Raw genomic sequence first — 144179 nt, forward strand, 5'->3', positions numbered from 1 at the left:
TTATGAACAACAAACGAGTTTTGATACAAGCAACCAGCAAGCAACAGCAGGGAAAAATACTTAAAATGACGACACTCAGTGGGGAAAAAATAAAGGCTCATATCCCAGGAGCAATGGCAATGTTGAGAGGAGTCATATCTGGAGTTCCACTTAATATGTCTATGGATGATGTTAAAAAGGAGATTAAAGGAGGAAAAGTTATTGAGGCAAACAGACTTATGAGCAAAAGAGATGGCACATTGAAGGAAACACTTTCAGTAGTTATTCAGTTTGAGAAAAATATACCGAAATCTGTGCAAATAGGATACATGAACTACAGTGTGAGGGAATTCATCCCAAAACCACTTAGATGCTATGCATGCCAAAGAATGGGACACACAGCAATGCAGTGTAAAGGAAAACTAAGGTGTGCGAGATGTGGAGGCCAACATGAGTATGGGAAATGTGAAAAAGAGGCAAAGATGAAATGCTGTAATTGTGGAGGAGAGCACAGTGCGGCGTTTGGTGGATGTGTAGTGCAGAGAGAAGCCAGAGAAGCTCAGAGGGTCAAAGTACTCAGTAAAGTCTCATATGCAGAAGCCCTAAAGAAGGTTAGGGAAACGGAAGCAAACAATCAGGCTTCTAGTGGAAGGGTTCAAAGAAACTTAGTACAGAGTGGTAGCAACATTTCAGAAAGGCAGGTTACAAATCAAAGCCAAGTACCTGTGGAAATGAAAGAAGATGATAGCATTCTCGTGGTAAAGAAAGTCAACTTTATGACATTCATCTGCCATACCATTAATGTTGCAGCACAGATGAAGAAGAAAAGTGACAGAATCAAAACCATCGTGCAGGCAGCGGAGAAATTCCTTAACATTAGAGATATAAAAGCAGACCAGATACATGAATTACTAGCAACAAAAGATGTGGGAGAAACGGACAACCAGGATGAGGGTTAGCACGTTGTTAATGGTAATTCACATACTCCAGTGGAATGCTAGAAGCCTCATAGCTAATGGACAGGAGTTTAAAAAATATGTCTATGAGTTACAAACATTGCCAGATGTAATTTGTGTGCAAGAGTCTTGGTTAAAACCTCATCTAGACTTTATGATTCCAGGGTTCAGCTCTATCAGATATGATAGAGTTAGCAATCAAAATGGTGGAGGGTGTGTTACTTTCATAAAGGATGGGCTGGCCTATAGGGTAGTCCCATCCCCTGACGACAAGGAATGTGTCATAATAGAAATATGCAGCCCAAGGAAAGAAGGGAACATAAAGCTTATCAATTTCTATAACCCGTGTAAAAATCTGGACATTGAAACCTTACAGACAATAGCAGGGACGGCTCATAGAAGGGAAGTATGGTGTGGTGACTTTAATGCTCACAACAGCCTTTGGGGAAGCAGTCAAACAGACAGTAATGGGGATGTCGTAGAAGAAATGCTAGAGGAAAGATCACTGTTTTGCCTTAATGATGGACAAAAAACAAGAATAGACGTGAATAGGGGGACACAATCATGTTTGGACCTCACACTGGTGACGGATAGGTTAGTTAAATCATTTGAATGGTATGTTAAAAGTGATTCTACCATAGGAAGTGATCATTACCCAGTTTTCACAATCATCAATACAAAGGTATGTAGACAGGAAGGGAGTGTATTTACCAGGTGGTGCTTTGGTAAAGCTGACTGGGAAACATTTAGGCTTTACTGTAAGGAGTCAGCGCAATTGTTAACATTAGAAGGAAGTATAGAGGAGTGCTCAAATCAAGTCACAATGCACATTAAAGAAGCAGCAAATAAAACTATACCTAAAAGAACAACAGAGGGTAGGAAGAAAGTGGTTCCGTGGTGGAATGAGGAATGTAGCAGAGCTATTAAAGAACGAAACAAGGCATTTAGGTCTTTAAAGAAAAACTTGTCACAAGACAATATTTCAGATTATCAAAGGAAAAGGGCAGTAGCCCGTAAAACAGTAAAATACACAAAAAAGACGTCATGGAGAGAGTATTGTTCCACCATTGGAAGAGGAGTGAAGTTAGGGGATGTATGGTCGATGTTTAAACGGATGAATGGGAAAAGGAAGTCGGTTAAAATTCCCGCTTTGATTGATGGGGAGAAAGTGGCAGTGTCAAATGAAGAGAAGGCAGAATGTTTAGGTAGGGCATTTGCTGCGGTGCATAGTGGGGAACACCTTGATGACAAACATAGACAGCAAAAAGAGTGTGTATTAAGAGAAAATGAAAATGTGAGGGAAAAGAGACGGGATGATAATTCAGCTCTTGATGTAGACTTCTCAATAGCAGAACTTAAAATAGCTTTGCAAGGTACAGGATACTCAGCACCAGGACAAGACCAGCTATGCTATGCCATGTTCCGGCAGCTACCAGAGGAAACATTCAAATTAGTCCTGAGACTATTTAATCAAATCTGGAGAAACGGAGTCTTACCAATGAGTTGGAAAACGGCAGTTATATTGCCATTTAATAAGCCAGGGAAGGATCCTGCTAATCCCAATAATTACAGACCCATAGCATTAACATCACACTTATGTAAATGGATGGAGAAGATGATAGTGCATAGACTATCACACGTCTTAGAACAGAGAGGGTTAATAAGTCATTTTCAGAGTGGTTTTCGTAAAGGAAGATCCACAATAGATGCTTTGATTAGAGTAAGCAATGAGGTGGAAAAGACAGTGAAAATGAAAGAGGTTATGGCAATAGTATATTTTGATATTGAAAAGGCTTATGATTCTATGTGGAGGGATGGGTTGCTCATCAAATTGAGTAGAATGGGTGTTGGAGGGAGAATGTATAACTGGATCATGGCTTTTTTATCAGACAGAACATTCAGAGTTAAAGTAGGGGCAGAGGTTTCAAAAGAGTGCAGTATAGAAAATGGTATTCCTCAAGGGAGTTCAATCAGCCCGATATTATTTAATGTTATGATAAATGACATTTTTAGTAATTTGGATGGATGCATAAAATCTGCACTATATGCAGATGACGGGGCCATATGGATACGGGGAAGAAATGTTCCATATGTGTTTGAAAAAATAGGGAAAGCTATAAAGAAAGTGGAGACGTGGTCATACAACTGGGGTTTCAAGCTGTCAGCAAGCAAATCTTGCTTTATGAAATTTATGAATAAACGCAAGATGGAGACTGAGAAGCTTACATTATATGGAAAGCCGATGAGTGAGGTCAATGAATTTAAATATCTGGGGCTATGGTTAGATAGTAAATATACATGGAAAACTCATATTAAACATTTGGAAACAAAATCCAAAAAAGTGTTGAACCTATTAAGAGCAGTGGCTGGATGTGACTGGGGGGCAGACAAACAGGCATTAATCGACATCTATCGGGCAATTATGAGGACAACACTGGATTATGGGTGTTTAATATATGCAGCAGCAGCAAAAACGTCATTACTAAAAATTGATAGGTTACAATATAAAGCGTTACGGTTGTGTATAGGTGCAATTAAGTCAACCCCTACTAATGCAATATTAGTTGAAGCAGGAGAGACTCCATTGGAGCTAAGAAGAGAGAAAATTGCTCTTGCTTATTGGGTCAGGTTAAAAGGAAGTGGGGAAGGAAATATCACAAACAAAATACTACAGGAGTGCTGGGAATATTCTAAGTTTCAGGGGCGTGGGTTTGGATGGACAAATAAAGAAAAAATAAGGACATACGGCATGCATGAGTTAGAGTTTTCACCATCAAATCCATTCAGTAGTGTACCCCCATGGCTCTTTCCAATAGTAAATATAGATGTGAGTATAGTAGAAAAGAAAAGAGAGTGGCAAATAAATGAAGTAGGACTCAAAACAAGTTTGTACCTCAGGAATAATTATCACAATTACCTCAAAATATATACAGATGGTTCTAAAAACAAAGAAGAGTGTGTCGGAATTGGTATATATATCCCAGAATTTAAAGTGTCAATATCAAAAAGAGCATCAGACCAACTTTCAGTGTATACAGCAGAAATGCTGGCAGTAGTAATAGGATTACAGTGGGTGGAAGAGGTCAGACCAGACAGGGTGGTGATATGCACAGATTCATTATCCAGTTTACAAAGCATAAAGTCAACAACAACTGCCAGAGAAGACATACTCATAGAAATCAATCACAGCCTGTTAAGACTTCACAGAAGCGGCATAGATCTGCAGTTCTGCTGGGTGCCTGCGCATGAGGGGGTGAAAGGGAACGAGTGTGCTGATAGATTAGCAAAAAGTGCACTACAAAAGGAAATCACATTACCAGTTCAACTTGGAAAAGGAGAAGGAAAAGCAGTTATTAAGAAGAAAGGGATGGAGATCTGGCAGAAAAGGTGGGAGAAAGACCAGAAAGGCAAAGAATACCATCAAGTGCAAAAGACAATTACAATTAATATTTATAAAGAAAGAAACAGAAGGGAGGAAGTAATGATAGCTAGGCTCAGACTAAATCATACTGCATTAAATGGTACGCTGTATGTCATGGGGAAAAGTGACAGTGACAAGTGTGGGAACTGTGGAGTTAGGGAAAATGTGGAACATATTTTATTACATTGTGTCACCTATAGAGTTGAAAGAGGGAAATTAAGGGATACAGTTTTAGAGGCAAAGAGGGAGTGGAATGTAGCAGGTATTCTGGGAACAGAAGGAGAAGGAGTAAGAGCTATCAGAAAAGCACTGTTCACCTTTTTGAGGGAAACTGGGATAGGGAAAAGAATTTAACAGTAGACCATGGATGATTTGTTTTTTGTTTTGTTTTATTTATTTTATTTTATTTTATTTTATGGTTTTCTTTTTGATATGCTGGTTTATTAGAGGACTGACATGATGATACACACTCGTGTACAGTAGGTGGCGGTATGCAACCAAAAGCTGTTTGCGACCCGCCATTAAAAAAGAGAAGAAGAAGAAGAAGAAGAACGACAAACGATGTTTCTTTGCTGGTAAGTCAACAATGGGTCCTCAATGTACACGCCCCGGATTCCTATGACGAAAATAATAGAATGTCGCCAGTTGTCATGACTCAACTTATACTGCAACACCGGCTTTACAAGGTTTCAGTGAGTAATATGAGTGCAATGTTTGAGGTTAATGTCAGCTAGCTGACAAGGTACACTAAGGTGTTTTGTTTTAGCAACTAGTTTTCTCATTAAGAACTTCGTGGTGTCTGTGTATGCTGTGGATAACATTAGTATTCACAAGAACAAGATACACTCCCGTGTTTTGTTTTAGTTGCTCTTCAGATTGAAGCGGCCAGATTTATATCGACTATATGTGTGATCTCCTTTTTACATCTCGTTGTGTCATATGAGTTTATTTGCTGTGTGTAGATTCAAGGATTTTGGTTATCTTGTCCAGGGATGCAAAGTTGTCACCTTTCGGCGAAATTCTCCGTTTTGAATCCAAAATAGGTCGTTTGTGTGATTCATGTAATTCCTGTAGATCTGCAATAAAGATATTTTGGGTATGGGAGGGGGTCTGGGACCCGGATTAATGTGCGGCCGCGAGCTTTTTTTATATATTATAATGAAGCGCGAGCTTTGTGCTCGAGTCTTCCTGCCTGTCGGCTCTGCTCATGATGTATAATAAGCCTCTGCTGCTCGGCGATAATGGTCTAGCTTCAGCAGCTACATTACATGTTTGTTAATATTAACTGTGCGTCCGGAGTCACTGTGGCACAGACTGGACCGCTGGTGAACAGCTGTTAGAAAGGGCCGTTCAGGTGTTCAGAGTAGAGCTCCCTGTCGGAGCGGCAGAGCGTGATGTGCACTGAAATGTTTTTTTCCCCCGTCCCAATATTATCGTTGAGCTAGCTAACTAGCATACATTGTCACTATCTGCTAACGTTAGCTTTAGCCTTCATTTTCTAATAGTTTTTTTCATAGGCTATAAACAGAGGTGGTATAAGTATATATCTTGTACTTGATTAAAAGTAGAAGTACTTAGTTCTTGTACTTAAGTAAAAGTAGAAGTAGCTTACTCAGATCGTGTAGGCTACTTGAGTAAAAGTAGAAGTACTCAGATCTTGTACTGAGTAAAAGTAGAAGTACCAGAGTGTAGGAATACTCTGTTACAGTAAAAGTCCTGCATTCCAAATGTTCTTCAAGTAAAAGTAGAAAAGTATTATTATCAAAATATAGTGAAAGTAGCGACAGTAAAAGTAGTCATTTTGAAGATTGGTCCATTTCAGAATAATATGATATGTTTTATAATGATTGATCATTAAAGTGTTATCAAAGCTGGTAAAGGTGCAGCTAGTTTGAATGACTTTGTATACTGCAGGGTAGCTTGTGGATTTACTCCAGGTGGAACTAAAGTCTGATTTAACACTTGATTATATTTCACATCATTCATCCACATCTGTAAAGTAACTAAAGGGATAAAATACATGTAGTGGAGTAAAAGTACACCATGTACCTCTGAACTGTAGTGGAGTAGAAGTACAAAGTAGCAAAACATTGAAATACTTAAGTAAACAAGTATCTCAAAATTGTGCCCAATTATAGTACTTGTTGAGTTTATGAACTTAGTTACTTTACACCAGTGGCTATAAATATAAAAACACTTAAGCCTTGCACAGAGGCATGAAAATACATTTTCAAAATGCTCAACAGTGCTGCCAAAATTATAAACTGACTGCTACACAATTAAAATAAATGCTTTTTATATATTTCTATTAGATGTGACTCTATTGCGTTTCTGTTATTATTAACACTGCTGCTTTAGTTGTTCTGACTGCTAAAATCCTCTGTTATTCCTAATTTTAAAGCCGATATTCTGTGGGGTCAGGGGGCTCGGATCCTTGTCACCTTTTTCATACCTGATGAGTTTGCATCCCTGTTGTCAATTTGTTTGGTTATCTAGGCACAGCTGTGTGTGACTCCCTCTGGTACACTGGTATGCGTTTTCCTAATGTAGAGAGCATTGATTAATTAATAAACTACACACTGACTCTAGATCCTGACCAAATCCTTTTTTGTTGATCAAATGTTTTTCAAAAATGTATTGTATATTATATAACAGCTGCACATCACAGACCGGAGTCTCTGCTACTGTGGACCACGAAGGAGGCGATCATCATCCCCATCCCCATCCCCAAAGACCCTGCATGGCATGGAAATCTCCTCCTGGAACAATTCTACACCCAGCATATGCTCCCTGTGTTAGCCAGTAGAGAGGAGGACATTTAAATAAACATACTCTTAACACCCTCGGACTCTGCGTTGTGTTTCGTATGTGTGATGGGGTGTTATGCAGAGGGGAGGAAAACAGGACACAGCAGATTGGGATTGTGGTGGAGATGCTGAGCAGTTAATTAATTAATTGTTGCATGTAATTATTATTATACTGCGTGCTTCCTAGTTATTCAATCTTTTGCTGTAACATGGATCTGTATGTAACTCTATATTTACTTGTTATCTACCACACTTCCTTCTACATCATACACCATCATTATACATGGTGTATATAAGGATATATATATATATATTTTTTTATATATATATATATATATATATATATAAAAATTGTATAATTTTATTTTTCGTATTTGGGATTTCTCTTTTGTCCACTCAAATACACTTGGCCCTTTCTCTTTTCCATGTGGAAAATGGCAGCTGCATATTCTGCTTTTCTCGTCTGGCTCCCTGTCTGCTCATCTACAATGAGACAATTAAATCATTAATTACTAATAATCATTTAAACCTCTTATTACCAATATTTTGCAAATTCTTCATGTAAACTTAAGAGCACAGCTGTATGTTGAGTGTCAACTTTGCTTGGTTCATCTTACTGGGGGGCAGCTACATGGATGTCGGTGCAGTCCACAATAATTTTGCAGTTGAAGGCAGACTGAATTTATTATTGACTCAGAATGAAGCACAACTTCATGTCATACAATACATTGACTTTATTTGTAATTGTGTAAAAAAATATGAATATTGATTAGCAAGCAGGAACAGAGAATGGTGATGGATGGAGCTGGGGAGAGAGAAGAATAAAGAAAACAGATCAACTTTATTATCGGATATTAAAAATTCAATTTCAAAACAAGTTGCCGCTCCTACAGTTTTCTAGTATGTAAAGATGATTTCACATGACCAATGCAAAATATCACACTCAATACATGTGTGTCTCTGGGGGGTGCATTGTGCCTTTGATGTATATAAATAATATACCATAACCAAATACTATTACGTACAGTGGAAATCAGGTTGCCAGAGCAGGTCAGTGTGCATGTTCCTCAGGGTCTCAGCAGTTACAGGTGAGGTAAAGAAAATAAAAGAGAAAAAGGTCAGTAACAACACTTTAAAATAACAACACTGAATAATTATCTCTTTTAATAATTTTCTCTCAGTAATCACTCAACTACTGTCTTTCCAACAAACAGATTGACTCACTCTCACTATCATCACAATGAAACACGTCCAGAAGAATGTCATGCAAAGCTGCCTGCCTTCCTTCCTTCCTTCGACTCTACCTGAACTGCCTGATCTTTTAATGTTCAATGTTAACCATTTGTGCAGATAGCATTAAGTAGAAAATATGCTAATGTGGCGTTAGCCTACCTCCCGCCCCCTTAGCACCTGGTGGAGGGGGCGATAGGCTACTCTTCAAATGTTTCACAAAATACTTACCATCATGACTACTCTTACTGTTTAACATTTTGGTTTACTTCATGTTAAGGCTAATACAAATGACAAGGCTAAGTAATGTAATGTAATGCTAACTAACATGCTCGCTACTAGCTAGGTAGCTAACTTGACTATGTTCCATGCAAAACATGTATATTACCTGATATGTTTGGTCCAACGACTCCTGGTCCTTTCATAAGACGGGAAGCGATAGAACGAGCAAGTGGTATGATCTCTTTTGTGATTACAACCTGGTACAAAGCACACAGGCATCTTGTAAAAGTGAATTTATTGGAGCAATCTCTTATATTTATTGGGGGGAATAAATCGGTCTTCTTCTTCCTCTTTGCTTTGCGAGTCGCAACCAGTCTTGGAGCATTATCGCCTATGACATCACTTACGCGACCCAGAATGCGATTTGGGATTTGTAGTCTTTCTAGTTGCGTATTTTTCATAGTCTTATATTTCAACAGTTGTACGACAAACTGTGACTTTTTTTTTACATAAAAATGATTGTTTAAGATTGACAAACATCATATCTGTCATTCGTGGCACAATTCAAACGGGATCAAAAGATAACTTTTCTCTCTCCATTGACGTCAATGTATAATTTTCCGCTTCCGGGGTCCCATGGGTCGGAAGTAGATGGGCGGGACTTCGCCTCAGGTCTCTGGTCTCGCACAATACGCGTCACCATCACAAAGATGGCTGTCACGTTCGTAAATTTCACCTGTTTCTTTCAGAATGAGGCGAAAAAGTATTGTTGGAGATTTGGAGGATGTTTAAAACCAACCTCGTCTCCGCGTGTCGTTTGGTAAGCTGGGTCAATTCGTAAAAAGGAAGGGATTAAGAAACACCAGAATGAAAGTTAAACAATAATCTTGTTTTAATGATAAAAAGTAACAATACAAATACAAAGGAAGTACTTCCTGCTCTTCCTCCAATCTCACGGATCTGGTCAGTTTGAAGAAAAGAAGAGACTGGTCTAAAGAAAACATAGGCTTATATCCAAAAAACCCAGGAGGAGCTATGCAGCTGCCCCCCCCCCCCCCCCCGAGGGGTCCTCCACTTAGAAAATACAGCCAATCAGCGCGAGCCAGAGGCGACCCTTACATTCGAGATAACAAACCCCTCCTTGCAAGTTTCACATACTTGTGGCATTTTATAAAGATAGGTTTAAGATATAGTTTTTTATAGTTGGATTATACAAATAACACATGTGAGTTACCTTAACCTCAAACAATAATAACAAGAGGAAAACATCAGCTCTGATCTCAAGCAGTTAAAAAGTACCGCACACTCATTTAGCCTGCAGCTCTTCCAGACACTTGAGCTATTGTTCTTTAAGAATATTCCCTGCAGAATCTTTATTTCAAATAAAAGGTTTCACATTGCATATTTCCAGCTTCCTTTACACATACTGTTATTATTAATACAAAGTAATCAACCACACACATCTATTTAAAACAAGTAGATTTCCCTGATCATTGACATGCTGAAAATCTCAAGAAGAATGTCCCCTCCCCCAGCTCTCTCGTCCCTGTCATAAAAGCTGCTTCCATTTCATATAGAGTAATAAAACATGTTTAAGTTAATTTCTCCACAATGTTTGTAGCCCTCCAGTACCCACATATGAAAGAATAAAAACAGAGGAATCAAATAAAACACCAATACAGGAATAGTTGATAAATGATTATACAGGACATATGATCACAGTAAGGAATACACACACATATTCTCTATGAAGTGACCCTTGTTAGAGGTCCGAATGTCCTGTCCCCTGAAAGTGATGAGTTTTGGTTGATTAACAGAAGTGTAATTGTTCTTGTGGCTTAATGGCTTCCCTGAACTTCCCTTCACCCCAAAGTCAGCTTACTAGGAATGAATACATTTTCTTGATAAGCTCAAAAGGAAGTTTATCTTGTTTACTGCTGGGCAGGGGCGGATCTAGACAAATATGCATGGGGTGGCAAGAGGGTGGCAGGAGATTTTGAGGGGTGGCATCCCCTGGCAGAAGTATATGCTGATTTAATCGCAGTCATATCAATCAATGTTAACTTGGAAAGCCACAATATTGATATTTTAACTCAATAACATGAGGTGACATTATTGTGGCACATCAGTAAAGCCTTAAATATAAATATATAAGGATGCACACGTAATTTAAGGAATTGTAACTGAATGAGTTGGTTTAACTCTTAGACCAGCAGGGGTACCAAATATGCAGACTGCTGCAATAAGTACATTAACTGTCTCATCGATGTGTGTCTGTATGAATAGGATAATATTAACAATCATATTATTCCTATCAGCTGTCAATCACTGTTATGATTCACATATTCAGTGTTATTATTAAATAAACTATATTTTTTGGAGGAGTTAATGATGAATGTTCCTCAAGATGCTTGCTCACCCTCCTTCAAATTTGAAAGACCAGTAATTACTATCATAATTCAAAAGAATCAAAGGAACAGTTCAGCGCCCCACCACTTCATTGCAAACAGTTACAACCTTGACTTTACATCAGAAAGAAAAAACATTAAAGAAATGACTAACTGCATCAGTTAGGGCTAAAAAACGTGTATTCAGCTAAAACATACATCGCTGCAGTTATTATCCAGTGGAAAGCCCTTACCTACTGGTTAGTTAAATCAAAGTGGTTACTTTTTTTTGGCTGGGCAGTGAAGTTTTACACACCGTCTTATTTGACTTTCTCAGGAATTGAAACTGTTTTTTGGGGGCAGACCCCCACAAAGAAGAAACATGTATTTACACATGTAAGGTCATCTTCTTAAACAGTTTATTATTCTCATCGACTCATCCGTGAGCAGAGCATCAAGTTGGCATGTCTATAACAGCTGAATGTGGCGATTACCATCTTGATCAGCAAAACGCCTCACAAACTTATTAAGATTTAAAGCTATGGTGCGTTTTGATTCAATGCTGAGTACAGCCAAACTTGACGGGCTCTTCTCTGTCATAGTAGACCGCAAACAGTTGCGGCTCCAGAGTATTTGTGTTGGGTAATCTATAGTAGGGCTAACCCATACAGTGGTGGGGTTCAAGTCAGTATTTGCAATGTAATTACATACACGCTCCCCTTGACAGTGAAACGCCACGCGTGAGGTTTAGATTATTTCCCTGTCTCAATCCAAATTGAACTGTATGAAATAAAAAGGCACATTTGTCTTTTAGTAAATAAAAAGGGCGACCTGGAGCCAATCCTGCAATTTCCCCACAGGTGAAAGAGTTGAAAACCCAACCCCTGCAGGGATTCTCCCCCAGGAGATTTTTTGAAATACTAACATCAAATACACATTCTGGTACTCTCTTGAGAAGAAAAATAAATAAATATATATTACTACACGACGTATTTAAAAAAAAATGAATGCCATTTTAGTTTTTTGTTACTTTGTTCTGAAAGCTGAACCTGCTGCTCCTCAGCGAGGAGAGGGAAGAGGCTGTGTGAATTACTTTACATTGTGGATAAGGGTGGATATCCCCCATTGTTCTGTGTGTCAAAATGAAAGACAGCCCACACACTTATCAATCATCAAACCGTGGGGTCTTATAGTTGTACCTATGTATATAGAGATGTACTACAGCAAAAGTATTCTCCGTCGGGACTTCCTGCAACAACACCACGCCGTTATCTTGATTCTGATTGGCCAGAAGACATTATCAAAGATGTTCTATTGAGAAGACGATCACTACGTGACAAAGGTTTTCAAAACCGTTTCTAGTCTTCGGTATTTCCAGACAAGTGGCTACTGAAATCAATCTTACTAACTGCTGTCTGTGCAATTTACTCCGCGCGAGTTGGAAGACTTTATTTAGCTTACTTTAACATCATTTTTCATGGTGGGGCTAAGCCATTTATTGGTATGGCTGTAGCCTACCCCAGCCATACCCTGACCGCAAATACCTCATTCCTTCTGTCTACTTGTATCTGAAATGCTTCTCATTTTGCGCTGTCCTCCCGTTCAAATGAAATCGCCGCCAATCATATTTCCAAGCTCGCGCCGGGGGGGGGGGTGGGTTACAAGGCTCGCGTCTTGTGCTGCATTCACTTGCACTCGGACATTAGAGATTTTCTCTCATAAATGTCCGATGAGCCACAACTTTTCTTTCAAAACAAAGCTGCCAAATGGGGTGGCAGCTGGGGTGGCAAGGCATTTTTCTGAGGTGGCAGCTGCCACCCCGTGCCACCCCGTAGAACCGCCACTGCTGCTGGGTGACCCAAGTCTCAAGGCCTGCAGGATGTGTAGGAGATAAACATTAATTCTACAAGACTTTAACTGCCTTATATCTGAAAATGTATCCGGGAATTCCCCTGTTAATTGCAAGGACTATTGATAATTAACAGAGAGACCCTAGGGGCCTCTTCTTGGTATCTGCTAGGCAGAAGTCACTCAATGCAGAAATCACAAGTTTAACACACATTCTATATAAGGTGACATTAAAATTAATATACCAGATTGAACTTTCCTGCCATAACACGTTACTTTAATACTTCAAATAATTCAAATAATCCTTCAGTATAAAACGAGGTGAAAATCACTACAAGTCTGGGCATGTTGAGAGCTGTACATACACGAAAGGGAGCGGTTCTGTAAGAGCCAGCATGCAGGACCGGCTTTACAAGGTTTCAGTGAGTAATATGAGTGCAATGTTTGAGGTTAATGTCAGCTAGCTAACAAGGTACACTAAGGTGTTTTGTTTTAGCAACTAGTTTTCTCCTTAAGAACTTCGTGGTGTCTGTGTATGCTGTGGATAACATTAGTGTTCACAAGAACAAGATACACTCCCGTGTTTTGTTTTAGTTGCTTTTCAGATTGAAGCGGCCAGATTTATATCGACTATATGTGTGATCTCCTTTTTACATCTCGTTGTGTCATTTGAGTTTATTTGCTGTGTGTAGATTCAAGGATTTTGGTTATCTTGTCCAGGGATGCAAAGTTGTCACCTTTCGGCGAAATTCTCCGTTTTGAATCCAAAATAGGTCGTTTGTGTGATTCATGTAATTCCTGTAGATCTGCAATAAAAATATTTTGGGGTATGGGAGGGGGCAGTGGCGGCCGGCCCATAGGGGCGCTAGGGGCGCCGCCCCCCCTCTTCCCACATGTTTGATTGTCATTAAAAATTAAAAATAAATTAAAAAATATATTTCCAAAAAATATATATTTTTTATTTTTATTTTTATTTTTATTTTTAAAGAACAAGGTAAATATTATATAGTTGGTATCAGTCAAATGTATAATTTACAATAAAATCTTGTTTAAAATTGTTTTACGATGTCTAAAGTTACTGATAAGTCACATGTTTCCTGGCTGGCCACAGCGTGTATCATTACCCTCTCTCGTCCGGGCGGTAGAAAGGAGCCCTCAGCCAGAGCAGCAGCAGCCAACAAGCTGACTGTTGCTATCTGTAAACTATGCCGCCGAAACATAATTTCAGCCAATCAGCGTCGTCAGATCTGATGCTCAAAGTGCGCCCTTTCAGCGCCCTGGCCTGTGTGTCTGTGAGTTGTTTGGGCTCGTATCCAAGGTGACGCTACAGTATTTGTCTGCAGGTGTAGACTCCTGTGCTAGTGGATCGCCGGAGATGTAGATTAACATTTACATGCTTATTGTAGTTGTAAGGGCAATGCCTGTGGCACCATGGAGCATGTGTGGGCTGGACCTGTATTTTACAGGAAAGGAGTGATCAGAGGGTCGAGTTGTCGATTCTTGTTCAGTTTTCATCTTCCTCACCCTCTCAGACTTTGAGTTGCGCGCTGCTAAAGAGACGCGCTACCATGGAAACCAAACAATGGTGTAGCTGTATTAAAGTCCGAGTGGAAACAGTCGTGAGTAAATCTGATTTTGTCAGAAATCGGGAGAAATGCGGGAGGTTCCCGCGAAAATCGGGAGGGTTGGCAAGTACAACACACACACACACACACACACACACACACACACACACACACACACACACACACACACACACACACACACACACACACACACACACACAATGTTCGTATTTAGTTTAATGATTTTAAATGGGAATTAAATCATTTGAGTCTTCCCAAAACACCAGTGTTCCGCAGTTCCCCCCCCCCCCCCCCCCCCCTCTAACATCACCAGAAGTCATAATTGAAGGGGTCATTTCTCAAAAAATCATTCCGGGGGACGATCCCCCGGACCGTCCTAGTATGGTTTTGTCACCATTTCCACAGCCCCACCAAAAATATTTTCCACCAGCCGCCACTGGGAGGGGGTCTGGGACCCGGATTAATGTGCGGCCGCGAGCTTTTTTTATATATTAGAATGAAGCGCAAGCTTTGTGCTCGAGTCTTCCTGCCTGTCGGCTCTGCTCATGATGTATAATAAGCCTCTGCTGCTCGGCGGTAATGGTCTAGCTTCAGCAGCTACATTACCTATGGTGCGTTCGTTAATATTAACTGTGCGTCCGGAGTCACTGTGGCACAGACTGGACCGCTGGTGAACAGCTGTTAGAACGGGCCGTTCAGGTGTTCAGAGTAGAGCTCCCTGTCGGAGCGGCAGAGCGTGATGTACACTGAAAAGTTTTTTTTCCCCGTCGCAATATTATCGTTGAGCTAGCTAACTAGCATACATTGTCACTATCTGCTAACGTTAGCTTTAGCCTTCGTTTTCTAATAGTTTTTTTCATAGGCTATAAACAGAGGTGGTATAAGTATATATCTTGTACTTGATTAAAAGTAGAAGTACTCAGTTCTTGTACTTGAGTAAAAGTAAAAGTAGCCTACTCAGATCGTGTAGGCTACTTGAGTAAAAGTAGAAGTACTCAGATCTTGTACTTGAGTAAAAGTAGAAGTACCAGAGTGTAGGAATACTCTGTTACAGTAAAAGTCCTGCATTCCAAATGTTCTTCAAGTAAAAGTAGAAAAGTATTATTATCAAAATATAGTGAAAGTAGCGACAGTAAAAGTAGTCATTTTGCAGATTGGTCCATTTCAGAATAATATGATATGTTTTATAATGATTGATCATTAAAGTGTTATCAAAGCTGGTAAAGGTGCAGCTAGTTTGAATGACTTAGTATACTGCAGGGCAGAGTCCTGCACGGGTCTGATTTTCACGACCCGCTCCTGCCCCGCACCCGCGACGTGCAATACCGAACCCGCCCCGCTACCCGCACATATTGCCAATTAGTTCCGCAACCCGACCCGACCCGCCGGCACAAGATCCGCAACCCGACCCGAACCCGCATATGAGCAGTGAAAACGTGTAATTATTAACACACGCAGTTGCATATTTGGCTCAAAAAGCGTGGGATGTTGGTTATATTCTCCATCTAGGATGACACCAAAAGCCTCCCAGACGTTGGATTTCGCTCTTGAGGAAGAGTTATTGAAAATGCTGTATTCTCCGCTAGAGAGCTTCACCTCAGCCATTCAGAATGTGGCGCGCTCAGCAGCAGATAGATGCGCTGCAGAGGTTATGATTATGCTCGGTCCCGCGGGGGGGAGAGGTCTGAGGATTTAAACATTAAACTAAATTATTATTATTATTTAAATATATTTATTATGCAACACCCGCAACCCGACCCGCATCATCTTTGTTTTACCCCGAACCGAACCCGGAAAAAAGCGTTTGAAAAAATACCACCCGCAAATCACATTTTTTGCGGGTCACCCGTCGGGTACCCAGGATACCCGACCCGATGCAGGACTCTGCTGCAGGGTAGCTTGTGGATTTACTCCAGGTGGAACTAAAGTCTGATTTAACACTTGATTATATTTCACATCATTCATCCACATCTGTAAAGTAACTAAAGTGATAAAATACATGTAGTGGAGTAAAAGTACACCATGTACCTCTGAACTGTAGTGGAGTAGAAGTACAAAGTAGCAAAACATTGAAATACTTAAGTAAACAAGTATCTCAAAATTGTGCCCAATTATAGTACTTGTTGAGTTTATGAACTTAGTTACTTTACACCAGTGGCTATAAATATAAAAACACTTAAGCCTTGCACAGAGGCATGAAAATACATTTTCAAAATGCTCAACAGTGCTGCCAAAATTATAAACTGACTGCTACACAATTAAAATAAATGCTTTTTATATATTTCTATTAGATGTGACTCTATTGCGTTTCTGTTATTATTAACACTGCTGCTTTAGTTGTTCTGACTGCTAAAATCCTCTGTTATTCCTAATTTTAAAGCCGATATTCTGTGGGGTCAGGGGGCTCGGATCCTTGTCACCTTTTTCATACTTGATGAGTTTGCATCCCTGTTGTCAATTTGTTTGGTCATGTAAACTTAAGAGCACAGCTGTATGTTGAGTGTCAACTTTGCTTGGTTCATCTTACTGGGGGGCAGCTACATGGATGTCGGTGCAGTCCACAATAATTTTGCAGTTGAAGGCAGAATGAATTTATTATTGACTCAGAATGAAGCAAAACTTCATGTCATACAATACATTGACTTTATTTGTAATTGTGTAAAAAAATATGAATATTGATTAGCAAGCAGGACCTGCAGGAACAGAGAATGGTGATGGATGGAGCTGGGGAGAGAGAAGAATAAAGAAAACAGATCAACTTTATTATCGGATATTAAAAATTCAATTTCAAAACAAGTTGCCGCTCCTACAGTTTTCTAGTATGTAAAGATGATTTCACATGACCAATGCAAAATATCACACTCAATACATGTGTGTCTCTGGGGGGTGCATTGTGCCTTTGATGTATATAAATAATATACCATAACCAAATACTATTACGTACAGTGGAAATCAGGTTGCCAGAGCAGGTCAGTGTGCATGTTCCTCAGGGTCTCAGCAGTTACAGGTGAGGTAAATAAAATAAAAGAGAAAAAGGTCAGTAACAACACTTTAAAGTGACAACACTGAATAATTATCTCTTTTAATAATTTTCTCTCAGTAATCACTCAACTACTGTCTTTCCAACAAACAGATTGACTCACTCTCACTGTCATCACAATGACACACGTCCAGAAGAATGTCATGCAAAGCTGCCAGCCTTCCTTCCTTCGACTCTACCTGAACTGCCTGATCTTTTAATGTTCAATGTTAACCATTTGTGCAGATAGCATTAAGTAGAAAATATGCTAATGTGGCGTTAGCCTAGCTCCCGCCCCCTTAGCACCTGGTGGAGGGGGCGATAGGCTACTCTTCAAATGTTTCACAAAATACTTACCATCATGACTACTCTTACTGTTTAACATTTTGGTTTACTTCATGTTAAGGCTAATACAAATGACAAGGCTAAGTAATGTAATGTAATGCTAACTAACATGCTCGCTACTAGCTAGGTAGCTAACTTGACTATGTTCCATGCAAAACATGTATATTACCTGATATGTTTGGTCCAACGACTCCTGGTCCTTTCATAAGACGGGAAGCGATAGAACGAGCAAGTGGTATTATCTCTTTTGTGATTACAACCTGGTACAAAGCACACAGGCATCTTGTAAAAGTGAATTTATTGGAGCAATCTCTTATATTTATTGGGGGGAATAAATCGGTCTTCTTCTTCCTCTTTGCTTTGCGAGTCGCAACCAGTCTTGGAGCATTATCGCCTATGACATCACTTACGTGACCCAGAATACGATTTGGGATTTGTAGTCTTTCTAGTTGCGTATCTTTCATAGTCTTATATTTCAACAGTTTTACGACAAACTGTGACTTTTTTTTTACATGGAAATGATTGTTTAAGATTGACAAACATCATATCTGTCATTCGTGGCACAATTCAAACGGGATCAAAAGATACGTTTTCTCTCTCCATTGACGTCAATGTATAATTTTCCGCTTCCGGGGTCCCATGGGTCGGAAGTAGATGGGCGGGACTTCGTCTCAGGTCTCTGGTCTCGCACAATACGCGTCACCATCACAAAGATGGCTGTCACGTTAATAAATTTCACCTGTTTCTTTCAGAATGAGGCGAAAAAGTATAAAACGAGGTGAAAATCACTACAAGTCTGGGCATGTTGAGAGCTGTACATACACAAAAGGGAGCGGTTCTGTAAGAGCCAGCAGGCAGGACCGGCTTTACAAGGTTTCAGTGAGTAATATGAGTGCAATGTTTGAGGTTAATGTCAGCTAGCTAACAAGGTACACTAACGTGTTTTGTTTTAGCAACTAGTTTTCTCCTTAAGAACTTCGTGGTGTCTGTGTATGCTGTGGATAACATTAGTGTTCACAAGAACAAGATACACTCCCTTGTTTTGTTTTAGTTGCTCTTCAGATTGAAGCGGCCAGATTTATATCGACTATATGTGTGATCTCCTTTTTACATCTCGTTGTGTCATTTGAGTTTATTTGCTGTGTGTAGATTCAAGGATTTTGGTTATCTTGTCCAGGGATGCAAAGTTGTCACCTTTCGGCGAAATTCTCCGTTTTGAATCCAAAATAGGTCGTTTGTGTGATTCATGTAATTCCTGTAGATCTGCAATAAAAATATTTTGGGGTATGGGAGGGGGTCTGGGACCCGGATTAATTCAAACTGTCTGAAATTAAGTGCTACATCTGTAGTCCTGCAAGTACTGTGACCTAACAACTGGTCTGCCAGCTCTGGTAGTCACAGTCTGTTGTGTGTCACACATGGCTCTGTCATGGGTTGTAACAGTTTCTGGAGTCGTGTGAGTGTCAACAGTCACCGTACGGGCTGTCACACTCGGTACTGTGCCCTGGTCCGGTGGTGACGTTGATTCCTCCTTAGAACACCTCCATTCTCCAGCTGCACCGTGTAGGACCTGTGGTCAACAGGATCCACCACAGTAGCCGTCCTCCAGATCGTGTGTGGTTCGTAAGGCTGAACTCTAACCCGGTCTCCCTGTTTGAGCATGTCCATGTCCTTAGCTGTCCTGTTGTAGTATGTGGCTTGCTTCTCCTGCCTGTCAATCCGCTCTTGTGTTGTCTGTTTCACCTCGGGTTGTAGGAGACTGTCCCGAGCAGGTAGTAGGGTTCTGGTCCTCCTGCTAAGTAGTCCCTGAGCCAGGCTTGCAGTCAGTCCTTGAGTAGGTGTGTTGCGGTGATCCAACATAGCCAGGTACGGGTCCTGTCCCGCCGCCTTAGCATCAGTCGTTTTGCAGTTTTCACAGCAGACTCGGCCTTCCCGTTGCTCTGTGGGTATCCATGAGACGACGTTTTGTGCTCAAACTCCCACAGCCGACTGAAACGCTGGAACTCTTGGGACGAATACTGGGGCCCATTGTACGAAAAAAGAATAAGCGGAATCCCCTGATGGGAAGAGTGAGCTTTCAGCTTCCTAATTACAGTACTTGACTTTGTAACAGGTAGGTAGTCAACTTCCCAAAAGTTGGAATAGTAGTCCACTGTAATGAGGTAGTTCTTATCGTTAAAGGTAAACAAATCTGTACCAACCTTGGCCCATGGTCTGCCTGGTACCTCATGTGGATGTAGTGTCTCTTTTTGTTGTTTCGTGTCAACTGATCTGCAAATGTCACATTTCTATGAACGTTTTTATCTGTTCATTCATTCCCGGCCAGTAGACACATTCTCTCGCACGCCTGAGGCATGCCTCCACACTCAGGTGAGAGGAGTGGATCCGGCGGGTGATGTCCCTTTGTAGTGAATATGGGATGACAGCTCTCTCCCCTCTGAAGATGATGTCATCCTGTATACTCAGTTCCTCCTGGAATGAGTAGTAGTAATATCTATCGGTGTGTCTTTCTTATGTTTAGGCCATCCCTTCTGAATGGTGTTGCTAAGTGTCTGTAGCGTTTTGTCTCCTTGTGTAGCAGAGCGGATTGTGCTCAGTCTCTCTTCAGAGATAGGCAAGTAGGCCACCATATTTACCGTCTCAATCTCAACTTCCACTGTTCCTGCAGATGTTCTACTCAATATATCTGCAAGTAACATGTCACGACCTGGGACATAAATCACATCAAAATCATATCTCTGAAGTCTGAGCAACATACGTTGGAGTCTCTTTGGTGCACTTAACAGTGGCTTCTTGACAATGTTCTCCAACGGCTTATGGTCACTCTGTACTGTCACTTTCCGGCCATACGTGTATTGATGGAACTTTTCCATGCCATAGACAATAGCTAAACATTCGTTTTCTATTTGGGCATAGCCCCTTTCGGTTGGTGTCAGTGCTCTGCTCCCGAATGCTAAAGGTTTCCCTTTTTGAGTCAGTGCTGCTCCCAGCCCCGTTTCTGAAGCATCACACTGCAATCTCAGTTCCTCTTGTGGGTCATAGTACTTCAGTACTGGTGTTTTGGCTATATTGTCCTTGAGCCTGCTGAATGCTTCTTCGTGCATTTCTGTCCATTCCCACATATTTTTCTTGTGTGTGAGCTGTCTCACAATCTCACAGTCATCTGACAGGTGTTTGTAGAATTTAGAGAGATAATTTACCATGCCCATCAGTCTATATACACCCTTCACGTCAGTTGGTCTTGGCATGTCTCTCACTGCCCTGATCTTCTCGGGGTCAATTTTCAGTCCATCTGCTGTCAGCAGGTGTCCAATATATGGCACCTCCTGCTGCCTCAACCTGAATTTCTCTGCATTCAGTTTGATATTCTTTTCTCTGCATCTGCTTAGAAACTGTCTCAATTTATCATCATGGTCTTTGAAGGCCATTTCTTGTGTGTCACCTTCTCCTGTGATCAATACGTCATCAGCTATGATGTAGATGCCTGGCAGACCCTCCAGTGCTTGAGTCAGCATCTGCTGGAAAATCTCAGGTGCTGGGCTGATTCCCATAGGCATCTTGAGCCACCTAAATCTGTCAAACGGTGTAGCAAATGTGGTTAGATAGCTTGACTCCTCCTCCAATTTCACATGCCAAAAGCCATGTTTGACATCACAGACTGTGAACACCTTCGCTCTCGACAGGTCTGGAAGGATGTCATCAATGGTAGGAAGTGGGAAATGGCTCCGCATTAGAGCCTTGTTCAGTGGTCTTGGATCAATACATATTCTTGGCTTGCCATTAGGTTTCTGCACTGTGACAAGACTACATATCCAGTCTGTGCTTTTCTCCACAGGCGTGAGGATCTCTCTCCTTTGTAGATCCTGCAGCTCTAACTTGAGAGTAGTCATCATGGCAACCGGGACTCGTCGTTTGGGGAGTTTCACTGGCTCCACCCTCTCGTCGATCTCGATCTTGTACTCTCCTTCCAGGCAGCCGTCACCTCTGAACACATCACTGTACTCCTTCTGTATTTGTTGCATGTTGAAGTATTATTTGAATTATTTGAAGGATTAAAGTAACGTATTATGGCAGAAAGTTTGATACAGTGTATTGCTGGTATATTCATTTTAATAATGTCCCATTTTTAGCATAACCTGTGACTTCTGGCTTGAGTGGGGTGATTGCCCGTTGAGAAGTATTTTTCAGAAAGTCTTGTTTTATTTGATTTCTCTCTATTTTATTCTTTCATGTTGTGAGTACTGAATTGCTACAACATTTGTGCAGTGGTTAGCTTAAACATGTTTTATTACTCTGTATGAACAGAGAGCAGTTCTGCATTCCAGTAGATTGGAAGAGCTGGGGGAGGAGACATTCTTCTAAAAAGATTTCAGCATTTCAATTATCAGGGAAATCTACTTGTTTTAAATAGATGTGTGTGGTTAATTACTTTGTATTAATAATAACAGTATGTGTAAAAGAAGCTGGAAATATGCAATGTGAAACCTTTTATTTGAAGTAAAGATGTGAACAATAGCTCAAATGGCTGGAAAGACAACAGGACAGATGAGTGTGTTCTCTATACTGGGCCTGTGTGAAGTTTGACTATTTGAAAAGCATCTCTAATACTGCTTAAGAGCATAGGTAATGTGTTCCTCGTTATTATTGATATGAAGGTAATTTACATGTATTACGTATATTTAGCCAACTACAACAACTATATCTTAAAACATATTTTTAACTTGTGTGTGGTAACCTGAGGGGGGGCAGATGGCCACAGACACAAAGGGCCATAAAGGGGAATGTGTGTGTGCTGGCTGCAAGATGTGAAATAAGATAAGGAAACTTGTTATTTAGAGCAGGTTTGTTCCAGACACCAAAAGGTATCTGGTTTTCGTCAAACTGAAAGAGACTTTTTGTTTCCGAGTTTCTTCTGCTGCGTCGCGCTGATTGGGTACGACAGGCCATGTGTTGGTCTCTCCCAATGAGATGACCTCTGGGGGAAAGCACCCACACACCTCCTCCTGTGTTTTTAGTATGAAAGCCTGTGTTTTCCTTTGGTTCGCTCTCTTCTTTTCTTCATACGGCCAAGGGGTAAGACCTCTCCCAGGAGAGGACCAGAGCAGGGGCACCCGAAGGGGGGCCCCTTTTGAATTGTTTTGTGATGTATTGTATGTTCCACCATTAAAGCAGATTATTGTTTAACCCTTATCCTGGTGCTTTGACTTTACCTTCTTGTAAAACAAACTCATAGAGTAACGCGCGGAGCAGAGGTTCTGCCTCAACAATGTAGACCACCGTGGGCTGATTTCACTTCAGTGACAATACTGTCAATAGCTAGTATGTTCTCATACTGTACTTTAATGAGTTTCATGGCTTCGCTTGCCTTCTTTCCCAACAGTGGTAGTCTACAGTCCTCATTCACCACCTCAAACTCCAGGCGGTACTGTTTTTGGTTCCTTGGGTTTCTCACCTTCACCTTGCATTTGCCTAGTGGATGCAGCTTGGTCTTGTTGTACATTACCAGCACTGTCTTAGTGCTCTCCAGCTGAGTTTCAGGGCTCAATAGATTCACATCGATGACATTACAGCTAGTTCCACAGTCTATCTGAAACTTCACCAGCTCCTTGCCGATTAGCATCCCTGCGAAAAGCTGGCTGTTCTTGGCTTTGTCCTCCCCGGCGTCTTTACCAGTCACTGTCAGTATCTCATCGTTACCTTCTATCTATCAGTATCAGTTATTGCTTTGCATTTACCATAATCACCATTACTTACAGATTAATTTAAGATCAATCAGTGTGCAAACTGATTAATGTTGACTTCTGTTATCATGACTCAATTACTTCAAATGATTGACAGGAGAATTTCAAGGCCTTTTTTTATGGTGTGATAAGTGCCTGAGATAACACAATTAATTCAATATAAGGAACCATTTTTTTCGACAAAACACTATGCTCCTGCTTGAGTGAATTACCAAATAAAGTAATGCTATTAACTAGACTGCCCAGCTGTTTCATTGAGCATTTTTTGTGAAACTTTTATTATTTCTTACCAGTCTTAAAACAATGTCCTCATAAACAGGGTTTTGTGGGGTTGATTGATCACAAATAGGCAGAAGTGGAAGAATAACTCAGGTCTTCTATTTAAGTATAAGTAAAAGTACCAGAGAGTAGGAATACTCTGTAACAGGAAAGTCCTGCATTCAAAATGTTACTCAAATAAAAGTAGAGCATCAACATATACTTAAAGTACCAAAAGTGAAAGTACTCATTATGCAGATTGACCCATTCCAGAATAATATATTATATTATATTATTATGTTTTGATTATAATTATTGATGTGTTTAGGTGCATCAAGTTTGAATTACTCTGTATACTGCAGGGTACGTTGTGAATGATACTCCAGGTGCAACTAAAGTCTTATTTAAGGGTTGATTATATTTCACATCATTAATCTATTATTACGCAAAGTAACTAGTGTTACTTAAGTACAATATCTGAGTACTTTTTCCACCTCTGCATAAATATAGTGGAGTAAAAGTACAATATTTGCCCCTTAATTGTAGTGGGGTAGAAGTACATCAAATAGAAACACTGAAGTAAAGTACAACTTCAACCTCCAAATTACACTTAGTACAGTATTCTACTTAGTAACTTTACAGCACTGCAAATAGGGGAAGTATTGAAAGATTGACTGCCACTTTACTGATTTACTTCTTCTTTCGTTAGTCAACAATATGAAAAACACGCCATCATACGCGATGAGTGCCCATTTTATTTGTTAGTCAAATGCGGCTGTGGAGTGTCACAAGGCAGCGAGAAACAATGACATGTTTGCTCTGTGGTGACATCTGATGCTGAAAAATACGTTTTTATATTGAAAGAAATGACTACTAATTACAACTTTTAACAGAATATGACAATGAATTGCACTCAACTATCAATATTATTATTCAATTTGAACATAAACTGGATTGTATTGTACTTTCAGAGGTTTAATTGCAATTCAATGTTGTAAATACTTTGAAAAGATAAAAACTAAACTAAACCTCTTATGTATACATACATAGCGCTTTGACAGTTGCATTACAAATAAACGTTTTCTGTGATAAAATAACAGTGTTTTGTACATATACAATGGCATTCTTTGTTGAAAGTGTTGTTACTTTAGTTATGACAAATAAAACAAGTAAGGTTTGTTCAATAACTTTTGAAACATGTCCAACACCATTGACAATAAACTGTTTAATCAATGTATGTTTACTTGTTGTTGAACTTGTTCCTCTTGCTAATCACATCATCTGACTGTTCTTTGTGTTGCTGCGGTTCCACTCATTTCTGTCTCCTTTGATGCAGCAGAAGTTTTATTTATTTCTTTTCATTCAAGTGCTTTATTGAAAGCCTATTCTTTTTTCTTTTAAATGAGCAAGGCCCTATTTAATTTAGAGGTTATCTGGTTCCCTTTCTAAGGAAACAAATACCTTCTGAAATGTGATAAATGTAGACTTTCATCCAGATTCTTGTCTACCAGTAATATGAAAACACATACAGAAGAAAGGACATTGTTACGTGATATTTCAAATAGAAAAGTAAGAACAAAAGGAGGGATTTTGAGTGGAAATTACATGTTTTTTAAGAGGATAAGCTATAGGTATGTACTGTAGGTTTAGACACCAACCAAGGTATTGTTCTGGTAACATTGTATTGATTCTTTCAGCTGTTTAACTAAACTCTGAACATGTGACCCCGCCCTGAGTTCAGAGGTAACCAAGCAACGAGAAGAATGCAGTGTTAGCAAAAAAGCATTTCTGTTGGGCACAACTCCAATTAGTTTACAATCAGGGGTGAAAGAAGTACTCAGATCTTGTACTTAAGTTAAAAGTAGAAATAGCAAAGTGTACGAATACTCAGTAACAAGTAAAAGTCCTGTATTCACAATGTTACTCAAGAAAAAGTACAAAAGTATTGGCATCTAAATATATTTAAGTACCTATGCTCATTATGCATGCTGGCCCATTTCAGAATCATGTATATATTTTTGATTATAATTATTGATGTATTTATGTGTTAATCAAGCTGGTTATGGTTAAATATATTGTAACTACTTTATTGAGTAGCTTGTGAATTTAGTCCATATTAGTCTTATTTGAGTGTTGATCATATTGTTTATCATTAATCTATACCTGGAACGTAACTAAAGGTACTACATAAATGCAGTGGTGTAAAGTAACTAAGTAGATATACTCAAGTACTGTACTTGAGTACCATTTTGAGACACTAGTACTTTACTTGAGTATTTCAATGTTGTGCTAATTTGTATTTCTACTCCACTATAATTTAGATGTAAATAGTATACTTTTACTCCACTACCTTTATTTTTGAAATATAATCAATACTTAAATAAGACTTCAATTACAGCTGGAGTAAATCCACAAGCCACCCTGCAGTATGCAAAGAAATAAAAAGATGCACCTTTACCAGCTTTGATAACACTTTGATATTTTGTACAAAAGCGGTGTGCGCGTGCGTGGCAGCAGGAAACCTCCCTGTTCGTTTTTTGGATTGGCTTTCAATGTTACTGGGACGCGATTTCCTGTTAGAGAGACACTGTTAGCCCCGCCCACCCCTACACAGGGGAGATAAGTAGGATGACCGATGAAAAAAGAAGAAACAGTGAGAGGAAGCAGATAAAGATGCAAGGAGGCTGAGGAGACACATGCAGGGAGAAAATGACATCCTTTATGGTCTTCACTTACGACTGGAGAAACACACTTCAGCTCTGGTGAGTCACTATGTTTGATAGTCTTCATATTAGCATTACAACTAATTAGAAATAAGCTTATTACATAATAACTTCCTCTCGAATAACGTGCGTTAAATTACGCTACATGTTTAATTTAAAGCCTTTTATATTATTGTTATATTCCTAAATGTCATAAGAAACATAACATTATAACATGTAGAGTGCAGGTTAAAAGTTGTTTTAGTGTATTTTGGCCGCTAAATGTTACTGGTTTGTGTTGTTCTTTTTTGTTTCCTGTAAATGCATTTTGAAATGATTTCATCGGAGATGAACGGTGTATCATTATACAATGGCCTACGGTAAGAAAGGGGTTTCAAATAATCTCCTCAAGCGGAAATAAACCAATACCACAGAATCATACTTCTCCATTGAACGAAAAGCCCTGCAAAGGTTTGCTCAAGTAATGGTAAACTATAAGTAACCAAATCAAGTATCAACAGTTGTCATACTGCAGATTGGCTACTGTCAGTGTTATAGCATAGTGGCATAATAAGCTATTTTTTTATACTACACTTTTTGAAATCATTACTTATTTTGTAAGAAAGGGTCATATCTAGAGGGATTATATGTTTGGTATGTGAAATATTAATTAATTAATTAATGTTTTGAGGTGTAGTTACTGATCCCTAAAGTAAAAACTGCATAACATGTTACTTCAAAAATAAATGTAAGTACATAGGGAGACCAGGGACAGTTGTAACACTGTTTGGGTTTTCCCCAATAAGTACAAAAACATTTAATAGCCATTTTGCTATATTATACATTCTCAATGTGTCAACTACTGAAACAATGTTTTAAAAATGTTTCTATGAAATAAGTACAGGTTGGAAAATGTATATATATTTTTTTAACTCAACTATTACAAGCTTCCCTGTACAGTAACACATGCCAGGGACGGTTGTAACATGTTAATAACGGTTACCTTTTTTCACACTACATGACAAAAAAGAGGGAAAGCTGTCAAATTCTAAGGCAACAAGATTGTAATGGGGTTTCACACATCCTCCAACAAACAATGAACAATGAACAGAACTTAAAACAGATTCTACCTCTTAGAGACCAAATTACATTACATTACATGTCACTTGTTAGAAGCTTTTATACAAAGCGACTTACTCAATACTGTGGGCAATCCCCACAGGAGCAATTTGGGGTGAAGTGTCTTGCCCAGGGACACAACAACATGCTGACTGCAGTGGGGTTTGAACCTGTGCTCCCCTGATCCGAACACCAACTCACTAGTCCACTGCGCCACACGCCTCTCTATAGGTGTGATAAAGACTTTAAATATGTGTTAATGTAGAGGCAGAGATACAAGGTGCCCACTTACATTACATCCGCATTGACACTTTAGCGCTTGATTGCTTTGTTCTAGAGCAGGGGTGTCAAACTCAAGGCCCGGGGGCCAAATCCGGCCCGCGACTTCATTTTATGTGGCCCCACAAGAGCTTGCAAAGAATATAATATATTATACGGTTACATGCTACTTTACAGAAGCACGTTGCCCATAAACGACATGTCCCACAATGCATCTCAAATTTGACTTTTTCTCAGAATTTGACTTTTTTTTGTCAAAATATGCCTTTTTTCTTAGAATTAGCCTTTTTCTCATAAATAGATTTTTTTCTTCAAAATGTCACTTCTTGCAATTATTTGCCCTAGACTTCTGCTTTCAGACGTAGTTAATTATGAAGTTATTACCCTATCCGATAATAATCCAATGCAGAGCCAATAATGTAATATATAATACATTATTTTATATATATTCAATATTTATATATGTCTTTTTATATAGTCTTGAAGTTACAACCGGCTCTTTGAGTGCAACCATAATGCTGATGTGGCCCATGTTGAAATTGAGTTTGACACCCCTGTTCTAGAGACTGTCTCACCTTTTAGTGGAAGACAGATAGAGAGTTCTGTTTCAAGCTGATTTCAACGTTTCACTCTTAGCTAATATGCTAAAAATGTGATTTCATTGATGGCTTAAAACATAATTGTGTTTTCTTTGTTCCCGCAAATGTGTAATCTGAACTGATTCCTCTTTCTGCCCCAGGTTGGGTTTCCTTTTCACCTCTGCCTGGATGGGAAAGGCAAAAGAAATAAAAGGGAAGTTACTCCTCCTCTTCATTGCTGCCTTTATCTTCCTCCTCAGCCTCAATGTGACAATACACAGGACGTACAAGGCTTTCCCAAAGCCGCTTTCTGCGTCCAAAATGTGCTCCCTGCAGATCTCTGAGCAGACCCTAACCCCCCTCAACAATACCAAGCACATTCTGGTGTCAGCCTACATGGACCAGAGAGTGAAGGGCTTGGATATACGCATCATCGGCATCTTTAAGATAGACTCCGTCCAACCCCTCTACTGTCTTTTCTGCTGTGCAGGGCGGTTTTCAAATGCAACTCCAACCACCATTTTAAAACACAATGACAGCTTTGGTTTTCCCTTCGTCACAACAGATGTCATGTGTGGAATTCCTAAGGGCTGCAGTGCTACACATGTCACTCTGTTGATGCAGCCTCACCTTGTTACAATACCTAACCAGACTTGGCTTCCAATTAGAAACCAGAAGACCGGTAGGGAGGAGGAGCAAAAATTACAGTTTAACTTCACAGTCTGCATCTCCAACCTGTTCGGAGATTACAACAATGTGCTTCAGTTTGCACAGACTCTGGAGATGTACAGGTTAGCAAAGCAACAACACCACAAGCCACTGAAAAAAAAATATATTGTGTGAATGGTGTGACCTTTGCAAAGGTACTGTAGCAGTGTCTCTGGATTGTACCGATGATTCTGGTTAGGTTAGGTTAAAGGGCCAGTTACCTTAAGGTTCAAGGGCTTTATTGTCATAAGCAAAGATGCTACAGTGTAGATATGGTAATTAGATCTTATGTCCCAAGCTCCTCCAACAATTCAACATATTATATATAGGACATAAAACAATAAAACAAATTAAAAAATAAAATAATAAAAATGGTGCATAAGAAACAGTAGAATAGAATAGTGCAGGTTATGTTGCAAGACCATTGTGCAAGTAATGCAGATGAAGTTAACTATGTCTGAATCTAAATAAGTATATATGTATAAATAAGGCAATAAGCTTAATAATGCAGAGAATGTTGTATGTGACCAAGTAAATGCAGAAGTCTATATACATGTAAATAAATTAATATATACAATGTTATGGTTGCTGCTAGTATAGCCTACAATTCAAACTAACTAGCATACATTTAGTGTAATGAGTTGAGTCTTATACAATGAGCTTTGACTGTCACATTACATATGTATACTGATGGTGGTATTGGGGTTGCTTTCCAGTTGCTACAGTAGCACCAACATTTGGCCTAGTTGCTGTAGCAACTCCAAGCTACCGCCTGGAGCCGCCCCTGGTGGTATCTGTAATGGAAACTTCTGGAGCATTGGATGGCAAACACTGAAGAACTTATTGGAAGTTAGGGCCAGAGGATTGACAAAGACATGCGTGCAGCCACAAGGAGACATAGCTCTTGCCCTAACCAATTCTGATCTCTCACCCAGTTCTATGTATTTAGCTGATTCTGAGAGAATAATCAACATTCTGCATAACAAGATAACACAGGAATAGCACTATAACACCTCTATCAGCTGAGGCTGGGCAGGAATAAGGACACAAAACACAGAGAGCACCCCAAGGTCGCAGGCCTGTGCTAAGCGAGGGCAAACTGATAAACTAGGTCCAAGTTATGCATGGGCCTAGGAAAATATATGCCCAACAGTATCCAGCATCCAGAGTCATGTATATGTTCGATTAACAATTAATGTATGAACATTTATAGATTCAAAACGTTTTTGTTAAAAAAGTTATATGAATTAATCTAAAAAGTGTTCTCGGACTCGCTGGCTTCGGCCAACGACTCCACTTTGAGAATCACTGTTGAAAGTAGTTTTATCCATCAAGTGTTTGCCTATTCCCAATTTGAAAAAACAAAAACAATGATGCACTGCTCAACGTTGATAAAACCAGAGATTTTATCATTACTTTACCTTCAAAATATGTATTAAAGGCACTATTATTAAAAACATGCTGCTGTTGTTTTTTAGGTCATACTAGTTTAGTAGCACTAGGGGTTACAATGTTGGATTGTTGGTTAGTCAGACACATTTGATTCATTAGATATAATTTATATTTGTAATTTGGTTGATCAAATAATGTGTCCATTGCCTTGCTTTGCTATAGGTTGCTTGGTGTGGACCGGGTGGTGATTTATAAAACCAGCTGCGGGCCAGAGCTGGACCGCCTGCTGCAGAGCTACAGCCAGGAGGGCTTCGTGGAGATGGTCCCGTGGCCCATTGACCGGTACCTGAACCCATCAAAGGGCTGGCTCTTCTCAAAGAGCGGGGGGGACGTTCACTACTACGGCCAGCTGACCACGCTCAATGAGTGCATTTACAGATCCATGGAGCGCTCGCGCTACGTGCTGTTAAACGACATTGATGAGATCATAATGCCGTACAAACACAACAACTTGATGTCTCTGATGGACACGCTCCAAAAGCAGCAGCCAAATGTATGGTTTTAGTCATGTGCAAGACAAATATTACATCAATATCCAAACAATAGAAGTATTTATTTATGTTTTCTCTCCATCACCCATGCTGTATGACATTCTGTAGACAGGAGTATTCCTCATTGAGAACCACATCTTCCCCAAGCACCATTTTGAGCCAAGCGGGAGGTTTCACCTGCCTCAGTGGAGCGACGTGCCGGGAATTAATATTCTGGAGCATATCTACAAGGAGGATCCCGACAGGAGTATATACCACCCGCACAAGATGATAGTTCAGCCAAGGTAGGCTGAATTTGTCAGACCAAAAGGTTACTCACTCAGGGCCCTCACTCCAAGCTTCTGGCTGAATAAATAATAAATGTGGTTATAGATCTTTTTTGTCAAACACTATTTAAGTTATTTATTGTAAAACACTTTTAATATTATTGTAAAACATCTACAAATGCTGTAAAATGATTTTGAACACTTACATCCCACACCACAATAGATGTGTAGAAGGTTGTCTATTGTTTGCACAATTAAAAAATATAAGAGAAAACACATAATATACAGTCCTGGTAGAGGCACAAAAACCTCATTGGCTTTTTTGGAGGCTCCACAAAATGCAAAATGTTATGGAAAACACAAGACTTATTTACAAGAAATTATCAAATTCAATAGTGATTGCAAACAATTAAAATAAAATATGATAAAAACAGCAATAAATTAACAAGTAGGCTACTTACAAAAAAGGGAATATGTGGTGGTGAAAAGTGTATGTATATGTAATGTGACTGTGCTTGTGTTCGTGAGGGGGATATTGATGTATTAAAAGGTATGGACAGAGAATCGCACTATAATTAACCGATGATTTCCTCACAGGTTGGTGGAGCAGACCTCGGTGCATGAAGTGATCAAGAAATTTGGAAAACGGTTCAAGGTTCCTATGGACGTTTGTCGGATCATTCATGTCCGCGTGGCACTGCGGGGGTCGTTAAAGTTTGAGCAGCTCCGTGAGGACAAACGGCTGTGGGACTTCCAAGAAAAACTGATTCTTAATGTGGACAAAGTCCTGAAGAGAGCGGGGCTGCTGGGCTCAGAGGGGCGGAGCTGATGGATTGGAAGGAGGACGGACACTTGAACAGATGAAAGTGACCCTTTAAATCCCAAAACATCCCGGTTAAATCTGTCATATGATATGACAACAATCTTAAGAGCGACGATTAAAAGTTGCTCTATCTTCGCTCTTAAGATTGTTGTTATTTTTGTTTTACTTGCTTGTAAGCGCTTTGAGCACCAGGAAAAGTATGGAGGCACAAGATTTAATTGAATGCTGCTCGGTTGTCAGCATTGCAATTTTTTTTAAGAACTCTAAATGCACTGTGTGACTAACTGGCTGCTAGCATTACATTTAATTGAGCTGACGCTTTTGTCCAGAACAACGCAGAAATTAACGCAATCAACCATGAAGATACAGATTTAGAAGCGCCAGAATGCTTTTTGGATCATTTTAAATGTGAATATTTTTTGATGATTCATTTTTAACTCGAGGGAGGTTTCTGATAAAATGCATCCGTCCAAATGGGATTCAAGAGTGACTCAAAAACCCTGCCCATCATATGAAGCAGTTTTTCAACTCTTAAGCTCAGGGGCCTGATTTATAAAGGGATATACGCTCAAAAAATGGCATGCGCCAGTTTCTACGCATTGTTTGCGATTTATAAAATACTAACTTGGCGGGAAAACGTGCGGTCCTCCACGCAAACTGTAACCCATGCGTACGCACTAAGCACACAAACAGGAGAGACGAGAAACTGCGACACCGTTGGCAGAAGGAAGAATGGAGAGAAATATGTGGAAATAATACCATAAATAAAATGCTACCTCTCATTTATCATATATGAAGAATTCATTTTCACAAATTGATTAAAGCCAATCTTAAAATGATTTAACAAACGCCTGTTTGAGACTCCTCAGTGCACACAAAAACATAACTTGGAGAAATAAATACGGATATCTTATTTAAAACCACCACGAATATGTTGTGTTAATGTTATGAAATGTTTTCTCATAAATGATGCGGTAAGCAGGAGGACAGAATTACGTCTAAAGAGATATAAACGAATGTGTGTGACCTGAGTAAGTCTGGTTTATGTAGGAAGAATACATTCAGTTTCAAAGGAAAATATTAATGTGGATGTTCTTCCTGTTCTGTTTTGGCAGGAAACACAATGTAGAAATATATATTACATGTAACAGCTGGATACATCTTATTTTCTCAGAAGTGCATTGTACAGAACGCACCTTAACGCTTCTGCTATGAACACCCCCAGTTCAGCCATGTGGGGAAACAATAAAGGCAGTATAATGTAGATTCACAAGCTTTCAGAAACAGCAAAAACGAAGTAAATTGACAGATGAAAGTTTGCATTTGTTTATTTATCATGACTCACTCTATTTGTGCTACATGTTGCTGTCTGAACTGATTCCTTACAGCAGGTGGAGACATTGGTCAGCTGTCTTTGTACAGGGTAAGGTGGTGTACAGTTGTGACATTTTCTTTAAAGTATGTATTACATTTTTCCTACTCAACACAGAACAAAACAGCTCAGACGTGAAACGACAAACACAATCAGTAGGTAGGAAAAATAAATGAAACATAGTGGATATGAAATACACCCTGAACCCTCGCCATTCTAACAGAGGGAGGCAACAGCAAATAAATCAATACATCATAGCAAGGTTACAGGAAAATTGATTTGCAGTAAAGAAGGCTTAGAGACGGGCTAAACCGGTTAAGGAGAGCCTTGTAATTTAGAAAATGACAGCGAAGACCAATATACGACAAGCAAGGGTCCCAAACATTACACACAGTGTCCACTGGGGAGTGAGGCGTGAGATGGATTCACTGGGGCTACACTCCATTATCTCAATCACTCACTATCGCACTCATTAGTGAAATTATTTATAATGCACTTGTCAATTATGTGCATCAAATCATGGCGTAGGGGTGACTAAAGTTCAATGGGAAGAGAAAAACAAATAGCTGAGAGACAGCCTTATTGAAGGCAGGCTCGACGAGATTGAAGAGATATAATGATATAAATGACAGAAAAAGAGGCAGCTTTTTTACTCAAAATCACCTACTTCCAAATAAAAATGTAATGTAACTACATATTTGCACTAGTTTGATTTGGAAGAACAAATTAAAGGACACTTGAAGGGTAATCTAGAATCTCAACTGAACCCCTATCCTAAAATCAACTCTTCAATTTAAATATGTGGGTCAGGCGCTTCTACAGTTGGGAAGATGGGAGATTTTGAGGTCTCCGTAGGCTAGGCCAGGCTTTTGAAGATCTGCAGTGTGAGGTTTGTTTTTGTGGAGGAGCAGGGGCCTGTGTGTGTCGAAGTTTGAATTTGTGTTTCCAAAAGTGCTGAATCGCTAAGAAGTGTTATGATGCCGGTGAAATGAGCTCACTCCTGAGATCTGCTCCCGCTCCTATAGGGATTCTAGACATGCTATTAATATCCAAGCCCATTACTTCTTTGTTTAAAGCCATTGTTTATGTGTGATGATAAATAATGATAGCAATCTCAGGTTTAAAAATAAAGAACACCTAAAAATATAAGTGTTGTGTCCAAGGCTTAATCCTAAAACATACAAGTGGTAAATAACTGGTGGATATAGAGGTATATTTATGGTTCCTATAGAATCTGATTGATTTTAAGTGATTCCCTTTGAAGTCAATTTAAAATGACAAATATTCAACGTCCCCAATTAAATTGTCAAGGAGTTATACTTGCGAAACTTCTCAGCATTGTCATTGTGAGCATATTAGCAAGTTTAATTTACCACTCCTGTTTAAAAGTACAGTCTCAAAGAGCTGCCATGGTTGTCGACTGTTTTTCGATAATTGTATGAATTAAACACTATACTTCAATAGCAACAATAGTTGAGGGATCCTGTTTCAAAATCTAGTTTTAAGACCTCAATGTGCGTAATTCATATTGCACTCACAGTGCACACATTCATAAATAAAGATGTGTTTAATCCAATAACAACAAGCTAACTCACAGGAAGCCTGGGGCCTGTGAGAATAGGAGTATTGGTTAATTTCTGGGCAAATAATGAAGCTTCCATTTATAGTTTGCTGCATGCTCTGTACTGTATGACAACTTGGAGACAGGCATACAGACAGGCACATAAGGGGCACAACAGAAAACAGTATTCCCTAAATTCCCTATACAGTATATGTTCAGTACAGTATGTGTAGTGGCTATTTGTCAACAACAATAAAACTTCAAAAGGCCACTGAGGCACCAGGTATAGTGGATCTTACGCAGATCATGAGTTGGTAATGAGTCCATTGTCCAGACAAGGCATCAACGTTTTTGTGGTATTTATTAGCTTCACCTTGGCAAGAACAATACAGCAAAAGGTGTTGAAATGTTTGCTGAACTCAGCCCTGATACTGTTAAAAAAAACATAGACCTTCCCGGTGCCCTCCGACTGCTGCTGTGCCCTGATTGACTTAAATAAACCCAGTTGTGTGCCCAAATTGACCCATCACCTTCAAAATAAAAGTATTTTAGCTGGAACACAACTTAACTTCAATAATATGGCTGTAAATTTATTTATTTATTTATTATTTAATATGTAAATTAATTAATTCTACAAAACAAAAAATAACAAATAAATACATTAAATAAATGTGAAAAATACTGAATAGCTTCCACATTCCGGACCCTAATTGTGAGAATCACAATTACCCTTATGTAAAACATATAAGGGAGCTATTCTCTCTATCCATGAGCCATAGTGTCTTCTGTTTCACCTTCTCTGTAGCCACTGAAAGATAAACAGATGGTAAGAAGACAGGATAGGAAGAGAAAATAGATAGAATTGTCCATGATCTTATTCTGTGGCCTCCACCAGCAGGCAGATCTTCGTCACAGGTCTCTCCAAGACGCTGGTTTTGGTTTGGATGCACACAGAGCGAACCAATCCTTTGGAGTCAGACTTGGTACTCACAACTCGACCCATCTTCCAGGATCCTCTTGGAGCTGTAGCATCGGCAATGATAAAAATATCTCCTGGGGAGAAGTTTCTTCTTGGGGCTGCCCATCTCTGTCTTTCTTGCATCACAAGTAAGTATTCAGATGTCCATCTTTTCCAAAACAACTCTGCGATATACTGTACTTGCTTCCATTTCCTTCTGATGTACAGGTCACTCTTTTCAAAGAGTCCAGGGGGAAAGATGGGTTTTCCCTTCAGCAGAAGAACATGGTTTGGGGTGAGGGCCTCGAGGTCATTAGGGTCATCAGACACTTTTGTGAGGGGTCTGTCGTTTAGTATCGCCTCTACTTCACAAAGCAGTGTCTGCAGGCCTTCATCATCCAAAACCTGTTGTCCAAGAACAGAGGTCAGTATACTCCTTACTGATCGAATGAGACGCTCCGAAACGCCACCTTGGTGTAAGGCTGTTGGCGTATTAAAGCTCCACTTAATTCCATCCTGAATTAGGGCATTCTGGATCTTTGCATTATTCAAAGCAGCAAGACTTTGCTTCAACTCCTTGTTTGCTCCAACAACATTTGTGCCGTTGTCCGATCTTAAACTTGACACAGGGCCTCTTCTGCAAATGAATCTCCTAAAGGCATTAATGCAAGAGTCTGTATCAAGGGAATGTGCCACCTCCAGGTGTACTGCACGGCTGGTCAGACAAGTGAAAATCACTCCATACCTTTTTAGAAGGCTTCTTCCTCTTTTCACTTCTATGGGGCCAAAATAATCAACTCCGACTGTAGTAAAAGGAGCCTTGTCTGGCACAACTCTCTTCAGGCAGGTCTGTCATTTTCTGTTCCCCAAGTTTTCCTCTGTGCCGTCTACACACCATGCATTCTGTAATGGTCTTTCTTGCAGCTGAATTGGCATTAATTATCCAATACCTCTGTCGAAGTCTGTACAACATGTGGTTCCTCCCAGCGTGTCCTAGTTGTTGATGAATATGACGTAAAATGAGCTGGGAAACATGCAGGACTTTGGAAAGAATAACAGGATGCTTTGTTTCTGATGGTAATGCAGTCTTGTGCAAACAACCACCAACTCTGAGAATGTCATCCTCCAGTATGGGGTCTAGCTTGTAGAGTGGACTGTCCTTGGAGACAATACTTGAGCCATGTTTGAGGGAGGCAATTTCACTTTTGAACCTGTGTTTCTGAACAAAATTAATGATTGCCTTCTCTGCTTCATCACAATCTTCTGAAGTCAAATGTTTTCCACCGAGTGTGGTTTTGAAGCTCTTAAGTTTCTGTTCAACTGTACTTTTAACTCCTGCATCCTTGTCACCTTCGGTAGCTTTAAGTTCCTTTTTCTTTTGACTCAGAAGCAACAGAAGTCTTTTAAGTTCAAGGAACCAGGCAACAGACATTTTAAGCTTCTTCCAAGATGAGAAGTAGTTGATGAGATGGTCTGTTGGATTTTCTGAATCCTTAACAATGGCATTCACTGCTGCTTCTTTTTTGACCTCCGGGTCATCAATGGGAATCACTGAATCCATTTCCAGTGTAGGCCACTCACTCTCAGGCAAATACAGGAATTCTGGGCCTTTAATCCATTTTCCATGTGTGAGAAGTTATTCGGCTCTTAATCCACGTGAGGCTTCATCAGCAGGATTGGCCTTGGAGCCCACATACTTCCACTGGTCAACATCTGTAGCTTCTCTGATCACAGTGACTCGGTTGGCAACAAATGTATGAAAACGTCTGGTTTCATTGGAGATGTATTTGAGGACAGTCGTCCAAAACACTGACTTCTCCAGTTGTCATTGTAGTTCCCTTTGAAGCATTCCATCCATTCTGACAGCGAGGACTGCCGCTGTGAGCTCCAAACGAGGAATAGTGATGTGCTTCAGAGGTGCAACTCTGGCCTTTCCAGCAAGAAATGAAACCTGCACCTTATTGCCACCTTCCAGTCTCAGGTACGACGCTGTACCATAACCAGCTTCACTGGCATCAGAACAATTATGGATTTGTGCTTTCACAGATGTTTTAAAGTTCAGGGTTTTTATACAGCGTTCCACCTTGAATACACTCATCCTTTGGAGGTCGCTCAGCCAATCAGACCACTGTTTGGAGAAGGAGGGGGAAATTTGTTCATCCCACTTCAGGTTTTGCCAGTAAAGCTCCTGCAACAGTAACTTGGCTGGCATTGTAAAAGGAGCCAAAAATCCTATAGGGTCATACAGAGAGCTGACCACCGACGAGATACCTCTCCTGGTCTGTGGGCGTGGCTGTAATGAAGTCCTAAGTTGAACTGGTCGGACTCCACGCACCATTGCAGTCCAAGTGCTCTTTCCATAGGCAGGTGATCTGTGTCCAAATCCAGCTCTTTCAACTCTGTTGCTCTGATGTCACCTGGGATTGACGTCAAGACACAACAGCTGGTTGTCACCCATTTTTGGAGGTTGAATCCTCCTTGACTACAGAGCAGAGCCAAATCCTTTACAAGCTTATTTGCATCTCCCTCCGAGGCTGTAGACTTCAGTTTTGATCACTTCAGGAGGGAAGTGAGCTGCATTGTCCTCTGCAGTTCGCCTCAAGGCATAATTGGCGCAGCTGGGGGATGAAACAGCTCCAAACAAGTGTACCCTTATTCGATATTCTGCTGGTTCCTGGTCAGTGTTGCCCTGAGGCCACCAAAGGAAGCGAACAAAGTTCACATGTTGATCAGGCACCCGCACCTGATGAAACATGGCCTGGATGTCAGCCATGACTGCGACAGGCTCTTTTCTGAAGCGAATGAGGACCCCCATAAGAGTGTTGGTGAGATCGGGGCCCTGCAAGAGCTGACAGTTCAGAGATGTTCCTTTGTATGAGGCTCCACAGTCATATACAACCCTCAGCTTTCCTTTGGTGGGGTGATGTACTCCATGGTGGGGAATGTACCACACTTTTCCCACATCTTGTTCCAGCTGTTCAATGGGTACAACTTCAGCATAACCTTGAACCAGCATATCATTGATGAATGAGGTGTACTCCTCTTTAAACTTGATGCTCTTTTCAAATTTCCTCTTCAGGCCTTGAAGTCGCTGCTCTGCAACACAGCGGTTATTTGGCAAGACCGGTTCCTCTTCTCTGAAAGGTAAGTCAATGTAATAATGTCCATTTTTCAGTTCTGTAGTACTTCTCATTATATTCATGAATTTAATGTCCTCTCTTGACATTTCCAATTGCCCCTCTGATATTTTTTCATTAAAATCATGGTTGTATTGCTTAATGAGCATCTCTTCCAGAAATTCCACAGATATGCAGTTTGTTGTGACAACAGAGCAGCCAGTCTTAACTCTGCCGTTACTTCCACTCCTAAATGGTCCATTAATGACCCAGCCGACTTTTGTTCTGATTGCGTATAGGCCTTCATCTTGGCTGTTGATCAGCTCCCATGGTTCCATCACTTTTGCTGCTTCAGTTCCGATGAGCAAATCCACATCTGCATTCAAGTCGTGCAGCTTTATGTTACTCAAGTAAGGCCATTTTCCCACATCATCCTGTCGTGGAATGTTCACACGTGACACTGGCATAACTCTTTGGGTTAAGACATTGGGCAATTCAATAAAATCATCCGTATCCATGCCAGACACTTCCAAGTGAGACAATACATTGGTACTCACAATTTTCTTTTGCCCCATTGTTTGCAATAGAATACTGGCTGGCTTGCCACTTAGCCCCAATCTCTTTGCAAGGCTATAAGTGCAAAAGGTACCGGAACTCCCTGGATCCAAAAATGCATAGGTCTGTACAACTCTGTCACTCATTTGGCTTTTCACTTGAACTGCAACAATTGAAAACACAGCATTGCACTCATCTCCGGCCCCTATATGGCCACATGTTTGAGACTGACCAGATGTTACACTCAGAAGGCTCACAGGTTCTTGTGCTTCATTAAAAAGGTGTACTTATACCCTTCTGCTCAATGTGAAGGACTGAAGGATGCTTTTGCTGACACACACTGCAATCGAATCGACTCCTGCAGTCTTTGCTTATGTGTCCCCGTTTCAAGCAACGAAAACAAATTCCATGCTCCTTTATGAAATGTATCTTGTCCTTTTGTGTCTTTAACTTAAACTGTGAGCATTTTCCAAGTAAGTGGCTGGTTTGTCGGGCAGAATAAACAGCATTTATTGTGACTTTGGGCAGAAAAGGATTTGATCTTATTATCCATGTAGCCTTTGTTTCTTTCTTTCATTAGAGTGACACCGGTGGCAAAGGTGCCCTGTTTCCTATGCCTTGGTTCACTGACAGTGGGGGGGTTTGTTGCAGCTGGTAAATTTTGAGTCCTGAATATTTCCAAACAGTGGGTCAGAGGCAATTCTAACTTGTTTTTCAACAAAGTTCACAAGGTCAATGAATAGTGCTCTGCAACCACGTCTCTCCTGCAAATCACATGCATGGCTCCTCCACTTCTCCCTCACCTTATAAGGAAGCTTCATCATGATGTTTCTGAGGTTTGATGGCATATCCAATTCATTCATGTGCATGATTCGCTGTGTTAAATTTGAGCATTCCCGTAAGAACAGAGAAAAGGATTTCAGTGATTTGACATCTTCTGCTTTAACCAGAGGCCAGCTATCAATTTTGTCCATATAAGCAGAAGCAATTTTTTGTATTCATTTCCAAAATGTTCAGCAAGCAGGGATTTGGCTCTTTGGTATCCTTGAACAGAGGGTAGGTGCTGACAACTTTTCACCAGGTCTCTTGGTTGCCCCCTGGTGAACTGCTCCAAGAAATGTAAACAATCACTTGCATTATCAGTTTTAACCTCAACACAATTTTCAAGGGATCTGATGAAAGAATGATACTGAAGAGGATCACCATCAAATGTGGGTATATTTCTCACTGGTAGGGAGGATGCTACATTTTGCTGTACTAACATTGTAGTGATGTCAGTTTGGCGTCGCATGATATTCACAATGTCATTTTGGGTGTCATTATTGCATGTCATATTCAAGGAGGATGCTCGTCCTGTCTGTTGAGCATCATGAACCACCTGTGTTGGTGCTTGAGTGTATAGTGGTCTGAGGTCCGTCTGTAACACTGCCATTTGTTTAGGCCTGACAGTTTGTGATGTGTCTTTAAACCTGATGGTCTGTGAGGTTTCCTTTGGTCTTACAGTGACAGCCTGGGCATTAGGGCGAAATTCATTTTGCATGTTATTTTTGTCATTTCTCTGTGGGACAAATTGATTAGCCTGAGGATTGAGTTGCCTTGTACTCTGAGCCTTGTTCCTTTCCAGATAAGAGTTCATTCCATCCCTTTTGGAGCTGCATTTTGAGCTAGTTTCCAGAACATTGATTTTGGCCTTAGTTGCAGCTAGCTCGGTCTCCAGAGCAAACTGTTCCTTTTCTTTGTTCCTCCTTTTCTTTTCTTAGTTCCTCCTCCTTTGCTTCCAACTGATGTTTCCTTTTTAAAGCCTTCATGCGCTCCACAATTGCTGCTTCATCAGCCTCTGCTTTTAGCCTGGCAGATACGGTGGATGATGTTTTAGATACATTAGTGTGTTTTGTGTTGCCTTTCCTTAGGACCTGAAATGTTAGAGGCACTGTCCTCCGGATTGATATCATCAATAACAGCACTTTGTTTAGTTTGAGTCTCAACATCAGTTTAAACATCAACATTGCTAACATCATTGTCATTATTTTCCACTTCATTGTCAACATTTTCATTTTATTCCACATGAGGGTGCCCAGCAGCAGACAACCAATCCTTTACAGACTCAGTGAAATTACAAAATGTCACCATTGTTGCATTGAAATATGTATTTTGTCTTTTGACCTCCTCCTCGGGCAAATCCATATCTATGAAAGACTCATGCATGTCCTTAGCGTCCTCATAACACTTGATGAAGTTGCACAAATGAGCTAGCACAGACTTCACATTGTCAGTAGATTTCATCCAGATACGTATTGGTTCAATGTATTTTTTTTGGCCTGCTTGAATTTTGCCGATCTATTTTCTTGGCACGTTTCTATGTAAAACGCCAAGCCTTTTGGGGTAAACTTGAGGCCACGTTTTAGAGGGGGCTCGGGCGGAGCAACATTCTCCACACTTGAAACATTTGAATCAACCACAGGCATTGTCTCGTTTGTCTCAACCAGCTGCTCCATATTGTCTGATTGAGTTCACACAGGCAATTATATTGACACTTCACGTCGGAGATTTACGAATAAATGTCTTTTCAAGTCCAACAACTCCCAATATTCATCAACATGTAGCGAAACAGTAATTCAGTCACTCCAAATAAATTTGCTTTTTTCCAATAAAGCTGACAGATTATCCTTCACATACTAATGTTATGTTGTTGTGGAGTAGGTTTGTGCAGCGTCCATTTAAGCCGTGGGTGGTCCTCTGTTCTCCAATCGTGTCTTTAACAGGCAATTCAAAGTTTCACAAAGTCAATGAGCATTGTCTCAGATCTCCAGATCAAATGCTGATGCGCCGGCGTCCATGTTCCTTTGTCCTTTGATCAGCATGATCATCTCCGTTTGAGCGTGGTGGTGATTCCAATCCAAACGTCCATGCAGTGCAAAAAAAAAAAAAAAAACAATAAAAGTGTCCGCTTCAATAAGGGAGGTTTTTTACTTTATGTAGTGGCTATTTGTCAACAACAATAAAACTTCAAAAGGCCACTGAGGCACCAGGTATAGTGGATCTTACGCAGATCATGAGTTGGTAATGAGTCCATTGTCCAGACAAGGCATCGACATTTTTGTGGTATTTATTAGCTTCACCTTGGCAAGAGCAATACAGCAAAAGGTGTTGAAATGTTTGCTGAACTCAGCCCTGCTACTGGTAAAAAACCATAGACCCTCCCGGTGCCCTCCGACTGCTGCTGTGCCCTGATTGACTTAAATAAACCCAGCTGTGTGCCCAAATTGACCCATCACCTTCAAAATAAAAGCATTTTAGCTGGAACACAACTTAACTTAAATAATATGGCTGTACATTTATTAATTCTACAAAACAAAAAATAACAAATAAATCCATTACATAAATGTGAAAAATACTGAATAGCTTCCACAGTATGTTATTCCCCAATATTCCAATCTGATTTGACTTTAATTGGGATTAAAATTAGACTATATACATGCATCATTCATATCAAAGATGGCTGTTTAAAATGGCCATCTGTCAGGATGAGAGCACCCAATACATCCTAACCAGAGCCAGACTGATGCAGCAACCGAATAAAAAAAAAAGGGTTAATGTTTGCTGTTTGGTGACATCTGCTGGAAGAAAATAACCCTCACTCATTTATTTTTAAAAGTTTGCATGATTTTGAAGGGGGGGGACTTTTACTTGTATTAAAGTAGTTTGAAGTTCTTGTATTATTACTTTGCCTATATGTTCTTCGGTATCTCCCCATGATATCAGACACAGTGGGGAATACCTCTATCTGATTGGCTGCTTATGACCTCGTGCCAAGGTAATCTCCCTCCACCTGTGCAGTTCCCAGACACACTTGCATTGTGGCTGTTTTTCCACATGTTGAAAAAACTTTGAGGTAATGCTCTTTATGGAGGTTGCTTTTACTTTACATGTTGCTGTTTAAGTAGCTTTAAAGTGAAATTCGTTTATCACTTTTCTATGAAAGACGAGCGAATCACTTTGGCAGGAAGTGTTGTCAACAGCGTGACGCCGGTAGAAATCTGCGACTTGTGTACTGTTTTGAAAATCCTACCATTTTTGTCTTGATACTGACACTTGTCGTATGAATCAGCATTTGTCTAGTACAGGCGTCGGCGACCCTCGAGCCGCATGCGGCCCTTTAAGACCTCTGCTCTGGCTCACTTGAGCCTAGACAAAAATAAGAAGGAAATAAAATAAAAGTATTTGTAGGATTATTTACATGTTCTTGCATGGTTAAAAATGTTTTGTATCTTGTATTTTGAGGTGATACTGTGACACATAAATAAAAAACAAAAATCAACTAAAATATGCGTCACATCCTGCTACGGTCCCGCGCTAGCGTCTTTTCTTGCAGGCGAATAACCTGATCCTCGGCTCGATGAGCGACCTATTGATAAATCAAAGAAAAGAAAAGTATCGGAGAAACACAGGATTTAATTCTGCGTGGACAGAGTTATATGTTTTCATAGCAAACGATGCTGGCTTACCGGTATGTTTGATATGTAGAGAGAAGTTGTCAAAGGTGCTGCAGCTTTTACGTATCGAGGAGAATTTAAACGGAAGAGGAAGACAGCTGACGATCTTTAGTCATAATTCAATGGGGTATGTAATTTATTTCAGAAAACACTTTTTGTTATATTCCATGGAATGCTCTTAACGTCCCGATAGCAATGAATATATTAAATGCTTTGACAATAAATACATACAAAAATGTATCTCTGGAAGCCGTAGTACTGTAAAAAGCACGACCAATCATTTGAGCCGCTCCGGCTAAAATAACTGGATGGCCTACCTGCCTGTCAGCCTTCCGTGCACAAACTTATCTTGTGCCCTCATTGGTCATGTGCGCGTTCATGTGTGTTGGAGGAGGGGCTCTGTAAGGAAGTCTGAAGGAAGAGGCAGATTTTTTTCCGGTTATGTATTTTCAAACACTCGAGCTGGTTTCTCCATTCTTAACTACCCTAAACTCTTTTTAGGGTGTAGGCAGAGCTATATGTTTTATTTATTTGAAAGTGGGCCCATTTTAATTATATTTTTTTTCCTTCAAATGTGCAGAGGACTCCCTAAGTGCTGTGTTTAATTTATTTTAAAGTAGGCCTGTGTATTATTTGTAATTCTCCTTATGGGAGTTCTTTGTTTCTTATTAGAGGTTAACAGTTTTATATAATGTAATAAATAGCCTAATAAAAGCAAAAAAAACGGTAGTTTTTGTCTGATATAACAATAAATACAACAAGCTATGAAATATGTTTTGCGGCTCCAGGGCAAAAAATGTTTGGGGAAAAAGGAGCAAAATGTCTCTTTTGGTCAAAAAGGTTGCGGACCCCTGGTCTAGCTGTCTGTATGGTGCGTCATTGACCTCCAAACGATGCGTTCAGTTTCACCGTGAGCACACAATCAAAGCAGAGAGAAATGGTCGTGGAGGGGTTTTGCAAAAAAGGAGGCACAGTTAACTAACATCTAAAACAGGGGTGGGGAACCTCCGGCCTCCGGGCCGTATACATTTGCACACATCTTGTGTCCATATCTTTCTGTTTTGGTCGTCATGCCATAACCGTGCACATGCATGCATGCGCGAGTCACGGTAAGATATCTGGATTAAGAGGTTGCTTTTTCTTTGAACAGCATGACAGAAAAGCTAAATGAATGGGCTGTGATTTTAGTTTTTTTTAAGCAGAGGTCAATAATTTGTACGGCTCTCGGAGGATGTTGAAAAAATTGAAATGGCCTTTGTTAGAGCACAAAAGCGTCAGCTAAATGAAATGTAATGTAATGTAAGATGATCGATGGCTATGCCAAATTTGCCTCTGAACCTTGACAAGTGCATGTTTCAGTCTTATCAATTAACAACAACCCCTCCGGTCACAGACATAAGACCAGCTGTTAAATATAGCTCTTCTGACCATAGCTGTCATGTGGGTATATATTAATGCTGCCCATTATTTGCTGCAATTTTCACCCATTTATTAATTATATGTTTTAAATTTGAGTGTTTCCTATCCCCTAAACCTCCAGGGATGTACACAGTTTAATACTGGCAACTTCTTATTATGGGAAATACGAAAACGTCTTTTTAAAACTACAATTCCCAGTAGAGACGTACCATAGAGCATGTTGCAAAACACACAATAGACAGCATGTGTAGTTCTGGGGACGGGGCGGGGTAGACCCGTTCAAATCCAGTTTTGGACAGTCTGCCGTGGTTCCATCCCATTTCAAAGTGTTGTTCGACGCTCGGCGTAACGCTCGGCACACACTCAAACATCCAAATACAGAGCTTGAGGACTACCACAGGGTTTGTCAAGCGAAGCGGAGAGAATACTTGTAAAATTCTCTAAAGCAACTACTATGAGCTGCTCCGATCCTCGGTCCTGCCGGACTCCAACTTATGTTTATTAATCAAACAAATAAATAAACACAGGGATAATTATGTGCTATTGTTGAGTAAATAATGTTAACTGTGTTCGTTATTCTCGCGTCCAGGAGAGAAGCTTTAAAAGTAAGTAGACCAATGGAGTCTCTGAGAAGGTTCAAATGGGTACTTTAATTAAAATGGCGCGGTAATGTTACAAGCAGAAGATGATTCAGAGAGAGGGATGTAAAAAGCTCCCTCTCTGTGGTCGGCCGAGCAGAAGAGAGCCTCCACACCTTTGTCTTTCCCGCTTGCTGGCTGTTCGCCCCTCCTCTCTGGGGGCTGTGGTGACGTAGGGGGTCCTCCCTCCTCCGATCTTCAATGTTCGTTGTTGCGCATCAGTGGCGCATTTAGGATTGTAGGAGATCAGAGTTGTTGGGGGGTGCAGGGGTAAAGTGCTATTTTTTTACAACTGGGGGGTTGACCGAACATCCTTTTACGGGGGTCGTCCCCTCCTTTAGGGGGGTCCGGGGGCATGCTCCCCCGGGAAGATTTTTTTTTAAATATTGAAGTTAAAAGCATCAATCTGGTGCACTTTGAGAGCAACATTAACCCTACCTTAATAATACCTTAAAGCGGACAAAAGGCACTGGAGAACAGTTATTCATTAACATCCTTTAAAGACCCAGTGAAGTGTGCGCCTGTGCATGATCTGTTATGCTAATATGTATAGTAATGACCAAAATTGTCCATTGGAACCCATATCAAAAGATGTTGGAATAGCAATGAATTTGACGAGTTTTGAGTTTGCCGCCTGGAAATCCGCAGTTGACCTCCGCCTTCGTGGGCGTGGCTTGCGATCTACTGCGTGACGTCACGAGATGGTCGCCGCCGAAGTGTTTACATTCATCACAGTTTATTGTTGCTCTGTTTCAAAGTCGAATTTATCAAAGTTTTTGAGCGAGTATTTTACTGGAAAGTGTGTCGGAGTCGACTGGAAGTGATTGCCAATCGAGAAAACCTGACAATGGAGGCGACAGTGAAGAAAACGGGAGGAAAAACACACGGGAAGCGATGCATTGCCGCTGGCTGTAGTAATGTCAAGTCTGCCGAAGTGGCGATGTTTCTGTTCAAGAGTCACGTTTCTGAATCGGACACTCTGAGTGGATGCAGTCACAGCCAATCGGAGTCTGATTCAGAGGGTTGCCTGTCAGTTCTGTTGCCTGTCAGTTCCGTTGCTATGGTTCCGTTGTTAAGTGTACCGAAACGAGAGCCGGTATAATTCCAAAACAATATAAAAATTGGAATACGTTATTTTAGTGTCTTAAAGGTAGACTGAGTTATGAAGGGTTAACGTTACATATTAGGATAATTTTTAGTCATGTTCTGTATACATACTAACATATACGGGTATAATTAGTGTGGTTACTCCATGTTTACTAGCTATAACATTAACATTACATCACTCTTTTTCACTTCTTACTCAGTCAGCCAGAGTGCAGATATCACCATTAGATTCAAAAACCTGAAACATCATCCATTTCTTCACTGCTGGTGATGACATGGTTGTCAGCTGCCGATACTACTGCTGCTGCTGCAGCTTGTGGCGCCTTTTTCAATGAAAATAACTTTCTAATATCCATAACTTTATAGACCAGGGGTTGGCAACCCCTGGCACGCGGCACCGTAACCAGTGGCACACTAGGAATAAGTGTGCAAAATATTTAAATTGTATTTTCGGATCCTGAACGAGACCGCCGCCAGAGCGCGTCTCCCCGTTACCTGCAGAAGGAAGCCATGCACGCAACGCAGCCCCGCTCTCTTTATCTCCTGGTGACTTTCTGCCGCTTTCCTCCGTGGTGCAATGCTGATCGTTTCACCACGGAGGAAAGCACTTTGTTGAGGTTTAGGATGGCAGCTTATTCTTACGCTGCACTCTGAGAGAAATATTGGAGACGGAGACGATGAACTGTTTAGCCCTTGAGCATGATTTATTCCTCTGCTTCACAGGTGATTCCTTTGCTCAGCCGAGCTAACTTAGTACAGAATAGACACAATCTCTCTATACATACAATAACTGAGGACATACAGTATGTAAACATTTCCCTTAACACACTTCACTAATTGCAGTACCCATAAGGAGCAGTACAAATGCCGCAGTTTTTGCGTGGCTGTGTATTTAGTTGAAAGCCCAGTGGCGATCTGCTCATCTCTCATCGAAATAATGTGCTACAAAGGGGCGGACTGACCATCTGTGTGTTGAACTTTCCTGTCGGCTCCCAGACTGTAGTCGAGGAGGGCAGAAGCAACAAGCTTCAGGTTCAACAACCCACTTTAGCTTAAATGAGTGGAGAGAGGCGAGCACTTCTTGGGAGGCCATTGCATTTATTTAGCTGTTCTTCTGTTTCACAAAATACACATACTTGCCAACCTTGAGACCTCAGAAATCGGGAGCATTTCAAAATGCAAAATGGGGGGGGGGTGGGGTGCTAGTGGATCGCCGGAGCTGTTAGAACTACAATAAGCATGTTAATGTTAATCTAAGTTCAATGCCTTGCGGCCTGAAGCACCATCCTTGATGGAGCATTATGTGTGGGCTGGACCTGTATTTTACAGGAAAGGAGTGAGCATAGGGTGGAGTAGTTGTCTATTCTTGTTCTGTTTTCTGTGACTATCTGCCTCACCCTCTCAGACTTTGAGTTGCGCGCGCTACTAAAGAGACGTGTTACCATGGAAACCAAACAATAGTGTAGCTGTATTAAAGTCCGAGTGGAAACAGTCCTGAGTAAATCTGATTTTGTCAGAAATCGGGAGAAATATAACCCCGGGAGGAACCCGGGAGAGGGGCAATGAAATCGGGAGTGTCCCGTGAAAATCGGGAGGGTTGACAAGTACGGACCTCTGTTTTTCTGCTTCCTCGTTTCACTTACAAACACACGTATGTACATACACGTTCCCTCACTGTCGCTCTACCATCCACAAACACACATGCACAAGCCACACCCCTCTCTCTCTCTCTCTCTCTCTCTCTCTCTCTCTCTCTCTCTCTCTCTGTCTTAAAGGGACAGCGATCTCATCTCACTCTGCATGACCCTAATAGAGAGGCGAAGTCCCGCCCATCTACTTCCGACCCATGGGACCCCGGAAGCGGAAAATTATACATTGACGTCAATGGAGAGAGAAAAGTCATCTTTCGATCCCGTTTGAATTGTGCCACGAATGACACATATGATGTTTGTCAAATTAAAAGAACATTTTGCAAGTCAAAAAAATAAAAATGTGTCGTAAAACTGTGAAGTTACAATTTTTTTTGTGTGAAACCGCTCAGTGAACTACAGGTCTCTGGTCTCGCACAATACGCGTCACCATCACAAAGATGGCTGTCACGTTAGTAAATTTCACCTGTTTCTTTCAGAATGAGGCGAAAAAGTATAAAACGAGGTGAAAATCACTACAAGTCTGGGCATGTTGAGAGCTGTACATACACGAAAGGGAGCGGTTCTGTAAGAGCCAGCATGCGGGACCGGCTTTACAAGGTTTCAGTGAGTAATATGAGTGCAATGTTTAAGGTTAATGTCAGCTAGCTAACAAGGTACACTAACGTGTTTTGTTTTAGAAACTAGTTTTCTTCTTAAGAACTTTGTGGTGTCTGTGTATGCTGTGGATAACATTAGTGTTCACAAGAACAAGATACACTCCCGTGTTTTGTTTTAGTTGCTCTTCAGATTGAAGCGGCCAGTTCTATATCGACTATATGTGTGATCTCCTTTTTACATCTCGTTGTGTCATTTGAGTTTATTTGCTGTGTGTAGATTCAAGGATTTTGGTTATCTTGTCCAGGGATGCAAACTTGTCACCTTTCGGCGAAATTCTCCGTTTTGAATCCAAAATAGGTCGTCTTTGTGATTCCTGTAGATCTGCAATAAAAATATTTTTTGGGTATGGGAGGGGGTCTGGGACCCGGATTAATGTGCGGCCGCGAGCTTTTTTTATATATATTATAATGAAGCGCGAGCTGTGTGCTCGAGTCTTCCTGCCTGTCGGCTCTGCTCATGATGTATAATAAGCCTCTGCTGCTCGGCGATGATGGTCTAGCTTCAGCAGCTACATTACCTACGGTGCGTTCGTTAATATTAACTGTGCGTCCGGAGTCCCTGTGGCACAGACTGGACCGCTGGTGAACAGCTGTTAGAACGGGCCGTTCAGGTGTTCAGAGTAGAGCTCCCTGTCGGAGCGGCAGAGCGTGATGTGCACTGAAAAGTTTTTTTTTCCCGTCGCAATATTATCGTTGAGCTAGCTAACTAGCATACATTGTCACTATCTGCTAACGTTAGCTTTAGCCTTCGTTTTCTAATCGTTTTTTTCATAGGCTATAAACAGAGGTGGTATAAGTATATATCTTGTAATTGATTAAAATTAGAAGTACTCAGTTCTTGTACTTGAGTAAAAGTAGAAGTACCAGAGTGTAGGAATACTCTGTTACAGTAAAAGTCCTGCATTCCAAATGTTCCTCAAGTAAAAGTAGAAAAGTATTATTATCAAAATATAGTGAAAGTAGCGACAGTAAAAGTAGTCATTTTGCAGATTGGTCCATTTCAGAATAATATGATACGTTTTATAATGATTGATCATGAAAGTGTTCTCAAAGCTGGTAAAGGTGCAGCTAGTCTGAATGACTTTGTATACTGCAGGGTAGCTTTTGGATTTACTCCAGGTGGAACTAAAGTCTGATTTAACACTTGATTATATTTCACATCATTCATCCACATCTGTAAAGTAACTAAAGGTATTACATACATGTAGTGGAGTAAAAGTACAACATTTACCTCTGAACTGTAGTGGAGTAGAAGTACAAAGTAGCAAAACATTGAAATACTTAAGTAAAGTACAAGTATCTCAAAATTGTACCCTAGTATAGTACTTGTTGAGTTTATGAACTTAGTTACTTTACACCAGTGGCTATAAAGATAGAAAGACTAAGCCTTAAACAGAGGCCTGAAAATACATTTTCAAAATGCTCAACAGTGCTGCCAAAATTATAAACTGACTGCTACACAATTAAAATAAATGCTTTTTATATATTTCTATTAGATGTGACTCTATGGCGTTTCTGTTAATATTAACACTGCTGCTTTAGTTGTTCTGACTGCTAAAATCCTCTGTTATTCCTCATTTTAAAGCCGATATTCTGTGGGGTCAGGGGGCTCGGATCCTTGTCACCTTTTTCATACCTGATGAGTTTGCATCCCTGTTGTCAATTTGTTTGGTTATCTAGGCACAGCTGTGTGTGACTCCCTCTGGTACACTGGTATGTGTTTTCCTAATGTAGAGAGCATTGATTAATTAATAAACTACACACTGACTCTAGATCCTGACCAAATCCTTATTTTTTGATCAAATGTTTTTCAAAAAAATGTATTGTATATTATATAACAGCTGCAAATCACAGACCGGAGTCTCTGCTACTGTGGACCACGAAGGAGGGGATCATCATCCCCATCCCCAAAGACCCTGCATGGCATGGAAATCTCCTCCTCCTGGAACAATTCTACACCCAGCATATGCTCCCTGTGTTGGCCAGTAGAGAGGAGGACATTTAAATAAACATACTCTTAACACCCTCGGACTCTGCGTTGTGTTTCGTATGTGTGATGGGGTGTTATGCAGAGGGGAGGAAAACAGGACACAGCAGATTGGGATTGTGGTGGAGATGCTGAGCAGTTATTTAATTGTTGCGTGTAATTATTATTATACTGTGTGCTTCTTAGTTATTCCATCTTTTGCTGTAACATGGATCTGTATGTAACTCTATATTTAATTGTTATCTACCACACTTCCTTCTACATCATACACCATCATTATACATGATGGTGTGTATATAGGATATGTATTTATTTGTATACATATCTAAATTGTATAATTTTATTTTTCGTATTTGGGATTTCTCTTTTGTCCACTCAAATACACTTGGCCCTTTCTCTTTTCCATGTGGAAAATGGCAGCTGCATATTCTGCTTTTCTCATCTGCTCATCTACGATGAGAAAATTATATAATTAATTACTAATAATCATTTAAACCTGTTATTACCAATATTTCACAAATTCTTCATGTAAACTTAAGAGCACAGCTGTATGTTGAGTATGTCAGCTTTGCTTGGTTCATCTTACTGGGGGGGGGGGGGCTGCTACATGGATGTCGGTGCAGTCCACAATAATTTTGCAGCTGAAGGCAGAATGAATTTATTATTGACTCAGAATGAAGCACAACTTCATGTCATACAATACATTGACTTTATTTGTAATTGTGTAAAAAAAATATGAGCATTGATTAGCAAGCAGGACCTGGCAGGAACAGAGAATGGTGATGGATGGAGCTGGGAAGAGAGAAGAATAAAGAAAACAGATCAACTTTATTATCGGATATTAAAAATTCAATTTCAAAACAAGTTGCCGCTCCTACAGTTTTCTAGTGTGTAAAGATGATTTCACATGACCAATGCAAAATATCACACTCAATACATGTGTGTCTCTGAGGGGTGCATTGTGCCTTTGATGTATATAAATAATATACCATAACCAAATACTATTACGTACAGTGGAAATCAGGTTACCAGAGCAGGTCAGACCAGTGTGCATGTTCCTCAGGGTCTCAGCAGTTACAGGTGAGGTAAAGAAAATAAAAGAGAAAAAGGTCAGTAACAACACTTTAAAGTAACAACACTGAATAATTATCTCTTTTAATAATTTTCTCTCAGTAATCACTCAACTACTGTCTTTCCAACAAACAGATTGACTCACTCTCACTATCATCACAATGAAACACGTCCAGAAGAATGTCATGCAAAGCTGCCTGCCTTCCTTCCTTCGACTCTCCCTGAACTGCCTGATCTTTTAATGGTCAATGTTAACCATTTGTGCAGATAGCATTAAGTAGAAAAGATCGCTGATACTAATGTGGCGTTAGCCTACCTCCCGCCCCCTTAGCACCTGGTGGAGGGGGCGATAGGCTACTCTTCAAATGTTTCACAAAATACTTACCATCATGACTACTCTTACTGTTTAACATTTTGGTTTACTTCATGTTAAGGCTAATACAAATGACAAGGCTAAGTAATGTAATATAATGCTAACTAACATGCTCGCTACTAGCTAGGTAGCTAACTTGACTATGTTCCATGCAAAACATGTATATTACCTGATATGTTTGGTCCAACGACTCCTGTTCCTTTCATCAGACGGGAAGCGATAGAACGAGCAAGTGGTATGATCTGTTTTGTGATTACAACCTCGTACAAAGCACACAGGCATCTTGTAAAAGTGAATTTATTGGAGCAATCTCTTATATTTATTGGAGGGAATAAATCAGTCTTCTTCTTCCTCTTTGCTTTGCGAGTCACAACCAGTCTTGGAGCATTATCGCCTATGACATCACTTACGCGACCCAGAATGCATTTGGGATTTGTAGTCTTTCTAGTTGCGTATTATTCATAGTCTTATATTTCAGCATTTTTACGACAAACTGTGACTTTTTTTGCATGGAAATGATTTTTTAAGATTGACAAACATCATATGTGTCATTCGTGGCACAATTCAAACGGGATCAAAAGATAACTTTTCTCTCTCCATTGACTTCAATGTATAATTTTCCGCTTCCGGGGTCCCATGGAGGCTCCCGGAAGGGGAGGGACTTCGCCTCTCTATATCATAACATGTGTGCTCTGGAGAATCACAGAACGGACGATCGTCCTTATTATTATGCCGTTTAAACCAATTATTTAAATGTGTTTAAATTCGGCATCATGTAAGTTGCGCTGACAGGTCCACACACTGCTTCCCCGCAGCGAGGCTCCCCCGCCCTCCTGCTGATAGTTGACGAGCGTCAAGCTCCTCAACCCCCCCCCCCCCCCCCCCGTTGATAATTCTCGATCGTTGGCACGCTGATAACAATTTTTTTTTGCCGACCCCTGTTATAGACTATTAGCTTAAAACTCGTCAGGCACTAGCAGAGCCATATGGCGATGGGCACTAGGAAGGATCACCTCTTCTTCAGGGCAGGGAAGGTTACGCAGTACGCAGGCTACTTTCTGGTGGACTCCGGTACTGCACATTACTCCCGAGACGTTTTAAAAAATATATATATATATATATTTTTTAAGTGAAACATCCGGGGCTTTTCAGAAAACATCCGGGGCTTGAGCCCAAGTAGCCACCCCCTAGCACCGCCACTGCTCCACTTTCTCCGGTCCCCGAGATTCGGCTTCCAGTAGCTCTGGAGAGAGCTTTCGCACCTGTGGCGACTAACGGTCATCATTTCTCTGCTTTGTTTCAAGATCCGCATCAGAAAGCTTTTGAATGGTAGTACTTCTCCAGTTGGTACCTGCTCTTCAAGTATGTCGTCGTTTAGGTGCTTTTTTTTCTGGAGATAGGCACTCCTCAATCCACTCCTCCATAGTAAGACCCCCCCGGAGTTCGAAGTTAATCTTAAATGTTTCCATCTTATGCTTTGTAAGGTTGTTTCGTAACGGAGGAAATGGAAATATATTTATAAAACGGACAAGTCAAATCAAGCAATCTGATTGGTCGATAGCGTTTTTGCGGACCTCTTTGATTACAGATTTGAAAACATTGTTGCTTGCTTTAAAAGTAGCACAATCCATTATGTCAAACCTTGGAAAGTATCTAGATATCCCTGCCCTAATGCCAAAGGAACTGCACACTGAATATGTTTTGCCGTTTGATGTCTATGTCTGGACCACTGCGTAAAAAGGATGGTTTCTGCCCCGTTACTTCTCCGCTGCTTTCTTGTTCCAGTTTGCTTTTCAGCCCAACTGTATACTGTTTTTCTCAGACGCGGAGGGATACTGACTTGTTGTGAAAAGTAACTTATAATTCTACCCGTGGTATACACTCAGTATATCACGGCTAAGAACCAATCAGATTGCTTGATTTGACTTGTCCGTTTTATAATGTGAATGATACTCCAGGTGCAACTAAAGTCTTATTTAAGGGTTGATTATATTTCACATCATTAATCTATTATTACGCAAAGTAACTAAAGTGTTACTAAAGTACAATATCTTAGTGATTTTTGCACCTCTGCATAAATGTAGTGGAGTAAAAGTACAATATTTGCCCTTAATTGTAGTGGGGTAGAAGTACATCAAATGGAAACACTCAAGTAAAGTACAACCTCCAAATTGTACTTAAGTACAGTACTTGAGTTCATACTTAGTAACTGCAAATAGGGGAAGTAGTGAAAGATTGACTGCTGCTTTACTGATTTACTTCTGTCGTTGGTTAACAATATGAAAAACATGCCATCATACGCGATGAGTGCCCATTTTATTTGTTGGTCAAATCCGGCTGTGGAGTGTCACACGGCATGGCAGTGGCACACAATGCAGCGAGAAATAATGACATGTTCGCTCTGTGGTGATATCTGATGGTAAAATATACGTTTTTATATTGAAATAAATGACTACTAATTACAACTTTTAACAGAATATGACTGACTTGCACTCAACTATCAATATTATTCAATTTGAACATAAACTGGATTGTATTGTACTTGCAGAGGTTTAATTGCAATTCAATGTTGTAAATACATTGAAAAGATAACTCAAGAAGAATAATAAGATAACCTCATATGTAAAATAAGACCTCATACATACTGTAGCTCTTTGACAGCCTGCATTACAAATAAATGTTTTCTGTGATAAAATAACACTGTTTGGTACATATAAGTGGCATTCTTTGGTGAAAGGTTTGTTACTTTATGATACGAGGAGTGAAGCAGGTAGGACCCAAACGCAGATAACACTGATAATACCTTTATTTCAAGGGCTCTTATCTAACATATCACATGGACAAACAAAACACTCCACGGTGAACTCGGTCACAAACAAAAGATGAACCAACACTGAACACAGGAAGAGACAAGACTAAATACAGAGAGGGGTAATCACAAGACGAGAAACAGCCGGGCAGGGGAGGAGAAACACAAGGGCCACAGGTGAACACAATCAGACAACTAGACACAGGGGCGCCGTAAGGGGGTGAAAAGTTAGGACGATTCTAAGGGCCCGTGACTGACAGGGGCCCAAAAATGTTTAAGTAACCTTTCATCAATCATCAATAATTAACATTAATATAACGTTAAATTGATAATGTACTCGCTAAACTTACGATTCATTTCACTTTTTTTCTTCCAAAAGTTAATTACCCAAAGCCTCTGTACACCCCCCTCTATTCACATGTAATGGTTTGGTCCTGCCTCCTAACGCTGTGCGGCACCCGGCACAGCACTTTCTGGCAGAGAGTGAGTGCAGGTGAGCAACGATGCTAGTACTTAAGTTATGTGTGTACGATGTCTCAACGACTAACAAAGTCAGGCTTGCAGAAAAGAAAAGAAAGGAGAGAAAGACAAGAGAGAGGGACTAAAGGGCGACAGTATGTCACCCAGTTTTTCAAAAGAAAAGGTGGGTGTGGTCCATGAGTGGTGGAAATTAGTCTGATAACCAAGCTTAGTCCATTGTAAATAATAATTGTATTGTTTTGCTCACATTAAGTACTGTTAATATCTTCACAGAAAATGCTGAGGTTTTTCATTTCACTCCTCTTTTAGCTGGCATTTAATAAATGCAGTTACATTTTTAGCAGCTATTCATACTAAATCAATTGTCCCTCCCTTGGTGCCAGGACCAACAGGTCCATCTTTAGGCTCAGCAGCCCTGTCCCCCCATAATGCTTTGCAGTCTTGCCATGATGTCCATTGAAAGCCAGTTGGCTAGAAAGCTGGACTTCAAGGACTTGATCAGTGACTTTGCCTGTAAGAAGGCTATGCGTTGGGCTCTTGGTGAGTAAGGCTGAGCCAAGGCTCGTAATAACTGTTAAAGGGCAAGGCTATGGTAACGATATTGGATCACTACACAGAAGATGCATGATGAGAAAAAGACTGAGAGCAATTAACAGGCTCTGATTTAGCACCACCATCAGGCCTTTTCACTTCCATTTCCGTTTTGTTGTCCGTTTACACTTTAATACCCGCTTATTTTGTAGTTGGTATGTATATTTAATAAAAAAATCTGCTGCTTATGTTATTTTTTTTTGTTATAGCATTTTATAAATGATAATATTGGTGTTGATGTTCACTTTATTTTAATTTAAGAGGTCATGTATATTAAAGTTATATTTATTTTGATGTTTGAATGTTCCATTCAAAAATGTTATTAAAAAGGCATGTACACCATAATAGATTACTATTGAGGTCTATTGTCAGGAATGTTAGTGTTATATCAAATAATGAATTCTACTGCAGCAGAATGTTGCAGCAGTATGTTCCATGTCTGCACAGTGTTATATTTTCACCGCTCAGCGTCAGTAAATATTGTGCAGTTAGCATTGGACTACAAGATAGATGCAAGCCTGTACAGGTAGACTTATTTAAAGCATAAATGAGTGGGTTGGGTTCTGGAGGTGTGGTTACAGCAATTGTGCTTGGTTGGCGTGGCCTGGGCCTGGTGGTGGGGCCCAATGTGATATCTTTTCATGGGGCCCAAAATCCCTGGTGGCACCCCTGACTAGACACACCAGGGAAACTAACGACCGGAGGAAAAACACAGGGAAAAGGACCAGACAATAAACCAGGGGGGTAAAGTACGAAGCAGGATTTTCGCTTAGCCGGCTAAATTCAGGGAAAACTCCGGCTTTCTGGTCCTACGAAGCTGGTTCTCTTTTTAGCAGGCTAGGTCTCCATGGTAACTTATGCTTAGCGGCTAACCTGGTCCCGACCAGGTTAGGTTGCAGGCTAAGAGATCAAATCAGTGAAAGCACTGCCTGCTGACCAATCAGAGCTCTGTGTGCGGAGCGGGGTGCGGAGTTTAAAGCGATCAAGTCACATTACAGGAGAAAGGAAATACAGTTTAACCTGCCGTTGCAGGAAAGACGGCCGGCAAAAATCACAGACTGTGTGAACCTGAAATTGAATAGAATATCACCTCCCATCTTCAGCGCAATCTGACTATTATAACATTAGCGTTAAGAAAGCTTAATTAAATATCTGCCGCAACATAAGTAACCGGATCAAAGTAACAGTACAGTCCGCGGCATATCACATCATAATGTATCATATATCTCCTTATCTGAGTCAGCTGAGTCGTATCTGGCCGTGCAACACTCAGTGTCACATACTGTATGCAGAAGTATTATTTTAAGCAACACATTAAGTTGACGAAACACTCGAGTGAAATGTAATTAAAGTCAGATCGTGTCTTAGACGGGGCAGTGATATCATAAACCTGTTAATGTACGCATTCAAACACTTTTTCTTGTACCAGCTGTATTCACCTTGCAGGTGCAACTATGTGGCTTTTATCCTGGATAAAGTGTTTGAGTCATGGATGTTTAAAGTTTAACGTCTTCATATTTGTCTAATAAAAAGTTGACTTTTGATTCAGGAAGTATGACGCGCTGCGCTCTCAGTACGCTTCTCCATGTTTGTGATTGGTCGAATGCTCCAAATACCACCCCTTTCATGTGAACGCGCACCTAACTAGATAGGGCACGGCTGGTTTGAGCGATCCACTTGATAACCAGCGTCGTAGTACAGTTTCGGGGCAGAGCATATGTTTTGGATTAGGCCAACCGGCTAACTCAAACATATCCAGGTTAGGTTGAACCAGCTTCGTAGTACAGGCCCCCGGAGGAAAACATGACAGGGAGAACAGCAAAACACCCAAACCTAGACATAAAAACGTGACATAACATGAACATCGTGACACTTTAGTTATGGCAAATACAACAAGTAAGGTTTGTTCAATAACTTTTGAAACATGTCCAACACCATTGACAATAAACTGTTTAATCAATGTATGTTTACTTGTTGTTGAACTTGTTCCTCTTGCTAATCACATCATCTGACTGTTCTTTGTGTTGCTGCGGTTCCACTCATTTCTGTCTCCTTTGATGCAGCAGAAGTTTTATTTATTTCTTTTCATTCAAGTGCTTTATTGAAAGCCTATTCTTTTTTCTTTTAAATGAGCAAGGCCCTATTTTATTTAGAGGTTTGCGGTTCCCTTTCTAAGGAAACAAATACCTTCTGAAATGTGATAAATGTAGACTTTCATCCAGATTCTTGTCTACCAGTAATAGGAAAACACATACAGAAGAAAGGACATTGTTACGTGATATTTCAAATAGAAAAGTAAGAACAAAAGGAGGGATTTTGAGTGGAGATTGCATGTTTTTAAGAGGATAAGCTATAGGTATGTACTGTAGGTTTAGACACCAACCAAGGTATTTTTCTGGTAACATTGTATTGATTCTTTCAGCTGTTTAAGTAAACTCTGAACATGTGACCCCGTCCTGAGTTCACAGGTAACCAAGCAACGAGAAGAATGCAGTGTTAGCAAAAAAGCATTTATGTTGGGCACAACTCCAATTAGTTTACAATCAGGGGTGAAAGAAGTACTCAGATCTTGTACTGAAGTTAAAAGTAGAAATAGCAAAGTGTACGAATACTCAGTAACAAGTAAAAGTCCTGTATTCACAATGTTACTCAAGAAAAAGTACAAAAGTATTGGCATCTAAATATATTTAAGTACCTATGCTCATTATGCATGCTGGCCCATTTCAGAATCATGTATATATTTTTGATTATAATTATTGATGTATTTATGTGTTAATGAAGCTGGTTAAGGTTAAATATATTGTAATTACTTTATTGAGTAGCTTGTGAATTTAGTCCATATTAGTCTTATTTGAGTGTTGATCATATTGTTTATCATTAATCTATACCTGGAACGTAACTAAAGGTACTACATAAATGCAGTGGTGTAAAGTAACTAAGTAGATATACTCAAGTACTGTACTTGAGTACCATTTTGAGACAATAGTACTTTACTTGAGTATTTCAATGTTGTGCTAATTTGTATTTCTATACTCCACTATAATTTAGATGTAAATAGTATACTTTTACTCCACTACATTTATTTTTGAAATATAATCAATACTTAAATAAGACTTCAATTACAACTGGAGTAAATCCACAAGCCACCCTGCAGTATGCAAATAAATAAAAAGATCTACCTTTACCAGCTTTGATAACACTTTGATATTTTGTACAAAAGCGGTGTGCGCGTGCGTGGCAGCAGGAAACCACCCTGTTCTTTTTTTGGATTGTCTTTCAATGTTACTGGTATGCGATTTCCTGTTAGAGAGACACTGTTAGCCCCGCCCACCCCTACACAGGGGAGATAAGTAGAATCACCGATGAAAAAAGAAGAAACAGTGAGAGGAAGCAGATAAAGATGCAAGGAGGCTGAGGAGACACATGCAGGGAGAACATGACTTTCTTTATGGTCTTCACTTACGACTTGAGAAACACACTTCATCTCTGGTGAGTCACTATGTTTGATATAGTCTTCATATTAGCATTACAACTAATTATAAGCTTAGCCTACTACATAATAGCTTCCTCTCGAATAACATACAATTCTGATTTAAGATCCCGCATCGTTAAATTACACTACACTTAATTTAACTTTTATATTATTGATATAACTCATATTCCTAAATGTCACAAGAAACATAACATAACATGTAGAGTGCAAGTTAAACGTTTTTTTAGTGTATATTGGCTGCTAAATGTTACTGTTTTTTTTTTCCTGTAAATGCATATTTAAATTATTTTATCGGAGATGAACGGTGTATCATTATACAATGGCCTACGGTGAGAAAGGAAGAGGTTTTCAAATAATGTCCTCAAGCGGAAATAAACCAATAACACAGAATCATACTTCTCCATTCAACGAAAAGCCCTGCAAAGGTTTGCACAAGTAACATATAAGTAACCATATCAAGTATCAACAGTTGTCATACTGCAGATTGGCTATTGGGGTGATTTTGATCTTTTTATGGAACCGGTTCAGGGTGACATGGCATATATCATGGGACTTTACCAATGCCCTGACTGGTTTGCTCTCCTGAACTTCGTTTGAGGCCCTCTGCAGCAGAGGAAGGGGCACTCCCCTGTCTGACTTCCTCTTGCTGTATAAACACTTTACACACAGCATTTTATTCTCTTTATTTTAACAGGGATGTTAAAATGCACACCAATCAACAATATTGATCATTCGAGCAAATGAGCCATCATTGTAAATGTGCCATATTACAACCGTCCCAGTTGGTCCGTGTTACAACCGTCCCAGGACCACCAGTCATGTTTTCACCTCCTGTGAACCTGCCTGATTGCTAGCTGGACCCATATTTAGCTAGTTATATGTTTAGCTTACAAAACAGTGATTCTAATAATACTAGTTTGAATTCCTAGACATTTGACCTGACGACAGTATCCAAAAAATACATCATATAATTTGTGTTAATGTTTTACCTCAGAAACACACTTTTGCTGATATCTTTCGCGACAGATTGAAACGTGGCTCCTTTTTTTCACAGCAATCTTTCTATCGAAATGAACATATGCAGAGTGAGCTTCATCACTCTAGCTTGTTTGTGGTTGGAGATATTGAAGGCGTTACAACTGTCCCGTGTTACAACTGTCCCTGGTCTCCCTATTGTTAATATACTTGCTTTCCTCTACTGCTTACTGTTGTTTTGTATCGCTTTAAAATATGTGTAGCCTATAATGCAATATTAAGTGGTGAATCACTGAGTGATATCACAGCTGCATGACTTGAGTTTAAATGTTTTTCTACTATTTTCTTTTTTGTTAAGTTGACCCTCATGTGTTATCCTTACACTCAAGCAAATGTTTGTTTTTCTACATCAACCATTAAAGTTCAGTCTTTGTGATGTGTATGTGTTTGCACCCAGGTGCAAACGGTTATATTGTAAAGATAAAGGAGCAGTGCCTGTGCCAAATTACATTACATGTCACTTATTAGATGCTTTTATACAAAGCGACTTACTCAATACTGTGGGCAATCCCCACAGGAGCAATTTGGGGTGAAGTGTATTGCCCAGGGACACAACGACATGCTGACTGCAGTGGGGTTTGAACCTGTGCTCCCCTGATCCGAACACCAACTCACTAGTCCACTGCGCCACACGCCTCTCTATAGGTGTGATAAAGACTTTAAATATGTGTTAATGTGGAGGCAGAGATACAAGGTGCCCACTTACATTACATCCGCATCGACACTTTAGCGCTTGATTGCTTTGTTCTAGAGCAGGGGTGTCAAACTCAAGGCCCGGGGGCCAAATCCAGCCCGCGACTTCATTTTATGTGGCCCCACAAGAGCTTGCAAAGAATATAATATATTATACGGTTACATGCTACTTTACAGAAGCACGTTGCCCATAAACGACATGTCCCACAATGCATCTCAAATTTGACTTTTTATCCGAATTTTGCCTTTTTTTCTTCAACATACAGAATGCATTTTTCTCAGAATTTGACTTTTTGTTTGTCAAAATATACCTTTTTTTCTTAGAATTAGCCTTTTTCTCATGAATAGATTTTTTTTTTCAAAATGTCACTTCTCTTTTTCAAAATGTCACTTCTTGCAATTATTTGCCCTAGACTTCTGCTTTCAGACGTAGTTAATTATGAAGTTATTACCCTCTCCGATAATAATCCAATGCAGAGCCAATAATGTCATATATAATACATTATTTTATATATATTCAATATTTATATATGTCTTTTTATATAGTCTTAAAGTTACAACCGGCTCTTTGAGTGCAACCATAATGCTGATGTGGCCCATGTTGAAATTGAGTTTGACACCCCTGTTCTAGAGACTGTCTCACCTTTTAGTGGAAGACAGATAGAGAGTTCTGTTTCAAGCTGATTTCAACGTTTCACTCTTAGCTAATATGCTAAAAATGTGATTTCATTGATGGCTTAAAACATAATTGTGTTTTCTTCGTTCCCGCAAATGTGTAATCTGAACTGATTCCTCTTTCTGCCCCAGGTTGGGTTTCTTTTTCACCTCTGCCTGGATGGGAAAGGCAAAAGAAATAAAAGGGAAGTTACTCCTCCTCTTCATTGCTGCCTTTATCTTCCTCCTCAGCCTCAATGTGACAAAACACAGGACGTACAAGGCTTTCCCAAAGCCGCTTTCTGCGTCCAAAATGTGCTCCCTGCAGATCTCTGAGCAGACCCTAACCCCCCTCAACAATACCAAGCACATTCTGGTGTCAGCCTACATGGACCAGAGAGTGAAGGGCTTGGATATACGCATCATCGGCATCTTTAAGATAGACTCCGTCCAACCCCTCTACTGTCTTTTCTGCTGTGCAGGGCGGTTTTCAAATGCAACTCCAACAACAATTTTAAAACACAATAACAACTTTGGTTTTCCCTTCGTCACAACAGATGTCATGTGTGGAATTCCTAAGGGCTGCAGTGCTACACATGTCACTCTGTTGATGCAGCCTCACCGTGTTACAATACCTAACCAGACTTGGCTTCCAATTAGAAACCAGAAGACCGGTAGGGAGGAGGAGCAAAAATTACAGTTTAACTTCACAGTCTGCATCTCCAACCTGTTCGGAGATTACAACAATGTGCTTCAGTTTGCACAGACTCTGGAGATGTACAGGTTAGCAAAGCAACAACACCACAAGCCACTGAACAAAAAATATATTGTGTGAATGGTGTGACCTTTGCAAAGGTACTGTAGCAGTGTCTCTGGATTGCACCGATGATTCTGGTTAGGTTAGGTTAAAGGGCCAGTTACCTTAAGGTTCAAGGGCTTTATTGTCATCAGCAAAGATGCTACAGTGTAGATATGGTAATTAGATCTTATGTCCCAAGCTCCTCCTACAATGCAACATATTATATATAGGACATAAAACAATAAAACAAATTTAAAAATAATAATGTATACTGATGGTGGTATTGGGGTTGCTTTCCAGTTGCTACAGTAGCACCAACATTTGGCCTAGTTGCTGTAGCAACTCCAAGCTACCGCCTGGAGCCGCCCCTGGTGGTATCTGTAATGGAAACTTCTGGAGCATTGGATGGCAAACACTGAAGAACTTATTGGAAGTTAGGGCCAGAGGATTGACAAAGACATGCGTGCAGCCACAAGGAGACATAGCTCTTGCCCTAACCAATTCTGATGTCTCACCCAGTTCTATGTATTTAGCTGGTTCTGAGAGAATAATCAATATTCTGCATAACAAGATAACACAGGAATAGCACTATAACACCTCTATCAGCTGAGGCTGGGCAGGAATAAGGAGACAAAACACAGAGAGCACCCCAAGGTCGCAGGCCTGTGCTCAGCGAGGGCAAACTGATAAACTAGGTCCAAGTTATGCATGGGCCTAGGAAAATATTTGCCCAACAGTATCCAGCATCCAGAGTCATGTATATGTTCGATTAACAATTAATGTATGAACATTTATAGATTCAAAACGTTTTTGTTAAAAAAGTTATATGAATTAATCTAAAAAGTGTTCTCGGACTCGCTGGCTTCGGCCAACGACTCCACTTTGAGAATCACTGCTGAAAGTAGTTTTATCCATCAAGTGTTTGCCTCTTCCCAATTTGAAAAAACAAAAACAATGATGCACTGCTCAATGTTGATAAAACCAGAGATTTTATTATTGCTTTACCTTCAAAATATGTATTAAAGGCACTATTATTAAAAACATGCTGCTGTTGTTTTTTAGGTCATACTAGTGTAGTAGCACTGGGGGTTACAATGTTGGATTGTTGGTTAGTCAGACACATTTGATTCATTAGATATAATTTATATTTGTAATTTGGTTGATCAAATAATGTGTCCATTGCCTTGCTTTGCTATAGGTTGCTTGGTGTGGACCGGGTGGTGATTTATAACACCAGCTGCGGGCCAGAGCTGGACCGCCTGCTGCAGAGCTACAGCCAGGAGGGCTTCGTAGAGATGGTCCCGTGGCCCATTGACCGGTACCTGAACCCATCAAAGGGCTGGCTCTTCTCAAAAAGCGGGGGGGACGTTCACTACTACGGCCAGCTGACCACGCTCAATGAGTGCATTTACAGATCCATGGAGCGCTCGCGCTACGTGCTGTTAAACGACATTGATGAGATCATAATGCCATACAAGCACAACAACCTGATGTCTCTGATGGACATGCTCCAAAAGCAGCAGCCAAATGTATGGTTTTAGTAATGTGCAAGACAAATATTAAATCAATATCCAAACAATAGAAGTATTTATTTATGTTTTCTCTCCATCACCCATGCTGTATGACATTCTGTAGACAGGAGTATTCCTCATTGAGAGCCACATCTTCCCCAAGCACCATTTTGAGCCAAGCGGGAGGTTTCACCTGCCTCAGTGGAGCGACGTGCCGGGAGTTAATATTCTGGAGCATATCTACAAGGAGGATCCCGACAGGAGTATATACCACCCGCACAAGATGATAGTTCAGCCAAGGTAGGCTGAATTTGTCAGACCAAAAGGTTACTCACTCAGGGCCCACACTCCAAGCTTCTGGCTGAATAAATAATAAATGTGGTTATAGATCTTTTTTGTCAAACACTATTTAAGTTATTTATTGTAAAACACTTTTAATATTATTGTAAAACATCTACAAATGCTGTAAAATGATTTTGAACACTTACATCCCACACCACAATAGATGTGTAGAAGGTTGTCTATTGTTTGCACAATTAAAAAATATAAGAGAAAACACATAATATACAGTCCTGGTAGAGGCACAAAAACCTCATTGGCTTTTTTGGAGGCTCCACAAAATGCAAAATGTTATGGAAAACACAAGACTTATTTATAAGAAATTATCAAATTCAATAGTGATTGCAAACAATTAAAATAAAATATGATAAAAACAACAATAAATTAACAAGTAGGCTACTTACAAAAAAGGGAATATGTGGTGGTGAAAAGTGTATGTATATGTAATGTGACTGTGCTTGTGTTTGTGAGGGGGATATTGATGTATTAAAAGGTATGGACAGAGAATCGCACTATAATTAACCGATGATTTCCTCACAGGTTGGTGGAGCAGACCTCGGTGCATGAAGTGATCAAGAACTTTGGAAAACGGTTCAAGGTTCCTATGGACGTTTGTCGGATCATTCATGTCCACGTGGCACGACGGGGGTCGTTAAAGTTTGAGCAGCTCCGTGAGGACAAACGGCTGTGGGACTTCCAAGAAAAACTGATTCCTAATGTGGACAAAGTCCTGAAGAGAGCGGGGATGCTGGGCTCAGAGGGGCGGAGCTGATAGATGGGAAGGACGGACACTTGAACAGATGAATGTGGTATGTGACCCTTTAAATCCCAAAACATGCCGGTTAAATCTATGTCACATGATATCATTTTTTTTTTAAAACGTAAATGAAACTGCAGACTGTGTCAAGCTGTAGTTGAAAGCAGAGGAAAAACGAGACTCAGTTCCTCCCATTTCCTTTTATTACGGCCGATCAGAATCATTGAGAGGATTTATTTGACATAAATCCACCAGTCAAAATAAAAAATTGTCATCACCCTAATAAATGAGCAAAGTGTGCCAATTTATAATGTGCACTCAACACTACAATATGTCTCTAACAGGAACTGCTTGAAGATATACAATCATTTCCTCTGCAGCAGCTTCAACTGTACACTAGGGGTTTCACCAACTAATCGACTAGTCGACTCGTCGACTACCTTTACCACTCGTCGGCGCTGTAGGCCCTAGTCAACTAGTCGTGAAAAAAATGGAGGTAAACGAGGTGCTGCAAAATGCTACAAAACACGTCCGACATTCTTATGTATGGCAGTACTTCAACGAAGATGTAACCAACTCCACAGTGAAGTGTCAGTTGTGTAAAGCTGTACTGAAGTACAATACAAATGCATCTGCTATGCGCAACCATCTGAAGATGAATCACCCGCTGCCGACAGCTAGCACTAGCAGTAATGCTAGCACCAGTGAGCAACGGACCGGCGTCAGCACTGAACAGAGGCAAACGAACAGCAAGAAAAAACGGGTCAACAGTGATGCGGATGATGAGCTACGGGATTACTGCCAGCGGACACCGCATATCCCCACAATGGATAATCCACTGGAGTGGTGGGCAGAAAACGTGCACCGCTTCCCCCGCTTTCGAGGAGCTACCTGGCTATTCCAGCCACAAGCACCCCGAGTGAGAGGGTTTTTTCCCTGGCAGGCAACACTTTCACCCGAAAGTGGCCGAGTGGCCAGTTCCTGTCAACATGAAAAAACTGAAGCAGTTCCTGGGGTTTGCACATTTTTATAGACGTTTCATCAGAAATTTCAGTTCTATTGCTTCCCCGCTACATGTACTTACCTCTCCTCATGTCCCTTTTGAATGGAACTCCAAAGCTGCTAACGCTTTTCAAGGCCTAAAGGAGATGTTCACCTCTGCTCCCATCCTCGCCATCCCAGATCCACTTCGACAGTTCGTGGTAGAGGTGGATGCCTCTAACCTCTGTGTGGGGGCAGTTTTCTCTCAGCGGGCTGCAAAGGATAATAAGCTCCATCCCTGCGCTTATCTCTCCCGTAAGTTGTCCCCAGCGGAAAGGAACTACGACGTGGGCAATCGTGAAGTACTGGCAGTGAAACAAGCCTTGGAGGAGTGGAGACATTGGCTAGAGGGGGCCGCTCAGCCGTTCCTGGTATGGACAGACCATAAGAACCTTGAATACATAAAAAAGGCTAAGAGACAGGCTAGATGGACACTTTTTTTCAGTCGTTTTGATTTTACCTTGTCATTTAGACCTTGCTCCCAGAACACCAAGCCAGATGCCTTGTCCCATCTGTTTGACCCTGAGCCTGCTGCCAAGGAACCAGAACCCATCCTACCACTGCACCGTGTGGTAGGAGCGGTAACTTGGCAGATAGAAAAAGAGGTGCAGCAAGCAAATGTTGAGAGCCCAGCACCTAGTGAGTGTCTGCCTAATAGGCTGTTTTTTACAGTGCCCTTACGCTCCAAGATCATTCACTGGGCTCACACGTCCTTGCTCACTTGTCATCCTGGGATTAAAGGAACCATGTTCGCACTTAAGCAGCGTTTCTGGTGGCCGTCCATGGCTAAAAATGTTGGTGAATATGTGAATGCCTGTCGTGTTGGTGCTCGCAGCAAAACTTCTTCCAGGTCTCAGGCTGGGTTGCTGCAGCCGTTGCCCATTCCTCAACGGCCCTGGTCTGACATATCCATGGACTTTGTTACTGGACTCCCGGTGTCTCAAGGTAATACCACTGTGCTAACAGTGGTAGATCGTTTTTCTAAAATGACTTCCACTTTATTCCATTGACCAAGCTACCCTCGGCCAAGGAAACGGCAGAAATTATGATGATCAATGTGTTCCGGATACATGGATTTCCCAGAGATATTGTGTCAGACCGGGGCCCACAGTTTGTTTCCAAGTTCTGGAAAGAGTTCTGCAGTCTTATTGGAGCCACCGCTAACCTCTCCTCTGGGTATCACCCCCAGTCCGACGGACAAACGGAGAGATTAAATCAAGTGTTGGAGACATGTCTGAGGTGCTTGGTGGCTTAGAATCCCTCATCGTGGAGCAAGCATCTAACCTAGGTGGAATACGCCCACAATTCTCTTCCTACCTCTGCCACAGGTCTGACTCCCTTCCAGTGCGTCTTTGGCTACCAACCACCCGTGTTTACTGAGACTGAATAGGAGGTCTTGGTCCCTTCTGCACATGCCCTGGTCAGACGTTCCCACCGCATCTGGGCGGCTGCCCGTCGAACCCTTCTAAGGAGTTCTTCTTCAATGAAAAGGGGGGCTGACCGACACCGCAGGCCAACTCCAGTGTACCAGCCTGGGCAGAAGGTTTGGTTGTCCACGAAAGATCTACCCCTCCATGTCGCTTCAAGAAAATTAGCCCCCAGGTTTGTTGGTCCCTTTCCAATAACAAAGATTGTGAACCCTGTGTCTGTGCGCCTGCGACTCCCCAGGTCCCTGCGGGTCCACCCTACATTCCACATTGGGAAGATCAAGCCTGTCAAGGAAAGCAGTTTGGTGCCCGCAACTAAACCTCCGCCACCCCCCAGAGTAGTTGATGGTGGCCTTGTTTATACGGTCAAGAAACTACTGGCAGTCCGGAGAAGGGGACGTGGCAGGCCGTTCCTCGTTGACTGGAAAGGCTATGGAGCAGAGGATAGGATGTGGATCCCCTCTCGCTACGTTGTGGATCAGGAGTTGTTCAGGGATTTCTACAGGCAACATCCTAATCTGCCTGGGCCGTCAGGAGACGTCCCTAGAGGGGGGAGGGGGGGGGTAATGTTGGGTTTAGTTATGTTTTTACTCTAGTTTTGTGTTTTGATCTTGTCACTTCCATACCTGCCAACCCTACCGATTTGGGCGGTAGTCTACCGCTTTTGACATGTTTCTACCGCCTACCGACTTAGCTGGCTTTCCCTACCGATTTTCAATCTTCCCAAACTATAATAAATAAAAATGACACTCCATAGACACTCGACTTTTGGCGGACACCGTTTGCAGCGTGTCTGTGATCGCATCACACAAACAGTCCTGTGTGTTTCTGAAAGAGAAACAACGTGCAGACCGGGGGTAACGCTGCTGGAAAGGCAGCGTTACCCCCGACGCAACACACTCTCACTCCATAATCGTCCAGGAGCGACGTTTGGTCAGGGTCCCGTGGCGTGCAGTTGTGACGCTCCTAGGCTCCTTCAGCTTCATAAAGGGACGCAAATAGCTTTCAACTGATTGCAATGTATGCGGCGGGATTTGACGCTCATGGAAGCACGGCATTCGTTTGTGTCGGCTGCCCTTAAAGGCAATGTGAGCGTCCATTCCCATTGGATAACAGAGAATTGTACACCCGGAAGTAAGTATTCCCTTACTGTCGATTGATTTTACAGTGATATCTGCACTACTCATCAACTAAAAAACACCAGATTATCCTTGTTAATTACACAACATTGATTGGTTTAAATTGTGTGCAATGCTTTTGTATTTTTCCCCTTCGATTCGGAGAAACAAATATTTTTTTCGGAGTTAAGGATGGCAGAAGACACTACACTACCCAGAATCCCCAGCTATCGTTTAGGACTACACTACACCATGTGCTCTGTTTGACAAACCCTATTTTTTTTCACAATTAATTCCAATGGCTGGCGTCTATGTCACGTGATCTTCACATTTCTCCCTGCAGAAAAAAAAAACATGGCCGAACTTTGTTTTATTCTCGGTGGAAAATGCCTATTTTAAAGTTAGTTTGGCCATTAAAATGCGTTTTGATTTCTTTTGATGCGAGAAATTTGAGTTGTTATTTCAGATTATGTGTGCAGTGGATGTACATGATCTTTAGTTTGCTAGTTATTACGAAGATTACTTCAGGAAATTGCGTCCATAGAATGTTTTCATTGTTACCAAGGTGGTTGCTAGGGACGCTGCTCTCGATATTATTTCTGTTATGTTGTGTAACTGTTTAATTGTGTTATCTTTATTGCTACCCACTTCCCCGTCAATGTATAGTGTTGGTACACAGCGCAAACGTATTAGTTTAACAAAATCTGCATCTAAAGATACGTTATTTTCCCCTGTGCAATTCCAGTCTCACATCTCACATCACATCGTCATTAACAAATAGACCGAAAACATTTAAATTAAATAATACTTTATTCCGAGTGTGCTTGCTTTTCTCTTTGAAAGTCATCACATAACGGCATTGTAATACACGGTTCGGCTGCATTAAATATTACATATCTGCCGTAGTTCTCTATTTATAGAGCCCTGATGAGAAGACTTCTAGACAAACATGAGGAACTGCCGCCAACACTGAAAACGTGACGTGGATCATAAATATATCAGCAATTAAACAACATCTTACATTTATTTTCACACAATACGTCTCCTTGCAGGATCAACACTAATTCGGCTGACTTTTATATTTGATCCAATTGGTAGATAGGCTGTATTTACACCATAAAGGTGCACAGCTGATAGAAAGGGACATCTGGTGGTTAAAGCATGTTATTGAATTTCATTATTTTTATTATTAGATATGAATAGGATCCCTATAAAGTATATTCATTACTCGTTATTCTCTACTAATAGTTCATTAAAGACTGTATATAATGATTATTTTGCACATCCCTTTCAAGATTTTCTAAGGTTTATTGACTATCATATTCACAAACGGTGTAGTTATGCAATGAATGAAAAACTTGGGTCGCAGGTTCCTCAATAGTGTATTACAAGACATCTATCAATATTTGTGCATACCTCCAGCAATGTTAACTATGTTGAAGCACTTATTTTAACTGATATTATATTATACTCTTATAGGATGTATATAGATATTTCATCTCCGGCCTTGTCAGGTATTGAACAATCAATAAATAAAGAACACAGAATTATTAAATATAAAACACAGAATTTGTGTGATTATACAAAATGATTTACAAATAAACACCGCGCATATGTACAACTGTTACACATGCTGATGTAACGCAAATGTTTCCAACTTGGGATCAATAAAGTATATCTTATCTTAAGATGATTGATTGCTACTGCCATATTTGCAAAATGTGCCTCTGAACCTTGACAAGTGCATGTTTCAGGCTTATCAATTAACAACAGGAGGGGTCACAGACATAAGACCAGCTGTTAAATAAAGCTCTTCTGACCTTAGCTGGCGTGTGGGTATATATATTAATGCTGCCCATTATGGGCACAAGCAATTTTCACCCATTTATTAATTATATGTTTTAAATTTGAGTGTTTCCTATCCCCTAAACCTCCAGGGATGTACACAGTTTAATACTGGCAACTTCTTATTATGGGAAATACGAAAAGGTATTTTAAAACTACAACTCCCAGTAGAGACGTGCCATAGATAGAGAACATGTTGCGAAACACAATAGCCAGCATGTGTAGTTCTGGGGACGGGGTGGGGGAGGGGGGGACGCGGTGGACCCGTTCAAATCCAGTTTTGGACAGTCTGCCGTGGTTCCATCCCATTTCAAGTGCTGTTCGACGCTCGGCGTAACCCTCGGAGCACACTCTCCAATCACAGAGCTTGAGGACTATCACGGGGTTTGTCAAGCGAAGCGGAGAGAATACTTACTTCCGGGTGTAATATTCTCTAAAGCAAATGAGCTGCTCCGACCCTCGGTCCTGACGGACTCCAACTTGTGTTTATTAATCAAACAAATAAATAAACACAAGGATAATTATGTGTTATTGTTGAGTAAATGGAGAATTGCACAGGGGGAAATAACGTATGCTATCTATGCCACAATTTTAGATTGGGATTTTGTTAAACTAATACGTTTGCGCTGTGGACCAACACTATACATTGACGGGGAAGGGGGTAGCAATAAAGATAACACCATTAAACAGTTACACAACATAACAGAAAAATATCGATAGCAGCGTCCCTAGCAACAAGTAACAAGTAGTTCATAATAATAAAAGACATTAAGAAAAAGGCATTTTAAACAGTCATTAAAAAGCAACACAATCTACCTGCATTGCATTACTCTAAACGTGTAATAACGTGCTTTAACCAGTAGGTGGTTTGGGTTAAAAAGCTGTCAAGTTTACAGTGTTAACAAAATAAAATATACTGCTGTTTCTGGTTTAGTTTACGACGGATATATTTAGTTATTGTTTTGATATTTGTAACACAAAAGCGATGGAAAAAACCCACAGCAACACAGAAAAGATGGTCTTAACATGACCCAGCGGCCTAGTAGTTAATAAAAAAATACCTACTTCCGGGTGTACAATTCTCCGTTATCTAATGGGAATGGACGCTCACATTGCCTTTAAGCCCCTGTCACACTGTCCCAAAATTGACACCTGATGGACACACGAATATGGAATTGTGAATTTCGCACGAAGATGGCCCCGAACCCCACACGAAGGCTACATTTACATTACATTTAAGACATACAACTGCAATGAAAGTAACACAAACAATTATGTTAAAGTATTATGATACTGTACTGATATTTTCCGACTTTGTTCTTTACTTTCTCCGTCTTTATATGTAGAAGATATATATTTTTTTTCGTCATGTTGTTTCCATAGCAACAACAACTTCCTCGCCTTAAAAATAATATATTATATCCTTTTTAGTTTCACAGAACACAAATTGGGTTATTCACATAATATGTTTACATGATTTTGTTGTTCAATAAAACAACCAGATGGACACACGATAAAGGAAATGTTCAAATTCGGCTCTGATCGTAGCAACATCGTGCCATTCGTGAGGGCATCTTAAGCCATCTTTGGCATGCCAAAGATTTTGCCACCGCTCCCAAAGTTGCTTCCGGAGCCTGACAAATTCCACCGGCGGTCTTACGATGGCTTAAGATGCCCTCACGAATGCCTTACGAAGGGCAAAATGAACACACGAAGTCAACACGAAAATGTACCTTCACAAGGTCCTTCGGCAATGCTTTGTGATGCCAAAGATGTTGCCACCGCTCCCGAAGTTGCTGCCGGAGCCTGAGAAACTCCACAGGCGGTCATACGATGGCTTAAGATGCCCTCACGAATGGCCCGATGTTGTTACGATCAGAGCGGAATTTGAACATTTCCTTAATCGTGTGTCCATCGGGTGTCAATTTCGGGACAGTGTGACAGGGGCTTTAAAGTCCTTATCTTACATTAAAAACTTTTTTTGGCAGTTGATTTCTGGGGGGTGTATGCAACAGATAGTCAATGTATGTTTCTTTATTTCATACTGAATAATATGTAAAAAAAGGAAAAATATTAGGTCCAATAAAAAAACTTTGCTTCTGGAAGCAGGCCATTTCGTGACGTCACGTGTGGTTCCCGGCTGCCGCTGTCTGGCTCCCTGCTGCCGTCCGGATCGACAGCCAATGCGCGCAGCCAGCGAGAGTTCACAAAGAAAAATGGCGTCAAATATTGTTGATGTTTACGCATCAGAAAAAGCTAATAGCGCGGGTATTTGGCACAATTTGACAGAACAATTATTTGGTGTGGACGATGCGAGCAGTGACGATGAATCTGAACGATCTCTGCCGCCTTTTACACCAGAAATAAGAGGCCTAGAACCGTATAGGTTCGAGCCAGCAAAACGCGAATGTGCACCACCGGCCTCAGCTGAAAACATGGAAGTCACTCCGCCCTCGCCAGCACCAGCTCGAGTCGGCAACACAGATTGGTAGAGCTATTCATATGTTATAATATCAATCATGATAAACAAATTTCAAATTGATGGTTCACTCACCCTGGACAGTGTTAGTTTTTTCACAGCTTTATCGGACCTGTGTTTCTTTTGTAGGGGTTCCGCCAAGGAGTCTGACATCACTTGTGTTTCACCCTGTTTACTATCGGACAGCGTTGTCTCCCGTTGGCCGCGAAATATCGACGATGCCTGGGGCTCAGCCTCGGAACGCGAGGAAGTCATTGGGGTTGAATCACCTGTCCTAATTGATGGAATTGCACCCTTTCTTATGTCCAACTGTTTTTTGAAACCCATCTTCCATTGTTGGTAGCCTTCAAAATCATCAGGGACAACAAAATGTGCCCCACAAATAACAATCAGTTTCACTGGCGCACTGCCAATTTTTTCTTGTGTTCCGCACAAATCGCTCCCATTTCTCCCGTAAAACCTTCTCTTTCGGGAACAAATGAACGGTAAAACCATCCCGATTGGTGTTGCTACACCCGCCAACGACACACCTCTTCACCATGATCCGGAAAAAACAAGACAAACTCGGAGATAAACACTGATACACAAAGTTGACATGCGGCTATACCAGCAATGCTACACTGTGTGATGCTGGGACGGGCTGAACTCACCAGGATTCGCGGAACCACACGTGACGTCACGACACAGCACCAAGCAGCGGCAAGTTTGAATCCAGACTTTTCTGGATACCTCTGAATTTGACCCATTTTCCCGATATTAACAAGTGATTTACAGCAAATAGGAAACGATATTCGATCTATATCACGTGTTACTGGAATAAGACCCAACAAGTTAATGCATTTTGAAACAGTTCTATGATCTTTCAGCTACAGTAAATTACGCAAGATAAGGACTTTAAGGGCAGCCGACACAAACGAATGCCGTGCTTCCATGAGCGTCAAATCCCGCCACAGATGGGAATACATTGCAATCAGTTGAAAGCTATTTGCGTGCCTTTATGAAGCTGAAGGAGCCTAGGAGCGTCACAACTGCACGCCACGGGACCCTGACCAAGCGTCGCTGGACGATTATGGAGTGAGAGTGTGTTGCCCGACGAGGCATTTGAGTCCTGCAGGATTTCCCCGTTAATATCAGTGTCTCGAAAACACATGTTGGCGACTGAAAGACATCCAGTGTTTGGTCTTTTGCGGAATCATCCTATAGTGTCTCAACTGAAAGAGGACCACAAACACATACAACATATAATACAATTTTGAGATTTGGGGATATTTATCTCCCATTCTTTCACTTTTTCTGACATTTTCAACACCAAACATGTCCTTAATGTCTCTGTTCAGTAAACTACAGCAATCTGAAAGCCTGTACATTATTTATATCACACTTTATCAGTAGAAAAATGAAGGAAATGACTTTTTTAATGCAGTATTTTCTGATATATCGCGGAACACAAAGATATTTCGCTCTGTGCAAACCTTTGACTCTAATATGTCAACAACATGAAACAAGAATATGAACCTGGCTTTATCCAATGTTCACACAAGAGTTCTACATCCTGACACATCCTTCCACACTGTCTCAACTGAAAGAGGACCAGAAACACATTAAAAATATAATAAAATGTGGAGACTTTAGGATATTTATCTCCCATTCTTTTACTTTTCGGGCATTTTACAGACCAGACATGTCGTCGATGTCACTGTTTACCAAACTACCACTTTTTCTGAAAAATGCATAAAATGATGCAATATATGTTAAATACATGGTTTATACATGTAATTACTGGGGTTCCTTTTCTTCTGATTAACTAATTTGGGCGTGCACATTTGCAGCGCGCAAACCTACCTCTTTTGGATTAGGAAAGGTTGGCATGTAGCCTATGCACTTCCTGTTTTTATTTTGAAAGTAATCTTTCCTCTCATTCCAGATTCCACATGTCCTGCGTTTGTGTGTTTCCCGCCCGTGAGATTGCTTGGTCCTGATAGTTTTCGCCTGTGCCCATCCCCCTCACCTATATATAGCCCTAGGTTGCGGTCGGATAGTTTAAAAATCAGCTCCTAAGTTCTAACCCTATCTCCTATTCCTTGACCTCTGAGTGAAACGTCACGGGGTTAAGGGATAGTGGATAGGAGAATCCAAAAGGACTTAGGAGAAGAGACTGCGGTACTTTAGAGAATCCGAATGCACTTTCACTATCCGACGTGTTTATGATGCGCCAGCGGACGTCATTGTGTGCGTCTGCTGCTGTGGTGAAACTATGGAAACTACAGTGTTCTATACAACGGACTACATGGATGTTTAATAAGAACGAGGGACTACTGTAAACTCATCTAGAGACTCTGCACCGTGCTCTGATGCTGTTGTTTTATGCTTTATGAACGTGGACAACAGAGAAACATATTCTTCATGACCAAAGTTGGAATTGAAATAAAAAAGGAAAGTGAAATGTATGCTCGTCACCCTCTCCCGCCGGTCCACATTAATACAAATGATCTCAATACATATGATTGTATGAAAATATCTTAAAATAAACACAAATTGATTTATTATAAATGTTAGTCCTTAACATCTATCACTATGTATATCACCATTCAAACATCTTTTAAAAGTTGAACAAACTCCCCACAGCTCAGTGAAATGTTGACTTTATTTGAAAATTTCAGTAAAAACTAATGTTCATATTTCTTTTTTTGATTATAATACTGATGAACGTTCAAAACAAAGCACTTTGGCAAGTTACCACATACGTTTTAAAAACGTATGTGTAACTGTAACTTTCATGATATAACTGTTACAGAATGGTTTAGGCTAGGTTGCAGCTCCACCCTGTGGACGTATTGTGCCTGTGTTATATATATATCTGCCTCACGTGACTCTACCCCAGTTGTATGATTACCTGCTTAAAGTCCATGTAATGTCCAAAATAAATGTTATTCTGTGTTAATAAATCGCTTCATCACTTTCCACAGTTTCATTTGACATATCAACATCAATGATTCTTTCCATAAATACCCCCCAAATAACATGAAATGTGTGCCACTTTCCCGTGTTATTCCGCTCCGGTAGCGAAAAGCTTGCCAGCCATTAACCCAGCTGTGTGACGTCACACGTGGCAAACACCAGCCTCGTCTAGATTGTTTGTTTTGTATCCTTCCGCTATTTTCGCTCAACATATGTGTAACCGGACCTCGCTAAACTTTTTTTATCTAACAATTCATGATGGGGAAGCGATGTGTAGTTGTGAGCTGTGAATGTTTCCTGATTGCTATAAACATTGATCATGGGTGCTGGAAGATTGTGCACAAAACTCGGGTCAGAATTAAGTTACTACAGGTGTTATGCCAGCTTGAGCTAAATGTCACCAGAGTACAGTGAACTTGCCTAGTGACTGAAATATATAAAAGTTGAAGTGAAATAAGTAAGGCCAAAAATGAATTACGTCTGAATATCTTTATTATTTTTACCACTTTTAATTATTTGTGGGCTCGCACATACCAAAATAGACTAATGTACACTGCAATAAAGATCAAATGATACAAGTGAAAAATTAACAAAAGAACCCTTTTTTATTTATCAAACAGTAAATTAATACAATCTTACAAACTTGTGATTTGGAAAATGTTGTTATATTTACATGTTTCTTTGGAAAAATAATATTGTAAATGATGTACTTTGTAAATTATTTACATCATGTGAAACCATTTTAACCAGTTCAGCTGCATGACTTATGTCAAATTACAGATTTGGCCATTGAAATCCCTGATAGCGGCCTCCCGGTTCAGGGTAAGTCTTCCGTATCTCGGTTACAGCACGCAGCGGGACTCTGATTTTTGGGCCGAGTACACCCCAGCACCAACGTACAAACTGTCGATAAGCTGTAGGCTATATCGATACTTCCTAATGAAAAAAAAGTATACAGATTATAAATATATTTGGAGAAAAATAAAATGTTATGTAGTACTATTATGTAGCAATGGTTACAAATTGGCTTATAACATGATATTTGTATTTTACTTGTACAAAATAAATATGAGGTTATACATGACTGCTTGACAGAATCATAGACCTCATATATTTCCTCACATGTGTAGTTGTTTCTTTTCCCAAGCATACATTGAACTTGCATACACAGAAAAAATAAAAGCCAAGCTGTTTTTGACTGCTTGAAAGAGTTTAATGGTATCTTTAAAAGTGTACTATATCTGTAGCGACTAAAAGTATTATATGAAAGCAAAGCTGCAATAGGCAGTTGAGTCAATCAATATTTACTTACTGGTGTAGTGGGCCATCAACTGCTCTGTGTTGTTGTTTGTATTGAAGATACGCTATTTTCAGTGTCCAAACACTGAGACAGCCTTCTCTAAAGCCTGGGTGGCTAATAATGCACCTTGGTTTCTCGTCGGTGTCTTCTATCTGGCAGAGTCCTGCACGGGTCTGATTTTCAAGACCCGCTCCCGCCCCGCACCCGTGACGTGCAGTACCGAACCCGCCCCGCTACCCGCACATATTGCCAATTAGTTCCGCAACCCGACCCGACCCGCCGGCACAAGATCCGCAACCCGACCCGAACCCGCATATATATATAAGCAGTGACAACGTGCAATTATTAACACACGCAGTTGCATATTTGGCTCAAAAAGCCTGGGATGTTGTTTATTTTCTCCATCTAGGATGACACCAAAAGCCTCCCAGACGTTGGATTTCGCTCTTGAGGAAGAGTTATTGAAAATTGTGTATTCTCCGCTAGAGAGCTTCACCTCAGCCATTCAGAATGTGGTGCGCTCAGCAGCAGATAGATGCGCTGCAGAGGTTATGATTATGCTCGGTCCCGCCGAGGAGAGGTCTGAGGATTTAAACATTAAACTAAATTATTATTGTTTAAATATATTTATTATGCAACACCCGCAACCGGACCCGCATCATCTTTGTTTTACCCAGAAGCGAACCCGGAAAAAAGCGTTTGAAAAAATACCACCCGCAAATCACCTTTTTTGCGGGTCACCCGTCGGGTAGGCCCACCCACGGATACCCGACCCGATTCAGGACTCTGCTATCTGGTCAGTAGGTTGCAAACTGTCTATTTGTTCCATCACCTGCCAGATCTCTCTGCAGCATACACATTCATCTGCAGTGGGCATGCTTTCACAGCATTGACATGTAGCCTAGGCCTACACCTGAATATTGTACATAACATTAAAAAAAAAACAATATCTGCCGGACGTGTGAGGAACAGATGACAAATTAAGATCGACATTTAGTGCAGGTCAAATTAAATAAAACTGAATTTACCATTCAGTATTGCTGACTCGAGTCTCGCCGGCTGCGGAATCCGCTTCTCTTTCACAAGTTTCTGCCTCGTTGTTCGATTGCCGGGCAGGAGGCTCGTACTGATAAGGCAAGATGCCTTGAAGTGAAAGGCTAGCTGGTTCACTCTCTACTTCTGTAACTGAATCCAGATAACCCACCGAATCTGAGCTTGAATGATCGCTCTCGCTGTCGCTGTCTGAAGTTGTCGCGTTGCTTGCCATTTGGACTGATTTGATCAGATGGCAATGTTTGCCACGTGTGACGTCACCGCTCGTTCGGGAGTGATCGGGGGCGTACTCGGCAAACTTCGGAACCAACATCGGTTTTTAACGTATATGTCATTTAATTATGACCAAACTTTAAACATTTTTATTTATTTTTATTCTGGTGATATCTAAACTACATGTTAAAAAACACCTGTGTTAGATGCATTACATGGCCTTTAATGTGAATACACGGCGTTGAGACACAGCCTGATTTGCCTTGTTTATTAATGCACCTACATCTACAAACATGGTGTCAGAAGCTCAAATAGGACCCAGCTGTGGATTGCATGCTACTGTCCGTCGCTGAGACGGCGTGCATTTATTTGTTTTGGTGAGGTTTAGCAGTTTCAGTTAGCCTGTTAGCATTAGCGTCACGTTGGAACAATGGCATCCAGCATCCCACCTCCGGAGCCTATGAAGATGGCGGGGGACATCCACGGCAACTGGGTGAGCTTTCGAGCAGAATTTGAGGATTATCTGCTTGCGACCGGGCTCAGCGAGAAAGAAAAGCCGGTACAAGCAGCTGCGCTAAGGAGGCTAATGGGGAACGACTGCCGCCATGTTTACAAACACAACCTGGGACTCACCGCGGACCAACAAAAGGATGCGGGTGATATACTGGTGGCACTGGAGCAATACTTCACGCCCGCAAAGAACGTAATCTTTGAGAGGTACGTTTTTGGCAACCTTAAACAAGAGGATGGAGAGCTCTTGGATGCGTTTGCTACCAGGCTGAGGGAAAAGGCTGCCTCTTGTGAATATGGAGCTTTAAAAGATGAACTCATAAGGGACAGGCTTGTTCTCGGGATAACTGACGAGGGTGCTCGACGTCGTTTACTAAGGGAAAAGGACCTTAAATTGGACGAGGCCATTAAAATTTGCCGTGCAGCCGAGGTCATGGACAGCAAGTTAAAAACCATGTCACTGGGCAGCTCTGGACCTGGAGACAGCGTTAATGCCACACAAGGACAGCGATATGGACGGAGGTCTGCCAGCAGGCCATCCGAGTCCACCAACACATCTGCACAACCACAGAGCATGAGAGACGCTGGCGAATGCAAGTACTGTGGCACACGGCACAAACGTGGGCGGGACCTGTGCCCTGCTTTTGGTAAATCGTGCCGCTCGTGTGGCACTGCTAACCATTTTGCAAAAGTATGCATGAAAAGAGGCCAGCAGGCACGCCAGTTGAATGCTGTGGACCCGTTGCCAGGGGAACTGGAGGACAGCGATGAGAGAGACGTGTACACAGCGGAGAGCGTGGGGGCTGTGAACACTCAAGGTAAAAAGTGGTTTGTCAACCTGCCACTGCAAAGTGGGGTTCAGAGGTGCCAGCTCGACTCTGGAGCCACTTGCAATGTGATGAGCATCAAGGACAAGACGAGACTGGCGTCTAGAACGCCTCTTCTGAAGAGTCTCACCAGATTAAAACTATACAACAGTGAGTGGATGAGCTCATTAGGTGTGTACAGCACACAATGCGTCATTAGGGGTAAGACGCACAGACTGGACTTTGAGATCGTGCATACTGGCCAGAGGCCCTTGCTTTCGGGTGAGACATGTGAGAGACTTGGTCTGATACGCTTCACCATTCCTGAGGAGCTGAATAAGGTGGAGCACTGCAGGAAGGGAGACCTGACCAAGGAGTGTCTTGTCAGCACCTACCAAGACGTGTTCACCAGCCCTGTTGAGTCTCTGCCTGGTGATATTCACTTTGAGCTGGACAGCACTGTGACACCGGTGCAGTGTGCTCCCAGGAACGTTCCAGTGGCCCTCAAGGCAGCTGTTAAGGCTCAGCTTGATCGATATGAAGAGGAGGGACACTTGACCACAGTCACTCAACCCACGGACTGGATTAGCAATCTAGTCATAGTAAAAAAGCCAGACAAATTGAGACTATGCATTGACCCGAAGCATCTCAACCGTGCTCTGAAACGGTCCCACTACCTTATGCCCACTTTAGATGACGTGTTGTATAAGCTGCCAAAGGCACGTATATTCACCCTGGTGGATGCACGTGATGCATTCCTGCAGTGCCGCTTGGATGAAGAAAGCAGCCTGATGACAACATTCTGGACACCGTGGGGTAGGAAACGCTGGCTGAAACTTCCTTTCGGTGTGTCAGTTGCCCCGGAGCTGTATCAAAGGAAGCAGCATGAGCTGCTGGCTGGCTTGACAGGGATTGAGCCCATAGCTGATGACATCCTTGTAGTCGGCTGTGGGGACACAGAGGATGAGGCCAATCGCGACCATGACACAAACCTCATCGCTCTGATGGACAGATGCAGGGAAGTAAAGCTGAGACTGGGCCTGAAAAAGCTGCAGTTCCGAGTGAAGGAGGTCCGCTTCCACGGCCACATACTGTCCGCGGAGGGCCTCAAGGCTGACCCTGACAAAGTCAGGGCGGTGCTGGACATGCCAAACCCCACAGACGCAAAAGGGGTCCAGCGGTGTGTCGGATTTGTGAACTATCTGTCCAGATTCATGCCACGCTTGTCAGCGGTATGTGAGCCGCTGAGGAGACTGCTGGACAAGGATGTGATGTGGCACTGGCTGCCCAAACATGATGCCGCCATGAAGGAAATCAAGGCACTGGTCACGGCGGTGCCAGTCCTAAGGTACTATGACGTCCGCAAGCCAGTCACCGTACAGAGCGACTCCAGTCAGGCGGGTCTGGGCTGCTGCTTGCTTCAAGGGGGACAGCCTGTCGCATTCGCCTCCCGGGCATTGACCCAAACAGAGCAAAATTATGCACAGATTGAAAAGGAGTGCCTGAGCATCGTATTCGCCTGCCAACGCTTCCACTACTATCTATATGGGAGGGGTGATGTGACTGCAGAGACCGACCACCGCCCGCTGGTGTCCATCTTCACCAAGCCCCTCCTCAGTGCGCCAAAGCGCCTTCAGAGCATGCTCCTCACACTTCAGTATTACTGCCTTGCGGTGGTATACAAGCCAGGCCCTGAGATGTACATAAGTGACACGCTCAGCAGAGCCACCACCCCACCACAGAGAACAGACAAACTGTACCAAAGTGAAATGCTCTGCAGCATGCAGCAGGAGCAGTGTGACACGGCGGCCATTCAGCAGGCAGACTATTTAAATGTCAGCAGCCAACGCCTGGCACAGATTCGGACACACACTGAGGAGGATGTGTGTCTTCAAACACTTAAGTCTGTCGTGCTGGAGGGATGGCCAGGACACAAAGAGGAGACCCCTGTAGCCGTCAGGGACTACTGGGCCGTCAGAGATGAGATAAGTGCACAGGATGGCGTGCTCTTCAGGAGTCAGCGCGTCATCATTCCAAAAGCTATGCGCCCGGAAATGCTGAGATGGATCCACTACAACCACGTGGGGGGCGAGGCGTGCTACAGGCAGGCCCGTGATACACTTTACTGGCCCGGTATGCAAGGGGAAGTCAAGGATTATGTGCAAAAGTGCTCTGTTTGCAATGAGTATGCACACGAACAACAGAAAGAGACTATGATGTCACACCCGCTCCCCACATGTCCCTGGCAGCTAGTAAGCATGGATCTGTACAGCTACGCAGCACAGAACTTCTTGCTCGTGGTGGACCATTATTCTGACTTTTGGGAGATCGACCTGCTCCCTGACCTATCAGCGGACACCACGATCCGTAGATGCAAGGCACAGTTTGCACGCTACGGTGTCCAAGACAGGGCCATTTCTGATGGTGGAGGCCAGTTTGCCGGTGGAGAGTTCCGGGCGTTTGCGAGAGAGTGGGGTTTTGAGCATGTCATGTCCTCACCGAGGCACCCAAAGGCTAATGGCAAAGCGGAGTCAGCAGTGAAAATTGTAAAGAGCCTGTGCAGAAGGGCAGACCGTGCCAAAGAGGACCCCTGGAGGGCCATATTGCATTGGAGAAATACGCCCACTGAGGGTATGCATTGCAGCCCAGCACAGCGGCTTATGTCGCGGAGACTGAGAACCCTTCTCCCTGTGGCCGACCAGCTACTGGTGCCTCAGGTCGTCACGGGTGTTCCTGACAAGCTGAAAGTGAAACATCAAGCAGCAAAGCTGACATATGACAGATCTGCCAAGGATCTGCCGGAGCTGAACGTCGGCCAGCCCATACGGATGAAGCCGCTCCCAGGAGACAGGACGGGCCGATGGAGGAGAGGTGTGTGCCTTCAGCAGTTGGGACTCCGGTCCTATCTGGTCGGTGTGGAGGGGACCACGTATCGGCGCAACAGGGTTGATCTTCGACCAGCAGAGGCGGCCCTTCTCCAGCCGTCAGTTCTCCCAGAATCGGCCCCGGAGCAGCCTGCGAGTGGGGGGAGCGCCAGAGAGGTCGTCTGCGTCCCCGAGGAGTCTCCAAGGCCATAACCTGTGCGCACTCAAACACACATGGACGATAAAGATTTAAAAAAAAGAAAAAAAAAAAGGAAGTGGAGAGATTGTAAAACAAATGTGATTGATTGTTCTGAGTTTATTGCTGATGTGTTCTGATCCAGCTATTATTGAAGTGTCTTTGCTAGGTGCACTATTTGTTGTTGAAATCATTTGATTAATGTTCTGTTTAAAGGTCAACAGTTTAATGGCAGTATTGATCCTGTGTTGTTACTTAACAAAAGGAAGGGAGATGTTACAGAATGACGAGGATACACTAATGGGTCCTCCACGGTCCTCCACGGCTCCTTCGTAGGCGCATTTCCTGGAACAGAGATGTTTCAAAGAGTCGTGACGCACGGCCGGACTTATCTCAGCCAATGACAGCTCTGCATGAACGCGATGTTTACAGAGGCTTCTCAATTCTTAGATTTCCCCTCCTCGACTCCCCTCCTCGACTCCCCTCCTCGAGACTTAGTCCCGCCCACAGGAGATGCGAGCGGAGGACCGAGGATGGGAACCGAGGAAAGAGGAGGGGAAGCAGCAGACGTTTAAAGAAATGAGAACTCCTCTCGTCTGAGCGGTCATATTAAAGCGACGTCCGTTCATTATTACGTGGCAACAGCTGCATCAGCTGTCGAGTGTTTTGTCATAGCGCTGTATTTTATAATCTCTGTTAGATCAGCTGAACATTGTTCCCCCACATATTTACTTTGAATTCATTGAGAGTGCGGTATAATGAGACAATAACAGGCTACAGATGCGGACACACACACACACAAATATATTTATATAAATATATACAATTTAAAGTATGAGAGCAATCTCATAATAACGTAACACAGAGACTGGATATATCCGCCCCCTCTCTCTGGTCGCTGAAATTGGGAATTGAAATTACGGTCCAAAAGTTGTATTTACAAGTATTAAAAGTAAGCAGAGGACACCAAACCAACTGAGACCCGTCTGTCCGCCGCATCTACGCACTGTACAACACACACCTACACACTGTACCACACACACACACACACCTACACACTGTACCACACACACCAACAGCTCCTAAAGCATAATCAGGCTACAGCCGTTGTGTTTTTTATTATGTGAAGCACTAAATGGTCTTAGAAAAATATCGACTCTTTGTTTGTAGTTATCTACTAAACTAAAGCAAATAAAGAGAGTACGCCTGTTATACTGAGTGATATATATTTGAAACACTGCTCTGCTTTCTGCACGGACCTCACAGCTGTTCTCACTGTAAACATCACGTCGCGATGAATGCAGTTACTAAAATAATATCCAGGGGATGCATGCAGAGCTGTCATTGGCTGAGATAAGTCCGGCAGTGCGTCACGCCTCAGATTTCCCGGAAATGCATCCGTGGAGGAGTGTCTCCTCGGTTATAGCTCCTCCAGAGAGCCTTCTCGACGCTCGATGCTCGGTCCTCGAAGTGCATTTAGAGAAATTAGAGCTGTGTCCCAATTCAGCGGCCGCATCCTCCTGAGGATGCATTCGGAGACCGCATACGTCACTTCCGCCAAACGAAGGCTGTCCCAATTTTAAAAAAAAGACAAGACTCCTCCGAATGCGGCCCGCAAATGCAGCCTTCTTTCCCCAGATTTAGAGGATACATCTGATGTACACTCCGCGGTGTACCATATCCCAGGATGCAACGGGTGACGGTGACGAATGAGTTTTAAAAAATATATATGGCTTGTAACGTCCCATCAACGGCTACAACGGTTTCAGCTGGATTCGTTTTTAAATGTACTCACTCACCCAAATAGTAAACGACATGAAAGAAAAGTAAACCTATTTAATTTGTGTATTTAAATATACGGGCAATTGGAGATGTCTTCTTTATATTACATACATAAAATAATATGAAGTGAAAATATTTCTAAACCCTGTTTGGTTTTCATATTGTTGGGATTCATTATAAAGCTAATTTATTTATTTAACTGCTTTTGTTATACAAATCTTACTGCAACAATTTTGTTTTGATAGGGAGCAAGGAGCAGACTGCGCAATTTATCCAGATGCGCGGGGAGAATGAACCCCTCTTCACTGGGGCCTGTTGCGACCTCGGGAAAATAATTTAAACATATTATATAACACCAAAATAAGTACAGCTAGATCTGACTCCATATTGAACAGTTTTGAAAACAATTTTGAAAACAGTTTTGAAAACAGTTTGAAAACAGTTTGAAAATATTTTGCCTAGTGTCAGAAATTATTACCGGCACTTGTGACTGCAGCTGGTTGCTTGGTGACGGGGGCGGCAAAAATATAGGGGTAACTGCCGGTTACAAGGACATGCTCCGTAGACCGTCTCATTTCGCAGTCCGCGGAGGACCAAAGCTGGGTCCTCAGGAGGACCCAGCCTCTGAATTGGGACACAGCTTATATGTCCTTCAACATGGCGCGCTGAAATTCATTTCAGGATCACTACCGGAGGACCGAGGAGTCAAGGAGTCGAGGAGGGGAAATTTGAGTATTGAGAAACCTCTATTGTCGATTGTGATTTATAAAGGGAAACCGGCGTAGGAAGTGATGTACGCACTTTCCTCACCGGTACGCAATGTTTGGTGAATCGGAACATTTCTGTACCTATTTTTTGGATTTCTACTGCGTAAGCAATCTTCCCCCGTGAATCCTACGCACGGCGTTATAAATGAGTCCCCAGGTCTCCTCCTCCTGTGTTCTTATTCTTCATCACAGTAACTATAATTATTGTACATAATGAAGGATTGTAAGGTACTGGAGTTTAGAGCGTCTATTATTTCATGTCAGACAACTTTTTGGTTTTTAGTTTATTTAAAAATAATGTAAGTGTTTTCTGAAATGTAATGTAAGATAAGTGTATTTAAGTTAATGTATTGCTGACAGCTTTGTGAAAAAATAAAAAGCTTTTGTTTTGGGCTTAAGTCAAACATTTCCAAAATTATGCTTTCTTTAATTGAAACATTAGTACTCAGATTATTCACTTCAGTAAAATCAGCGATACTACAGTGTAAAAAGAAGCTACAAGAAAAAGTGCTGCATTCAAAATTCTACTTAAGTAAAAGCATTAGCATTAAAATATACTAAATTACTCATTGTGAAGAGTGGCACATTTAAGCCCTATATATTTTATATATATTATTCTGAAATGGATCAATCTGCACAATGTCTACTTTTACTTTTGGTACTTTAACTATATGTTTGATAAAAAAATATTTACAGTATTACTCTGGTACTTCTACTTTTACTCAAGTACAAGATCTGAGTACTTCTCCCACCTCTGCATATATAACATTAGCTAATGTTTTTTGACACTTACAGTAAAAGCAACCGATAGTTAAAAAACGTAAATGAAACACTGCAGACTGTGTCAAGCTTTAGTTGAAAGCAGAGGAAAAACGAGACTCAGTTCCTCCCTTTTCCTTTTATTACGGCCGATCAGAATCATTGAGAGGATTTATTTGACATAAATCCACCAGTCAAAATAAAAAATTGTCATCACCATAATACATGAGCAAAGTGTGCAACTAGAGAATGCAATTCCCGAAGAAATTGCTAGTGGGAATGCTTTATGCTGACAATGTGACGCTAAACTGCTATGCTGAAATGTAATGTGTAAGAAGAAAGTGAAGAATTTAGATTGAAATGATACATGAACACAGGGGGCTTGAATGTGTGATGAGAGAAGAAAAGAAAGTAAAAAGTCTTGGAAAAGCAGCAGAATATTTGAACTGCAAACTTCTGAACTAACTTGATGGCGAATGATCTGTCGCCATGGCAACAGCACCACAACACTGACTACTCGAGAAGAGGAAGAAAATGGAGGAGAAGGACTTAACATTTTTTTTATAAACTATATAATAACTACTTAATGAAAATAAGGCGGGGCAGACAACATGGAAGACGTCGGTGGGCTCCAAGATGCTATGCTATTGTTAGAAATTAAAATCAATGTTTTGATGGTATAATGTAGCTTAAACATACCGTCAGTTCAAACGCTCTTTTATACTGAAAAACCAGAAATTCTTGTGCACAAGCAGTTAAGCTTTTATTCTGAAAATCCTTCATCTACGGTTAGCATGTAGCATGTGGCTAATATACGATTTCCTAAAGAGGTGAATTGAGGAGCGAAATGACTTGGTGTGGTGAAAACCGAAACCTACTGATTTAACACTACAACAATAGATGTCGAGATACTACCATGTTGAATATTAAATGAAAGTACAGTTTATTTGAATACATTATTGTTTACAGACGAGAGTAGCATGTGACAACATCCGGAATGACCGGCAACCAAACGAGCCGAGAAGTATTGTTTAGAGTATTGATTACAGCGTTTAGAATGTGTTAAATGAAAAGTGATGAAAGAGAATATGAGGAGAAACGGCGTGTTAAGCATATATTGAATGTGAAAAGAACCTATCCTCTGTTTAAATGCAATAACGGACATTGGAGACGAGGTGAGCCGGCTGGCGGGGAGGAGCCAGCAGAGGATATATATAGCAGCGCCGGAGGAGAGATCCGCTGTCTTCTTCTTGCTCAGGAGAACCAGATCACAGCTGTTTTCTGCCGGAACAATATTCTGTCTGTAACACTACCGCGCCTTTTTTAATTAAAGTATCCCATTTGAATCTTTTCAGAGACTCCATTTAGTCTCATTTTAAAGCTTCTCTCCTGGACGCGAGAATAAAGAACATATTTAACACTATCCTTAGCAGATCAAATGGATCAACACGGTTTACCAACAGATACTGTGTTGGCCCATATTGAAGACTTTATCGAAGTACTCGGGCGGATAAGCGCTCTTCGAGATATCGACACGGATGACGAAGTTGTAAATACTTTGACACTGATTGAGCACCGTGTTCGTGTGGAAGATGTCCAAGAAGTTGGTTTAAGCACAGGTGCAGGACGCCCGCCTCTGGATATTCCATGCGATATGCTCGCTACCTATGTGCTGTCCGGTCTATCAACCCGAGAAATCGCGGATCTGTTTGGTGTGTCATCCCGCACAATTCAGAGGAGATCGGTCGAAGAAGGCCTAAGGTGAATTACTTGAGCTAACGTAAAACATTTTTATTGCTCTATCTAGCTAACGTCATACAATTAACGAGCCCATAGAAATAGAATACGAGTATACTACTATACTCATATTCTATTTATATGGTCAGCCCGCTACAACTGTCACTATGGCAACGGTACACATACAAATGGCCGCCGCTCTGACCATCCTGCATTATCTTAAAATATAATACATCCATTATCCTGCTACGTTGATTTGAATGGGAATGTCCGTTCTACTCCTATTTTATTTCTATGGACGACACTGGTGGGCAAAAACGTGTATAATACAGTTAACAAAATTAAAACATGATTAACAAACAATTATTTAGTATTGTGTAGCAATATGATACGAAGAGATGTTTGAAATGGAGTATATATGTTAGACTGGTGGATGTTCGTCAACGTTAGCCAAAACGTTTATGTTGACGTTGCACACAAGTTATGTCAGTTATTATTAACAGCTGCTCTGTTAGATATGACTATTGTTACACCGAAATCTGTTTGTATCGTGAAATTGCGGTTTTTGTTTATTCATCAAAAATGACTAAAGTCAGAGATGTTTCCTGATACACGTGAAGTTGCAGCCACTGTATAAATTAATGTTAAGATAACTGGAGTTGTGTTCATGCTAACTGTTACACCTAACTAACGTTGCTGTCGCTTATGTAATAAATATATAATTGAAGTGACATTACACATATATATGTTTTTCTACTGTAGAAAATCAGACCTATACTCTTCAATTAACGATGACGATGTAGATGCCTTGGTGATGGAGATTCAGCGCACTAATCCGAATGCTGGATATAAAATTATGCTGGGACATCTACGGTCCAGAGGCATACACATTCAAAGTAAAAATTAACAGTTTTTGTTTAACCTCAATGTTCAACCCAATTCCAAATGACGTGGGTTTAGCCAGTCGCGAATTTGAATAAACAAATAAATCTCCTTTTTCAATCAGGGCATCGAGTAAGGAGTGGAGAGAGTGGATCCAGGAGCAATCTTGATGCGAAGGTTAACCCTCCAGACTACGAGGCGTCGTCAGTACAATGTTCCTGCACCAAATAGTCTATGGCATATAGACGGTAATCACAAGCTGATCAGGTCAGTTTTTCCTGCTGCTTTTTGAGCTGTGTCCATCATAATCTAGTAGGCCACTGCTCTTGAACTCCTGTACTCAAGTGCTGCAGTCCTGCAGTTCTTTGTTCCAAGCCTGTACCACACCACCTGAAATCAGTAAATAGTAACATCATGTGAGAAAACAGAGGTGAAGGTGTGATTGCTGAAATAAGTAGGCCTATCTACAGACATTGCACCCTTGGAAGTATTGAGTGTGAGACCAATTTGAAGGCTGAGGAAAAAGTAACATTAAAAGATATACGGCCAGGTCATTAATACTTAAAGATGCCTTTATCCTTTTTTAATACAAAATATAACAATGAGGGTTCTGTATGTTAGTTAGTTGAGGATATGAATTGAACTCCTTGTCTACTCATTAGATAATAATTGAGTTTGAATTTCAAACAAAAACACAATTAGATGCTACTAAAGGTACAGTCCTTGCATGGGGGCAAGCCCTCTACCACATACATCCTAGCTAAATATGAGCTCTTCTGATAGTACCATAATGTCAGTGGTGTCCAATTTTATCCGCAAAGGGTTGGTGTGAATGTGTTCCAACAAAGCAGTGACACATGAACTCACAACTAGTTGGTGCACTGGAATCGGGTGTTTCTCTGCTTGGTTGAAATGCACCCACACTGACCCTTAGTTGGGACATCCATGATGTATTTTAACAAATGTGTGTAAGCTTTGACATACAACATTATTTATAAGCATTTTCAAAGGTATGAACATGATCTAGAATATGTCTCAATTCCAAACAGTACCATGAAATCATATGTTAACATGTTCACATGAAATCACATGTTTCCTCTTCATATTTACTCTGTTAGGGCACTGTATTAGCACCTGAGGTGGTCAAATCAGTTTTAGCCTACTAACAATCTCAGGACCCATTGGTAAAGTCCTTTTACGGAGATTAGCCTACCGGAAACCAACATTTTAGCACCTTGTGTGATTCCATCTTTAGTAGAGATGAGAGGTTAGATGTTGGAAAAAGGTACTTTAAAATATAAATGTTGTTCACCCAGCTGACAAATCTGCTTGCCTTGGTAAAGTAAATTAAACCATTGAATTTGCTTATTTATGTACAACTTTTTTTAACTTAAAGAAGGTTAACATGCAATGTACGATAATGTTGGATATTGCAATGGCAATAATGTTTTGTGATATTGCAGGACATGTTGCTATTGCAATATCTAACGTTATCACCCAACCTGCCACAACCATACCCCTCCAACCCTATTCCTAACATAGCTTAATGAACAAGATGTGCCTTTATCAACTGTGATTTGGACATGAGGCCCCAATTCAATAACCAATTAATCCTGTTATATTTCACACAGATGGAGGATTGTTGTTCATGGTGGCATTGATGGATTCTCCAGGCTAATTGTGTACTTAAGTAGTGCCACCAACAACAGAGCTACAACTGTTCTTGAAGGCTTCTTGTCTGCTGTTGGCCAATATGGCGTGCCATCTCGAATTCGGTATGTAATGTCCTACAAATGTCTAATAAATGAATGAGACTTATTTGACTAAAATGTATTTTAATAGCATTTGTAACACAGGTACAATTATCAAAAAGAAAATGAGTGTTCGGAATTTCAAACAAGTGTAATGAAGGTGCTCTTCGGTAATCTTAAAACAGAGCTGGGTTACAACAGGGGTATGCTTAGACCCTGAAGAAGGCTTTCCGAGAGAAGACCTTTCTTTTGAAGGTACAATTATGTTGGATAGTCATCTTCAGATAAATGTACTTTTTTCCCCTTACAGATCTGACAAGGGGGGTGAGAATGTTAGGGTTGCTCATTTCATGGTCCAAACACAAGGGGAGAACAGGAGCTCTCATATTACTGGACGGAGTGTTCATAACCAAAGGTATGGAGGATTTAAAAAATATAAATTATTAAAGTACAATGAAACCGAGAGAAGAAGCATGTCTGTCCACCCTCACAAAACAATACTTACATTCAGGCGGGGCAGGGGGTGATAGCGGGGCGTTTTACTGGCAGTTCGTAACAAGTTCATTGGTCACTACCTAAAATCCAGCTCTCACTTCGCTCATCATTGTGTTCACACTCCAGTCTGAACATAAGTGTCAATCAGCCATTACTAGTAGAACCTTGCACAACTTTTCCATCTTGCTAACTGTTGAATAATGTGACCTGCCAAAAATACAATATAAAGGCTGTATTTCATTCTTTCTTTTACAGAATTGAGCGCCTTTGGAGAGATGTGTATGAAAATGTTCTTGATCTGTTCTACACAATATTCATCCAGCTGGAGGCCCAAGGATTACTCAATCCTGACCAAGAGATTTACCTGTATACTACACAGGTGCTTCATGCCACATATTCAGCATCATCTTCAGTGTTTCAAGGAGGCATGGAATCACCATGGGCTGAGGACTGCAAGCCACCGTTCACCTTTACAGTTGTGGTTACTAAACAACAGAGAGGGACAAGATTTCTCACAGGTAAACAACGTTCTTTAGATGATGTAATGTATGCCATCTTATTCCCTGGCTCAATTATTTATTTAAAATACATGCAAAATGACCCACATTGTAATTGATTACACATTCTGAACGGCTTTATTCCTTTCGTATGTCAGGTTGGTGAGGATTATGGTGTGGACTGGGAAGGACCACATACCCCCTGTGCATCTAATGTCTTTGTTCCTGAGATCCAGCTCCTGCGCCCATTGAGTGAACAAGATCTTGTGGCCCTACCAAACCCCCATGTTCCTTTCAGTCAGGCATTGGCAGTTTATCTTGAAACTGTTCAAACCCTCAGTTATGTTGAACCCAGAACCTTAGGTCAGGCAACATTTTCTTCACACAATTTCAGCAGTGGTGGAAGAAGTACTTAAAACCATTACTTAGGCAAAAGTACCAATACAACAATGTAAATTACAAGTCAAAGTACAGACATACTATCAACAAAAATGTACTTTAAGTATCATCAGTAAAAGTACATGTTGTGCAATAAAATGTAAATAATAATAAATTCTGATGCAGCATGTTACTGTTGGAGCTGCTCTCATTCCTTTAGCTGTGTATTCCTCTCTACTCCTTCTTTTACATGCAAAAGCACACTTGCATGCACATACTGAAGGATATGAAAATGAAGGATTGAAGAGTGACACGATGGAAGGAAGCCGAGAGCAGGGAACAGAGAGATGGTTGTGTGGTGACGTTGAAGGGAAATCATAAAGGTGGATGACCATTAATCCTTCAGTCCTACAGATCTTTTGTTGTACAGATCTTTAGCAGCAAACCTTTTGTTCCCAAAATACCAACCACACTCCATTCCCTCTCTGCCTCTAAAACGTTATCCTTTAGTTTTTCTCTTTCAGCTTTATAGATGTTCCACATTTTCTTTAACTCCACAGTTCCTACACTTGTCACTGTTACTTTTCCCCATGACATGCAGCGTACCATTCAATGCTGTGTGATTTATTCTGAGTCTAGCTATCATCATTTCCTCCCTTCTCTTTCTTTCTTTATAAATATGTGTCTGCTGGCAGACCAGCAGACCAGCATTTATCTATCACCAGCTTATGTTAGTATTAAATATACAATGTACTCTGGTAACTATCAAAATAAAGACATTGTATAGTGTTCATAACAGTATTTTTATTTAATAAATGATACCTAATACAATAATATTACAAAAAAAAATTACATCTAAATAAATATATCATCTAAAATAGATGCGTTTGATTTAAAAATAACAAATATAATTCAAAATGTAAACAGCAACAAAGAAATTATAAACATTATTTTTCTTGTTAATATCCATTATCTTCTCTGTTATGTATCTTCCGGTCTTTGCCAATCTGGACAGCATTTCTTGGTCCTCCACGTCTTTCTCGTACAGCCACTGCTTGAAGCAAACTGAAAATAAGAAACAACAATGTTTTAACAAATCGTATTAAATTATGTGATGATAGAACTGCAAACACAATAGCTGTAACTTTAACTAAATAAATAACTCAGTTACCTCTAATCATTAACCCATGTTTGTATCATTGAGTTAACATACATACATACATACATGCTAAACTCTTATTGCACTTTTGGCAACAAGCATTTTCCACCTCAAGACCAAGCCCCCAGGAAGTGCGCCGGACTCTGAGGAAAATATTCGTTGTGTCCAAACGGCGGTACTACAATTTCCTTATCAGTCTGTGACGTCCACCGGCCCAGAAATACTTTTTCCCCTTGACTAACATTGGGAAAGAGACGTCTGTAAATCGGTGGATAATTTTTTTGAAACTAAATAAACTACCCAGTATGAACTATTGTATAGCCTTAGAATCATTAAGTCCTTAAAGTTGTAAAATGCACTAAAAGCCGAATCTAGATTTATTCTCTCCATTCATTCTAGTGAACCGAGAGTGTGTGCTCCGGGGGGCGGGGCTTAAGGGGCGCATGCTCTGTGAGCGCACAAACGGGTTCTTCTGCTCTGACAGCCAGGCATGCTGGGTAATCTGTGACGTTTCGCTCTCTCAAAAGTTGGGCCATTTTGACTTCATGCGCCAATGAGCAGCTCTCATAGGAAAGAACGAGACCCCGCCTCCCACGCTGTATCCAGTTCTTATTATACATCCATGCTCAAGACGGGTAACATAACTACCCTCGGGGCGCTTAGTTCTCTCCGCCATGTGTTTGAGTGCGCACACGTGTGTGTGTGTGTGTGTGTGTGTGTGTGTGTGTGTGTGTGTGTGTGTGTGTGTGTGTGTGTGTGTGTGTGTGTGTGTGTGTGTGTGTGTGTGTGTGTGTGTGTGTGTGTGTGTGTGTGTGTGTGTGTGTGTTGCATGCATGTAGCAGGTTCTGTGTGTAAACTGCCCCACCCCCTCGCACACCGACAGGGGAGAGAGATCTCTCGTCCGGATTGGAAAGATCGAAAATAAATCATAGACGCACTTCGTAGTCTTTTTGCATATTAGAAACGGAGTTGGCGACAGTAAGACTGCGATATAATGTTTGTGTAGATATAATACATATGACATCTATTTTTTAAATGTCTCCAGTACCGATAAAAAGATCGATAACGTTGGACGTTAACGGTACCACGGTCTTTAATAATTCAGCCCCGGGCCCCGTTAATACTGGGGCTCGGTACCCATCCCTAGTTTTAATTATTACATCATCAATATTACATTTCAAATAACCAAGTACTTGGTATCTCACAAAGCGCAAGTGGCTAGTGTTGCTAAGAACATACCTGGTGATGGTGGTGATGGTGGCTCTTCGCTGCAGGATCTGGTCGATGTCCTCCTAACAGAAGCGATTGCCTTCGTCGTTCTCGTCCATGATGGCGGCGTAGGCTCCTTTCCTCAGGAGGTCCTCGATCTCCTTCTTGGAGAACTGCTGGACCGGCTAAAGGCGACGCAGAGAGACATTTACACAAGTGGATTTAGAAAACTCTTTTTGAAATTAAACTAAGCGTACTGCAACAGCGACTGACCCAAAAATGACTTGGCATCTAGAAATATGACAGATTTTTTTTTTCTCACCCCGTTGTTGTTGCCTTCTTTGTTCCCACTCGTGCTCTGCAGGACAGCACGGTCCAGCCCGAGCTTCAGACTAGCTTTATCCAGCTTTTCCCTCTCATAGTTTCTAGTGATCAGACGGTACACCTTCACCGCCTTAGACTGGCCAAAACGATGACACCGAGCTTGAGCCTGAAATAAAAAATTAAAAGAGGGGTCAAAAGAGCAAAGTTTTTAAGTATTAAATGGGAAAATATACACTTAAAGAACCGAGGGAATAAACGGAAAGACTGTTGTTGCCCTATTGAACTATCTTTAGGACAGACAGAGCAGATATATATATCGTACCTGCAGGTCATTTTGAGGGTTCCAGTCAGAGTCGAATATCACACAGGTGTCCGCAGCAGTGAGGTTCACAAGCTCTTGATCAGGTGTTTGATGTGGGCTGGCATGATCCTTTCTGCAACGATAAATAAAGAAAACAAAGAAGACCTTATTAATAATAGTAATGATGGTAACAACAATAATATTAGTATAACTATTTATATAGCACTTACACAATAATTGCAAAGTGATTCTCACAACAAAAATAAAGAACAAAACAATGTCAACAATAAAAAAAAAAAAAATTATAGGAATGTTAAGAGACAAAGAAATGATAAACATTCTGAGAGGCCGACTACAAAAAGGTAGACTCAATGGCTCTTGATGACATCAATGAGCAGTCCCAAAACATGCTGCTGTATCAAAAGAAATAGGTCCAGATTTCTTCTATTTAGTGTTGGATGATTTGTTGTATTGATTGCTGATGGATGTTAAGATATGTTTTACAATTATAACTTATTGTAATTGGAATCAAAAAGTTTAAAATCGTAGTTTTAATAAAATGACTAGCAATATAGGGTTTATTCAACAGCGGTAAAGCATTAAGTTGCTAAATTAACGTACACTGAACTGTAAAACTTACCACTATTTAGGAAAGGACCTGATCAGAAGGATTGACTAGTAGGACAGCAAAGAGGTGGAGGAGGTCTCTGTCATGTACCATTGGTAGATGTTACACCTGAAAGAAAGATAAGGAAATAAGACAACACAGGAGGACAAACATCCTCTTAAGTAAAAGACGAAATCATGTCAAGCTTTACATCTTTCAGTCTTTATAATGCACTGTTGGAAATTACATTCCAAAGGCTAAATTCAAACTCAATACCATAAATAACTGGGTAGGCCTACCAAAGTGCTTTACCTGATAGAACACGTTCCACACGGAGCAGCAACCATCCGGCTGGGCCTTTTGCTGCATATCATCTCCTCCCTCTCCACTGTTTCCAGTAGATCTAGTACTGCCTCTGTCCAATAAAACTGAAATGCCCCAAAACAATCATATTTAAAAAGTTAAAACAATATCTTGCTTTTGGCATTCAAATGTATTAGAATCTCACCTTTTTCCTGGATGTCAGGAAGGCGTTCCCTTCAAGTCCGTAACCAGTCATAGGAATTCAAATGCAAAGCCTGAACGATGACAAGAGCGAGACTTACATTTTACAAGATAAGTAATACCAGAGCAGTGTGTACGACATGCAGAGAAGAGATCAAATCCCCTGACAGACTCACACACTTTGGTGATGTCCTCATCTGATAATGATGTTTCATTTTTAGCAGCAAAGTAACATTACTCAAGGTATATGTTGGACCCAACTCATGTACAGTATGTTTTGCATCTCCTCGACAATGGTCAGTATAGTTGAGTAGAAACAAACTGTCCCTAGAGTTTCAGGTAGATTAACAAAGAAAAGTTTGCAATGAAGCACAAAACCCCTCTTTGTATTAAGCTAGCTGCCACAGAAAGTACAGCTTAATATGCTAACCTGGTAGAGTTAGCTAACGTTAGCTAACTTCATGTCAAACTAAAAACCTCTAACGTGCATTACATTGACGATTTTAAACACAACTTAACTCTTTCAACTTGTAAAATAACGTTAATTTAACATACCCTTAAATAACTACATCACGTTTTTCAGAACAACACAAACTGCAGAAAACGTTAGCTGCTAACTGTTGTTAGCTAAGACAGCTAGCTCGTAACAATAGCCTCCTAGCAAACTTAAGGTTACGTTAACATTAACTTAACGTTGTAAGAAAGCAAAACGAACCTTCGAGAAATATTTTACTCTCAGACTGGGTGTAATTGTGTAGCGTTGCTTACCTCCAGAAGGACTTTTAGCTGTTTCCCAGTAGAGACTAGAGAGAGCTGTCAGAGCGGTTGCTCTCAGAAGAGCAGCATTGGGCGGACCAGATAAGAACCAGTTAGTGTCAATGTTGTGGTGCTGTTGCTTTGGTCTGGGTCTCTGGATCTGTGAGCTAACCACGCCCCGTTCATTTGCATATAAGGAATGGAAATGTCTCATCATGAAATGTCTCATCATGAAATACAAGTCACCTGAAATAAATAAATGCTTCATTATGAAATACAAGTCATCTGAAATAAATAAATATGTCATTATGAAATACGATTCTCTTGAAATAAATAAGTGTGTCATTATGATATACAAGTCTCTTGAAATAAATAAGTGTGTCATTATGATATACAAGTCTCTTGAAATAAATAAATGTGTCATTATGAAATAAAAGTCTCTTGAAATAAATGTCTCATTATGAAATAAAAGTCCCATGAAATAAATAAATGTGTATTTAAATGTACATGTATACATATTTATTGCCTCATTTATTTATTTCATAATTTATTTCATAGGCATATTTATATATATATGTATTTATTTAATTATTGATGTATTTATTTATTTATTTAATTTTGGCTTAAATGGCATTCCATAGTTTATAGTTGAGCTAACGAGGTTTTTGTTTGTTTTATTTTGTTTATTGTTTTCTGCAGTCTCTTGTCCATACTCCAGTCCAGTTGGTGGCGGTAATGCACCTAACATTTGGTTTGCCAACCGCCAATAAACACTAAAGAAGAAGAAGAAGAAGAAGAAGAAGAAGAGCTAACGAGGTGCCTAGACTTCCAAGGCTTCATTGTTCTGAATGAGAGATGAACCTCTTACATGTGAACGTTTTGTGGAAGAACGATAACAGATATCTGTAAAATTTCAAAACGTGAAGCATGTCAAGGAAGTTGAGTATCTGAAGTGTAATTTTTGTGTACTTTCGGGATAAAAATGTGGCCTTTTTGGCAGTTTAACTAAAGGTGTGCGGCTGCTGCTGTGAGGAAATATCTGCCTGAAATTACAATGGGCTTTAATGGAGACATGTTGAACGTTTTTGTCACTTCATGCCCTCAAGAGGCACTTTGTTTGATTATTTTTTGCTTAATTATTTGTCATTTTTCAAGCTACGGGATGTTTTCCTACGTTTGTCATGAAAAATTATATCTCAGGAATGTAGGGTTTGGGAATTATGGCAGTTTAAAAAAAATATATGAAGGCAAATTTCAAACTGTCCTCCACTCTAACTCTGACATCACGCACTCTGCCTTAACGAGCTGCGCAATGTTAAAGTTCAAATGTTAAAAATGTGATGAATTATGGGATGTATCTCTGGAATTAAGAAAGTTATGAATGAGAAAAGTAATAGCCATCGATTCCCGACCGAGCTGAACGTTTTGATGTTTGAACGGAGTTTCTGCGATGTTCAATGCGGGAAAAGAAGCGCGGCAAAATAAGTCGGCGGAATAATACACTTTTGGTGCGTAGAAGAACAGTTAGTTGGAATGCTGTTAACAGCATTCCAACTTAAATATATAATGTGCACTAAATATGTCTCTAACAGGAACTGCTTGAAGAGATACATCCATTTCCTCTGCAGCAGCTTCAACTGTACGTACACACACACACACACACTTTAAAGGCAGCCTGGCATGGTGTGGTTCTGCTGCGGCTGCCATGTTCCTCCAACACCACCAAACTTACAACAGAGAGATCAGTGTGAGGCTCATGTCACCGTGGTATTTTAATCTCTGTGTGAGAGTGAGAGCAATACAAAGGCTCCAGCAGTCAAGCTGTACATCCTCCACAATGCAGAAGAACATGACAAACAGTTCCCTTGAATCACAAAATGTGGCCCATGGTACTCATTGTTCAGTTTAATAGAAAAGTAACTACATCTGTGAAATAAATGCAGTGGAGTAAAAAGTACAACATTTGCCAACAACATTTAATGGAGTATAATATAGTTTAATGTAAAAAAAACTCAAGTATAGTACTTTTTCTTTGCGTAAGTACAATACTTGAGTAAATGTACTATTTACTTTCCACCACAACTTTGCTAACTTAAATGGATTGTCCTACCACGTACTTCCATGCTGTGTTTTCCTGGATGCTAAGAGGAACTGTTGTGCACCGGCAGAAATGTTAAGAGAGTTTCATTTCTATGTTGTTTAATGGTTGTTTTGTCACTCACCATTTATCTGTCATTCCAGGTTTCCTGATTCTCCTCCTCTTGTGTGTCTTGTGCTCATCAGCACCAGCCCCGCCCCTGATTATTTCCACCTGTGTCTTGTTGTTGTGTGTTTAAATTCCCCAGTCTCCCAGTGTTCTTTGTTAGTTCGTCTTGTCTCATGCCTAGGGCCGATCTATGCTCTCTTTGATACCATGATGCTTTTTGTTCCTCACTACGTGAGCGATGTTCTTTTGTTCATTTTTTTTTAATCTCATCTAGAGATTAGAAAGTGTTTATTTTGTTCATCTATTGGAAAATAAATTATCTTATGTATAAAGTATGCTTTATCTCTGTCTCCTGGGTCATGCAATTGGGTCCAATACTCTTGAGTTTCTGAGTTTGTAACAGAACGAACTGGCCAAGATGGACCCAGCCGACCCAAGAACCCTTCATGCCGCCCTGTCAGCACAAGGCGTGAAGATTTATCATCACGAGGAACAGCTGGGTATAGCCAATCAGGGAATAAAAGAGCTGGGAGGACGCCAGGCAGAGTTTCAGGAAGATCTCTACGCAGATGCAACAACTGACTGCACAGATGAATCAATTCTTCACTCACCTACAGACTGCTCCTCTGGTGACGTCATCCACAGCTGGGGGTTTCCTTGTCAAGAATCCTGCTGACACAGTCAAACCAAACCAGGCTGTTTCTTTATCTTTACGGCTGGCTCTTCCGGAGAGATTTTCCGGAGACTCTATGAACTGCAGAGCCTTTTTGGTACAGTGCGATTTGCAATACTCAGAGTGGTCATTATGAGTACCTAGTAATGCCTTTTGGACTATGCAATGCACCGGCTGTGTTTCAAGCTTTTGTTAATGAGCAGTGGCGGCGCTAGGGGGTGGCTACTTGGGCTCAAGCCCCGCATGTTTTCGGAAAAGCCCCGGATGTTTCACTTAAAAAAAATAAAAAAAATGTTTTTAAATTAAAAACTTTTTTTGTTGAAAACGTCTCTGGAGTAATGTGCAGTACCAGAGTCCACCAGAGAGGCAGCCGCTGCGGGACATTAGCCTGCGTACTGTGTAGCCTTCCCTGCCCTGAAGAAGAAGTGATCCTTCCTAGTGCCTGACGAGTTTTAAGCTAATAGCCTATAAAGTTATGGATATTATAAAGTTATTTTCATCGAAGCAGGCGCCAAAAGCTGCATCTGCAGCAGCAGTATCAGCAGCTGACAAGAATGATGTTTCAGGTTTGTGAATCTAATGGTGATCTGCAGTCTGGCTGACTGAGTAAGGCGTGAAAAAGAGTGATGTAAGGTTATAGCTAGTAAACATGGAGTAACCACACTAAGTATACCCTTATATGTTAGTATGTATAAAGAACATGACTAAAAATTATCCTAAGATTTAACGTTAACCCTTCATACCTCAGTCTACTTTGAAGAAACTAAAATAACATATACCTATTTGTTTTTGCGCGTGGAATTATACCGGCTCTCGTTTCAGTACACATAACAACGGAACCATAGCAACGGAACTGACAGGCAACCCTCTGAATCAGATTACGATTGGCTGTGACTGCATCCACTCAGTGTCCGATTCAGAAACGTGACTCTTACACTCTTTACGTCACAAACAAAGATGGTGAATGAGAATAGATCTATAAAATGATAACCAATGTGCCAGAATCAAGGTGAGACTATCCGCATCCTTTAAAACTCAACGCACATTTGTTTCACCGAAATAAGTAAACGACTGTGTTTGAGTGAGTTAAGGCATTAGTTTGCTTCATTAAAGGATGTTAATGAATAATTGTTCTCCAGTGTCTTTTGTCTGCTTTAAGGTATTATTAAGGTAAGGTTAATGTTGCTCTAAAAGTGCACCAGATTGATGCTTTTAACTTCAATATTTAAAAAAAAAAAATCTTCCCGGGGGAGCATGCCCCCGGACCCCCCTAAAGGAGGTGACGACCCCCCTAAAGGATGTTCGGTCCACTCCACACTTGTAAAAAATAGCACTTTACCCCTGCACCGCCCCCCCCCCCCCCCCCCACCCAACAACTCCTGGGCTAAGCCCCGAATCTCCTACAATCCTAAAACCGCCACTGTTAATGAGGTTTTGCGGGAATTTTTGAATGTTTCGGTTTTCGTGTATCTTGATGATATTTTGATTTTCTCCCCAGACGCTAAATCTCATGTTAACCATGTCCGCCAGGTTTGGCAGAAACTGCTTGAGAATCAGCTATATGAAAATATCCTTGTTGCATAACGAGTACTTTTGATAATATTATTACATTCAGCCGCTTATACTTCTCTACTCTATGTTATTCTGAAATGGGTCATTGTATTTCTTACATATTGTACTTTAAGTATATTTTGATCCTCATACTTTTTTACTTTTACTTAAGTAGGATTTTGAAATCAGAACATTTACTTGTAATGTCGATTTCAAGACCGTAGTATTTGTTCTTTTACGTAAAGGATCTAGTGTTGGAGTGCTTCTTCCAACACTGTGAGATCTATATTTTCAAGACAGGTCCTTTATGCCTCTGCTCTTCTACATTTCAGAGGAAACGCTGTTCTTTTTACCCTACAGCAGGGGTGTTCAACCTTTTTTAGGATGAGAGCTACTTTCAAAAAATAAAACAAGTTGTGAGCTACTTTTACTCTTCTTTTTTTTGTTTTTTGCAGTGTATATATTTACAACATTTTAACGTTATTACAGTATATGCTTACCTTTAACCTTTGTGTGCTGTTTGGGTCTGTGGGACCCGTTTTCAGTGTTTACTAAAATAAAATGTATTCAATTTAATTATTTTAACCTGCTGTATTTGGGGGTGGACCTCACCTCCTCTAGGGGGGTCCGGGGGCATGCAGCCCCGGGAAGATTTTCTTTTAAATGTTGAAATTAAAAGCATCAATCTGGTGCACTTTGAGCACAAAATGAATTTATGGATACAGCTCTCAACACTCATATGAAAGAGAGCTGTATACTTTTCAATAATCCAAACATCTTTGGAATATTATCACAACCAATAACAAATCATTTAAAATGGTTTATTCGTATCTTATGTTACCTAGTTAGCATTCTTTCTTTTTATCTATGCATATGTTACTAATCACTCCCCTTTAAACTTTTTTTTCTTTTTTTACTGTCCTATAGTTCACATTGAAATGGTTCGAGGGGCCCCCAGTGAATGTTTGCCTAGGGCCCCCACGTACTCTAAAATCGGCCCTGAGTAAGTAGATAGAGTTCGCTATGATTGAGGTTTCATTTATGCATAGGGTAGATTCTTTTAATTACATTTCTTTCGTTTTTTCTGTATTTTTTACATTTTGGATTTGCTTGGCGAGCTACTAGTGATGGGAATTATGGCTCTTTGAAGGGAGCCGATCTTATGGCTCCGTTCCTTTGAGAGAGCCGTTCAAAAGAGCCGTTTTTTTTTAAGGGGGCGGGGTTAATCTGCGAAATATACCTTTTATAATTCAATACAAATGTGGCCCTGTTTTGACTAATGATTTATATTGACCATCCTTCTGCCTTGAGTTGTATTACTTTGCGATAATTCAGGACATATTGGTAATACTAAACAAATGGTTTATGGTGTCCCATTGTTGGAAGAAGTAGGCTACTCAGATTATTTACTAAACACTGTAAGGGGCAAGCCCTTTTATAGGTCAATGTAGTAGCCTATAAACCACAGTCTAAGAATACTCCATTACAAGTAAAAGTACAGAAGTATTATCAAGAAAATGTACTTAAATAATCAAAAGTATGCGTTTTCGAAGGGCAGAAAGGCTCTTTTCAAAGTCTTGTAATTTTATAGAATGTTTTTCATCACTAACAAATACAGTGGGGCAAAAAAAGTATTTAGTCAGCCACCAATTGTGCAGGTTCTCCCACTTAAAAAGATGAGAGAGGCCTGTAATTTTCATCCTAGGTATACCTCAACTATGAGAGACAAAAGGAGAAAAAGAAATCCAGAAAATCACAGTCTGATTTTTAAAGAATGTATTTGCAAATTATGGTGGAAGATAAGTATTTGGTCAATGACAAAAGTTCATCTCAATACTTTGTTATACCCTTTGTTGGCAATGACAGAGGTCAAACGTTTTCTGTAAATCTTCACAAGGTTTTCACACACTGTTGCTGGTATTTTGGCCCATTCCTCCATGCAGATCTCCTCTAGAGCAGTGATGTTTTGGGGCTGTCGCTGTGCAACACGTACTTTCAACTCCCTCCAAAGATTTTCTATGGGGTTGAGATCTGGAGACTGGCTAGGCCACTCCAGGACCTTGAAATGCTTCTTACGAAGCCACTCCTTTGTTGCCCGGGCGGTGTGTTTGGGATCATTGTCATGCTGAAAGACCCAGCCACGTTTCATCTTCAATGCCCTTGCTGATGGAAGGAGGTTGTCACTCAAAATCTCACGATACATGGCCCCATTCATTCTTTCCTTTACACGGATCAGTCGTCCTGGTCCCTTTGCAGAAAAACAGCCCCAAAGTATGTTTCCACCCCCATGTTTCACAGTAGGTATGGTGTTCTTTGGGTGCAACTCAGCATTCTTTCTCCTCCAAACACGTCTAGTTGAGTTTTTACCAAAAAGTTCTATTTTGGTTTCATCTGACCATATGACATTCTCCCAATCCTCTTCTGGATCATCTAAATGCTCTCTAGCAAACTTCAGATGGGCCTGGACATTTACTGGCTTAAGCAGGGGGACACGTATGGCACTGCAGGATTTGAGTCCCTTGCGGCGTAGTGTGCTACTGATGGTAGCCTTTGTTACTTTGGTCCCAGCTCTCTGCAGGTCATTGACTCGGTCCATTTTCTAATAATTGCTCCCACAGTTGATTTCTTCACACCAAGCTGCTTACCTATTGCAGATTCAGTCTTCCCAGCCTGGTGCAGGTCTACAATTTTGTTTCTGGTGTCCTTTGACAGCTCTTTGGTCTTGGCCATAGTGGAGTTTGGAGTGTGACTGTTTGAGGTTGTGGACAGGTGTCTTTTATACTGATAACGAGTTCAAACAGGTGCCATTAATACAGTTAACAAGTGGAGGACAGAGGAGGCTCTTAAAGAAGAAGGTACAGGTCTGTGAGAGCCAGAAATCTCGTTTGTTTGTAGGTGACCAAATACTTATTTTAACAAGGAATTTACCAATTAATTCATTAAAAATCAGACAATGTGATTTTCTGGATTTTTTTTTCTCATTCTGTCTCTCATAGTTGAGGTATACCTAGGAAGAAAATTACAGGCCTCTTTCATCTTTTTAAGTGGGAGAACTTGCACAATTGGTGGCTGACTAAATACTTTTTTCCTCCACTGTACATATAAGTGGTTCTAATGTTTTTATTTGTTGATGAGATCAAATAATCACATCATGTAGCAACCAAGAAATGTAAAGTAAATGAAGTAAAAGTACAATATTTTCCTCTGACATGTAGTGAAGTAAAACAAAAAATTGTATTATAGCTCAAAGTGATACTTAAGTACAGTACTTGAGTAAATATACTTGTTTAAATTGCACCACTGTATACTTGCTCCGTCTATAAATATAAAGGATCTTAATACTTCCTTTACCCGTTTAAACAGCCAATTTCAACAAAAAAAACACCAGGATTATTACAGTCAAAAATAATACCCCTCCTTTTCTTGAACAGAGATCTTCTGGAGCCTCTCAGTCTCTCTGCAGGTTCATGGTTTGCTGCTTTGTTGTTTCCAGGCAACGCTGAACATGATATTTTCCAAGTGACCTCAGCAACTAAAGCTGTCTTTTAGCTGAAAACAAAAGTCTTATCGAGGAAATGACCCGACAGTTAGGAAGCATCTGCTGGTGAGGATGTGCACGCTAATCAAATCAAGCAGAAAAGGCCTTGGCGATAACAGGCATGGTTTACATAATAAAACTCTTTAGACTGAGATATTTAACAAGGTTACTTCAGAAGTTATTCTAGATAACTTTTCAGCTGTTGGTTCCTAATGAAGGAGGATGATTTTTGGCTCATGTAAGAGTTAGTCTCAGTCAAACTGCAAATTCAAAACACTTCTTGTATTAGTTCATGCCTCATAGACTTCCATCACATTGCAGTCACAAAGCTGAGCATTGGATGTACTAAAACATAAATACTCAGCAACCTTTGAAAAGCAGCCCAACATTTAAAACTGTTCTGAAGATCTTTGCAAAGCATGTTATGACTCACCGAACCATTTGATCAAAGAAGTGTCTCTCACCTCACACATATTGGACTCGGACACATTTAAAAAAGCATCATCATTTGGAAACTATTTATTGAACATTTGCAACCAGATATCAGTTAAATACAGAACTGTCATGTCTCTCTCTACATCCCCCAACAGCAGGGACTGGCTCCACTTCATTACACTGAGAGGAGGGAATGTTACAGGACTTGGTAAGGCGCACACTGTGCTGGAAGTCATTTGGCTTTCTGTCTTCTGATAATAAAAGAGAAACTAAATCTAAGTCTGCCTCTCAAATGTCCAAAAAAAACTGCTGCCTCTCCTCTCTCCGCAGCTAGATCCTGCGCGTATAGACAATGGCAAAATGACACAAATATGAGCCAAGAGGAGAAATCCATGTATAGACGACTGAGCCACACCCCTTACTGAACGTCGTCCGAGATGTGTAGCCATGATTTGAAAAGCTAAAAGTAAAATGATCAACATGAATATATTAGAAAAAAAAAAAAATGGCAATTAGTCTTTAATAAACACCTCGCCTCACCTACTCCCAACAAGACCAGGGTTATAAATTAAAACTGTCCAAATAAAATCAATCAACCAAGACTTTGGGCCCATTCAGTTCCATTTCAAGACTGGAAAATCTTCATTGAAAAAAAACAAATGGCACTTTTCAGTCTCTTGAACTGGAATCTAGAATTTCGACTCCCAATGGAATCGACCCCCAACCCTAAAATCAACTCTTTCTAATTTACATATATGGGTCAGGCGCTCTTCAAGCTTCCTCCATCCTCGCAAAGTCGCTCCCCCCCCAGGACAGGGGGACCTCTGTGCTGTGGGAGGGGCTAGGCCACGGTTTTGAAGGTCTGCAGTATGAGGTTGGTTTGGTGGATGAGCCGGTTTGCACTGATGAAGACATTTATCGCCCTGGAAACAAAGAAGGGTAACATGAGAAGAAGCTCGCAGGTGCTCTCTAAACTAATAATGTTGAGTATGTCCAAATGACATCAACACGACGATGACAAGCGCTGTCAGCTTCTTTCGTTTTATTTCCTTTTAAATGTCGATTATTTTCATTGTAGTAGAGTAATCTGTTAATTATTCTCTTGGTTAATTGTTTAATGGTTTGTACATTGTCGGAATAAAGTCAAAAAAGGTGGTGAAGTGTTTCCCGACGCTCAAGATAACATCCTCAAATGTTGTAAGAATAAGCTTTTAAATGTAGAGTCCCAGAGAAGAAGAGAAAGTGGATTTTTTCCTTTTTCTCCCTAAAAGATTACCTAAAGCAGATGGATGATATAAAAGTTGACCAAAAAAAAGATAAATTGATTCATCTTTGAAGCTCTATCAGTATAAAAGTAATTACGTCCTACATAAGAAATCTTACTCCAACTGAATAGTTTAACCTTTTGGGAATTACGCGTATTGCTTTTTTATGTAGAAAAGAGATGAGATGATAACTACTCTTGATGTTTGTTTGCTAAACATGAAGCTACCTCCTCCTGCTGGTTAGCTTATTTTAGCGCAGAGAGTAAAACACTTGGCCTGACTGTTACGCTTTGAAGAAACCTGGATTACTTATTGGCATTGACTTCCTAGAGTCTTGCTTTCACTGGGTCATTATTAAGAATGCAAAAAGTGATCAAATCAACTCACTAATGTAAAAAACATCATCTTAAATAAGCCATTGAAAGCATTCATGTCTGAAAAGAATCACTGATAACCCAACTTTCAAATATGAGGTGATGGTTTAAAATGATGGTTTAAACGTACTTTCCGTCTTTGAAGTATGTTTTGAGGGTGTCGCTGAAGCTTTTGGAGTATTTCACAAACTCCTTTTTCTGGTGCTCAAGAGCCTAAACAAATAAGAAAAGAAACATGATTAATAAAAAGGGAAAAAGGAACATGAGAATCGTACACAGGTCTGTTGTTTTTCTCTGGTACTCACTCTGCGATTCTGGTACTGATATTTCTTAATGACGTTGTTGACTGTGTCCAGGAGCTCTTTAATGGCGCTGGCTATGTCTCTGTAGGAAACCAACAGCAACACAAGTGAGGATTTCAGAGGATTTCATAACCAGGTTTCACAGGAGTTAGACGAAACAGACAGTGACAGTAAAAAAAAAAAAGAGGCAGCATTGTGTTCTTTGTACAGTCCTCACCATCCACCAGCTGTTTTTCTAATGCAAGGTCATGCAAAGTAGGGCTGCACCCAATACTTCACAGCTTTATTCATATTTTGCAAAGTAGAATTTCAAATAAACATCTTGCATGAGTATTCGCTCTCTTTAAAGACTAGTATTTCTGTATGTTGCAGTTAAAGATTGGGATAAACTTATTTGAATAATATTATACTATTTCTAGAATTAGATGGCAGCTGCATAGGATTAGATTAAATTAACTAAACTTCGTTTTTTTTCTTGTGTGATCCAAATATTAACAATTACTCCAGATTGTTGTAAATTCCAAAAGATGACATTTGTTAAAAAAAAAAAATATTGAATAACTTTTTAAAAGTGTCAAAATGTTTTCATCTACCAAAGTATTCTGTATCAATCTATATTTGTTGGAGGCTCATTTGATTTACTGTGGTTGCAGAATACAAAAGGGAGGCAGACACTGATGAGTTGATTAAATTAAAAAAGACAAACTCAATCAACCTGATGAATATCTTTAGTTTGACAGTGGACACTTGAGCAGCATGGTGTGTGTGTGTGTGTGTGTGTGTGTGTGTGTGTGTGTGTGTGTGTGTGTGTGTGTGTGTGTGTGTGTGTGTGTGTGTGTGTGTGTGTGTGTGTGTGTGTGTGTGTGTGTGTGTGTGTGTGTGTGTGTGTGTGTGTGTGTGTGTGTGTGTGTGTGTGTGTGTGTGTGTGTGTGTGTGTGTGTGTGTGTGTGTGTGTGTGTGTGTGTGTGTGTGTGTGTGTGTGTGTGTGTGTGTGTGTGTGCGTTCTCACTTGATAGTCTGTAGGAAGCGTACTCTGTCATTGATCTCATCGGGTATTTTGCTGAGGATGTGTTTCAAAGCTCTGGCCTTATCATTTAGGTCCAGAAACTCCTGCTCGGGCCGGTCAATCATGAACTCTGCAGAAAATAAAAAGGAAGTTCAGCAACACGTTCCAAGACACTCAATGATTTATAAAACTGGGCCCCTTAAGTCAGTACAGAAGAGAACAGCTTGATAGGATGGATACGCCTACAAACCTGGTTTTCAGATTCACTAAAGACAGTTTCTATCATAGTACATTCTTCTCTCATATGCTCACCTTCCACATCATCCGCTGCCATTCGCAGTAGGGATTCTGTGAAGTTGATCTGGACATTCTTTTTCTCCAAAATCTTCATTATGATGTCCTGGGTCAGGCCAGGGTTCTCCCTCTCCGCCTGACAAAAGGAAATGTAGGCGAGCAGGGTGAGGATGAGAAGTGAATAAAATAACTCACAGCGCAGTTTGTCTTTAACAAAAGCAAGAAGAGGCTTTGATCTGCGGAGAACAGTGGCAGAACTTTATTGAATGTCAGAGGTCCGCGGTGAGCAGTTTAGACTGACGCACAAAAGCCCTTCTCCTGAATAATTCAGCCTTGAGTTACAGCAGCCAGGAAGCAGTGAGAGCAGAAGAGAGAGCAATCACTGAGACAAGTGAACAAAAGACCCACAAATGTCATAGTGAAACAGCTGTAAGGTGATCACATCTCCCTTTGGTCTGGATAACGGCAAAGCTACTTCTCCTTCATTATTACTTTATCTTTGCTCGCAGCGGTACACTGCTACAGAGGTGATCCATGGCAACTGAGCTTTTAATGTTCCGGTGCAATCACAGCAGTGTATTAAAAAAATAAAAAGAAGAGATGAACAAGACTACTTTCTTAGTTTAAATAACCTTTGATTTTATATTGAGGGCACATGAGTAAACACTGAATATGAATCAATTAATGTAGGAGATGCACAAGCATTATGAATAATGAATGAACCCTACATTAATAATAATTGACTATATTATTTATTATAAAAGGTGCTATAAAGAAAACCAAATCAATATATTTTACTCAGATAGATCATTCATTTAAAATGCCACTGGGTATCCCTAGTCCATTGGGTCCATTTATAATAATGTCTCAGCAATCATGATCACATGTTATCACAACAAATAGAGTCAGTGGCTCTAGTGATGGAAATCAATACATCGGTGTAAAAAACTGTGATTTTACTAATCTGAAAACACTGGCAATTTACACATTACACAGGAAAAAGCAGCTCTTGTTGGCTGGAGTTGTCTACTTCATGCGTAGGTATTTTTCAATTAATTTACATAAACAAAAATTTGCACCAGGAAACATCTTGGTTGGCTATGTTGTTATGTCATCCTCAAACTGGGAAGTTAAAGTGTGGCCACAGTGTACACATGTCCTTAGGGAAGGACATTTATCTAATGTTTGTAAGAACATGTGTGACATGGAGTATTGAAAGGTCATGGGAGTGATAATATTGTGTTTTTATCATTTAGGTCATCTGATTCAGGCATAGTTGTACCTTTATGAAGGCCGCTCTGAGCGTCTGGGCTGCTGATAGGTTGATCCTCTCGAGCTAAAGAAAAACAAAATAGAAAACAGTCATTATCAAAGCAACTCTGGAACCATTTGGCTTTAGCTGCGTCTCCGAGCATCTGAGAAGACCCATTTCTTGGAAATAGTTTTGCAAACTGGAAGTTTAGTTATACCACTTTAACATTATACAGTGTGTTTTAGCATTTGTTGTTTAATGGCACTTGTTTTTCGTACATTTACACTTTGCCTAAACTTTGATGACTGTGTATATATATATTTTTTGTATAGTTTTACCTCGTTGAAAACGGGGTACATCACTGCATACAGTGTCATGGATACCATGGAGTTTGTCTCCGCTTCATTCTTCATCTCCTCCATTGTCATCCTCCAGGGAGGAGCGGCTCTTGGTGAAAAGGTGAGGGGGAATCTGCAGCTCACACACACACTCACACATACACTCACCCACTCACACACACTCTGAAAGCCACACAAGCTCCAGAGAAACAAGCGTCTGGAGGAAGGAAATTCAAAGCTGATTAAGCATGGGTTGACAATTTCAAGGCCTTCAGAGATGTATTTTGTCTATATGGTAAAACATTGAGAACGTAGGTAACAGTTGGGAATGCAATGATCTGATCAACTGTATCGCTGAGCCTCCTTTGATTAAATGGCTCAGATACTAGCCATGATGTAAACAGTTTCTGCTGGAGTGTCAATTTAAAATGCAGTGTTTCAGATCTATCTTACATTCATTCAGTCACAGCCTCATGTTGCCTAATTAAATCATGGTTCCAATGATTCCTCGCATTGAGGTATGAAGATGTGACATTTGGGAAAGCTTTATGAAAAGGAAATGGTATTGAATGGATGCTGCAGAACATTTTACAGTTAAAATGTAAACTTGTCGACACTCTCTGGTGGACAAACCATGACATTCATCTAAAAACTTATCTTTGGCATTGCTCTACTGCATTTTCTTCATACTTATCAGACAACATATGCAGTGATATTAATATATAGCAACCAGTACTGTATATCTTAAATGACATAGGCTCTACTACGATAAGTAATCCACAAACAACAGGAAGAGATAACTTGGCGGTATGTTTTAACATAAAGGAGGGAAGTGGCTCAGCTATGCATGTGTTACCTGCCGGTGAAAGCAAAGGCAATGTGCAACAACAGCAATAATAAATGTGCAGTCATTTTAAAAATTATGAAAAAAATTATGAGCCCTTACAAATAAATTCCACTTCGATATGAATTATTTAAAATGTATTTCTTAATTTAAAGAGCAAGAAAACAGTGCTGACAAAGAGTTGGCAGTGCAGCTTAGTTTTTTTGTTATTAGCTATGTAGATAGATAATAAAACCTGACAAACAGCACATATATACATATTTACAGTAAAAGAGACATATATCACATAATATACAATATAAAATATTCTGGATGAATTTGAATGTTTATAAAAGACCAATATACTACATCAACAGAAATATAGATATATATTACAGTAAGACATAAGACATATACAACTACAGTAAGAAATACACTACAGTAAGACATTATACTACAGTAAGATAGTAAGCCATATACTACAGTTAGACATAAGACATACTACAGTTAGACATAAGACATACTACAGTAAGACATAAGACATATACTACAGTAAGACATAAGACATATACTACAGTTAGACATAAGACATACTACAGTAAGACATAAACTACATTAAGACATCACAGTAAGACATACTACAGTAAGACAATAATTAGCTAACGTTAACCAGTTTAGTGTTAGCATTTATGTATTTGGGTGGCTTATTAAGTAATTTTGCTATGTTTAATGTTTCCAGTAAGATAAACAATAATATGACTAGTGTTCTTTGACCCGATGGTTGGCTAACTGGCAGGCTAAAGGGACTAGCAAGCTGGATACATTCAGTCCCAGGTAACAGCTAGGCGGCTAACTAGACATAGCTAACAAAGTAGCTGATCTACCTTTAACTGATCTTTGACGTTTTATTTACGGCAACAGACGTTCAAAACCAATTCTCAGAAGGATAATTGTCTTGGTAAAGCGAGCGATTTATCTTGATCTAGCTGTAAAGACACCCATTTGAGGCCTATGGCCGACCAGATCGATGGTAGCGAACAGCTAGCCGTCAACAGCGTAGCTTACGTTGCTAGCCTCACTAAATTGGACATTTGTATTTGCTGCTGAGCTAAACACGAGTCAACCAACTACTAAAGGACATGTGTAAGTCGGTATGTGTGTGTCAGATGTGAACTTGTATCTACCTTTGGTCTGACTTCTTAAATGGGTTGGTTACGCCGTCGATTGCCTTTTAGCTGCTATGTTTTCTTTACAAGTTAAGGCGGAAGTTTTTTAGGACTGGCCTGAGCGACATCTTCCGGATGGTTGCTACGTAAACACACGTCGTCCAATCAGAGGGCGGAGAGAGACAGAAACGGTGACGTTAAATAAAATAGAATGCATTCCTGTGTGTCATGTTTTAGTTTCTTCATGGACGTTTAACCCTTGTATGGTATTCGGATCTGTGGGACCCTTTTTCATTATTTAGCTAAATAAAAATGATATGATAAATCATTTGTTCGAACCCACACTCAATGGCCTTGGCTCATTTTCTGTGAAGAACATGTATCATACAGTCTATGATCAGAACACATTTTCAATGACCACCCACTGTACCCCCCCTACACATTTACATTACATACAAGGTGGTTCGGGTTGTAAATGCACTGTCGACTCGGGGCTAACAAAAGTGTGGAAATTGTAGGTCCTCCTGTGCACGTGTCTGGGGCGTGTGTGTGTGTGTGTGTGTGTGTGTGTGTGTGTGTGTGTGTGTGTGTGTGTGTGTGTGCGTGCGTGCGTGCGTGCGTGCGTGTGTGTGTGTGTGTGTGTGTGTGTGTGTGTGTGTGTGTGTGTGTGTGTGTGTGTGTGTGTGTGTGTGTGTGTGTGTGTGTGTGTGTGTGTGAGAGAGACTTTTGTGTTTCTGCCCCTGCCTGCAAGACACAATAAATAAAGCTTCGCCAGTTTGGGTCCTTATCACAACTGACCAAGATGGCCAAAAGATTCTCTGCTCAGAGGGCCTTGCAAATGATTTTGGAAGAGAGTGAAACATTTGATGATGATGTAGAGGAAGATGTTTCAGAATGTGATGATCACATTTCTGAGAATTCTGAGTCTGACTGTGACTTTGAAGAAGAGGATGAGATTGAGCATATAGAAAGACGAGCCACAGGACCAGCCGATCAGCGGGCAAAAAGACAAGCAGCACTTTAATTCATTAATGTGATCTAACAAATGTAAAAGGGCAAATATCAACCATTATATGCTGTTTATATTGTAATTGAGATGAAGTAAACATCTGTTGAGTATTTTAACATAAAATAGTTTGATAGTTTGAAAAAGGCAGTGGGTCCACCAGACCCACGAACACTGGCTGAGTAACAACAAAAATGAACACCATACAAGGGTTAAATACATTGAATTAACTAATAAATACTGTTAGGGAATAATTTGCCTATATTCAACCTTTGACACAGTTCATCATTTTCTCCTCTCACTGTCTCCTTTTCCATGGCATAGGTCTACGGCCTTGGGTATTGCTGCTATCTCTCTTAAGGGGGAGCAGCTTGGGCGCATTGTTGTTGCCAGTCTATGACAGAGCACAAGCCGCGATGAGGTAGTTTACTGTTCAGGGACGAAGGTTCCCTGGCGCGCATTCTTTTCTATGGACGAGAGCTCTAGTTAGATTCAGGGTCCATATTTGTTTAGTCTCACTGATGAAGAATGTTGATTATTACACTCCAAACTAGATAAAACCTCGAGCTACAGAAAGAGTTCTTCAGAATTGGTTTGGCAACCGATGTGTCAACTCGTGACACACCACTTGTCTTGTCAACTCTCCGGCCGTAACTCCAAATAAACCACCAGTGTTTGCCATCAAAGCTCCAGCTCTCCTCGTGTTTCTCTGAGTCCTGACTCTCCATTGCTTCAGAAGTTTCTCTACAAATACGATATAGAAATGTCTGTTTATATTCTTATTTCATATTAATTGTCAGAGGCATGTTAAAAGGCTCGGTATGTTATTTATTCTGAGAAAATTATGGTAAGAGGATTATACAAAACTAATTTCAATAATTGATTACATAGACATGAACGGAAATTCCATCAGTTGAAAAGTTGTTATAATTTGTATGTCATGGGTTAGCACCGCGACAAATTGTCAAATTGCAAATTCCTTTCACAACCATATCCAACTTCTAATCACAAATGGAAAACAATAACACATTTGGATTCCTCCTCGCACAATAGTTTGGAAGTATCTGAATATATGATTGCTTGAGACAGTCTTTCTTTCAGAATAGTTGGTACCACTTTACAATAAGACTACCCTTATAAAGGATTCATAAAGGGTCTATAATTAGGTTATGAATTAGGTTGTAAACACTTTATTAATCATTAAAAACCATTTATAAACCAGTTATATCAACACAGTCTCACTATTTGGCAAGATAACTAAGCCTTATATTGGCTACTTAGCGAGAATCAGCTCAGTGAACAACAGATACCAAGGATGCTGGCTGATGAAGAAGACAAAGTAAGCTAGGTAGCCAATATAAGACTTAGCAGCACAGATAAATGTGGGCTCACTATTTGGCGACCGGTCACAGTTGCCCTGTTTATCTCATGTCTTATCAAAGCGTATTAATGATTTATAAAGTGTTCACAACCTAATTAATAAATGAATTACAAACTATTCGTAAACCCTTTATATGGGTATTGTAAAGTGGTACCGAATAGGGTAACACTTATTCACTAATAAATATTTTAAACCTTTTATAGTTGTTGTTTTTATGGTTAATATACTTTTTAAGATGTTATTTGTGTGTAACTTAACTTTTGATGACAAAAACTGCTGAGAAAAGCCAAAATTAAGTTGTAGCCTCAAAACAAGGCCTTACTCAGACCTGCTGAACTCATATTTATCTAACTCAATTTAATATTTGTTTGATTCTTTTAGCAGAAGTATGAATGATTGTCATACTTATCAAAAGTATGTCTGTTAAATAATAATAATAATAATATTTATTTCACCAGGATGATCATTGATCAACTTATATACAATTGTTCGTTAATTATAGACATTTAAATCTTAATATCTCCTTGTTACATTCTTCATATGTCAAGGGGTCAAGGGTCTGACTCTGATTGTCTTTCTTTTCTCAGAGGAATGTAGAGGTAATCTTCCACCCTGTCAGACCAGTGGTCTGGTTAATGTCACTCTGATCCATCAGAGGAATGCAGGCAGGCTCCAATGGGATGAGGCCTTCAGGCAATTATGTCTGAAAGCACTAGAGATTCAATCTTCTCCTGGCCTCATCCTAGAAAAGCTCATTTAATGTAAACAAATAGCAACAAAACTATATTTATCAATCAAGCCTCATGAAATTAATCATCTATGTAAAATTCAAGACTGCCTCAAGGACTTAAAAACGTGGATGACCTTAAACTTTTTGATGTTAAACACGACCAAAACTGAAGTTATTGTACTCGGCCGGAAGGATCTACGAAACAAATTATCTAAAGATATACTAACTGTGGAGCTATATATATCTTATATTATTTAATAGTTTAACATTTATTTTCTTGCTGTTTATAGTGTTTATTATTATTATTATTATTATTATTATTATTATTATTATTATCATTTATTTATATGTATTCTTAGTCAGTGTCATAAGTTAAAGTAGTTTATATGCTTTTATTTTGAAGCAGGCATGTTTTGGGCACTGGGTGATTAGAGCACCTGGTGTAATTGTATATATTAGAGACAGGTGGGTGGTGGGAGCCAGAGCACTAGTAGGCAAACGTTTTTTTACTAACTATGGATGGCATTAATTTTGCCTCCAGTGAGACTGTAAGGAATCTTGGTGTTATATTTGATCAGGATTTATCCTTTAACGCCCACATGAAATCAATTTCAAGGACCGCCTACTTCCATATAAGTAACATTGCAAAAATTAGGCATATCTTGCCTCAAAACGATGCAGAGAAATTAGTCCATGCATTTGTTACTTCAAGGCTGGATTATTGTAACTCTTTATTATCAGGTTGTACCAAGAAGTCAGTTAAGTCAGCTTCAGCTGATTCAAAATGCTGCAGCTTGTGTACTAACTAGAGTTAGGAAAAGGGACCAAATTACTCCTGTTCTGGCTGCCTTACACTGGCTCCCTATAGAACACAGGATAGAATAAAAAATTATTCTTGTCGCCTACAAAGCCCTTAATGGGCAGGCGCCATCTTACCTTAAAGAACTCATTATACCCTACTGTCCTACTAGGGCATTGCGTTCCAAGAATGCAGGGTTATTGGTTGTTCCTAGAGTCTCTAAAAGTACAATGGGAGCCAGAGCCTTTTCTTATCAAGTGATAAGTGCTTAAGACCTTCCTTTTTGATAAAGCTTATAGTTAGGGCTGATTAGAATCAGCCCCTATTTTTGCTGATATAGGCTTAGTTTGTTGGGGGACATCTTACTTCTTCCTTCTCTCTGTCTGTACCTGTGTACTCTCATGTTCCGAATAACCCAGCTTCCCCAAATTTCTTTCTTTTTGGTGTCTATATACGCCGGAATCCGGCATCTATTGCACGTCTGTCCGTCCTGGGAGAGGGATCCCTCCTCTGTTGTTCTCCCTGAGGTTTGTCCCATTTTTCCCTTTAAATTGTGGGTTTTCTCCGGAAGTTTTTCCTTGTACGATGTGAGGGTCTAAGGATAGAGGGTGTCGTATTGTCATACTGATATTCTGTACAAACTGTGAAGTCCACTGAGACAAATGTAACATTTGTGATATTGGGCTATATAAATAAACATTGATTGATTGATTGACATGGGTGTCCAAGGTTATTGGACTGCTCTAAAAAGGGAAAGCCCTAATGTAAAACATCTGTTTACAGACCAAATATTGATATATTAAAGCAATAGTATTTTTATTCTACTGGAGCATTTATTGTGCATTTTGTTATTAGATTTTGCATGGAGGCCCGTATATTTTAGTTTTTGTCAAATGCAATATTTTACTGCAGCATGGTTTTTCTTTTGAATGCTTAATATTGTATGTTGCATTTTTTAGAGGCCTGGGTATTTTAACTATGCAACTATGCTAGCTGTTGTGCATATGGCAATACAATCTTTAAAATTGAATTATTTTTACAAACTGTCTTATTTAAGAGCAACGCAGACAGGATATGTGCATGCATATATACATGCCAGTTAGAATACAATACTTTGCTATTATATGGTCTATCCCTGTTACGTGCTCCCTTTTTCTGTTCTCTTCTGTGTCTCTCTGCTGCGCAGGTACACCTGGTCCGCCCCTGGCTCCGCCTCCCCCAGGTGTCCTAATTACATTCAGCTCGGGAATTAAAAAGGAGAAGCTGGAGGAGAAGAGGTCTCGCCCCCGATCCTGATGCCGGGAGACACTGTTCGGGAACAAGCTAGCGGGTGTTTCGGATCTGTAGCTTCTGAGTGTTATAATGATAAACTTGTGTGTTCTGGAGGATCTGTTAGTATAGTTTTTTCACGGCTTTGTTTCACCCGTAGTCATTTGTTAGACTTTTGGGTAGGGGAGGGGCGTCTGGGTCCTACGGCCCGTGGTGTGGCTGGCCCAAGGCCCCCTTCTGCTTTTGTTTGTTTTTAGTCCTCCAGACCTCGTTCTTTTGCCGGTTGGCCTTTGTGTTTTACGGCTGTAACACCACAAATAAATGGTCACCGTTAAGTAATGAATGTTTGGTGTGTTTTCTTTTATGTTGCGGGTCTCCCCATGAGCCAATACCACTGATACCTCATTCACACCAACGCAACTCCGGTTCAAGCTCCGTGCTAGAGCTTTTCAGGTTCAGAACCGGTTCTTCGGTTTAGCTCCGGCTCTTTTCACATTGCCCAGAGTCCGACTGGTGCTGAGTCATTGCGTCATCGTTTGCGTCATGACGTAACCGTTTGCGTGCCTGCTTCATAAAGCCAAACCGCACGGAAACCCCTCACAGCTGACACCGACAACAACAACAATGGCCGATTGTGCTCCACACCTCATCTAGTTTATAAACCATAAGTAAAGTGAAGGCACCATAAGTAAAGCGAACGCACCCGCAAGGACACCTGGCCTTCTATTGGTTGAGGGATTTTGACACTCGAAACGGGTCCGCGACCCACTTTTGGGTCGCGACCCACCAGTTGAGAACCACTGGTTTAGATGGTGTTGCTCCATCTGGGTCACTGCCGGTGGTTGAGACGGTGGGTTTGGCGACTAGTTTTATAGCCCCATTTACATTACTTAGGTGCTTCAGGAGATTGGCATTGCTGTTTTTCGATGTGGACAATGCTTTCTGTCCTGCACACAGTTTACATTTTACTGTAATATTTTTTGCGTCCTTTATCCCCACAAATTGAAAATAGTGGTTATATTTCCAAGTTGCAAATGCGCTGCTGCTCTCGCTGATACGTGTGTGTGTGTGTGTGTGTGTGTGTGTGTGCGCGGGTGGTGAGCGTTGCTGTGTGTGTGTGTTAGCATTAGCAAGTGTTCGTGTGTGTATTTTCCCATAAGGCAAGACCCGCCCAACTCTGTCTCTGATTGGCTTGCCCTGAAATGTTACCCCGCGTTAACCAATCATCCATCCTCTCTGGTTACTTTCACTTTTCCATGGTGCTGTGAGAGGACATCGCTGTATTCGCCTGTAATGCGGCTTTCACATGTAGAATTTTTGACAATAAAGCTGAATTTGACTTTCGCGTGCTTGCATATTTTAACAAAGCTTTTCATTTTAGCCACACTGAATTTAACTAGAAGTCATGGCTGTGTCAATTACCAGTCTGATATCGTTTTACAAAGATGACAAGAAGAGTGTAGATTGAGGAGAGAACCACTACAAGTCAGGACACGTAACAGTGCAGCCTAGATGAAGGTGTGCTTACCGGTGTTGTCAGGGCTAGCATGAGGGACAAGGTTTATAGTGTCGGTGAGTAGTGATAGCAAGAGTACCGTTAACCTAGAGTTAATTTATTCACATTAATTCCCATCAACAAATCAATTGTATGTGTCACATGAAATATTTATTAGGCAAGGCATGGCAAGTTTATTTATATAGCACTTTTCAACACAAGGCAAAAATGAAAGACATTAAAACAATGGCATTTAAAATCAGTCATTAAAAAGAAAAGCTAATAAAATAAACATTAAAAGAAAAAATACATGGATAAAAGTTACAGTGCAGTCTAAGATATGAATAGTTCAATTAAAAGCAGCGACAAAAAGAAAAGTCTTCAGCCTGGATTTAAACGTAGTAAGAGTTGCAGCGGACCTGCAGGTTTCTGGGAGTTTGTTCCAGATATTTGGAGCATAATAACTGAACGCTGCTTTACCATGTTTAGTTCTGACTCTGGGGACAGAAAGCTGACCAGTCCCTGAAGACCTGAGAGATCTGGATGGTTCATAATTTAGCAGGAGGTCAGAAATGTATTTTGGGCCTAAACCATTCAGTGCTTTATAAACAGCAGCAGTATTTTGAAATCTATTCTTTGACACACAGGAAGCCAGTGTAAAGACTTCAGAACAGGAGTGATGTGATCCACTTTCCTAGTGTTAGTGAGGACTCGAGCAGCGGTGTTCTGAATCAGCTGCAGCTTTCTAATAGATTTTTTAGTGAGACCTGTGAAGACACCATTGCAGTAGTCCAGTCTACTGAAGATAAAAGCATGGACACGTTTTTCCAAATCCTGCTGTGACATTATTCTTTTAATCCTAGATATGTTCTTTAGGTGATAGCAAGCTGATTTAGTAACTGTTTTAATGTGACTGTTGAAACCAATAACTAATTTAACCCGCTGACAAGAGAGCCCACCTCCGAAGATCGTGACTGGCTGAGGGACAGACTCGGGGGCAGGCTTTCAGGAATTTCTTGGCTTCTCTCCCCCGAGCCAGAGGAGGAACACTACAGCTTGGAAACACTTACTGTTCCTGAAATTATCAAATCTGTTGGGCATCAGGGACCTGAGGAAATTGTGGCAAGCATTGCATTGTCTGAAGAGCAACAGAGGGCAATTCAGGTGGCTACCACTGGTCAGCGAACCAACCCAAACTGGCATTTGTTCAGGAAAGGAAGGTTGACTGCCAGCAACTTTGGAGCTGTCCTGAGGTCAAAGCGTGTGTCTGCTTCCTTTATTGCCAGGGTGCTAGGGCAACAACAGGCCCTTGATGGTGTTTTGTCTGTACAGTGGGGGACTATGAATGAATGTGAGGGCGTCAGGGCATTCACCACTGCAACCCAGATGCAGGTCCATGAGTCAGATTTGTGGCTCTCCCTATCAGGATTGTTGGGGGCATCTCCAGATGGTCTGGTAGGGTCTTCCGCTGTGCTGGAGGTAAAGTGTCCCTACGGAGCCAGGGAAATGACAATTAGTGAAGCATTGCAAATCAAGGGCTTCTGTGTCAGTAAGGAAGGAGAAACATTCAGCCTGCGTGAGGAACATCTTTACTGGCACCAAGTGCAAGGTCAGCTTCACCTCACTGCAAGGAAGAAGAAATAAAAAAATTGTGAATTGTTTTTAATTTACATTTACTCGCCTTTGCAATGTTGTGGTTGTTAGAGTGTTAGGTTTCCTGTCAGCTCGTCTGTTGGGAAGATATAAAATATTAGTTTCATGGAAGTCACACCGTCACATATACTGTAAGAGCATTAAGACATACAGTACATAGGCTAAAACAAAACATCTAAAGATATAACCTTGCACTTTGATAAGTCTCGTGAACATTTTCACTATTTTGACATTTTTATAGATGAAAATTGAACTAAAGAAATAAATGGTAGATTAATCCATATTGAAAATAGGTGTTCTACACTAATTAATAGCTGCTACACTAATTATAATAGTTATAAGATATTACTGTATTGATCCCAATTTGGGAAATGTTTGTGTTGCAGCAGCATAACAAGAAAAACAAAATATAAGTTATTATATATACAAAAGTATGTGAGGGATGGAATATTAAATTGAATATAAATGTAAAATGTACATGTGATTTTACGTCCAAGAGAAGCTATGGAGCAGAGAGTTCTCTGCCAGCCAGATGTGATTTGTTATTAGTTCAATATGTCAAACTGATTTCCCTGACTACAATCTTTAGTTACATGGTGAAACGTTATGCTGCTTGCACTAATTAGACTTATCATATAAGCATAACAGGTTTTCATAGGATGTATTCATTATCTTTACTTGTGTTGCGGTCTTTTCAGCAGCGCCATCTCTAAAACGGCGATACAGTCGCTACCCATCATTTACATTTCACCGTGACATGGACAAAAATGTAACGTCAGCTTACCTCATGGCACGAATCCAGACTCTCCTTTGGAAAACATTGGCCGGGAAACGATAGAACAAGCACGTTTCATGCGAAGACCTGTGGCTGCAACCCGGAGCAAAGCAACAAACCATTGCGTAGCTAACTAGTAGCGCTAGCTTTAGCTAACGTTAGCTAACGAAACGAACTGCCGAGTAAAATTGGAAAACACTGGTAATGAATTATTCTATAATTTGTAAAACTGTGTTAAAAACGACAATTTCAAAAATACAGATTCTAATGGTCAGATATAGATATACAGATACTAAAGATAGGCAGGTACTTGCTTTCAAGCAGAACACAGGGGAAAACAAACTTAGCGGGAGTGTTTACGTGTTCTGCGTAATGACGTACAACGGCCTCGACAATTTCTGTAGTCCTATTCAGCCACTCTGTAACAACCATCGTTTTTCAGACACGTAAACTCTTCAAAAAATCCCCAGTGGGGTCACTGCTGACGTATTTAATGTCGTAGAACAAAACGTGACTTATCTCTTAAATTTGTGTCAACCACAGACCTTATTTCGAGCTATTTTCCAAAACCCTATGGAAAAAATGCATTGCTTTTTGAGGAAGGAACCGGAAGTGCTAAAAATGCTAACTTACTTCCTGGTTTTACGACGCGTCACTGCGGTTCTCTATAGCTGAAACTTTAACAAAATAAAGAGTAACTCTGTTACCTCTAATCATTAACCCATGTTTGTATAATTGAGTTAACTCCGTGTGTTGCTGCTAGCATACATAACACCTGACGTGGAAAAGTTACTCATGGATGGACGGGGCTACAGAGCTACTAGAAAGACAGTCGAACCCGGTGCATTCTTCCGTCTGAATGTGGTGCACTTTTGCTACATGCTAAACACTCTTGGCAAGGAGCATTGTCCACCTCAAGATGGGTAACATTTAACCACACCTTGGAGCGCTTCTCTCCGCCATCTCCTCCGTGTGTTGCTGCATGTAGCAACCGCGTGTGTGTGTAAACTACCCCGCCCCGCCCTCGCACACAGACGTGGGAGAGAGAGATCTCTTCTGGATTGGAAAGTGAAGAAACACACTCCTCAATGTCAGTTTCTGTAATTTATTGACAAGGACAAATATATACCACGACAGAGTATATAGACACACCAAACAATAGTGGAAACAGTCTTACATGAATGAGTGGACGAACGTCTCAAGTCGAGGCCAGGCCTGTCATGATAAATAATTTTGTTGGACGATAAATGTTCCTGGAAATTATTGCGATAAACGATAATATTGTCGGCACCATTGTAAGACCATTTTAGACCACTGACATACTGATAATATATCATAATAATTCTAGTACATCCTTTCAAACGGAACTTTTTATTGAACATTCAACATTGCAAATGAAATGTGAAATAATATTAAAATATATAAATGATATATAATAAATAAAACAAATTACTTAAATTATAATAAATAAATTAAATCACACACAACCAAAACAATAAATTAAATAGACTCAGGCTGGAAAACAGAGCTCTCAATCCATCTATCTATCCATCTCTATATAGATGGATAGATAAATATATATAAATATATATATAAATAAATCAATATGAGCACACATTGTCTCACAAGCAAAAAAAATCTCCTTAAAACAACAGTCATGTGTACAGTCCACTGTCCATACAAAGGCCCAGATGCCTCAACAGGCCATATCCAAATCTGTTTTTCAAAGTTTTCGAGCAAGGAACACCAACATGTTTGCATTGCCGGGCAAATGCATCTTTGATTGTAAACTGTCAGGAAGGTGGGGGCTCTCCATCTCCAGCTGCCGTGTTTGCTACCAGCTGGGAAAACGGAATGGAGTGGTTGTGTTTTAGGTGTAGTTTAAAATGCGTTGTATTGCCTGCTTTTGTCGCTACCTTTTTTAAACAAATGCGACACACCGCCCGGCTCATTCAAGTCCGTAGGTTGGCCTCGTTGATTTGGCTTGAATCCAAAATACTGCCACACCGTAGAATCGAGATGTGTAGGTTTTGTAACCAATTCCATTTCACTTTAAATTCCCCGTGAGTAAGTCACACGTTGTCTCCCGCTTGTCGCTATATTATTAATTTGTCTGCTACGCTGCTGTACGTGCACACAGAGTTTCCTGACCTGGCTGTGTGTCAGCCCCGCCCCTCACATCGCGCATGGCCGGCAGCCACAGCTCGTCTGGCAGCCACAGCGCTCCTAGCTAAAATGCTGGTCACATCCTTATGTAAACAAACACGCATGTAAACGGCAATTTATCGAGCTCAGAAAAGTTATTGAGTCCATTTTTATTTATCGTACGATAAGTCAATTTATCGATTATCGCGACAGGCCTACTCGAGGCAGAGTGAATGAATAATGTTTGAACTAAAATGGCTGCTTGGCACTACCGGGTCAGAGCACGGCATAACCGGGCAGCAACAGCAGTGACGCTGCCCTCTAGTGGCCGGCGATAAACTCTTCATCCCCCCCAGACCGGAAAGCTTTGGGCCGGAATAGGTTAACGGTCTAAATCCCGTATCCAGCTGCCGGACTCGGGCTCGTAACGTGCAAGCGGCCTCCTCACGCTGCCCGGCCGAGTAGGCTGGGGCAGCGTCGGCGGCGACTGCGGCACCGGGAGCGGTGCGCCCAGGAAGGCACCCGTAGGAACATTCAGCAGGCGTCGGTGGGGAAGCGCCACTAGCCGAGTCGCGGGGTCCAACAGTGAAGGCAGTGAATGCGCGGAATGTCTCGTCGCGTTCCTGGCGTAACTGAAGTAGTTCGGTGCGCAGGACGCATGTAGCGACTGGGATGACAGCTAGGGAACGCATGACGGTGATTAGGTCTGGCAAGGGTCTGGCAAGGGTCCGGAAGCGGCGTCGAGGACGGCTTTCAACAGGCTGTCTCCAAGTACAGGCCCAGCGCACTGAAACAGCTGGAAGGGGGCCTGGGCATCCCCTATGCCTGAGCCGGCGCGGAATACGTTCCAACGGCAGATGAACACGTTCCATTCCTCTATTGACACGCCCACATCAACTTTGGGCCGATCGAGTCTCGGGCCGTGAGGGGCTGGGGCCTGGGCTGGCGCGGCCATGACAGGTGCTGAATGCTTGTGGCTACATCTATGAATCGTCAATATAGCAATGACGAGTGCTTCAGACAAGTCATCGGATTCGAACTCGCAGCCGGGGACAGGGCATCCAACAACGACCATGGTGTCGTCATGAAGAAACACACTCCTCAATGTCAGTTTCTGTAATTTATTGAAAAGGACGACGACACCCTGAAACAGAGTAATGCAGCAAGATAAGCTGACAAATTATTACATCCATGCATGTCATCAACACAAATATATACCACGACACAGAGTATAGACACACCAAACAATAGTGGGAACAGTCTTACATGAATGAGTGGACGAACGTCTCAACTCGAGGCGGAGTGAATGAATAATGTTTTAACTAAAATGGCCGCTCGGCACTACCGGGTCAGAGCACGGCATAACCGGGCAGCGACAGCAATGACGCTGCCCTCTAGTGGCCGGCGATAAACTCTTCAGAAAGGTCGAAAATACACCGACCATAGACGCATTTTTGTTTGTCTTTGTTAGAAACGAGTTGGCGACACTAAGACTTCGAGATAAGGTTTTTGTAGCAATAATACATGACCTTTCTCTTTCTCAACTCGCTACTCGGAGGGAATTCGCTGTCATATGCCTTGTGAACACTCCGATAATGCCTCTCCACGTTACCTTTCTTTGGCAGAGTGACGCTTGCTTTACAAATAAGGCAAATAACCTTTGAATGTGATATCACAAAAAGATATTCTTCCTCCCATTCTGTGTGGAAGTGGTAAGTGGAAGTTGCTCGGTCCCGCACTCATTTTGTTGTTGGTCTCTTTAACTTAAAGAGCATCTTGCAGGTTTTTATTTTTTCTACATTTATGCTTAAACTTGCTTGAAAATTACAATTAAAAAAGTGAATGCAGGATTTGATATGTTTTACGAGACATAAGGGCAGGAATTCAGAGGGAAAGGAGCCATTTTGAACTCTGCTCTTAAAAACAGCTTTTTTTTAAGGTCATACGTCAAATGCGTCATATTACATCACACAGGGGACACATCTCCGCTCTCTGACCGCGGGTATAGTAGAGTTGCGTTGAGTAGAGCGGTTTTGTTTTAAGGAGCTGGTATTTTTCGGTAGTTTTACATTGTATTTCACCATTTGTAATCATGGTGCAGTATTGTGTTTGTGCAGGTTGCACAAATACCAGCCTGTCAGGACATCGAGTCCACAGTAAAAAGGACCCGAGCTAGCGTTCGTTCCTGGGTGCGTTGTGCATCCACCTCCCTGCAGCACATACTCTCCACAGCTTTATCAGGAAACCGTATTACTTGTCTCTCCCCCCCCCCCCTTCGCTGCTCTCTCTCTCTCCCCTCCGGTACACGGCACCTAAGACGTAGTGTGGAGTTGCATTAGGTAACGCTGTGGTGGCTGTACTGCTCCAGCCGTCTCCTTTGTGTTTGTTTGTTTCCCCCTGTCTGTGTTGTTTGTGTGTGCGTGGTGGCTGTCACTCCTGGCTCCCGGCTCAACCTCCACTCACCTGCTGCAATCAGCTGTGCACCCTCCCAGACTACACACCTGCTTTCCATCAAGCCATTTACAACGACATATCAACGGAGGCTCCACAACCTTTCTCCGCCAGATCGTCAAGTATCAGCCGTATCTCGCGTCTCTCCTCTGGTACACAGCACCGTAGTGTGGAGTTGCATTAGGTAACGCGAGATACGGCTGATACTTGCGCATTAGTTTCTGTTATTGATCACTATCAACAGTCCTGCCAGTAACGTTACTATATTATCAATGCTACTTTAGTTATAGCCTGATATATGATAGCTAACTTCACAATGTTGTGATGTGACGTTAGCTAACATTCTGTAGCTAACGCCGGTCACTCACCAAGATAGCTGCCCAGTTCTCCACTGGTTCTCCTCGCACCACAGCTCGATTTCTCTCTGATGGCCGTTATTTCTTCTAATCCTTGGCTGCTCCTGGTCTCTTGGACGCCTAGCAGGCTCATAATTAAAAGGTTGTGGTCCGTCATATGCATTCGAATATTCATGTTCCACTTCTTCTGTGTCTTCTGTGTCGAAACTAGCATTGGGATCCATGTTTATTAATACGTTACACCGGCTGCTCTCCCCCTTGTGTCCCCCGTGTTACGTCACACGCGGGAGGTCACGTGCCGAGGCTTTTTTATGTGGAAGTGAACATTTCTAACAAAAACGACGCCAGATGTCACTGTAGTGTATATTTCTGTATATTTTTTGGGAAAATCTAGTGTATTCATCATTTTTCTACACATTTATTCACAGGTGTCTTTTACCTGGAAGTTGCTCTTTAATTTGAGTTTTCCCGGCACTTGACTGATTTTGTATGGCTTTGCATTCTGGGTTAACAGCCACTGGACTTTGATTGACAGCTGCCAGGAAGCCCAGAGTTGCCAGGTTTGATAAATGCCTGAACTACCAAGAGCCGAGGAGTGACAGCAGCAATATCAGTTGGACGAGATTGAATGGTAAAGTTGTCCATAAAAAAACATTATATTCTTAAAGTGTACAGCTAATATATATATATATATATCAATTAATTTGATATAAAAAATGACACCTTAATTCTAGGAGTGTAATGCTTTTACAAACACTATTAATAATATGCATTCCTTATGACAATATCATACTATTACTATAGGAGTGTTCTATAGAGTGTTGAAAAAAAAACAGAAACACTATATATTATACTACTATTTAAAATAATATAGGAATACTACAAAGATCTAGATACATAGTATTACTCTTGAAATATTATAGGGCTACTATAGCTAATAAAATGGCACTACAAAAAAATCTATAGTAATACGATAGCATGGTGAAAAATACTACAGAACACAAACTTACTATAGGACACTATACAACTCTTATAGTATACTATAGTAATACTATAGTTCATTTACAGTTCATTTCGTAAGGGAGGTGCATACAGCAGACAGTAGCTAGCAGTTTTCGACAGATACAGCCCACTCAAAAATATATTGTTTTATGTAAAATTAATTAATATATATATATATATATATATATATATTAGCTGTACACTTTACGAATATAATGTTTTTTATGGACATCTTTACCATTCAATCTCGTCCAACTGATCTTCCTGCTGTCACTACTCGGCTCTTGGTATTTCAGGCATTTATCAAACCTGGCAACTCCAGGTTTCCTGGCAGCTGTCAATCAAAGTCCAGTGGCTACGCCCCAAAGTGTCAGAAACTTTTAACGCGCCAGACAGACTCCGCGAGCGAGTGAGGCTGACACTCCCGCCAGCGAGCAAGAGGGCTGTCTCTGCTCGCGGGGGTTTAATCTGCGCATGAGGGTCATGTCATGCGCGTGTAAAAGCACATTTTCCGCTCGTGAGTAGCTTGTTTTGCGCGCTAGAATATTGACACAAATCTGACTCCATACTTTTTCTCCCCAGGATAGTCCCACCTCTCTAGCAGGCACTAAAAATGGGGGTAAAAGTTCTCTGAACTAAGTTCTCTTTTTGGTGTGAACAGAACTAAACGGGAAAAGTATGGGTAAAAGTATTCCGGTGTGAAAGCGCCTATTGACTTCAATAGATATTTTTTCCGAAATAAGGTCCCATGGAGGTCCACCGGAAAGGGAGGGACTTCGCCTCTCAATAGAGAGTTTTGCTGTAAAACTGTGAAGTAAGACTTTTTTTGTGTGAAACCTCTCAATGAACTACATATCTGGTCTCGCACAGTCTATGGTCTTGCACAACAACACACGTCACCAAGATGGCCGTCACTACTGTCTTGCCAAACAAGGGATTGACTACCCTCACTATCACCACAATGAAATACGTCCAGAAGAATGTCATGCAAAGCTGCCTGCCTGCCTGCCTTCATTCAATTCTCCCTGAACTGCCTGATCTTTTTAATGTTCAATGTTAACCATTTGTGCAGATAGCATGAAGTAGAAAAGATCGCCGATGCTAATGTAGCGTTAGCGTTAGCATGTCACCCCGGAAAATCTGCCACTTCCTTACAGAGCCCCTCCTCCAACACACACGAACGTGCACATGACCAATGAGGGCATGAGATAAGTTTGTGCACAGATGGAAGGCTGACAGGCAGGTAGGCCATCCAGTTATTTTAGCCAGGCAGGCTAAAAGGATTGGTCGTGCTTTTTACAGTACTACGGCTTCCACAGATGAATTTTAATGGATTTTTGTCAAAGCACTTAAGATATTCATTGCTATCGGGATGTTAAGAGCATTCCATGGAATATAACAAAAAGTGTATCTTGAGCCGGTTTCTCAAACTTACCTATACCCAACCTTTAATGTTACTTCATGTTAAGGCTAATACAAATGACAAGGCTAAGGCTGTAATGCTAACTAACGTGCTTGCTACTAGCTAACTTGATCCAGCCACTCCTGGTCCTTTCATCAGACGGGAAGCGAAAGAACGAGCAAGACCCATTGCTGGAATGATTACAACCTGTTACAAAGCACAGCATCTTGTTAAAGTTATCTTATCTTAGCTATCTCTTATATTTAGCGGAGGAAAACAACTATGACATCAGTTATGACATCCTTTACGCGACTCTGGGATTTGTAGTCTTTCTAGTTGCGTATTTTTCATAGTCTTATTATTTCAACAGTTTTACGACAAACTGTGACTTTTTTGACATGGAAGTGATTTTTTAAGATTGACAAACATCATCGGTGTAATTCATGGCACAATTCAAACGGGATCGAAAGACAATCTTTCTCTCCCAATTGACTTCAATACATAATTTTTCCGAAATTAGGGTTCCGGTCCAATAGTCCATTTAGTTTAGGTACCTTCCTAACCGAGTGAAATGACCCGGAAGTATACGTCAGTGGCAGCCATGATAAGTGCCGTTACAATTCTCTAGTCTCGAGTCTAGATGATAGGAAAGGAGGTTTTAAACTTCCTTCATAACCTCCTTTAGCTTAGGAACCACTGGACCTCCCTAACCGAAAGGAGAGGAGAAAATGCTGCCCCACAATGCCTTGCGGCCGCAGCATTTGCCGTCACACAACAGTCGGCCGTTGAAGGAAACAACCAATTATGACTGAGAAATTATATCATGAAAGTTAAGGTGCTTATTAAGCTTTTTAAAACGTATGTGGTAACTTGTCAAAGTGCTTTGTTTTGAATGATCATCAGTATTATAATCAAAAAGAGAAATATGAACGTTAGTTTTTACTGAAATTATCAAATAAAGTCAACATTTCACAATGTTTACTGAGCTGTGTGGGGTTTGATAAACTTTTTGGATGGTGATATAAACAGTGATAGATGTTAAGGACTAACGTTTATAATAAATACATTTGTATTTATTTTAAGATCTTTTCATACAATCATATGTATTGGGATCATTTGTATTTGTATTCAATATTCACACCTAATTGTCCGTTTTCTGGTGCGCACCAGACGACAGTTTGTTACATTGTTTCATTTTTCAGAAGGTTCGGTTTGCCTTCACACGGGCAAAATTCAAACGTACTATAAACTTCAAACACAAGGCATGTGCACGGAAATGCTGTTCAACCATTGGTCAGACATTAAGGGGGTAAAACCGCAAATCCCGGCAATTTCTACCGGAGCCTCCGCCATGGAGCATCGGCAGGTTATTCTCATGCTGCTGTTAATCTGGAGATCAACACTCGAGCGGCCCGTGCATATGATTATATAATCAGACAACGTCCGTTAAAAAACATTATAACACATATAATGAGAGACGTTCTGCAGTAAGGAGGGGCATTTCACCGACGACAGGTGTTCTTACTTGCATTCACACCTGCCTTGTATAGTCCGGTTGAATCTAACCCTGGTGTGTTTAGCCGCTTGGTGCGTGTGACAAAGGTAACTTCGTCACTGTGGACTAACGGCTTCGGGCCTTGTATATTGCACATGTCTTTTATTTTGAAAAGTGTTCCCCCTCCCGGTTTTTCTGTTGCTCCTGATTATGTTCACCTGGTGCCCTGCGTTGTCTCCTCCCCCCCCCACCTGTCTAATTGGTTGATTAGGGTGTGTGTGTATTTAGGCTCGGTTTCCCTGTCTGAAAAAGCACTTTCTTTCAAGATAAGATCCAATCTTCCTATTCCAATCCCAAAAAACTATTTTCTATCTTCTCCACCCTCTTGGACCCCCCCAAAGCACCTCCCCCCTCCTCCCTTCTGTCAAGCGACTTTGTTAACCATTTTGAAAAAAAGGTTGATGATATTCGCTCTTCTTTTTCTGACTCACCTTTACTCACCGCTGGGTCACCAGACCCTCCCTTCACCCACACACTGACCTCCTTCTCCCCTCTCTCTCCAAGTGAGGTTCTTACCCTCGTTACCTCTGCCCGTCCTACCACCTGTTCTCTGGACCCTATCCCCTCAAACCTCCTTCAGACTATCGCTCCTGATATTCTACCATTTCTCACCCATTTCATCAACACTTCTCTAACTTCTGGTCACTTTCCAAACAGTCTCAAGGAGGCAAGAGTAAACCCTCTCCTAAAGAAACCCACTCTCAACCCGTCTGATGTTATTAACTACAGACCCGTCTCTCTCCTCCCGTTCCTGTCTAAAACACTTGAACGCGCTGTCTTTAAACAACTCTCCTCTTATCTCCATCAGAACAACCTTCTGGATCCGCACCAGTCTGGTTTCAAGGCAGGTCACTCAACAGAAACTGCTCTCCTTGCTGTCTCTGACAAACTGCACACTGCTAAAGCAGCCTCCCTCTCCTCTGTCATCATCCTTCTGGACCTGTCTGCTGCATTCGACACGGTGAACCATCGGATCCTCCTTCGCACTGTCCAAGAACTTGGAGTTTCAGGCACTGCACTTTCCCTCCTCACCTCATACCTCAACGACCGCACCTACAGGGTTACTTGGAGAGGGTCCGAGTCCGACCCTTGTCAATTAACTACAGGGGTCCCTCAGGGCTCGGTTCTTGGTCCCCTCCTCTTCTCCCTGTACACAAACTCGCTCGGGTCTGTCATTAGCCCGCATGGTTTTTCATACCACTGCTACGCTGACGACACCCAACTAATTCTGTCCTTTCCCCGCTCAGAGACCCAGGTCGTCGCACGCATCTCTGCTTGCCTAGCAGACATCTCTCGGTGGATGTCTGCTCATCACCTCAAGCTCAACCTTGACAAGACTGAACTGCTCTTCCTTCCGGGTAAAGATTGTCCCACTCTTGACCTAACAATCAACATCGGCACCTCTGTTGTTTCCCCGACTCAGACTGCAAGGAATCTGGGTGTGGTCCTAGATAACAAACTGTCCTTCACTGCAAACATCGCTGCTACAACCCGCTGCTGCAGATACACGCTTTACAACATCAGGAGGATACGTCCCCAGCTGACCCAGACATCAGCGCAGATTCTGGTCCAGGCTCTCGTCATCTCACGCCTAGACTACTGCAACTCCCTCCTGGCTGGTCTACCTGCATGTGCCATCCGACCTCTGCAGCTCATCCAGAATGCAGCGGCTCGTCTGGTCTTCAACCTTCCCAAATTCTCCCACACCACACCGCTCCTCCGCTCCCTTCACTGGCTTCCAGTAACTGCTAGAATCCACTTCAAGACACTGGTACTTGCGTACCATGCTGCGAATGGATCTGGGCCTTCCTACATCCAGGACATGGTTAAACCGTACACCCCAGCACGTGCACTCCGCTCTGCATCAGCCAAACAGCTCGCTGCACCCGCACTGCGAGGGGGACCCAAGTTCCCGTCAGCAAAAACACGTGGGTTTGCTATCCTGGCTCCAAAATGGTGGAATGAGCTCCCCATTGAAATCAGGACAGCAGAAAGCTTACACATCTTCCGACGCAAACTGAAAACTCATCTCTTTAGACTCCACTTCGAGCGATAAAATTACTAACAAAGCACTTATATACTAATAAAGGGCTGGCTTTCTAAATGCCAGTTGAGTAGCACTTGAAATGTTTGGCTCTATGAAACCTGATGTACTTATATGATTCTGTTTTCTTAAAGGTTGTATCTTCCTGGTCGAATGCACTTATTGTAAGTCGCTTTGGATAAAAGCGTCAGCTAAATGCAATGTAATGTCTGTTAGGAGGCTGGTAGTGTGTGTGAGATCCTTTTGGCTGCAGGCTGTGGTCAGGGAGAAACAGCAGGATTGAGGCTGTGTGTCATATGTTCATGACTTAATAAATGCCCACACCGGGTTGTATTTTGGACGTTCTGCCTCTGCCTGCTTGCTTGGTCGGGCCGCTCAACGGTCAGCTTCACAGTGCGGTTCGTTTGGGTTGGTGTGAACACAATCCGAGACCTCTTAAGTGAACTAAACAACCAAACTCTGGTCCGCTAAAATAGGTGGTCTCGGAGCGCTTGCTTGCGAACTCTGGAGCGGTTCATTGCTGGTGTGAACGCAGTCCGCACCAAAACATAGGAAGCGTAGTATTTACGTGTCACAAGAACGCGGATATCTTCAAAATCTTTAGCGAAAGACTCTTTCAAGACATCCGCGGTTGTTTAGTTAAAGAGTGAAGCAGAATGAAGTGTTGAACAGTGTTGTGTAAAATAAAAATTCTCCATCAGCTACATAGAAGTAAGAACACCTGTCGTCGGTGAAACGCCCCTCCTTACTGCAGAACGTCTCTCATTATAGCCTATGTGTTATAATGTTTTTTAACGGACGTTGTCTGATTATATAATCATATGCGCGGGCCGCTAGTGTCTGTTGATCTCCAGATTAACAGCAGCATGAGAATAACCTGCCGAAAGTGCCGATACTCCATGGCGGAGGCTCCGGTAGAAATTGCCGGGATTTGCGGTTTTCCCCCCCCTTAATGTCTGACCAATGGTTGAACAGCATTTCCGTGCACATGACTTGTGTTCAAAGTTTATAGTCCGTTGGAGTTTTGCCTGTGTGAACGCAAACCGCACCTTCTGAAAAATGAAACAATGAAACAAACTAGAGATGTCCCGATCCGATCACGTGATCGGGGATCGGAGCCGATCACGTGATCGGGGATCGGAGCCGATCACGTGCTTTTCAAAAGATCGGAATCGGGAGAAAAACATCAGGGACAAACTATGGTCTGGTGCGCACCAGAAAACGGACTATTAGGTGTGAATGCACCTTTAACTAAACAACCGCGGATGTCTTGAAAGACTCTTTCGCTAAAGATTTTTGAAGACATCCGCGTTCTTGTGACACTACACGCTTCCTATGTTTTGGTGAGGAATGCGTTCACACCATAGAGGTTCACACCAGCAACGAACCACTCAAGAGTTCGCAAGCAAGCGTTCCGAGACCACCTATTTTAGCGGACCAGAGTCCGGTTGTTTAGTTCACTTAAGAGGTCTCGGACTGTGTTCACACCGACCCAAATTAACCGCACCAAGCGGTTAAACGCACCAGGGTTCGATTCAACCGGACTATATAAGGCTGGTGTGAATGCGCCCTCAATGTGGACCGGAGGAAGAGGGTGACAAGCATAAGTTTCACTTTCCTTTTTATTTCAATTCCAACTTTGCTCATGAAGAATATGTTTCTCTGTTGTCCACGTTCATAAAGTAGAAAACAACAGCGTCAGAGCACGGTGCTGAGTCTCTAGATGAGTTTACAGTAGTCCGTCGTTCTTATTATACATCCATGTTGTAGTCCGTATAGAAAACTGTAGTTTCCATAGTTTCCCCACAGCAGCAGGCGGACATTTATGACGTCCGCTGGCGCATCATAAACACGTTGGATAGTTAAAGTGCATTCGGATTCTCTAAAGTACTCTCGTTATTCCTTTTGAATTCTAATCCACTATCCCTTAACCCTGTGAGGTTTCACACAGAGGTCAAGGGATAGACGATAGGGTTGGACGTTAGGAGCTGATATTTGGACTATTGGACCGCAACCAAGGTCCAATAGAAGTCCCTCCCTTTCCGGGGGACCTCCATGGGACCTTATTTCGGAAAAATTATGTATTGAAGTTAATGGCGAGAGAAAGATTATCTTTCGATCCCGTTTGAATTGTGCCACGAATTGATGTTTGTCAAAGATAATTTTGCAAGTCAAAGAAATAAAAATGTGTCTAAAACATAGAAAAAAGACTTATAGTTTACATGATTGCACAAATGATTTGTTTGCAATTTAGTTTTATTTTTGTAATTAAATTTATTTTGCTTGACTCAGTTTTTTTCTCTTGAACTTAGTGTTGCTTGATTCTGAGAAAGTGTTGCTTTATCTTTATGAAACAAAACTAATCCCATAGATTGGTCGCTAGTCGCTTTTGACACAAAAAAGTAGCCGGAGGGTTTGGAAAGTCGCCCGATTTAGCGAGAAAGTCACCAAGTTGGCAACACTGCACTCGCTAGGTGGCAGTGTCACGAAAACTAGGGTCGTTATTCCTAGGAGTGCGGTCCCAGGACTGCGGTCCTTAAACTGAAGTCTCCGACGCTGCAGCTTCATGCTACTCCCTAGTCGCCTATGCCAAAAACCGGCCCTGATTATATAATACAGTAATTAGAGTGCAGGTAACACCAGTAGATCATTAATGTTATTCAACTGTATGGAGATATTCCCTACATTCATCCTTCATCATTCTACAGGCAGGGTTTCCAGTTTTCTGAGTCTCAGGAATGTGACATGTTCTTAAGTCCCGCCCAAAGTCTCTCTCAACGTGATCATACATTGGTTGTTTCGCTCCAGCGCTTCAAACCACGTGCTGCATGGGGCCCTCTGATTGGCCGGAGCCCTGAACACGTCTGAGCAGTGCAGTTTAAAGAGAGAATAATCCTATGTGCGTATTGAGGCAAGCAGGCAGTACCTGGCAATTTCTTTTTGAGGAAAAGGACTGGACATTTACTGCAAGCAACACCCACACCAACACCTGCTTCATTTAAACAAAGATACTTACAGTCATTTTTAAACTGCAAGAGGAAGAAGGTGGGTGTTTTTCCGGGTTTATTTTCTGTTCAAATGAGCAAGTCATTCATTTGATATCTGTTTCTTAGTTTTTAATTGACAGAAATAGTACTAGGTGGTCTGACAGTAATTGCTTAGAAAATCTATTCCGTTTTATAATTAAGGGATGCCGGACAGAGTAGAGGCAACCAACTATGCTCTGTGATTTTAGGTGACGCATTTACGAGTGGCGTACAAGTATAAAGACTTCCTGTCCCTTTTGTGGGCTCGGGTTTTAAGTATTTCTGTTTTACAAAAGTAATGGATTAAGCTTGATTACTATAGCTAACACGTTTTTTCATTAGATGTTGCCTTAACATTTTGACATAGTTGTACAAAATAAATGAAGTGCTGCGTTGCAAGATCACTGGTGAGTCTGTTCCTCAGACTGATACCCTTTGTTTAAAATGACGTACTTTTCGTGAAAACGTAATCGTATAAAATGCCGATTTTTTTTGTGGCCGTGTTCGAAGGGTAAATGAATTGTGGCCTGGGTACTTTGTTGTCTGTAAATATAAAGAATTTGTCATAATCTGATATAATCTGTTATCGACTCAGAACTGCTTCAGGTCTCCTGAAGAGGCGTGGTCCGGGGTAGTAATGGAAAGTTATTCACGGGGTTGCCAGTTTGGGCTGCAACCTTTACAGTTTATGACTGCGACACATAGCGTGGGACAGTCCAGCTAACTGCAGGAAACTTACTTTTCAACTGCATGTAAACTATTTCCAGTTTATTTTCTAGGATATTTTTGTATTACCTATCAATATGAATATTTACGTTTGATTATGATATCATTCATTGATATGTAATAACTGGAGTAGATTTAATATTAAATCATGTGTTTTTAATTTTTTTTATTGACTTGTTGTACACTGGTGTATGAAATGTGAAACATGCATACTTTGCATGGATTTATTATGAGTAATCTGGAAACAGTCTTGCTCCTTCAGCCAACTGCATACATCTTCATGTTGCTATGGCAACAAGGGCCAAACTGTATTAGCATGTTTTAGCTTAGCTTTATCTGAAAAACAATAAAAGCCAGCTGCTGCCACTGCAAGTCAGTAACAACAACCCTTAACTATAGTGCCACTGCCTCTTGTTAGCTCTATTCAAAAATGATATTGATTAACACCTTGACTTTGGCCATCAATGATTCCTATACTGTAATGTTTGTCCATCTTATTTGGAAATGTATACATAGGCCTACCTGTAAACTGTGGCAAGATACTTTTTAGATTCATCTTAAATATTACAACTTATTGTATTATGGTATTGCAAACCGATTTTAAATATTTCCAGACACAGAGGAAGGCATTAAACACGTTATCTTTGTTTCTCTTTTTGCAGATTCTGCGGCCATGTCTTTCAACATTGAAGTCAACAGCCCTAATGTGAGGTACACAAATACACACATTGAGTCCGAGTATGAGTACCAGACCTCATCCGTTCACAAAGAGGGGAACAGAGTCACAGTAAGTGGACCTTTCTGACAACCTGAGACCTGCATCAGTGTTTGGCATCTGTACAGTGTCCTTGTAAAGTTTTCTCTTTATTGAGAAACAGGTGACTCCCCGCACCACCAAGATGACCTTCCGCACAGACAGACGTGTGCCCAAGCTGGGTGTGATGCTGGTGGGATGGGGAGGGAACAACGGGACCACAGTGACTGCAGCCGTGCTGGCCAACAAGCTGGGTCTCACCTGGAGAACCAAGATGGGAATGAAGGTTAGATGAGTTAGAAAACGTAACTTCGATAATGGTGACGCCTTACATCTAATGAACCTTAACTGAAGAAACCCTGTAAAACCACTTAACTTTGATTATGTAACCATAATGTACAGAAAGGAATGCAAACCAGTTGCTGACTGCTTGAAAAATAGTAATCTCTTGTATAAAGCTTACATTTGTAGTGTTGCAGCTACATCATGAAACACTGCAATTATTCTTCTTTCAACAATAACGTCTAGATTGTGAAGGAAATCTTTATAACCAAACTATCATGCGATGTGAGAAACCATTGACTGCCAGTAAGAAGCTAATAGAGAAACTTTTGTCCTATTTTATCAATATATCCCCCTGTAAGTCCCCCGATACAGTGGTACAGACTCATTATAAGCTGGTTATGCTGACATGCTCAATAGAGTGTTAAGGGCTTAACTGAGTCTGGGCTCAGGGATTTCCCTTATATGGGCATACATTGTTGCCTTTATGAGCTTGTTCCTCTGGTTCATTGGATTTAATACACTTATAAAACCTTAAACCCATTCAAATAAAAAAGTCCTTAAAGGGAATTTAACCAGTGTCTTTCTCTCCTTTATCTCTCACATTCTTCAGAAAGCAAACTACTTCGGCTCCCTCCTGCAGGCGTCTACTGTTTGTCTGGGATCAGGGCCAGAGGGCGAGGTCAACGTGCCCCTGAGGGACCTCCTACCCATGGTGCACCCTAATGATATAATCTTTGACGGTATGGACAATTACTGATATTCTGCTCAAGGTTTAAGATCTGATACAAAACTTGAGAGTGAGGTAACTGCAGTGTTAACAGCAGGAATTTCTGGCCTCAGGGCAGCTTCATGGAGACCCTCTCCATGAGGTAAAGATGGTCAGAGGTGTCCTTAACTGCAATCTAGTTTGTTACTTCATAAGGGAATAGCTTTAACAGTGTAAGCTATAGAGCTTCTGTAGACTTTTATAGGATCAAAGTAATGACTCTCATAAGTCAGCCCTTTTTAGATCTGAAGGAATTCAGTGGTTCTTTCTTAACTTGGAAGTGGGTTTGTGTTTTTAGGCTGGGATATTTCCTCAATGGATCTTGGCAGTGCGATGGAGAGAGCTCAGGTGTTCGACTGGTCATTGCAAGAGCAGCTGAGACCTCACATGAGCGGCCTGAAACCCAGACCCTCCATCTACTTCCCTGATTTCATCGCGGCAAACCAGGAGGATCGTGCCGACAACGTCCTCACTGGGAGCATGGCGGAGCAGGTAACCCTCGGTCTGTTACACCAGCAGGTTTAAGGGTGCTTTCAAACCTATAGTCCTGTTCATTTTAGGGATGCCAGAAACTGACCATGATCAAATTCGAAAATCGGACAGCCCTGGGGAATATTAATCGATTATTCGCCGCAGACCCAACGCCCCCCCAACCCCCCCGAGGGGGAGAAAAATACTTTTTTGTAGCGTCATACATTTTTTTTTTATTTGCACTTGTCAGTTCGAAGTAGATCCACGAGGAACTCTTCTTTGAACGTACCGCTTTGTTCATCTTTAGTTGTGTTGTTCTCACTGTTCTGTATATCGCCAATAAATCAATCGCACGTGTGACGGAGAGGGAGGGGGGGCGGGGTCGGTGTGTAGCAGCTCAGCCTGCGCTGCTGGCTTCCTCCAAGTTTACAGTAAAACAAACTGGTGGTGTGACCAATGGCCATTTACAATTATTAATAATATTATTAGCATTAGTCTATATTTTGGTTGAAACTAAGCCAGGAAAAAAAAGAAAAACATAAATAATAATAAAAAAATATATGAATAAAATCGAATTTAAATCTTTTTTTTTTTTTCAATTATGGAGACTGTAACGAAAAATTGAATAATCGCTGGCATCCCTAGTTCATTTAGTCCAGACCAAGGGGAAAATAAAACATTGTTGCACTATAGCACTTGGCTGGTTCATGTTCACATTGACAGACATTTATGCAGCAATTTAAAGCTTCTCATTTGTATATTAATGTTCTTTGGTGTCACAAGGAATAACCAAGAAGTGACTGATTATAAGCATTAATAGTATTATTAGACTGCAAAACAACTATCAGGCAGAAGCGAGGCTCTAGGCTACACAAGCTGCACGAGGCATACAGTAATGAATGGGGGCTGATTACTGTTAGATTGCGTCAAACACTTCTTAATGGAGTTAATGGACTGATCAAATACATGGAGTCGGATACATGCACAGCAGTTTTAACAGCTTTTGACCTATTAATCAAGGGAACCCCTGCTGACGCGCTTAAGTGTTGATATGCATGAATAGGTTATATTCTTCCTTATACAGATACATCATAAGATCACTTCCTGATTAGATTTTATGATCAGTAGATGGATTTAGTTTTTAAGCTTTTGAAATGTTGCCGAAATCACACGTCTGCTTTCCTTAAAGGGCCCATGTCATGCTTTTCCGGTTATTACCCGTCCCCTTGTGTGTTATAAAGGTTTTTATGCATGTAAACGGTTTGCAGAGTCAAAAACCCTCAAAGTACACCCTGTAGCGAGTAAAACCTAACGTAAAACCCAAACACAATCTATGCTGCCCCAAAACGCCTCGTTGGAGATTTCTCATGTTCCATTGTTTACTTTCTGGGTACTGTGACGTGTGAACACCCAGAGTCCACACCCTCTGCTAGCATTTCACGAAACAAAGCTTCACAAACCTTTCAGCGATTCATGCCGGATATGTACAGCGTAGGGCACTGAAGACCGATGCTGTTCCTACTTTGTTTGGACCAGCGGGAGATTCGGGTACACAACCTGTAAGTATTCATTGTTGTTTGTGTATTTATGATCTTTGAAACAAACCAGCTATTTACCACGACTGTTTAAATGGGTAAACGTTTTTCGGGCTGCTAAGTTGGGATCGCAGAGAAATGCTCTCCGCAGACCCATTCTCACAGCGTTATAAACCTTTTTCTTACTCAATATCAAGCCACACTTAGGCCCCGGCCACACAAGGACGAAAACGGTAGTTTGCGTTACTGTTTAGTGTCATATAGACCGTTCGGCAACACGAGGACGACCGAATATGACAGTAAACAACTGCGGAAACGATAACGGGTCCCAAGGTGGATAGAACGGCATACGCAACGCTCTGGGGGGTCCAACGGCTCCGTGTGTGCGCCCTATACGATCATTTTCTGATAATGATGACGCAATAGCCCCGCCTCTCCCCACCTCTGCTGCTCACCCCCACGTCAAAGTAAACTGCACACTGAATTCAGATTATTTATCTTTCTCTCGATATGGACATAAACGCGAGTGAAGTCTAATCTGACAGGACGGAGACACGCAGCTCTGCTCACCTGCAGCTCCTCCCGCTGTGATGCAGCGGTGAACGGAGCAAAACACACACTTCAAGTCAGATCATCGCCCTTAGCTATTTTAATTACTTCTCAAACTTCCTAAACTAGTTATAAATATGTTTATTTTTACTGTCGGCCGGGTCACTCATTACTGGATCAGCTGCTGCTGGAGACAGTTACTGACGCTGTCCGAAGAGAGGGAGGAAAAAGAGAGGCTCCATGCATTATATTATTATATTATATAGATTCGTTATTCATTTGTTTTGAAGCTCAATAAATAACAAAGAAGACCTTTGACCGGCACTTTTATAATTTTGTCCAGAAGATTTAAACTTTAACACACGTTGACTGGCGAAAAACTCTGCCCGGTTCCCTCAGCCCCCACCGCGGAGAATAAACAGAAGGGCAACCATGACAACCATGCTTCTTCGCTGCTTTTGTGGAGGAAGTTACAGCGCGACGTACAGGCTCCTGCATATGTACTGCATCTTCTCCAGCGGTTGGAGCTAACTGGAGCTGTCTCGTGTGGACAGACACTATCCGGTGAACATTGCGTGTGGACGGAAGCTTTTTTGCGTTTGCGTTAATCCTATGCGTTTAGCCGTATGCGTCCTCGTGTGGCCGGGGCCTTATTGTTTTTACTTCGGCTGTGAGTGTTTGTGTGTGCTCAGGATGAGTTTCGCTTGTTCACGCTGTATCGCCGACCCTGAAGCCTGTCCGTTCCTCGCAGCAGATCGCAGCAACAAGCCTCTCAACGTCCCGACCAATCAGAGCACACTGGGCTCACAGAGAGGGGGGGGCAGGAGCTCCAACAAGCCGTTTAGGACAGAGAGTGAATACCGGTGAATACACATACTTTACAGAGATGCTGTATGAGAAACCAATGTGAGTGACCGGTAAATCTATTTTAGTATACCTCAACAATGGAATTATGATCAGTAGAAATGGCCATGACATGGCCCCTTTAACATCATTTGGTTGGTTCCACAAACAAACTCCAATAGTCAGTTGTCCTGTCCAATTTAAGGTTTGAATGACAGCTTAACACCAGCCAAAATGAACCGTACTAACCAATCAAACAGACCTGAGATTCTTTAAATCAAACAGGTGAAATGTGTGAAAGCACTGTAAGTGTCTGGAGTCTCATTTTTCATTGTCATTTCACATTTAATGTCTTATCTGACTGTGCTTTTCTAGATGGAGCAGATCAGAGCTGACATCAGAGACTTCCGTCAGTCGAGTGGTGTGGACAAAGTCATTGTTCTGTGGACCGCCAACACCGAGCGCTTCTGTGATATCATACCTGGGGTCAATGACACTGCCAAGAACCTGCTTGCTGCCATCAAGGTGAGAGCCGGAGCTGTGAACAGAGTTTGGTCAGAAAACTTCCAAACGTATAAAATATATTCCAAAGTTGAAACTCTAAAGAGACAGATCCTTAAGTGTGTTACAGCAGAGATGAACTTACATTGTCCTAGAAACCAACCTAAATTGTGATGGTGGCCAGTAGTCATGAATTCAACTTTTAATTTCCTCCTAAAGCCGAGGACCAAACAGTAATCCTTCATCACATTTAGTGATTAATAAAGCTTAGAGGATGAGGAGATTAGCTCCCCTAACACTTCACTGTGGATTTGTAGATGAAATGCCAGAATGAGTCAGCTTTTCCTTTTTTTTTATATCAGATCAGGGGAAGGAAATTATGATTTGCTCCTCATGGATGAGTTTATTTTTTATCTCCCGTCTTCAGCATGCTTGTACTGCTGTCAGCAACAATAATAAACTATTTCACAGACTTGTGATCTTCAGCAAACAGCTCAATTTCAGATAAGCATGAAGGCAACAATGGAGTTGTGCCGCAAAGACGATGTGAGGAGAGTCTCGGGGGAAATGTACGCTGTGTGAGTCAAGCTGTGATGATACACTCGTTTACAGACATGATTTCATTGTCTTTTCTCTACATCGTCAGACTGGAGCAGCGGTTTCTCCCTCCACTCTGTTTGCAGTTGCCAGCATACTGGAGGGTTGTGCCTACATCAACGGCTCCCCGCAGAACACCTTTGTACCAGGAGCCATAGAGCTGGCCGTGCAGAAAGGAGTGTTCATCGGAGGAGACGACTTCAAATCCGGTCAGACCAAGATCAAGTCAGTGCTGGTTGACTTCCTGGTCAGTTCAGGTATCAAGGTGAGATAGAAGGAAGGAGGATTAATGAAGTAACGATCTGATATCAACCAGATTGAGTTACTACCAGTGGCGAACCGTGTCTATCACAACTGGACCTTCTGTAGACACACACATGTAGAATACCTTGGTTGAAGGATATTCGACCCAGAGACCCAGAACAAGATCTGATTGGTTGCTTTCTTTTCTAACACAAAACCACTGAAATGCGTAGTGCATGGTCCGAGAAGTACAATCAATTCAACGTAACACTGTAATATTACAGATCAACAACACAGATACGATTCTCATTTATTCATTTTATATACATTTATATACATTTTTATTTATATAATTAAATCGATTTTTTGTTTGTTTTATCTGAGTGTTCCAGGGTATTCTCTGAATACCTTGAAGGCCCTGACGGTTCGCCACTGGTTACTACTAGGGTTGTAACAATCACAAAAAACTATATAGGCTAAAATACGGGGGCTTATGATTTCAGAGATGTTTTTATATCCAAGAGTAAAAATTCAGAAACAATC

The 144179-nt window shown here is 41.0% G+C and overlaps 4 protein-coding genes and 2 long non-coding RNA genes across 12 annotated transcripts in view; 4 read left to right on the plus strand and 2 right to left on the minus strand.

Annotated features, from left to right (window-relative positions):
• Nucleotides 1–26450: 26450 nt before the first annotated feature.
• LOC307013312 (uncharacterized protein) lies at nucleotides 26451–33532 on the plus strand. The gene is made up of 5 exons (XM_079640662.1): nucleotides 26451–26561; nucleotides 28639–29268; nucleotides 30800–31130; nucleotides 31237–31412; nucleotides 31992–33532. The coding sequence occupies exons 1-5, from the start codon at nucleotides 26509–26511 to the stop codon at nucleotides 32221–32223; spliced, it is 1422 nt and encodes a 473-aa protein (XP_079496788.1). The 5' UTR covers nucleotides 26451–26508; the 3' UTR covers nucleotides 32224–33532.
• Nucleotides 33533–50097: 16565 nt separating this feature from the next.
• On the minus strand, nucleotides 50098–53836 carry LOC307013314. The gene is made up of 2 exons (XR_013800940.1): nucleotides 52744–53836; nucleotides 50098–52523 (listed from the first exon to the last, which is right to left on the minus strand). It is a non-coding gene; the product is annotated as an uncharacterized lncRNA (long non-coding RNA).
• Nucleotides 53837–60419: 6583 nt separating this feature from the next.
• On the plus strand, nucleotides 60420–93387 carry LOC307013310 (uncharacterized protein). Of its 7 annotated transcripts, XR_013800934.1 has the most exons (12): nucleotides 60420–60544; nucleotides 63084–63713; nucleotides 64928–65258; nucleotides 65365–65540; nucleotides 66120–66388; nucleotides 89954–90087; nucleotides 90198–90340; nucleotides 91705–91848; nucleotides 92135–92239; nucleotides 92575–92598; nucleotides 92699–92837; nucleotides 92975–93387. XR_013800934.1 is itself a non-coding variant. In XM_079640660.1 (6 exons), exons 1-5 carry the CDS (start codon nucleotides 60492–60494, stop codon nucleotides 66349–66351), a joined length of 1422 nt encoding a protein of 473 aa, XP_079496786.1. In that variant the 5' UTR covers nucleotides 60420–60491; the 3' UTR covers nucleotides 66352–66388; nucleotides 76171–77141. The 7 variants fall into 7 exon arrangements, 2 of the variants coding, with proteins under 2 accessions (XP_079496786.1, XP_079496787.1); XR_013800933.1 differs by having other exon boundaries at nucleotides 92575–92837; XR_013800935.1 differs by lacking the exon at nucleotides 92575–92598.
• Nucleotides 93388–106511: 13124 nt separating this feature from the next.
• On the minus strand, nucleotides 106512–113456 carry LOC307045939 (programmed cell death protein 10). The gene is made up of 8 exons (XM_079691994.1): nucleotides 113296–113456; nucleotides 111289–111505; nucleotides 110981–111034; nucleotides 109717–109834; nucleotides 109408–109534; nucleotides 108402–108480; nucleotides 108227–108309; nucleotides 106512–107380 (listed from the first exon to the last, which is right to left on the minus strand). The coding sequence occupies exons 2-8, from the start codon at nucleotides 111376–111378 to the stop codon at nucleotides 107299–107301; spliced, it is 633 nt and encodes a 210-aa protein (XP_079548120.1). The 5' UTR covers nucleotides 111379–111505; nucleotides 113296–113456; the 3' UTR covers nucleotides 106512–107298.
• A 3426-nt stretch (nucleotides 113457–116882) lies between these two features.
• LOC307013405 lies at nucleotides 116883–118797 on the plus strand. The gene is made up of 2 exons (XR_013800978.1): nucleotides 116883–117720; nucleotides 118380–118797. It is a non-coding gene; the product is annotated as an uncharacterized lncRNA (long non-coding RNA).
• A 17414-nt stretch (nucleotides 118798–136211) lies between these two features.
• Nucleotides 136212–144179, plus strand: part of LOC307013947 (inositol-3-phosphate synthase 1-A-like) — a 10999-nt gene continuing 3031 nt past the window's right edge. The window contains exons 1-7 of the mRNA XM_079641589.1: nucleotides 136212–136385; nucleotides 137755–137879; nucleotides 137971–138132; nucleotides 138742–138871; nucleotides 139196–139389; nucleotides 142671–142820; nucleotides 143443–143658. Coding sequence (XP_079497715.1) covers nucleotides 137766–137879; nucleotides 137971–138132; nucleotides 138742–138871; nucleotides 139196–139389; nucleotides 142671–142820; nucleotides 143443–143658 — 966 coding nt within the window. The 5' untranslated portion in view covers nucleotides 136212–136385; nucleotides 137755–137765. The remainder of the gene's footprint in view (nucleotides 136386–137754; nucleotides 137880–137970; nucleotides 138133–138741; nucleotides 138872–139195; nucleotides 139390–142670; nucleotides 142821–143442; nucleotides 143659–144179) is intronic.

Source organism: Notothenia rossii, assembly GCF_949606895.1.
Source record: "Notothenia rossii genome assembly, chromosome: 7".
In the NCBI taxonomy this organism is placed as follows: Eukaryota; Metazoa; Chordata; class Actinopteri; order Perciformes; family Nototheniidae; genus Notothenia; species Notothenia rossii.

Bases quoted from the DNA above. Each gene is read 5' to 3' on its own strand.
- LOC307013312 (XM_079640662.1), top strand. From the start codon at position 26,509: ATGACATCCTTTATGGTCTTCACTTACGACTGGAGAAACACACTTCAG. The intron at 31,131-31,236 runs GTATGGTTTTAG...GACATTCTGTAG, and splicing joins TCCAAAAGCAGCAGCCAAAT to ACAGGAGTATTCCTCATTGA. The intron at 31,413-31,991 runs GTAGGCTGAATT...ATTTCCTCACAG, and splicing joins AAGATGATAGTTCAGCCAAG to GTTGGTGGAGCAGACCTCGG.
- LOC307045939 (XM_079691994.1), bottom strand. From the start codon at position 111,378: ATGACAATGGAGGAGATGAAGAATGAAGCGGAGACAAACTCCATGGTA. The intron at 109,535-109,716 runs GTGAGCATATGA...TATTTTCTGCAG, and splicing joins GGCAGCGGATGATGTGGAAG to AGTTCATGATTGACCGGCCC. The intron at 108,481-109,407 runs GTGAGAACGCAC...GGTTTCCTACAG, and splicing joins CGCTTCCTACAGACTATCAA to AGACATAGCCAGCGCCATTA.
- LOC307013310 (XM_079640660.1), top strand. From the start codon at position 60,492: ATGACTTTCTTTATGGTCTTCACTTACGACTTGAGAAACACACTTCAT. The intron at 65,259-65,364 runs GTATGGTTTTAG...GACATTCTGTAG, and splicing joins TCCAAAAGCAGCAGCCAAAT to ACAGGAGTATTCCTCATTGA. The intron at 65,541-66,119 runs GTAGGCTGAATT...ATTTCCTCACAG, and splicing joins AAGATGATAGTTCAGCCAAG to GTTGGTGGAGCAGACCTCGG.